Genomic DNA, 139,465 nt, shown 5'->3' with positions numbered 1-139,465 from the left:
GAAAAATGTGTCTGAAGTTACTGGGATTAATGCACCTGGTTTTATTCGGGGAGTGAATTCGACGGTATCAAGATCAACTCCGACAATAGCAGAAGACCTTGTTATTGTTGGATTATATGCACCTTGTGTTGTTATTGCTCTTGAAATGTTAACAGGGAAGCTTGTCTGGATGACCCAACTTGACAAACATCCTTCAAGTGTTGTCACCATGTCCGGAACTTATTACAATGGGTTAGTACTTTCTTCATCATAGTTAATTCATGCTTAGATCAGTAGATGTACATATATGTATATATAGCCATTCTCACATGTATGAGAACCAAAAATATGAATCAACAACAAAATTAGACCGGGCCACACATTTGCTGTGAGACCCGCCGCATCTATGGTTGAAAAACATGTTGACAAAGTTAGTTCACACTTTTGCTTCACAAGTGAAAAAATATTATATATATATATATAGCATGTACCATTAATTTTTGTCTCTTTATACTGAATGTCAGTTTGTCCCCAACCCTTAAATGGTAAATATTTATTATTGAAATTCTCGGTCCAAACGCATTAAAGATATTATCCGTTCTATGCCACATGCACGCATGAATTTGTTCTTTATAGGCCATCATCATGCATTGGTACTTAAACAAATGAAAATGCGTCTATAATATAAGAGGAATTGAGCTTTGCTTATAAGCCACCAGGTTGGATTATGCCTGATCGATGTGAGAATTCAATATTGACATTTATGAGCCGGATTTTTTTATTTTCTTGGGAGGGTAAACAAATTAAATATATTTTTCTTTAAATACTAATGAAGATATAAATCAATAGAAATGATGAATCTTCTACATATAATGATGTAGTGATGACTATAATATATGTGTATTTAATGTAATAATGTTTTATATAGAAGCTTGCTTACATCATAGTTAGAAATTCAACTTTCGCGACTTGGACCATTTCAAAATTAAACCTAAATTTATTTCTGTTAGATCCATTGACTTTTTTCTGGATATCTCATAATTATCAATCGTTGTAAGTCAAGTAATTTATCATATAACTAAGTCAATAATTTCGTTTATTTTTTGAAACGGATCGAACTCTGATCATCAAGACGATATAGAGCATCCTTATCACTTTAACTAGTGGCTCGATATAATCATTTCGTTTATTGTGTACCCTATACTCCTTTTTTTTTTGTCTTGCAGTTAACATGACAATCTTTGTAATTCTCATTCCTATATTTTATATTTTATTTATCAGGAGTTTCTATGTGGGTGCTTCATCTCTAGAAGAAGGTGCAACCATTGAACAATGTTGAACATTCATAGGCAGCTAAGCCAAACTAGATGTCCGGACGGGTGGGATTATATGGCAAACCTACATGCTTCCTAGTAATCAAGGCCGGAGAGGAGGATATGCAGGAGCAGCAATTTGGGGTAGTAGTCCATCAATTGACATCAATAGAAACCTTGTGTACATTGCCACCGGAAACCTCTACTCCGCGCCAGAAAGGGTGACTGAATGTCAAGAAAGGCAGAACAATCAAACCAGTCCGACACAGCCGGACGAGTGCATTGAGCCTGATAATCACTCAAACTCATTTCTGGCTCTTGAATTGGAGACTGGAAAGATTAGATGGTATCGTCAACTTGGAGGGTACGATGTTTGGTTTTTCGCCTGTAACAATCTTTCGACCCCTAATTGTCCGCCTGGACCCAACCCAGATGCTGATTTTGGTGAGGCACCAATGATGTTGAGTGTGTTTGTTCATGGAAGGATGAAAGACATTGTTGTTGCTGTTCAAAAGAGTGGCTTTGCTTGGGCATTGGATCGTGACAATGGCAGCCTCATTTGGTCTACAGTAAGTCACTTCACTACTCATTAATTTGTGATATCAATTTCTTTTTTTATAATCAAGAACGACACCATGCAAGTTATCCTTAAACATCCGACATGGGTTTTTGACTTAGCTAAGTCGGACCATTCCTAACAGTTTAAACTGATACATTTCAAATGTAGGAAGTTGGACCTGGTGGTATGGCCGGGGGAGGAACCTGGGGATCGGCCACGGACGAAAAGAGGGTGTACACAAACCTAGTGAATTCAAATCGCTACAATTTTACTCTCAAGCCATCCAACAGATTCACAAATGGTGGCTAATGGAGTTGTTTTTGCTGGTTCAACGTTCATATGCCATAACTGGAAAAATTGTTTGGTCATACAAAACAGGAGCTACAGTATATGGAGGGATATCGGTGAGCGATGGTTGTGCATATGTTGGAAATGGATATAATGTTAATTTGGGATCTCTTAATCCATCCTACACAAGTGGAACCTCGCTCTATGCTTTCTGTATCTATTGAAAAACCACATATATACCAAAACTAATGATGTTACTTCTTCAAGAAAAACGTATATATATGTGTGGCCCTACAAAATATTGGACAGCTTGTAATGAAAAATAATAATAATAATAATAAGAGAGTTATGATGTCTTTTTTTTTTTTTAAATGTGATAGACCTGATTATATTAATTTACCCAATAAATTAAGTAATTGAGGTTCGTGGGCACTCGGGCCACCATAAATATAGAATATAGCCTATAGGACTAAGAAAAAAAGAAAAACACAAACACTAAAACTAAATCAGATATCGTCAGACACTACTGGACGACACCGTATAACACTAACACCACCGACAACTGCTGAACGAGGAAGTTATGATGTCTTTTGCTGAAGGAAGCTAATCATAAATGTACTAGGTAGATCATATTCATTCATGAAAACTGATTGACTTGTACGTAAAACCTGTATCACAGAACTCACCTCCAATTAGTGACTTATTTTCAAAGCTACGATAGAAACCAAACAAGTACTAGTTAAGGAAATTTAAGGTAAGGCTTAAGCATCCATAGTGGCGCACCAAATATCCAGCACTCCAAAATCATTCTCTCTCTTCTCATCTATTCTGCGTGGCACAATTTAATTGGATGAGTGAATCTCATAATATACACTATTCATCAACACTCCATACATTCCAACACTTCATACTCATTTTCTTTATTTTCTCTCTTTTCCTTTTTATCGTTCTCTCTCTTCTTTTACATCATCTCTCTCTTTCTTTTCATTTCTCTCTCTTCCTTTTCGTCACCTCTCTCTTCCTTTTCATTACATCTTTCTTCCTTTTCATCATCTCTCTCTTCACTATTCATCAACTATATACATACTCCAACTCTCAAGTATCATTTTTCCACAACTAAATTTTCAAATGTCATTTTTCACCCGTTGTGTGCATGTGACGCTATACTTATCAAAAAAGTAACATTTCAAGTAATTAAAATACACTCCATTATACCCATTGTGAACATCTAACACTTAACTTATCAATAAAGTATCATCTCAAGTACTTCAAAATCATCTCATTGTGGATGCTCAACCATACCATAGCCTTAACAAGGTATGCTCACAACCGCAGACTTGCAGTCCTCTCCTCAAATGGAAATGCCAAACTTTACAACTTTCAACCTAAAGCATCACATTCAGAATAAGCCTTAGCAATCCAAAGAGTGGCATTCATCATCTGGTCGATGCTTAGCCAAGTAAACATGCATCTGACATCATAAAAGGCAGACGTCCAACCTTCCATTGAAAAATAGACGTGACAAACCCGTTGGTACAAAGTTTTTCACCAGTTTTTAGCTCAATACCTTATATACATTTAGTCAGAAAGGACCAATATATAAGTCTGTGCTACAACAAAATAAAGAACATTCGACATCCCAGCCAAGCACATGAAATTATCTCAAGTTACAATGAGATTACAAATGTGGAAAGCTGTTGAGGACAACGCAACCGGGAGGAGGAGCAACCCCCAACAAATTACTTTCAACCTCCTCCAATCATGCTAGAAAGGAAGAGATAGTCAGTCAGCTGTCCAGCTCAGCTCAACAATTTCACGCACTTTCCGGTTGTACTCCCTCTTGTTCTCACTAAACATCCTTGCTGCCTCTGAATTAGCCGGTGAGTTTGGGTTTGGGTCACATAGAAGCGACTGCAAATAGAGAGAAATAAAGGCTTTATATTTTTATAAAAATTGTTTGGCATCAAATGTAAATGAGAGTCTATGTTTTTGTCCCTGCCAATCTATCATGCAACCAAACCATGTTCAACTAAGACACAGTCACATAAAATATTTTCTATAAATCTCTCATGCATTTTGCTGGATAAAATAAAGTCAGATACTGCCAGAATTATATAGACTTGAAAGTTGCTTGGTTTTATCTTCTGAGCCTAAATGCTTGATGTGCTCTTTCCATGCATGAAATCCAGAAGAGAGCAAAAGAGAGGAAAGCATATTTGCATACGATTGCAGATAAAAAAAAAAAATAGTATATTCCTGTTCATACAACGGGCGTTATATTCTTGAAAGCCATAAAATCAACATCAACCAACAAGGTTCTCAGAATCTCGTAGGAAAAATAAGAGAGAGAGTCAGACAAGACCAAAAGAATACTATTTTTTTCAAGGAAATAAATACCTCTTCTATGTGCAATAGAGAGAGGACAAAAGGATAATAGATAGGAAGGCACTGAGAACCAGAAGCTACAGAATAAGCAATCTCAGAATGGAGAATTTGACACCAAGACACCCAAGATTGGGTTTTGATCTTCTTATAAAAGCATATCATCTATCATGCAAAATAATTATGCTATTAATGATTACGTATTCCTTAATTGAAGAATGGATTAAAAGTAGTTTATTTGACATAGAATTATGATCACAAGTTCATGACAATAAGATTATGTACAACTTCTTGTATAACCATCTGCTCAACAAATCAAAAACAGTAATGTCTTAAAAGTGGTTTGTAATCATATAAAATATGACAACATTCGACAGAGAATTAGTATCAGGGGGAATGGATAGACCGACCCACTATCCTCAAACCAACCCATCACCCCAACAAAGAGGCCCGCCCCCTAACAATCCCCTCTTCTTTTTTCACACAAAAAATGGTGTGTGTGGGAGAGAGATCAAGAGATGATATATATATATATATATATATATATATATATATAGTATGATTTTCGTTCAATTCAGAATTTATGAACGATCTATCAATGAATTGAACACTAAGATACCTGAATCGAAGTGAGTATAGCAGCAACATCATAAATTGGACTCCACTGGTTCTGTAAAATATCCAAACAGATACTTCCATCTGCATAGACTGGGAAAGAGAACAAAAAAGTACAGGAATTATAAAATTCTCAAGCCAGGGAAAGATAAAGATAAAGGCATTGGAATCAGAAATTTCAGGGAAATCTGCAGTGTCCTTTTTGCAATAAATGAAAATAAAAAATACAGGAATCACAGAATGTCCCCACAAAGAGATATATTAACTAAAAAAGGATGCCTTAAAAACAAGGACACAAATTTATAAGATACAATATAATTCCTGTTTCCAAAAATGACACCAAAGCAAATAGATGAAAACATGTCAATAACAGGATATCTTCATGACTTCTAGGAAACATCATGAGAGAAACAAACGTGTAGGTGATAAAGAAAAAGGAACCAATGAAACAATTCACCAAGCAACAGGTGAAGATCAAGCTTCTAAAAGGAACTACCAAAAAAAAATTAGTCCAACATACTGTTTGGGTGGAACATTCGAGAAACAAATCGCACTACCGGCGGCTTGTTTGGGTAATCCTCTGAGAACTGAAGAGTCAACTTAAACGTTCCTGAAAAGTTCAAAAGAGCAAAAAAAAAAACATTGGAAGTAAACACCAGATTAGACTAACAGCTATAATGCTGGGAGCGAGGACTACATAAAACTGATTCCCATTCCAGGTAAGACCTAACCAAAATAATGTCTGACGAGATAACAATCATCAGTTTCATCACATCACCAATTACTGCACTACTAAAGACATTCTATGCATATTGTTTGAACTTTGAACCAGAGTGCAACAGCGACACATTCCAATAAATAATAGGAAGCATGAAATAAAATGACATTTGATCATCTGTGATGACTTTTTTGAAAATCATGATGGAAATAGCTATACATTTACATCTGGTGTTTTTTCCCAGTTAAACTGCATAATTGCAACACAGTATAAGTAGATATTTAATAAGTAAATAAAAAATGATAGCATGTAAATGCTGCTCTCAAAATTAATACCACATATTAAAACGTCAACTGCGCCAACCTCATTCAATTAAGTCCATTACAGCTTACAAGTAACTGTATGATACGAAAGCATTCAACCAAAAAGCCTCATCATAGGCTATTCCATTTCAACATGACAACTCAAGCCAAATTATAGTCAAGAAGTAAAGACAATACAAAAGGCAATGTTTGGAAGGTTAAACACAAGGAGCGAGATCAACAAGTTAATGCCAGCACTATAAGCAAGTAATCAGAAACTTAGATCATAATCTTTTCTCTAATCAAGATCATAACAGCAATTATTGACTCACCTCCATCCCAAGGAGTGTCATCAGGACTGCATCATAGCCAAGAAATAGAAAGAAAGATATAAAGTCAGCCAAAGTTGTGTGGAACATATCAATCCATGAAAAAGTAGTATAACAGCATTAAAAAAAACACAGAGATATGGAAAACAATCATCATCATTTTCTGAGTCTTAACCCCCCAATTATTTGGGGTAAAAAAGTAGATATAGGATAAAGGACATAGGAAAGAATTAGAAATGGAAGTATACCCAAATATCACAGCATTCCAGAGCATTATATTGTTGTCATGGGGTGCGCCACTGATGCCAGCAGGAGGATCCTGCTGCAACCTCTTGAAATCCCTCATCAGTCTTTTCTTAGCTGGAGTTGACATCCTCCCCGACTACACATTCAACATATACAGAAACAATAAAAGTTTCAAATTACAACTAAGAAATTCATTATTACAAACACTATTCAAGTCAATCAACAAAACACTAGCTAAATCTGATAAATACTAAAGAAAAAAACTAGTCACAGTCTAGGAAACAAGAATTCTGATCCATAAAGCTGATCCCGACAGATCTGTTTCCACTACTACCACATAACTGAACGTCGCATATCCAAAATTGCTCATCAATCCTTCACTCTCTAAGAATCCAAACCGAGCGCAGATAACCAACAAAACATCAATCATTTTCAAGACCTAAAACAAGCAACAGCACAAAATCTTCGAATAGAACAGGTACAGCTAACAATTAAAACCTCTCCGTATCAAAATCTCAATTGCAATCCAATCAAACAAGATAACTACACAAAATCGAGATACAAACAAAGATGCACAAGCACGTTCACCACGAAAAGCTCAGAGGTATTATCGGTGTTACCTGAGAGGACACGAGGGCGGCGAGTGGAGCTAGGGTTTGACCGAGAATGGAGTACCTCAGGTGCGCCTTCGCGAGGTAGAGAAGTGTCTGTATCGCAGACTTGCAAATTGCGTGAATTATACGCTGGTGCGGCCACAGAAGCCTACTTCAGGTGACGTGGTCTCTACATTGCTATGGCTATGGCTACGCTGCGTTATCAACATCGAATCTTTCGTTGGGCCGCCCTTTCCATTCTTTTTTCGTTTGGATCTGATCGTGTTTAAAGAATAATCACAGATTGGATCAATATTAAATCAAAGCGGGCTTGGATTGATCTAGATCTTGGGCCTATTATTGGGCCTGGCTATGGCTTGGTCTTGTCATGGGCTTGGTCTTATGCTATTCTTGGGCTTATAATTGGGCTTGTTCTTAGGCTTGGGATTGGTTAGAGGATTTATTGGGCTGTCATCATTAGTCACACCCCGCTTTTTTACAAAGACACCCCGACTTAGTCTGACTTTGCATTGACCAGGGATATTTTGAGCTAGTGGAGGCTCTAAACATCCCACTTCGTTCAATACTCTAGAATGCTCTGAACAGGGGAGCTACGAGAACGAGAAGGACGACAGAGACGATCTACCACGGACGAAGAAGCTCCCGCTGCAATGGTGAGTTTTCGATTTGTTTCTTTGATATTGTTCAAACAATGGGTTGTGGTGAGCTGTTTAGGGCTTAGGGTTTCTTCATATGGGTTTTGCAGGATGATGATGACTTTGTTGAAGAAGAGGTTGCGAACGAGGAACTGGAGGGAGATGTAGAGAACAAATATCTTGATACAGAACAAGACAATGACACATCTTGGTTCTTCACCACAGATTTGACTTTCGAAAGTAAAGAAATGGTGATAGAATGGGTTAGGAAAATTGGGCATTCGAATGGTGTGGTGGTTGTTGTCCTGCGTTCGAATGTTAATGATGTCAGTAGGAATCCTAGGGTTATATTTGGGTGTGAGAGGAGTGGCAAGTATAGGGCAAAACCAGTTGCGAAGGAGAAGGGGAAGAGAGTTGTAAAGAGACGGAGGTCGTCAACCAAGAAATGTGACTGTCCGTTCAGGCTGAAAGCTCAGATGGTGGACAGGGATACAAAAACATGGGAGTTAGATGTCACGAATGGTCATCACAATCATGAATTAATGAAGTCAGGAGAGGGTCATAGCTTTGTTGGGAGGCTGAATGAAGAAGAGAAGGATATTGTGGAAAGGCTTGGCAAGACATGAGTGAAAAGCAGAGCAATCCTTAATCAAATTAAGTTGAATGACAAAACAAATGCCTCTACTTTGAGGACAATCTACAATGCCAGAAGCTTGTTGAAGATCAAGGAATTATGTGGGAGAACGCATATGCAACAATTGCAAGAGATTGACAGAGCTTGGGTATGTGACTAAGCATTGTAGCGATCCTACTACGAATGAGGTACAAGATTTATTTTGGGCATACCCTCCTTCAATTAACTTGGCCATTCCATACGTATATATGCTAGATTGTACGTACAAGACGAACAAGTATTGATTGCCGTTGCTTGAAATAGTTGGGGCAACTTCCACAGATAAGACATTTGCTTTGGCATTCTGTTATATGCATTCAGAGAAGGAAGAAAATTATGAATGGGCTCTCAACTGTCTCAAGGAACTTTTGATGAAGAGGAGCTTCCAGGTGTGTTTGTTATGGACCGTGAGCTTGCTCTACTGAATGCTGTAAGGCAGGTATTCCCTCTTGCAAAGAGAATGTTGTGTCGTGTTCATATTGAGAGAAATGTTTTCAGTAAATGTATAGGGTTTTTTAAAATCAAAGCTGATTTTGATGATTTTATGGCACATTTTGCTAAATTGATGCACTCTGCTAATTGTTTGGAGTACGACAACAATATGACATTGTTAATTCAGAAATTCAAGGCATGGCCAGCTGCCTTAACTTATGTGACAGAGTCCTGGTTGTGCAAGTATAAGGAGTTATTTGTTTCTGCCTGGATTGATCAACACCTGCACCTAGGAATCAGAAGTAATGGTTGACAAGAGTGCCACTTAGATTCAGAAATCACTTGTACAAGAACCTAGTTGGAGTAGTATCAACAGCTGCCTTGGTGAAAATAGAATCAGAAGTAATGGTTGCTCAGAAGATGGGTGTGGATCCTGCTGCTTGCAATCACAAGAACTTACTCACTCTTGGCTTGCCTTGTGCACATATGATTGGAGCTTGTCTCTTAGATGGCATAAGCATATCTATTAGTGATGTCCACAACCTGTGGAAGAAATTGAATTTAAATAAGTATGTTAATGATTCAAACCAGGTGGTGACAATAGACACAGAGATGGAAGCAATAAACAAGAGATTCAGAGATGCAACTACTGCGCAGAAACTTGAATTGAAGAAACAACTACAAGTACTTGCAGAACCTGTATTGACAGATGCATTAGAGCCAAAGAAGAAGGTTGATGTGAGGGGCAGGAAACAGCATGCTAAGAAGCGTAGGTTTACAAATCCTGTCTCTACCAAGCGTGAACCTTCTGAATTTGAACATATTTTAGAGAGTCATGTCATTGAAGATGTTCAAGCAACACAACAGTCTCAAGTTGGCAGTAGTATGAAGCTCAAAGTGCATCGAACCAAGAAGCCTAATACTGCTAATTGGGTCACACGATTTCCAGAATTTATTCGTCCACACATTACACATATAACTGATGTTCCAGGAGATGGAAATTGTGGATATAGAGTAATTGCCAACTTTCTTGGTTTAGGTGATGATGGTTGGAAGAATGTACGTATTGATCTTTTGGAAGAGCTGAAGAAACATCGTGATGAATACAACAAGGTACTATCTCCATTGACATCCTCTGATGAACTTATAGATTCTGTTGATTGTTTAGATAGTTATGCTGATATGAGGCATTGGATGACCATGCCTAACATGGGCAATGTTATTGCATCCTGCTATAATGTTCCAGTAGTTCACATATCAGAAGTACAATGTCTGACTTTTCTGCCACTAAGGGGATCCACCATCATTTGAGGCCAGCAAAGATATACTCACAATCGACTATATCAATGGATCTCATTTTGTTAGAGTGAAATTAGTTGATGATTCACCAATACCACCTGTCTCAAAGATGTGGCTTGATCATCGGCATACAAGAGCTAGGCATTGGCTAACACAGTACACTAACAGGATAGACAAGTTTAGGAGCATCATAGCTGCAAGGAAGACAAGTATGGCCACTGTTGAGGTCATTGACTGATCAAGTGTGTCTCTGTCTATTGTAAATGTGGGTTGATCATGTTCTGTTTTTTTTTTTTTTTTTGTCTTCAAATATGACTCTGTTTTGATCTTTATTGTTCTGGGAATCATGTAACTAGCTGCATTTGGTGTCATTTTTTTTTTTTTATTTTGCTAAGCATGCACTAACTAATGAATTGCATACTTTGTTTTTGAATGGTAATGCAACTAATCCCCTTTTTTGATCACTGTTATGGGCATGGGGTGTATTCCTAAATTTTCTATTTTTTTTTGTACTTTGGGTGCCATTAGAAAATTTTAAAAAAAATTGGGTTGCTGATAAACTGGGGTGTCTTTGTAAAAACACGGGGTGTGACTAAAGCCACCTAAAAAATAATCACAGATTGGATCAATATTAATCAAAGCGGGCTTGGATTGATCTAGATCTTGGGCCTGGCTATGGCTTGGTCTTGTCATGGGCTTGGTCTTATGCTATTCTTGGGCTTATAATTGGGCTTGTTCTTAGGCTTGGGATTGGTTAGAGGATTTATTGGGCTGTCATCATTAGTGCAAATATTGCTAGATGAGTAAGTTTTACGCCATATACCCTCTTTTTTCATCGGAATTCACCTCACATTTCCACAGTTTAAAAACTCATATCATCTTATTGCAAGAGTTGAATATACAACTCACAACCAAACGGACTCTATGTTTCAACATGAAATGTTGCAAGACCAAGTTGATATTCTCATGCGCATTTAAAATACGGACGTAAAATGTAGATTTATGTTTTTACCATTGAGTCAAAACATGTGGAACTTAAAGTAGTGATTCTCACTTGTCATTTTATTTAACTAAACCCTCAAAAAATTGTCGAAAATTTAAATTCTTATTTTAAGTGCGTATAGGAGAATTCAGGCGTCAGCTCACCCTCTCCTCTCTAAAACAATTTACTACCAAGTTGGGCCTTTTGCGATGATGATGACCCAACAAGCGTGCAACTTTGACCCCAATTAAGTGCGACCCCACATTTTGTGTCCAAAACAAGTCCACGTTAAGAATTCTTGTCGTAAGCACCCAACGAGTGTCCTCAAATGTTGGAAATGATGTCTCCAACAACAAACTCCGAATTAAACTTCATTTTCCCTTCGATGTTGTCACCAAATGCCAACTCAGGACAAGCTAAAATTATCCAAAAAAAAAAAAAAAAACAAAGAAAGAAAGAATCAAAAGTTAAAACAAAAGTGTAGATGAAAGTCTTCACAAAAAAAAAGTTACACTTTGTAGCACTTTCTCATTGAACTAATTGAAGTCCCCTTTTCAATGTTTCTAGAACACTTTGGTTCTGTTTCCTCCTATGTACAGACACACTATATTTTTTCTAAACAAAGTCACCAAACGAATGCCTGTGTTCCCAAAGAAGAAAGAACGCACCAACATAAACATGAAACAAAAAAAAGAAAAGCTTCCACTGCTTCGCGTGCCACTGAAAGTATGGTGTATGTTCAGCGGTGGTGGTATGGCGAGGATGGCGGAGATGGTTGAGCTCATTTTTCCACAATCGGTGGTCCTCTGTACAGTGCTCCAACTACAGCTAAATCCTCAGGTTTCTCCCTCTCTTGAAGCCACGCATAACCTTCCTCCTCCTCTTCAGGCACTGAGAGCCCGTTAACTGAGATTTGGAAGAGAGTCAAATGATAGGATTTTTCGTGAGTAAGAGAACAATGGTTCAGTTCCTACAATGACTGAGAAATTATAGTGACACAGACCTGAGAACTTGGTATAAGGGAAATCGTAGTAGTACATGCAGTGTCGTCCGTCAGGATCGGAGTATGGAGGACCAAGAACATCAAGCACTGCACACTGTGTCACTGCGGTGAAGCAATGAAGGTTGCCCCCATCAGAAGGATAAAGGATCGAGGTGTTGCAAGGAGCAGTGAAGTCAGAGTCAACCTTCAGCTTAGCCAAACGGAAATCAGGTTGCTTTCCTGCATTAGCAAAAAGATTATGCAGTGCAAATTTATCTTCCAAGCACATGATTGAAAAGCAAAAGAAAATGAAGTCCTTTGCTCGAAGAAGATACATTGTTACATGATATGAGTGATTGTCTGAATGATTCAAGGCAAATTTAACATTTCATCAAATAAAATAGTAACATCTCTCTCCAACAAGTATTCTAGTTCTCTAAACAACTTTATTTTTACAACATGAAACGCACGACGGCAAATGTAAGCACAGCATATATACCTTCAGAGTTCGTCATAGCTGGTACACAAGGTGCATCAGCCACCCAATCATACGACTTGATGTGCAATGTCCCAAAAAGAAGCTTACTGAAAACCGTCATTCCGGGGTGATTATGGAGAGGCAGGACACCTGATGGCGGCAAGCAGAAGATCCCAATCTGTAATAATTGAAATATTAGAGAAACATAGCCTATGAATTTGGCGTCATACTTTATATGACAGTTGCATACCGAAAATTGGTCACATTCATAGAGGTGCAAATAAGTAATTGCTGGGGTTCTCCGCCCGATGGTTGGACTAAAATATGGCATATTGGGAGTTAGGCCAACATCTCCGGGCTTGAAGTCATCTGCACATAAAACAGAGGCTTGTAAGTGCCAGAAAAAGAAAAAAAAAGGGGGTAGGCAGGGGTAGCTCACATCACAATTCTAGAAGCAACAGCCGCCGACATATAACATTTGCCCAGGAATTCAGGGCTTCTATGCCCATCCGTCATATACTGATTACTTCTGTAAATGGTTATATACCACAAAATCCTATGATTATACTTGAAGAGAAGGGGATAGTTTCGTCTGAAACCGCACCGGCACCGGAAAGATTTCCACCAAGGCATTTACGTACAAAGGACGACGCAGTTCAAATTGTAATAAATCTTCAATCACCTTTCTCAAACACCTCAAGATCATCTTGATATGTAGTAAGTGAAAAAGAAAATTCAATCACTTTGCTTTACAATATGAAACATTATGCAGCAAATGATGCATTTTCATACAGACCTAGCTGTAAAAATTGAGAGTACAAAATTATGTTTATAGCCGCTGAACAAATCTGGCCAACATAATTAAGTGCTCTTCCTTGAATTGTTTATGAAATCCAAACAGCACAGCCTCAGAAGTCAGAACCCTTCATTGCAATCCAATATTCAATTTTGAAAACATATCATATAAACAAATCAAATTGTTTGAATAAGACCAACATTAGGGCTGATGCCGAATAGCCTTTATAATTCCAACCAAAATGAGATCCCAAACAAAATAACATAGGAGAGCCCTTCAATGCAGTTTAATTTTTCAAATTTGTCCATGAAGAAAACAAAAGGAAAATTTAACACTAAACACAAATCAACACCAAAATTGGGTAAACTTTCATTGATCATATATATAAAGTAACATACCCAAAATCACCCGTAGCTTATCGATACTCTCTGGAGAAGGAACAATGCCAGGTCCACCGGAGGAGAACACCCCCTTGCACGTCTCAAACAGCCTTTGAACAGGCGTCATGGCCATCTTGCGGTTGCGTCGCCGACTCGTCCTTAGGCTGCTATTCGCAGAAATGGTGGCAGTAGTATTGGGGAACGAATTCGAATTGGTGTGTTTACCCTTAGTCAATTGGCAATGCTCCTTGTTCCTCTTATTACTTTTTGTTTCAAACCCCATTCAGCCTCTGAATTCCACAAACAAATACCTAAAACATTCCAGAAACCACTAATTATCAGAACAAACGATGGAATCTAGGCCCAAAAAAAACATGAGTAATGCATAAAAATCTCAAAACCCACATAATTTTGCACCTTCAGCTTTGGAGACCAACTCAAATCCGAGATGGGTATTGAAGAACATACAAAAATATCAACTGGGTAGATAAGATTAAGATTAAGGGCTTCAAGAAAAGCATACAAGGTATGATAGAAAAAGGACAGTTGCTAAGAAAAATCTCCTCTTTAGGAATTTGGGTTGTTTGTACGGAAAGCGAGGTAAAAGGAATACATAGATGTGAAAACAAGCATCTCTGTAATAGCTCTGTGGATGAATGCGATGGTGGTTGGGGGGTATAAAAGGGTGATCTGGGGTTGATAGCATGGAAATACATTTGGTTTTTTCTTCAGACTCAAAACCAGGGGCCATGCTTTGTATTTTCTATGGGCGATTCCAAACTTCCAACAGCGGATTTTTATCCAAGTCTTCATTTTTGTCTTCTCTTACCTATTATGCCCCTACCTTTCCAAATTCTGACATTTCTATTTCTTGAATTTCTATTTACACCCTAAAATCTTCTTCCTTTTTAACTCTTCTTCATTTATTTGGACTTTTTTCTTCTAAAATTGCAGTTTAAGCCAGCTGTTTTGAGAATTTCCCTATTTTGGCAGTAAATTTGTAATATTGTATTTTCATGCTTTGTTATGATATGTTAGTATATTTGTTTCATAAGAACCCTAGAGGTAATCAATTTAATTGTAATAACTTCTTCTTTTTTAATGCATTCACCACTCTCTTTTGTATTTCTACTTGTGGCTCATCTTAGTTTTGGGAAGTTTATAACAATAAAAATTTAATATATTTCATAACAATTGTGTTGAGGTGTAACAATGACGGATTCAGAAATTCTAGTCATTAGAGACACATTGTACGGTACATGAGGGGCTAGGCATAATGACAAATAAAAGGAAATTCGAATTATATTGATTATAAGATATATTTATAACATGTACAAATATTAAATCGAGATATTCACTCTACGACAACTTCCAACATCTACTTATGTCAAATCACTGCGATCATCATGCTATTAATATGTTGTTAAGGGGTACAATTGCAATATAGCTTTTAGGTTTTGTATAAAATACAATACAGAATGAGTATAAATAAAAACCCAAGATTCTCTCTTTTTTCTCCTTGCAGTTTATTAATTTAACAAAGTTTTTTACTTCAAAAATACAAAATTTAGGCAAGCCAGAGGAGAGGGCAAAATTGAAAATCAAAAGTATTTTGCAGTTACGAATAAACCCATATAGAGAAACAACTGAAGATCATAAAAGCAGGGTTGGTGTTGATATATACCTGCATGCATGAGAAAGGAGAGTCATGTATATGGGTCTCTTACACTTAAATCTTTATCTTTATTGACACCTGCAGTTTAGCTATAGATACATATATACTTATCCTTGTCCCCATCCTCTTTTGCCAATCAAGAATTGCGTGCTCACTTGTCTATTTTTATGCATTATTGAATTAAGACAAAATCTTTGTTTCTAAGCGTATGATTGCTGTTAAGAACAATTCATTTTCCCACAAAACACACACAAAGGTGAGAGGGATGGGTTTTGGATGTTTCCATCTGAATCTCAAAATGGCCCCCATGAAAATCACTTCAATTCAAATATAATATACACGATATCGCTACGTATCTCTAACAAATTCAGTGATAACATGTAATTAAAAAAGTAATAACGAAATTCAATGTAATTAGACAACGTAATACTGTTATGATCGGTTATGTACGAAAATGTTAGCGATACGACTAATTTTCGTGATATACATGATGCTCCCCCGACGTAACTTGCCATGAACATTTCAAACTTGTTGACTAAGCAAGATTATAGTAATCATGCTCACCCTGTGTAACTTGCCATGAACATTTCAAACTTATTGACTAAGTGGGCAGGGAACCAACCTCTGACGTTGTAATTGAAAAGATTTTATCGGATGTCCCCGAAGGTACACTTGTAATTGAAAGATAAGTGTATGGACTTTTTGGCAGATGGAAATCCCATATAATAATTCCTATGCGTGCTCAACGACCACTCCAGGTTTCAAATAACTTATCAATAAGCTTACTGTCATGATTATGGTGCGTTCCATAGATAATTTTGACAATAATATATATTATAGATAATAAATAGTGATAATAAATGATTACAAATATGATTCTTAAAATATTGATAAATATTTGGTTGTATTATTATTGATAGCATATTTACAGTTAAAATTATTATGTAAATTATGTGTAAGGGTATTATATATTTTTTAAATAACTTCTTTAAGCTTTTTAACCTGTTTGGGTTTTTTAAATTTTTATATAAATAATCATATTTAAATTTATTGTTGAGTGAGTGTTGATTAGGGGTATTTTAGGTAGTTCAATAAAAAACGGATGACATAATTGAAAAATGGTGCCGAAAGTGTTTGAAAATGATCCAAAATGGGACAATTTCAAAAATGACAATATGTTGTTAAGAAAAAGTCTCGGTATTTGGACCAATAAAATGCCGTTTGGTTGCAGATAACCATTTATTGTTGAAAAACCATATGTGGTGCACCAAACGGACCTGATATATATAAGTGAATCAATGCGATATATGCATCCAAATGCGTTATAAGAAATATTATTCCCACCCCCTAAAAATAATAATCCCACACCCCACTTTTTGATTTTAATTTTTTTAATATTAATTTATATATGATTTGATATTTGATTATTTCGAATTGTATCTGATTTGACATTTGATTCTTATTTCAAAAATTAGTTTTTTCACCCCCATTAATTAATTAAAGCAAACTTATTATATCACATCAATGCATATTAGGGGGTACATTTAATGTATGTTGCAAGTTATTCTCTATACGGAGTGACCCATTTGTTCGCATAATTATACATGTATCTAAACCACTGAATCATAATAGGAGGCATCGGATTACCATCTGTCAATGTCAATTGAAGGAAGTAATTACCATTCACAAATTCTATCTATTTCAAAAAATATCAGTGAGTTATGGATAGACGATGCACGCTCATAATCACCAAATAGGTCAAGATACTTGTCCCAAAATATTCTCAACTCACCAATCAAGTATTGTCGACGTTATTTGCATAATGAATTAATTACAAGTGATATCAATGAAAAGTGACTCGGTTGACATTAGTTGAATTAGACATATATTTGTTCAATATTCAATTTCAATGAAATACAAATTTATGAATGATGTTCAAAACAGAAAAGAATTAGTTAGAAGTGATAACCATCCACGTATGATAATGATATCACGCACACCTATGGCTATGGAGTCATGGGTCACAATAAACTTAGAAAAAAAAAAAAAAAAGGAAAACTGAGAGACCGTTAAGAATGAGGCAGTTGGCAGTTATTGGTGAGCTACGTGTGTAAACTGTAAAGATGATGATATCAGATCTCAAGGCATGCGGTGGCTTACCAAATACGATAGGAAGCTACCAAAGTTGAAGAAATATGCATATACGTATACCTACCTCCCATAAATACCATATCTACAACTACAAGACTGCCATGACGTGGACACCATTCTTTTGTCATACCTTTCCCCCCTCCTAGTCTTAAATCTTAATAACAAAAATGTGTGGTTAAGGATATTTGGATTTGGAGACTGCTCGTGTAGTCGTGTGATGAGATCCCACATCGGTAAAGTAAATAAAGAGAGTAGCGGTTAATAGATAAGGATTTTCTACAACCTAAAACCTAACACAACACGATTGATTTTATGGGTTTAAGCGAAGACATTATGCCTGAAGGAACATATCGGTGAGGGTTTCGGCCTAGAGCGGATAATATCATACTATTATTGGCTTGTGAGCTACTCTATATATATTCAGACTTCAGAGTTCAATATAACTCGTCAAAAAGTATAAAGTGGCGTAGATCATACATTTAACGGTTGGCATGGAACTTCTGTGACGTGGCAGCATCTTACATCATTGTTTTGTAAGTCATCTTCATTTTATGGATGACAAATTGACAATATGGTACGCACATCTCCTAGGCTAGGCCACATCCATTGAGAGCCCATATCACAAGAGAAACATAACAGGCCGAGATTTTGGGCTTTCGAACAGAGTATGGGCCTTCATTTAAAATCGAAATTCAGAAGCCTTAGTCCAGCTGGACCAGGCCTATTATAGCCTTATAGGTCATTAGGTCATGTTTGGAAAATCATAAATCATAAAAAAGAAGAAGAAAAGGGCCTGGGCTATGCCACTCTTACTAGTAAGAGGCTAAGAGCCCAATTGACAAGAGAGACAAAAAGGGCTGAGCTTTTGCACTTGGAGGCCTTGGACTGTGACAATTAATGGGCTTCAATTTAAATCCAAATCAATGAGCCCAATTCAGAAAGAGCCCATTATGAATAATTTCATAATTTTATTTAATTAAAAAAAGAAGAAAAAAAAAAAACAGATTGTGATCCTGCTTCAATCTCTATTTCGTTCACCTCTTAAAGCTGAGATCCAATCTTCTTCTTTCAACAGCTCCTTCTACTGTTCTCACGAACAGGAACCCTCTTTGGTTCTTCTTGATCTGCCTAAAATACATCTTTAATTGTCTGATTTCCTACTAAATTGAGCAAAAAATGTACGGATTCGAAGCGCTCACCTTCAACGTCGACGGAGGCTTCCTGGAGGCGATCGTGAGAGGCTACAGATCCGGACTTCTCACCGCTGCTGATTACAACAATTTGTGCCAGTGCGAAACCCTTGATGATATCAAGATGCATCTTTCAGCCACTGAGTACGGGCCCTATCTCCAGAATGGTGCGGTTTTTCTTCTTATTTATAGGGATCATCTGTCATTCTTTTTGATTTTACAGTTTATGTGTGTGATTGTTGAAAATTTGGGTTTTTGAGAGGCGCAATTGGGTGATTTCGGAAAATGAAAGCTCGAATCTTTTTTATCCTTTGATTGTTCGGCGAGATGAATGTTTAGTTGATTGTAATACGATAGACTAATTTTCTCAAGTTGGATGCTTGATCAACCGTGAGGATGGTACTGTATCTGAATGTCCATTATGATCTTGGTGAATGGAACAAATTTATGCTTTTTCTTGATTTCTTTCTCTTCTCAAGGTATTATTCTCCTACAAAATTTTGTGTTTCTTTGAGGAGATTAATTGTTAGTTTGTTAATTGACTTGTAATGGTTAAGGAATTCTTTATTAGATATTTGCCAGAAGTAACTGAAGGTGCATTTATTGACCATTTCTGGATTATGTGGTTCATTACACAATCTTGTGTTTCTTTGAGCAAAAGAACCCTAGATACTGTGGTATTAGATTTGATATGAATGATGTCGTAGTCTGGCAGTGTCTGTTGTTTATTATATGCCATCTGAACACTGTATGTAACATTAGGTTTAAGTTTGATATGGTTAACTGCAGTTTCAAGAACTCCAGGGAAGACTTAGTAGCACCGAGAACATTGCATGATGGGGACATATTACTAGTTGCAGTAACATTGCATTAACCATGTTTATTTTTTCGTATTTTTGAAAGTCTTCATACTTTCATAGTTCATGGATGATGTATATACTGATCTATCAATCAGAACCTGTATGAATTTTAGAAAACTTTTCCCAGCTTTGTACATATAGTATCGTATCTTTTTTTTCTCTTAGCCTTACCATAGGTTCATGATCAGTGACAAGAAGCAAGACTTTCTTGTGATCCAATGTTTTTATCATGTGAAGAAGTAAATTTTCTTTTACCTTTTGATCAAGACGAGGAGAACTATCCCTTCTTTTTAATGATCTTCTAACTTTTTAAGATATAGAATATTTGGCTATCTTGTAGATGATTTCGATAACAGCGGGAATACCATGAGACTATGCTACTAATTTTTTATGTGTTTGTAATAAATGATTTTCATCTAAAACCACACATTAATGATGCCTCTATGGTTGCTAAGGTATTGGAAGTTTCCTTGGGTGATTGGTTAGCACTTAGCATTGTTTCAATTATTTATTTTGAACCAAGTGATGTAACATTCTAATTATGATCCATATATTTGTGGTGAAGATAGCGGTGCGGCAGTGAGGAGAAACGATATGAAATTAGTAGGAGTAGATAAATGTATGCTCTATGATAGAAATGAATGGAGAAAACGAATACACGTGGTGGATTCCCGTTGATGTTCTCATAGATTTGTGTAGCCGACCCCAAATTTTTGGCATAAAGGCTTGAATGATGCTGATGACCAGCTGATTTATAACAAGCAGACATGATCTAGCATGATGCTTGTCTGTTAATAATTTTTAGATTCATTATCTGCTTGTTAAATTGTCACATCATATGCTTTTTGTTTATAAGAAAAAACTTATGAACTGATGATTTGAGTCTTCACCCTTCAAAATCTTGAGCCCCAACTGCTGAGCAACGTGTGTAATTGTCATACCATATGCTTAATTGTCATGTTTGCTAGGATTTACTTTCCACTTGATAAGATGTCTGGAATTTTTTTATTACATATATCGATGATATTATCTTTCTGTTTGAATACTTTGTAACAACTCTTGCTGATTTGCAAAACTTATGTACAGAGCCTTCCCCACTGCATACCACTACTATCGTGGAGAAATGCACGCTTAAACTGGTTGATGAGTATAAACACATGATGTGCCAAGCAACAGAGCCATTGTCAACCTTCTTGGAGTATATTACGTATGTGAACTTGTTGCCCTTTAAATTCAAAAATGTTGCCTTAGTCTTCCAGAATCTGTTTTGATCCTTTTTTTTCTAGAAAATATCTCAAGCTCTTGGATAATATAAGAAATATTAGGCTTCCAGAGAAGGAGAATCCAATTTAATTTTGCTCACAAAAGATTTTCATCTGCTTAGATGGTTATCAAAATGATTTAAATTTTAAAATATAGATTGCTAGGTTTAAACTGAATCCAGTTTAAACCCAAGTGGATTCCATCTATACTGCATTAGGTAACCTTGTGTAGATATCAAATGTTCTTCATGAATCAATTTAAAAGAAGAAGCTGCAAACCAGTAGAGAAAGTTCTAATTTTAATCTGAAACTGAAAATGGTTTAAACTCTAATGCGTAACATTTGATTACTTAACCCAGGCTTTCTCCCTCCTTGCTTTCTCTTGCACTGGGAGAAGCACTGGGCAAGGAACCAAGGAGATGGTTTCATCATTTTGTCCCCATTGTTGTTTGCCCATGTGTTCTGAATAGCTGAAAGCATGTTCAATTCTGTCTTCTCTCGAAATGTGATGTATGGGAGAAAAGACTAACATTTGTACCATTTGGTCCAGATATGGTCACATGATAGACAATGTTGTGCTGATTGTTACTGGAACCTTGCATGAGAGAGATGTCCAAGAACTATTGGAGAAATGCCATCCTTTGGGAATGTTTGACAGGTTCCATTACCTTCACGTGTCTCTCTCCTTATTCTGTATCTTTAAAAAACTTGAAAATTTGTAAGACCTCTCTCAAATTTTCTCTTTTCCCAGCATTGCCACCCTTGCAGTTGCTCAGAATATGCGGGAGCTTTATAGGTTGGTGCTTGTTGATACTCCACTGGCTCCATACTTCTCTGAGTGTATCACATCAGAGGTATATACTGGTAGCAATTGAAGTCTAGCGTCTTGTTCCTTTTTTTCTTTGGCTTTTGAATAAAAAAATTATTGAGGCCCCAAGAAGGTGCAAACTTAACTACTAGGAAGCTAAATTAACAGTCTCAAGGAAATTCTTAATAAAATAAAGAAGACCAGAATTTGATGCACAAACATCCAACATAAGTGACCGTGGAATTTAGTATTGTATTGATTCTCCCAGCTAAATCAACTACGTCATGTACATAGGGATAATTTTTGTGATTTTATACTTATCTGTGAGAAAACCCCGAGCTAAACAAGATATTTCCCTACCGAAAAATATGAAGCCCAACAGACTGCCAGAAGACTAAGTGACTAACCATTTAGCCATGTTTCACTCCGTGGACATGAGGGAGAAAATGATTTATAGACTTGAAATCCTCTCGACAAAAGACAGCACATGCTACCTAAAGAATAATCACTACTCTGAATGTTTTCTAAAGTCAAATTCTACCCTCCTGTTTTCTTTGTAGATACGCTTGCATACTTTTATACTTGTAGGTCTTCCCCCTCCATATTGGTTGTCTGCATAATTTTTGTGGAAACCTTTGATTCTGGGTTCTTTTCAGCTTTTCTCATTTACATTTTCTTGGTCTCTAGGACTTGGATGACATGAATATCGAAATTATGAGGAATACTCTTTACAAGGCATACCTCGAGGATTTTTACAGGTTTTGTCAGGTGAGGGTTGATAGCTAAATTCGGAAATTCTGTTCACATCTTTATATGCAGCTTCCTGTTATTAAATACTTTTCTTATTAAGTTGGATATGATTTATTGTTCAGAAACTCGGAGGTGCCACTGCGGAGATCATGTCTGACCTCCTGGCCTTTGAGGCTGACCGAAGGGCTGTCAACATCACTATAAATAGGTACTGCTGATGTGTCCTTTTTAACTTCCACATTGTTGTAATGAATGTTTTTTTTTTTGCTCTTAACATGTCATTTATATTGTTCACTCAATGCAGCATTGGCACTGAGTTGACCAGGGATGATCGCAGGAAATTATTCTCAAGTTTTGGTTTACTGTAAGCTCTTTGCGAAACCTCAATGTTGTGTTCTACTTTGGCACTATCTTCTGCTTTGGATTTGTGTATCATAGAATTGAATGCTTGTGGTAAACAGTTATCCCTATGGCCATGAGGAGCTTGCTGTCTGCGAGGACATAGATCAGGTGTGTCATCAGTTTTAATTACCAATTTGGTAAATTCTTCCACTTTTCCAGTCAGGCTCCTTGAGGACTTTACATTTGCACGGAAAACTCATAGTTGGTTTTCTGTTGAATACAATGATTAGATTTGCTAATGTAGGTAATCAAAATTTCTGGTTATCTTGTAGTATTAGGTAGCTGATCTCTAAGATGCATGCAAAGGAAAAACTAGAGTCATGGTTGATTTTGGGAGATGTTCTAAATTTTCATTTTATGGTATTAGATAGTAAAACAGTTTTTCTGTATGCTAGAAAATGTTTTTTTTTGGCCCCATAATTTATAGTTTAAGCTTCAATTAAGTTGATTATTTCTTCGATTTCTTCTGGATTTATCTAGTAGCACGGGTGGGGGAGCATAATCACGCTGATGACAACATCTTTGTGCATCACGGATTTTTGTGATCTGATATAGTTTAGTTGTGATTGTTCTTGTGCTTATGGAAATTTTTTTAATTTGCATTGAACTGTAACTGTTTTTTGTGACAATAGATGAGTTTGTAAGGTATATTTGGGATGAGTCCCTTTGAGCTTTCACGAATAGATAGCAGATGACATGTTTCTATCTGATGATATCAGATCAGAAGTTGGTTTGCATTTGGACACACTGAGACACACCGCAGAATCGAGGGAGCTTAGACTAAATAGAATGCAGGAGTTTTCCATTGGAGATTCCTCGAAGAAAATGATTTCCCTGTTACCAAACTGAGCATTTTATACACCTGGTTTCAGTTTTGGGAAAATAAAATGAGATTGTGATGAAAACGTTATGTGCCTAAATTTCTTTTGTAGTTTAATCTTCTCTTTTAAATGCTATGCACTACTTAGGCTCATATGAAAAGGCTTATGTCAGGTCACTGTGCCCTAGAGCTAACTTTTGTGTATGTAGTCTGGAGCATTGCATTTTGGAAGAAGATAGTTCTACATTGAGCTCATACTTTGCATCTATTTGGGTACAAAATCTGAGAGTGGATGAAACTAAATTTTAATTCAATCCTCTAAAATTATTTTTCATAAGCACATATAGGCGTGGTTCTATATTTTTCCACTAATCAAAATTTACTTATGGTTTGGGAATATGACGTAGTAGTGCCTTGCAAGTATTCTGATTGGATTGTTGTCTTAGGTTCGTGCTGTGATGGAGAAATACCCTCCTTACCAGTCGATTTTTTCCAAGTTATCCTATGGAGAGAGCCTGATGCTTGACAAGGCATTTTATGAAGAGGAAGTGAAAAGGCTTTGCTTAGCTTTTGAGCAACAGGTGTATATTCCCGTTACTAACCTGTCAGATAGCAGTAACTTGCCTGATAGTATCTGGTTCTTGGAAATTTTTTATTGACAATGTTCTCTACCTTTTGCAGTTCCATTATGCAGTTTTCTTTGCATACATGAGGTTGGGGGAGCAGGAGATCAGAAACCTGATGTGGATATCCGAATGCGTGGCTCAGAACCAAAAGTCCAGAGTTCATGACAGTGTTGTCTTCATATTTTAGTTTTCTCTACAAAAAAAAAAAATAATACTACTTTCTGCATAATCTGCTGTAAATTGCCCTTCTGGTTGTCAATCATTCAGTTGCTGAGATTTGCTAGCGTCGCTGCTCCGTGAGAATCTGTATGTTCAGAAAAAAGTTTCCTTAGAAATGTTTTAGCAGTTATTCAAAGAGAAGTATTTGTATGGTGAGTAATTAGACACTGAGACACAGTGGTGATGTTGAGATGAACTAATGTACTTGTTGAATGCAGAATAAAATAAGTTCTTTGAGACATTTAATTTGGCTCTAAATAACACAAAATGACATTAATGTCCCCCATGTGTTGTATTCCATCTTTTGAAGATAACTGGGGTGATTTCATTGCACTGGATTAATAAATCTCGTCTCAAGTACATCTTTTTATCTTAAATTTATAAATTAAAATAATCTAAAAATCCATGTTAGATAATTAACAACATTTCTTTGCCATATAAGTGCCTTTTAATGGAAATCTAGTATAAGAGTCTACAACGACCGATATGCATTTTAGCGATAGCCTAATTAGTTATCTCTCCAAACTAGGATTTACAGTGTTCGAGGTCGCGAGTTCTAGTTAACCAGTCAAGGATATTTTCTTGTGAAATAGTAATTCCGTCAATTTGTCCTACTTCTAAGCCTCTATCCGCGTTCTAGCTGTATGAGAAAACTACGGGCGTTTATTTGAAAAAATTTTAAAATATTTTTTTCTGAACTTATCCCTTATTTTTACTATAAATTACCAATTTACCATTAACCGGGAAAAAGGGAAAAAAATATGGTCAACGTTTCACTTTGGTTGCCTTGCCCCTTCACAGACTGCCAGTTCACCGATATTTCCCAGCAAACTCCTTTAACTTCGTCCCCTGCCGGCTGCACACTCTCCCGACTCCAATCAGCTTCCCTTTCGGTCCTTCACTTTCAGTAAACCCTAAAAATGTCATCTTCCTCCGTCGCCACCGCCGCCGTTCTGCTTCTCCTCCTCCTCACTACCGCCAATTCCGCCCCAATTTTAGGTCTGGACTCCTACCTGACCCACCAATCTCGGAACGACCCACGAGCTACTAACGACTCCTTCCTCTCCCTTCCATCTTCACTCAAGAAATCTCTCTCATCGGCCTTCCTCTCTCCCAACACCATCCCTTCTCTCATATCCTCTCTCCTTTCTCTCTCTCTTCCTCTCTCCCTTCATATCCGCCTCCTCGGCCCTTCTTTCCCTCCTGACTCCTCCTCCGTCCTTTCCTCCTTCCACTCCGCAGTCCATATTTCCGATCACTTCTACCTCATTTCCCCCAACCCCGACGGCCCCCGCGACCACCGCCTCGCCGTCAAACACTCGCTTCACCTTGACGTTTCGCACTCACCTACTCTTGCATCACGCCTCTCTGACGCAATCAAGTCTGCCATTTCTACTGCAACTTCCTCACTCCGCTCTCCGATCCTCCCTATTTCTTATTCCGTTGTGGACGACATCATCAAGCAAGATTTCGACAAGGAGAAGCCTGTGGAAGGTGTTTTTGTGTATTTGATCTCATTAGGTCCGCAGTCACACGGTTATGCTTACAACTACGGTCATGGAGATTCGTCTCCCGGGCATACAAAGTGTTTCGGGAGTGTTTGGACTGGGAAGGAGAGATATATTTGGATCGATCTCAATGCTGGTCCGGTGGATTACGGGCCCGCTTTGTCTGGCGATGGGTTGCTTCCCAGGGGAGAGTTTCATCCTTTGGCAGCTTTGCACGGTCGACCCAAGTCGCAGAAGGCGCTCTTGGCGGATCTTGCTTCTTTGGTTTGGAGTGCCTATCAGGTACATCTTGTGCCCTCTTTGAGGATTCCTGTGCCTTTTGAGAATTCTTTGGTTGTTCAGTTTATACATGTTTACGGCAAGGATAGTCAGGATTCAAGTGGTCTGGATTGGGAATTGATCAAGAAGACGTTTATGAATGAAGTTCATGATGGGGGATTGTTGTTGGGAGAGCAGTCGCTCACTTTTAAGAATTATAAGATCAATTTAGCTCAGTGTTCTATATGTTCCTTTGCCCTTTCTAGGTCCACTACTTCATACACTTCTAGGTTTTTGTTTGATAATTATACTTTGATTGTGAGCGAATATTTGGACTCAAAACGTTTGCATCAGATATTGTCTGATTCGGCTGAGGAGTTTAGGAGGTTGGGAGATATCCCTGAGGATGATTTTGCAAGGGTGCTTCCTGTTTATGTGTTTGATTTGGATAACAATAAGCTATTGTTGCTTGATCGGTATCACCAGTCTGTTGCTTTTAGGGATATGGTTATTGCAGTGAGGACAAAGAATACACAGACTGTGAGTGATTATACCTGTAATGGGCGTCATGTGTTTACACGTACCAGGGAGCTTGAGAGACCAATTGTTGGTTCAATTCTGCAGAGTATGTGGGGGGTTGCTCCAACCCATATGTTATGGAGCCCAAGGCATAACAGTACTCTGGTGGATTATACATGGAGTGTTGGGCAGACACCATTTGGGCCATTCTCAGAGCTTTCTTCATTGTCTTTCGCACAGAAGGATGCAGCTAAGAGAAATGTTCTTTTGACTTCGTTGAATTACAGTATAACGAGTGCCATTGATGTGCTTGAATCTATAGCTGCACATGGCGGGGACAGGAAGCTCCTTACACATAGCCAGTATATGGAGTTTGTACAGAGGTGGAACTTGTTCAAGTATAAGTTGGACAAAGCAGTTACTGCCATGTCGCATTTAGACTTTGAGATGGCTTTGTATTACTTGAGGTCTTCGGATCATGATTTGTACGCCATTCACTCTCTTGTTTACCATGCATCACAAGAACTGGAAGCATCACTCCAGTGTTTCAAGGACCCACCATTTCCATGGGCATCAGCATCAATGTCTGGAGTAGTTTTAGTCGGCCTCATTTATATTTATTCAAAGCGAGACAAACTTCTAAGGAACAAAAGGAAGCAGTTTTAAAGCATTTAATGGAATGAATATTTTGTATCATTTCAACACAATACAACAGTAACAAGACATGGATTTCCATGAGAGAGGTAAGTCTCAAGGTCGGGAATTAGTGTTCAGTTTCCCCAGAACATTTACCGCATTCAGTCTGACAATTTAGTCCGTCTCTCAGTTTTTCAAAGATTTAGTCACTTTTTTGTCCAAATAATCTATTATCATGATTGTCTAATGAATGCATCTCGGGTTCAGCTTTCTGGATTTTTGTTCTGTTGTGTGGCTTTTGCTACTCTTTTCCTCCCTGTGCTTATGAATGTAACAAAAGTGGCTGTTGCATAATTTAGAATGCTGGTTTGTTTAACTTGGGAAGGCTGAGCCTGCAGCTGGCTTCATTTGGAACCATTTGCTTGCATGACTGTAACAAATTCCTGTTGAGTATTACATGGCCATTGTTCATGAAGTTGAGGGCAATGTCTAGAAACCAGTCCAGTGGAGTTATGTTGATGAATTAGTTATCTGATGTGGTGTTTAAGAACATACATGAGTCTTTAAACATAAGTCGACATGGTTGAATCTTTCTTTCGAAATCAGTCTATTTCTGTGCATTTTTACTAGATTTGAAGCCTGTTATTCCTTTTTCTGCTATCAGCATTTGTTCAGTTTGATATGAAAGCATTTGTTTTCACGAATTCTAGATACCACACAACTCCAAAATGATGGATTTGGAACTCAAAATACTTCATCTACAAAAGGTCGCAACTAAACCACCACTGAGCCTCACAGTCCCACCCACCAAATAGAAATTGCAGATAGGAGATGAAGGGCTTTAGCAGTGTGAATTCTCATGCACAAGGTTCTTGCCGTGGGTGGGATCGGAGGACAAGCAGAATGTAAGTTGACTCCACATATATGGTATAGACACAAATTAATTTTCCAGAACTAATCAAATCCATTTGGAACTATCAACATCCTCATTTCCATGTATTTTGGTTTAATTATTACAAAGATGAGCTGACTGCAGACAACAAGCTTGAAAATAAGTTTCATTGGTATTTGTTTTGATGACTGAAACCTTAGAATTTTGGTTTGCAATACAAAATATAAAACAGGAGCTTCAGAAGGATAGGAACAACACAACATGTTGGAAAAACATATATACAGTAGAAAACTTGTATTCATGGAGTTGATCAGAAAATGAACTGGAACTCCCTTTCTTGCAACCCTATACTCTCTCCACCGGACGCGGAACCAAATGGGATCATATCGTTGATTCCACCGTAAAACAAATCACCATCCTGTACTTCATGACTACCAATCTCTACTACTTGGTTCTTAGCGTCATTCTTAGCAGATTCAGCCTCGATTACGTTTGAGTTCTTCTCGACAAGTTCTCTAAACATTGAAGATCGAAAAAGGAGTCCTAGCGCAGTTTTTGTTGATGAATTGCTGCTAGAGCTTACAGGAACATTAGCTTTGGGAAGTTCTTGCTTGTCATGGGGATTCAAGTAATCCACAGTGAAAGGCTGGTCGTTGAAGAATGATGGTTTGGATTCTTCTCTATCCAAATGATTTGCCGCAAACAGCGCAGTTTGATACTGCTTCACTGCGGGTGGTTCCAGAACTGGCATTTGGGGAATTGGTTTTGGTTTTAGCCATCTGATATAAGTGCTCATGTCAAAATTAGTCAAAGCATTGATCCCTCTGTACTCAATAGCCGCGATATCATAAGCGTGAGCAGCCTCCTCTTGTGTATCTGGGAAGAAAATCAATTCATAAACAACATAAATTCAGTCCCGCGACTTGTTTTATTGTAATCTAAGCGTCGCAGGTTCAAATCACAAAAAAAACAGTCTCTCCGCAATATATAGAACTTACTGTAAGTGCCAAGATAGAGGTATTTGTTTCCGAAAATTCTCCCAATCCTAGCTTCCCATCTTCCATCATTGTGGTGCCTATATATTAGTCCCCATAGAAACTATTAATTCTTCTTCTTCATCAAACAAATTATATGGAAATACTAGTTCTTAAAATTAAAAAGAAAAAATTTACTTTGCAACTCCTCTGTACTTGGATACACCTCTTGAAAAGCCACTGCTCTTTCTGCTACACAAAAAAATTGAAATAATTAGGGTTAGAGGTTTGAGACTAAATGTAGTAATTAGATAGGTGAAGCATTTACCTTCTTAAAGAAGCAAGGTACTCCTCCTTTGAAACAGTCTGCATGAACTGAATATCTTTCTCATACTGCCACATCTATGATCGAAAAATATTATTCAAGGATCCTGTGTTATGTTATTTAACACAAATCTGATATACATGAACTCGTTTCGTACCGGGAAATTGGTGAAAGCAGAAGCTCCCCAATACTTGAGTGAAGCCAAATCATAGGCTCTAGCAGCCGCCTCTTCTTCCCTATAAGCTCCTGTCAGTCAAAACATGAAATTTTTTTTTATACCAAGTAACAGCCAGAAGAATAACTATAAAATCTAGACTTAGAGAGTAAAAACTAACTCACCTAGATAAACTGTTCGGTATCAAATGGGAAGAGGAAGTCGGTCGGAAAAATAAACAGAATCCCATATCATCAATCAGTAGCTGGAAATGAATGACAGAAGAAGCAAAAGAAAACTTGCAGAAATGGAGATTGTTTTTTTTTTTTTTTTTTAAATTTATTTACCTTGTCTTCCTTTCTTCTTCCTAGTTGCATTCCAAGAGAGTTTGTCCCACAAGTGAGCCTCATACCTGCCCGTCCATCGATGTCTGCTCATCGGAAAATCAGTAATTCAAACAGCAGCAAACCATAATCATATAATCTGACAAAAAAGAAGAAGTTGTTTTCATGATCTTGCATCCTTCATTAAACCTGCTAACTCCGCGATATTTGGAACTCCTCTTGACAGGTTTAACTTCAGCACTAGTAGCTTGAACAAGTAGTTTCTGATTCTTATCACCATCAGAGCCTGCAAATCCAACCGTAGCTGCCGAAACATCGGTTGTTCGTTGTCTTTTGACTGACTGTTGTCCTGTGTTTTCTTCACTTGTTCCCATCATCATCATCTCAATATCTTCTGTTCTTTCCTTTTTGGGTACTTCACAGAAGAGGGATCTGCAATGGTGAGTATATATAGAGACAGTCGGACTTCCATTATTTTTTTCATTTGAAAGGCGACTGATTTTGGTCTCATTCTGTTGTGTTTTTGTGGTGATTTCAATTCTGTCGAAGTCTACAACAAAAGAGACGATAAATCCAGAAGGAATAAAAAGACTATCTGAGAAATCCATGGGATGATTGTGGATATCTCCCAATTTTAAATTAATTGAACGATAGTTTAATTTATCCTCGGTCTGTCGTAAATTTTCGGCTGCAAATTGAATTTACAGTCGAAAATTTAATTTACATGAATTTAACTGATCAATTGGTTGTTTTTTTTTTTCCCTATTTTTTAATATGAATTTAACAAACTAATCAGTTATTATCGGCGTTTATTTCGATTTTTTCGATTGTTTTCTTCGATTCTAAGTCATTTTTTTTAAAAATAACTGATCAATTAGTCACTTTGATTGTCAGTTCGGTTTTTTTTAACACTCCTAGTAAATTCATTAAAACACCTTAATTTTTTTTTTTTTTTTATATTTTTAGAAATCATGGTTATGTTTTGATTGGGATTACGAGTCCAACATTTTTTGTCCAAATAAAAATAAAATTCATATCAAAAGAGAAATTAAATAATATTTCTGATTTATATTCAACGGTCAATAATTTTCATGTCTTTTTTTATGTTCAATTTGATTTTTGTTTGGGACAAAAAGAATTGTTGGACTCATAATCCCGATCAAAACACAATTATAAGTAAAAAAAATAAAAAACTTGGAAGGTGCTGTAATGAATTTACGGCAATTCACTCTAGTTTAACATGATGCCGAAATTTTAGACAAATCCTAAGTTTGTGTCTTTGACCAATAAAAGTCATACAACAATCACATTTTGAGAAACGGAATTAAATATTGATGTTATAGGATTTTTTTTTTGTTTGTAAAAAATACAATAATACATTTGTTGTGCTAAAATCACGAATACGGTAATACCCCACCATCAAAGCATCAAATTGAGTGACTGAATCAAACAAATCCAACCTAATTATGCAGAGAATCAACCAATAAATAATATCAAAACAGTAAAAAGAAAAGACAAGCGATATACGTGGTTCGGCACACTATATGGAGAAGTTACAAATCAAGAGAGACTATTCAACACAAGTAGAACAACCCCACTCTAGATGTTATCTTGTAACTATAAGTTCTCTCTACAAGAAAAGCAATGGAGAAGACAACAAAGAAAAGAAACTCCCTTACCCACAAGACAATCAAATCTCCAAGAGCTGCTCTCTCACCTATCTGTTGGATCTCTCCACTCTTTCTCAAGTGTGTCTCCTTTGTAAGTGTCTCCCTTAGTTTCTATCTCTAAATGACGCTTTCAACCAAGTTACAAACAAAGAAAGCTTAATTTTTTATTTAAACAAATTGTAGAATCTCGATAGGTGTTCGGACGACACAATAAGCTGTCCGAACAGATGTGCTTATATGTCAAGAACTGGTCTTAACTGTTTGGACGACACCTAAAAATGTATGGATAGATCTGTCTAGACTACAAATGTAGGCAGGGGTGGTACCAGGGGACTACATTAGGGCTGTAGCCCCCAACTTTTTTACATATAGTAGTGTAGTATTATGTATACACTACACATATATACTACTACATAATATATATGTATATACAGCGTTGCTCATATGCGCAGACCCGCTTTCAGGAAAACATGTGGGCTTCTAACAACAGCCGTTAGATTAATCCAATAGCTCAGATTAAAAGTACTTTGGTAAAACAACAAAACCCAAAAATTCAGTTTTAATTCTAGGTTTCTCGGTCTCCCACAGAGTGCGCAAATGCGCAATGGAGGACAGAGTTTGCAAAGCCTCCTCGCACAGTACGTCTTTGCACAAAGTTCTGCAGGTCGCAAACAATCGTCCGTCGCTTAGTTCTGCAGGTCGCTTAGTCTGAACTGGGTTTCAGTTGAAATTTATTTTGAGCTGTATTTGAGTTGTAAACAAGATGTTCGATCTTTTGCCTAGATATACTGGATCAATAGAAGACCCAAATTTGGATTCACAACACTTGAAGAAAAAGAGACTCCATAAAAGCTAAAGAACTTTAATCACTGTAAATTTGCAGCTGTATTCTTAGTTATTCTTCCACACCGTAGAAAGATCTGATAGAACCATTCAATTTCATTCCTTCTTCTGCCCGAAGGCGATTATCTTTTGACCTAGGGTTCAGAAGCAGGTGCGAAGATAAAGGGGATTGAAGGACCCAGGCTCGAGTATGAAGGCGATCGAAGGACCCAGGCGCACGATGATGAAGGAGATTGAAAGACCCTGACACGAAGAAGACAAAGCTGCTGGTGCGATGGCGAAGGCGACTTAGGGGAGACCCAGAAGAAGAAAAGGGACAAACGTGAACTTTCATCTTCTTTTTTTTAAAAAAAAAAAATAAATCAATTTCGATCGTAGCCGTCCCGAAGATCGAACGGATGAAAATGGAAGCCCGTAAATTTAGAAGTTTACGAGTCTGCGCACTTGAGAAGCGCTGTATGTATGTGTGTGTATATATATATATATATATCACCATATCACTACGTATATTAGTGTGTGTGTGTGTGTATTACTACATATATACATATATGTTTGTATAGGTTTTTTATGTGAAAATATCTTTATATATATAAAAAATCTTTTTATGTGTATTTTTTAGTAAATGTATATATATGTTTATATATTTAAACACCCATACATAATAATATTTACGTGTTCTAGCAATACATTTATATATCATTTCATCTTACATGGTCTTTGATTAATGTTCATCAATTTGAGTATGTATTTATATTAACCTTTTGGGTTACTTATGAGACCAAACATTAAGAAGATGAATGTTTATCAATAATATCATTTCAATACGTTGTATTGTTGTAAAATGGTCCTAAAAAAAAATTTTAACCCCTACTACATTTTTTTGAACAAATCAAAAATATAGTAACCCACCCCAACACCAATTCTTGATTTCGCCCTTGAATGTAAGTGTCCGGAGAATATCAGCAAAACAACGGACAAGCCAAAATTCCACAACATTCAATTCCAAACAAAGCATCAAATTAATCTAGCTAGCATCGAGCAGCTGTCATAATAGGGAGGCTGAATATAATTTAGCACGTTGCATGCATGGGCAAAATGGGTGGGTGGAATTTTAACATCATTAGTAGTGACAAAATTAAATTGATTTGGGGCGATGGTTTCCATTCAAGGTTTTTTTTTTTTTTTTTTTTTTTTTTTAAATTAGAAATTGTTCGGCTAAATTTTATTAAATTGATTTGGGGCGATGGTTTAGATTCAAGTGTTTTTTTTTTTAAATTAGAAATTGTTCGGCTAAATTTTGAGATGGTTAATTTTATTAATTTATTCATTAAAAATATATAATGCCGCTCTTGCACCACGACACTAATAACATCTAAATCTTGAATATTATTACTTTAACTAATGCCAAAATTGTTTGAGTTCGCTTAAAAATCGTGGTGTAAAAAATACCACATCGTTTAATTCAAGTGTGTGTAGTATATAAGGCTAGTGAACCAATCATCTTTTAGCCCTTCGGGGCGGTGTTTGGTTACCTAGTTTTGTATGTTGTGTGTGTATGTTTGTCTTTTAAAAAAAAAAAAAAACTTTCCCGATGAGGCAACGACTAAAATATTGAAGAAAACAAAAGAAAAAATATCCTAAAACATCATCCATCATAGTTATTCGAGCCTTTAACCCAAATATTTGGGGTCGACTACATAAACCTATGAGAAAATCAACGAGAGTTCACTACATGTATTTATTTCCGTTATTTATTTTTAACAATATTAACCATACTTTCATCAAAATCTATTGAATCAATATCTTTTTTTTACCACTTCAAATCATGTTTTTAGGTTTTTCTCTTCGCATCTTACCTTCATAGATAATAGCAAATAGTAGAAACATTAAAGAAGAGAGATAACATAAACACAAGATTTTACGTGGTTCATCCAATACAGGTCATGTTCATGAGAGGTTGCAATTTTCGCTATGTCAAGAAAGAGATACGATGAAGTTTCAGGTAATTCAGAATAAACAGCTATTAGGGCAACATGGACATGCTATATTACCAAAACTGCCCCTCTAAAGTCTCATGGAAAACCACATAAATTACGTATGATTCAAGCCTAGGCCCAACTAATTCATGATCAGACTCCACAAAACCTATAAATTTTATCCTATTCAAATTCTCTTGATTCTGCTCACCGCTTCACCGCTAGCTATACGTTGCACATGTTCATACTATCTTAAATGGTTTTCTCATTACTTATTTTCAATTGGTGCTACTTCAACCTTGGATCTAATAATATAATTTCTTATACTATCTTCCTTCGTATAGCCACACACATCCAACGAAACATTCGCATTTATGATCTATAGAAATTTTCCTTCAACCTTCAAGGAATCTTACGGTTGCTTAAAACTCCGGATGCACTTCTCCACTTTATCCATCCGTTTTTAATTCTATTAACTACATCTTCACTAATATTTCCGCTATCTTGAAAAATTGAGTCAACGTATTTAAAAACTTTATTTTTTGTTACTCTTCTCCCATCTAATTTAATTGTTTGTTTGTTCTCTTGCCTAATCTTACTAAACTTTTGCAAATAATATGCACCAAGGTACCTCACCGGATATGTCGTGTGAGTTTATCTATCACTATAATAAATAAGAATGTGTTTAGTGTCGACTCTTGGTACAAACCTATTGTGAAGGAAAACCCTCATGTAACTCCTTCATTAGTTCTTACACCAGCTACATTCATTTTTTCATACAAATCATTGATTATAATAACAAATAATTATGACTGTTGATAAAGACTTTAGTTTTTGAATTAATTCATTAATTTGAACGATTTAAATTGATATTTTTTGACAGTTACTTCTTTATTAATTTTCTTATTTCTCTCTTAAATTTTGAAATAATTCAACTAAAGTCCTTAATTTTATTCTAAATTTTGTTACCATCCATAACAATCCTTAATCACTTTAACTTTTCTTTCTTTCCTTGTTATTATCACTAATCTTTCAAACACAATACATTACCTTAATTTAATTTAATTGCTTCTCTAGTAATAATTATTTTGTATATACATAGGATAAAATATCTAAGATCAATTAATTAATATAACTATCAAAAAAGAGAAAAGACAATTTTTAATCCTACAAAAAAAGATCTTTTAAAAAATCCCTTAATTTTTGTGATATTTGATATTTTGATGTTAATAACTGATAACTTGTTTTAAAACATTTGTATATCTAAGTGATATATGATATGATATATGATATTTTAATGTTAATATGTAATAACTAATAAGAAATAACTGAAAAATAACTAAATTCTATTTTGCTCGTTCGACCGGTTGAGCTCACTGACTGGGTCGATCACAGGTTCGGTTGTTAAACTAGTTCAAAACATTAATCATAAGCACTGAAAATAATTTTTTTCCCTTCCATATATTAGTAAGGTCTAATAATAAGTTGAGGGTGGGTGAGAATCATTTTCATTGTTTTGTTCTGCTCTGGTTTCAACTGATGTTTGTAGTAGAAGACATCGAAGAAAAATCAATAAATATTTCAAAGTACTATATTTTTCAGTTGTTTCACTGAAAACCCCCTAATAAGTTATTGATTTTGCTTGAGTAGAAATTTGAACTAGCTCCTTGTGACAATGAGTGTCATTAATATTTTTGATAGATCTCTAGGAGACTATGACCTTCAAAAACAAAATCCTAACGGGTATTTGGTTAGGGTTTGAAGGGGGAACGAGAGTGAAATTAGTATATTCTCTTATTTAGTTGAATTTTGGAGGACAGAAGCTCAAACTCATTCCACCCTCTATTCTCCTTTGTAGAGAATAGCCAAGCTCACCAAAATGGTGAGAATGACCATTCTCCACGAGGGAGAATGAGTTTTGATCACTTGTTATAAAATATTATTTTATTTTCTAAAAAGAAAAAAAGAGGGTAATATGAAAATTGTACTATTAATATTTTCACACTCATGCTCACTCTTTATTTTAGCAAACATGACCATGCTCACCCCATACTCATTTCACGCTCACCTTGCATTCATCTCCTCCTCATCTGATGCTCATCTCACACAATTATATGCCCCGTAGAAGGAACTTCAAAATGATTAGAAACAAAAGAGAGTATAATGTTCTTCAAGAGGGGACATTGATCATTATTTTGAGGGGGCCAAGTCCCTACTTTACAATTGTGAAACCTTTCATTGCCCCAAAAACTAAAAGGAAACAGAATCAAGTCCAGCTTACCAAAAACACACATACATATACACTTTGGTCTGCAAATTAATTTACAGAAACCATGTATATATATCAGTTTTCCTGGACTTTTTAGATCAGAAAATGAACTGGAACTCCCTTTCATGCAAATCTCTACTCTCTCCGTCAGTCGCGGAGACATACGGTATATCGTTAAGTCCATCATAAAAGATCCTACCATACTCCTCTTCATCACTGCCAACATGTTGATGGTCCTTTGTGTCATCTCCGGCAGAGTAATGATCATCTGATACGTTCGAATTCTTCTCGACGAGTTCTCTAAATATCGAAGATCGAAAAAGGAGGCCTAGTGCAGTGGGTGTTGATGATGACTTGTTGTTGCAAGAGTTGACAGCAGGGGCTTTGCTTTGTGTAACTTCTTGATTTTGTATGCAGTTCAAGTAGTCTGCAGTGTAAGGATGTGTGTTGAAGAAAGAGGACTTGGATTCCTCTCTTTGAAGGTAGTTTGTGGTCAACGGCGCAATTTGAGGCTCCATTACAGTTTGTGAGTCCTGAGCTGCCATTTTTACAGCTGCTCCTGGTTTTAGCCATCTGATATAAGTGCTCAAGTCGAAATTAGTCACGGCATTGATCCCTCTGTACTCAATCGCAGCGATGTCATAAGCGCGTGCAGCCTCTTCTTGTGTACCTGAGATGAAATCATTTCACAGTTAAGACTACCATAATCTTAAGAATCTTAAGCATTCATATTGAACTTACTGTAAGTTCCAAGATAGAGGTATTTGTTTCCGAAAACACGGCCTATCCTAGCTTCCCATCTTCCATTGTGATGGTGCCTGCAAATTATACCGCGGAACGATTATTAACGCTTGTTTTTCATCAAACTAATCACACATAAGAAATTAGTAATCACACATAGACTTTACCTTGCAACTCCTCTGTACTTGGATACTCCTCTTGAAAATCCACTGCTCTTTCTTTACAAAAACATTGAAACAATTATGGTAAGGAAAACTAGGCATAGAGAGTTTTGAGATTAACTATACTTGATGATAAGTGAAGTTTTTACCTTCTTAAAGTGGCAAGGTACTCCTCTTTTGACACAGTTTGCATAATCTCAATCTCCTTCTCATAATCTGTTATCTGTATTGAAAAGTACATTATTTTCAGATTCTTAGTACTTACAAGAATTTATCCATCTTTATATGAACTTCATCGATCCATACCGGAAAATTGCTGAAAGTTGTTGTTCCCCAATACTTGAGTGCAGCCAAATCATATGCTCTAGCAGCAGCTTCTTCATCATCATAAGCTCCTGATATATGGCAAAAAAAAAAAAAAATTGTCAGAAAAAGAAGAAGATTTTAGACTAATTAACAGTCATATGAATAAGTCAGAATTCTAGGCTTGATAGTAAAAAAAGAACTCACCAAGATAAACTGTTCGATCGGGAAGATCAAATCCAAAGTGCAAGTCCAATACAAGAACATAAAACTTTTATTAGTGTTTGGAAATGAATGAATCTATCAGATGAGGAGGTGAAGAATTTAAAACTGGAAGATTTATTTACTTTGTTTGCCTTTCTTCTTCTGTGTTACATTCCAAGAGAGCTTATCCCACAAGTGAGCCTCAAACCGGCCAGTCCATCGATGTCTGTTAAATATGTTTATATGTTCATTCACTTCAACAAAAATGAGAAGAAAATTCCAAGTCAAGAAATTCGTAAAGCTGTTACTCAATAAGACCTGCTAACGCCCCGGTATTTCGAACTCCTCTTGACAGTTGTAGCTGTAGCTTGATCAAGTTGTGGCTGACTCTGATTATCATCATAGGCCGGGAGTACAGAAGGTTCTCTTCGACGCCTTTTCACTAACCGCGATTGTTGTGACTCACCATCTGCTGGCATGCACGTCCTGCGCCTTCCGGGGTTTTCTTCTTTCTTCCCAATTATCATCTGCATCTCTTCTTATTGCCTTGCTTCTTCTTTTTTTTCCTTACTTGTGTGTTGTTCCTTTGTGTGGTAATTGACAGCTGAAGAGAGGTGGAAACAATGTTGAGAATATATAACATCTGTAGTCATTTTGGTCTCATTCTGTTCTGTCTGTTTACTGTTACAACTATACCTAATTCAACAACAAAATAGTAGATGAATTCGAGGCGATGCAACGACAAAATCTGATCGCCATATGATGTTTATGCCCAAATTTCCAAAAGCTCATAGTTTATTAGGTTTTGGTTGGCTTGTCTCCTCCTGTTATGCTAAAAAACAGGTTCTGCCATTAGGGTTCAACCGGTTGTTTTCAAGCATCAGAGACATTGCGTGGCAAGCGATGATTGGATGGGAAGAACAGAATTTCTGGAAAAACTTATTCCAGCGCAATCTAAGCGTCACAAGTTCAAATTACAGATTCCGTAATAGCGCTGGCAGTATCAGTAATCATTTTAAATGATGAATCCATTGATTTACATATCTTGAACTGCAAGTTATTACAACTAAAGTTGGATTATTACATATTTGAGCATCAGTAGACGTATATGATCAAAAGTTTCTCTTTTTTTATTCTTATTTCTTGTGAGGATCATCCAACAATTAGACAACAAGGACAGGTTGTCACATTCTTCTGCATAATGCCTTGATTTCCTCGCCTGGTCAGCTGAGGCTGTTTTGGTGTTTTTGGAGGGATTAATAAGAGATTCCAGTTAGTCTTTGGGAGGAAATGAATTAGAGTGTATGGTCTGTAAGGACTCCGTGACGATCTTTACTATAAGAATCAATTCATATTTTATATATATATTAACCTGTATATTCTAAATGTTTGTTGCTTTGTTTTTATGAACCTTGTGACAATGCGCTGGGCTTTGACTTAGTTTACCATATCGTTAGGCCCATATTGGATATTCAAAAGGTAAACTTATATGATGTCGGTTAAAAAAAGGGGTAGTTTTATATTTTAGCAAAAAATATATAATTAAAAGCACATGCAAAAAATGTTTGGCCGACTGTAAAGTAAAGAAAGGGTTAAATATGATATGGTTGGAAGAAGGAAATACCAATGCAATAACTTTCACAAGTTTATGTTTTAATTTAAGCATGTGATTAAATTTCATATTGGTTAGGTTAAAGATGTTGAATGATTAGTTTACATGAATAGAAATAGAGTTTATAGGGTTAAATTTGATGAAATACAACCCATCTTAATGTAATAGAAAGATTTTAGGATAATTATTTTATCTCTTAAAATATAAATATCCCCCAAAAAATTTTATGATAAATTTTTTTATCCGTTTTGAACCGATAACTTATATCTTAACATGATGTTATACTATTATTAAGTCAAAGAAAAATGCTTGAGATCTCAATTTACGACCCTCATTCTGCCCCTAATGTGTTGGATGTTAATAGGCCCTACATTTGTGTAAATGCTTAGGTAGATGCTTCCACTTTAAAGATTAATATAAAAGAGTAATAATTATATTATTGTGTGAATACCGATATGTGCCTAACTATTAGATGATGGCTGAATTATTATGGCACATAATTCTTTTCAGTTGGGATATTCAAGTTCAACTTCTCACATTTATATGATTTGTCAAGAAATTTAGGGAGAAAATATGGGCCCTTGTCCCCAGTGTGAACTTTTAAGTGTTTGTTGGCTTCCGCATTGTCCAAGTGCGGGTTTTTGTGTGTTTGTTGGCTTTTTCATTGCCCAAGTGTGGGTTTTGTGTGTTATTGCCCCAAATGAGTGTCTTGTACGAGAATAACCCTAGTATTAGGTCTAGTTTGTTGTGTATGTATTGGATCGTCGTATTGACCACTTTGTTGTGCATGTGATGAACAATCCGATTCTCCAGCCCAGAAGTTTGAATAATGTGACATAATGTAAATGACTTTTTACTTATAAGGATAAAAATTAAAAGTTGTATTCCAATAACGACAACCTAAATCACCGGAAATAGGCCGCCCGACCATCGTTTTTGACGAATGAACTACTGAAATGAAGCTCTAGGTCAATCAGATCAAAGCTAGTCATCATCGACAGTCAATTTTATCACTTGAGTCGCCTGAAAAATTTCGTGAAATCACGGCCACCGTTTGTAAAAGAGCTCGATCCGACCAATACGACCAACAACGACAATCATCAACACCCCCAATCAACTCCACTGATTAAGGCGCATCACCTATGAGGTTTTATTGCTTTTTCGAACTCCTTTTTTTTCTTCTTTTGAAGTTAAATCTGAATATGCAAATATTATATCTGTTTTGAAACTTGAAGCAGATAACATTTCATTAAAGACAAATAACATTTTAACAAGACAGATAATATTTCACAAGACAGATAACATTATGATATATATTAAATTAATCGAAATAGATAACATATCACCTGAAATCTGTAGATCCCCAATCAGAACAAAAAAACCACGAAAAATCACCATAGAAAATGTCGAAAATAATGATGTGATGACAGATCGAAGGAAAACAACGAGATTTACAAGATTTGTGGTGAGTATGAGTAAATCTAGTTTGAATACAACAAAAATCAGGATGACAAATCATAAAAAAATGTCATAGAATTATCGAATAAGTCATGTGGGGCGGAGAGAAAGCTTCCGACGAAGGTCAAACATGAATCACATGTAAGAGGCATGTGTGTTATGTTTGAGGATAAAAATGATGATATTTTAGATAATAAAATCATATATTTTAATCTTTTTTCTTCCCTTTATGAAATTATAATGTTTTAAATTTTACAAATTTTATAGAATTTTTTTTTTAAGAGTGTCTTTATTTATTGCAATAAAACTTTGGAGGGAATTACCAATTGTCCCCAATATAAAATACCCAACTTAACGTATTCGGTTGAAAAAGGGTAACCATTATAGGCTATAGGGGGGGTCTTCTCGCTCTATTCAGAATTTCTCCCTTTTGTCACCTCAGTGCTTTACTCTCGATTTCGCAGCGATGACCGACGGTCACCTCTTCAATAACATCTCTCTCGGCGGCAGAGGAGGCACGGTACGTTCTTTCTGCCTCCTACTGTCTCTCTCAATTTTTTCGATTAATGGTTATAGAGGCTCGATTTTGTGTGTTTTTGTTCCCTTATGCTCGCTATCTGAAACCCCAATTTGAAGCAAAACCTAATGTTCGTGTGTTTTCGGAAAATTTGTGTGCTTTAGGTCGGGTTGTTTCCTGATAAATGTTAGGCAAAGAATTTTGTCTATTGCAAAAACCGTAAGCTTTTGCTTCTGTAACGTTCATAACAAGAGAATGTGGTGATCGCTTGATAAAAACCTTTTGGATCTTTTGGCGAAGAATTCGTTTAGCTTTGCTTGCTTTCGTGCAGAGAGTACATGGGAAAGAAAACTAAACAACCGTGGTTTTAAGAGTGCCTTCTTTTTCTAATTAATATGTTACCTGATTCATCAGGTTCCATAAAAATAACTGACCTTAATATTTATTGAACCCTTACATCCCATATTTTCAACCAAAAAGAGTTTCTTTTGATGGCCATGACACATTTTGTTTAGTGAAATTATGACATTTTGTCTCTTGTCATTTATTAATGCATGTCACAGTTCATGAACAGTAAGACTCTTCTTATCCTCCCTCCAAATCAGGGCTCTTTTGCATTGAAAAGATAATTTGGTCTATTAAGTTGGGAGGCTTAATATGAAAGAAGTAAGAGGGCTTGATTGAACATATGGGCGAAGTACATGATCACACTGTGGAACTACACCATTTTAATATTATATGGATCGACTTTACTTACTTTTCAATGATGAATATATTGAAATTGAGATTTTTTGAGCTCTTTTTCTTTGGCATTCTTGATTCCTTCCTTTTTCTTTTTTTAGTTAAAATCTCGAAAATTATAGGGCAAGAGTGGGTAAACATTGATGCAATTTAATTAGTTTGAACCCTACTTTGGTGGTTGTGAGACTCCTGGAATACGGGGTTTGGTTTTTTTTTGTTAACTGATAACAAGGTAGGGTTGGAATGATATGATAGAAGTCTTTCTCCCCTTTCATTTAGAATAAAGATATTTTAATTTATTAAATTTCACTTGTTCTACGTTGATTTTGTTCTCGACGTTGATTCCTTATTCCTGAGAAATTTCTAAAAAATGGATGCGAAGTATTTTTTATGGTAACCCCTCTGTATTATTTTATCTGGTTGCCTGATTCAATGAACTTGGTGTCTGTTGGGATAGTCTTACAGCTGTCCTTTTTTGGAGATTGGATAGAAATATCAAATTAGGATTTCAAAACTGTAAGAACTCACTCTTGATATTACCAATTCCAGAATCCCGGACAGCTCAAAATATATTCAGGTGGGATTTTGTGGAAAAAACAAAGCGGTGGTAAAGCTGTTGATGTTGATAAAGATGATATTGTGAGTGTCACATGGATGAAGGTCCCAAGGACAAGTCAACTTGGTATTCGAGTCAAAGATGGGTTGTACTACAAGTTCACTGGATTCCGAGACCAGGTTCTCTCTTTCTCATATACATGCTGAGACAGCCATATTTTTTTTAAATTTTTTATCACAACTTTTGCCTCTCTTTCTTTTTATTTTCTATAAATAATTTTGAGTCCAAAATTTCTAGTTTCAGTGCTACACGAACCTAATACATATTTCAGTCTAATGGAATGTGATTCAGGTCCCCAATTTCTGGATTCTATTATCATGATTTCGGGGCTTGCCTTGTGGTTTTCATTTCTTGATTCTCAGACCTCTGGTGCTTGTATATTGCAGTTGATTAATAATGACATGGAAACTGTCAGCTTCTCTTTGCATAATAATTGTACGCAAGTGATTTTTATTTCTTGTCCTCTTTTCTTGCAGGATGTAACCAGTTTGACTACTTTTTTTCAAAACACATGTGGAATAACACCTGAAGAGAAGCAGCTTTCTGTCAGTGGCCGTAACTGGGGAGAGGTCGATTTAAATGGTTAATTATTCTCCCGCGTCCTAAAGTTAATATTGTTTGTCTTATTTGCCTTATATTCTCTTATATTATACTTGTTTAATTGCTTGATTAGTGTATGAGTCCGGGGGTGTGATTTCCCTTACGCTCTCTCTAAAGTTACTCGGTGGTATATAGCTTCTGATCTGGCTTGTTAGCTCATTCTTGGCAAACAATGGTCCATACTCCATTGGTTGGGGAATTATGTTAAATGGAAAGTGCAAAAATATATTATCTTATGGATGTTTAGTTTTGTTAGGCCTCTGGGAACCTAAGCTAAAGGACTTGCCAAATGCTGATTGAAAATAATCAATTATTAATGTGCAGTTATTGTTGCCTCGTGAAGTTAAACAGTAGCAGGGCTTTTATTTTACTACATTATTCTGCTTTGATGTGTTCAACAGCTCATAGTAATGATTGTAATCTGGACCTCTTTTTCCCTGACTTGTAGGTCTACGATGTTTCCAGTTTCTTGGAGTTACTGATAACATTTTTCATGAAAATATGCATTATGTTTTCAGTAGATATGTAGTGACTTTTGACTGACTAATTTTGTGAGTCCAATTAGAAAACAATATGCTCTTTCAAAAACGATAAGAGAGGAATGTATCATATAACCATTCAAAGATTTTTTTTTGGTTAATGTATGTTTCTTGTTAGTAAATCTTAACATGGTTCATTGAATATTTCTGGATTTTTTTTGAATGTGCTTTTATTTCGCTTTCACATACCTAATGATTTCTCTTTTTATTGTGTGAGTTTTCTTTTTCATGTGCATTATTGGCCACTTGCCATTTTGGTGGTCTTGACAGCCTTTACTGCTATTTGCAGGAAATATGCTCACATTTATGGTTGGTCAGAAGCAAGCATTTGAAGTATCTTTGGCTGATGTATCGCAAACACAACTTCAGGGGAAAAATGATGTCATCTTGGAGTTTCATGTAGATGATACAACAGGAGCTAATGAGGTCCTTTTATTATTCTATATTCCCAATCATTAAGCAGACTCACTATATGTACATATGGGCCTACACTTAAAGCCTCTTACTGCAGTAGACTTGTATAAGATTATTGTCATGCGTGGTAATTTGCTATCAATTCATCCATTTGTAAGTTTCTTTAATTAATGAAGCTATTGATTTGTGGATGTGTGCTTTTTTTTTTTAATGATCTCAGAAAGATTCTTTGATGGAAGTAAGTTTTCATATTCCTAATTCCAACACTCAGTTTGTTGGTGATGAAAACCGCCCCCCTGCCCAAGTAAGTGTGGTGGTGTTTTTTTTCTGAGATTAAAAATTGTTAGTTTACAACTAGTGAGCGGCTGCTTATGTCTTGTTAGTAAATCTTAATCAGGCCTTCCGTGAAAAAATTATGTCAATGGCGGATGTGGGTGCTGGAGGCGAAGAAGCCGTAACAACATTTGAGGGTATTGCAATACTTACTCCGAGGTAGAACTTCTGAAAGATTGGCATATGCATGCATGCACAAGAAACATACACATTTCATTGCTTTCTTTGATCAAATTCATATCAAGTGCTAGCTTCTTAGCTTCATCCTACGCTTTACCATGACTTGTGAAGTTATTGTGTGATGTAGGGGTCGGTATACCGTTGAACTTCATCTCTCGTTCTTGCGTCTCCAAGGGCAGGCAAATGATTTCAAAATTCAGTACAGTAGTGTGGTTCGGCTGTTTTTGCTTCCAAAGGTTTACCCCTTCCCCTTTTTAAGTTATAATTTGGGCTCATTATAATTAGAGTGTCCCTTTCAAAATTATAATTTGGGCGCATAATAATTGGAGTGTTGATGACCGTGTTCTAGTTGTGCGATAGAATGATAGATGCTTTCCTGCTGATTTGATAAATGTTCTTTCATTCTTGTATTTTTTTTTAAATCATCATCATCACCCGAGCTTTTATCCCAAAAATTTGGGGTTGGTTACATGAGTTTACAAGAAAATCAACGGGAATCCACTATGTATTCGTTTCCATCATTCATTTCTATGTGGGATAATACTTTCATAATTTCTTACTACTTCAATTTATGTCTTTTAGGTTTTTTATTTGCTTCTTACTCCAATACAAATTTTCTCGATTCTCCTTTACCGCTGCACCGCTATCTCTACGTTGTATATACCCATACCATCTTAAACGGTTTTCTCGGAACTTATCTTCAATTGGCGCTACTCCTACCTTAAATCTAATATTATTATTTCTCATCTTATATTCCCTTGTGTGACCATACATCTAACGAAACATTCGCATTTTTGGTACATATATTTTTTGTATATGTTGTTTCTTAATAGCCCAACACTCATATCTATACATCCTCATGGGCTGTATAGCCGACCCCAGAATTTTTCGAATTTTTTCTTCTATTGTGAAGAAATCTCTGTCCCATAAAACCCCGGATGCACTCCTCCACTTCATTCACCCATTTTTAATTCTATTAGTTACATCTTCACTAATGTCTCTTTCACCCATTTTTAAAAACCTTATTTTTTTTGTTACTTCTCTCTCATCTAATTCAATCGTTTGTTCATTCCCTTGTCTGCTCTTACTAAACTTACATTCCATATATTCTGTTTTAGTCCTTAATTTAAATTCTTTAGACTCCAAGACTTGCCTCCACATCTCGAGTTTTGAGTTGATTCCCAATATTGCCTCATCCCTTGTGTATGTCTCATTGCATCCGGGCGCTGTTGCAATGCGTCACTTGCGGAGGACGTCCTACACTCGAGGTCTGATGCAGCGCGTCACTATTGAGGTACACTCATGCCAGTCCTCAATCATTTATCGTTGCACCCGGGTTTCTATGCAACATGTTGCACGCAGAGAACATCCTTACAAATTTCTCATTTTGACTCACGTTCTTAGGTTTGACAAAGTTCTTGTTGGTTGTCAACCTATCACAATTCTCCTCCAGGCAGTGTTTTTTTTTTTTTCTTGATTACTTCAAATTTAATAGCATATTTTTCTATGGATAATGTGCTCTTGATTGGAGGTGTTACTCATTCTCTTTTTTGCAGTCAAATCAGCCACATACTTTTGTTGTTGTTACTCTTGATCCACCAATCCGTAAAGGCCAAACTTTGTATCCACACATCGTATTGCAGGTATTTGTTTGTTTCCTTCCATCTACATCCCCAGTCTGGTGGCTTATCATTGTTAAGCTTTTCTCTACCTAACATCTGCTTTCACATTCGAACAGTTTGAAACAGACACAGTGGTTCAAAGCACCCTGTCGATAAATGAAGATGTATTAAGTACCAAGTACAAGGACAAGTTAGAACCTGCGTATAAGGTAGACTACGCAATCTTCAGTGCAACACTTGGCTAAGATATTTTCATCTGCTTGCATCATATGGCTAAGATCTTTTTATCTGCTTGCATCCATACGGAGACTAATTCTGCTTAGTCATGTGGGAAAGTTCATGAGTATGGAGTGCTCTTGGCTGAAATTCCTAAGTTTGTGCATTTAACTTGTATGTTCCGTTATGATGGATTTTGCTTTGAATGAATAGGGGCTTATTCATGAAGTGTTCACCACGATACTGCGTGGCTTGTCTGGTGCCAAAGTAACTAAACCAGGAAAGTTTCGTAGCTGCCAAGATGGTTATGCAGTTAAGTCATCATTGAAAGCTGAAGACGGTGTCCTGTATCCACTTGAGAAAAGTTTCTTCTTCTTACCCAAGCCGCCAACTCTTATTCTTTACGAGGAGGTATGAATTTTGGACTCTTTTTATATTCATATGGTGGCTGTTAAAAAGAAAAAGTCATATGGTTCATCTGGCTTGGTACTCCAAATGGCTGATTGTTGTTGTGTTACACAGTTATTTTACTTATTTGTCAACGTGTCCTTTTCATCTAGATTGATTATGTGGAGTTTGAGCGACACGTCGCAGGCGGCTCAAATATGCATTATTTTGATCTTCTCGTTAGATTAAAAACTGAGCAAGATCATCTGTTTCGGAACATCCAAAGGAATGAATACAACAATCTATTTGAGTTCATCCGGTGAGTTGAGTGAATGCATGGGTGGTATTTTATCTGCTGTAATTTTGTAAAGTTTAACCATATCTCTATCCATGCAGCACAAAGGGTTTGAAAATTATGGGAATAGGTAGTGAGATTATCACGGACGGAGTGGCTGCTGTTCTTCAGAATGAAGATGATGATGCTGTTGATCCTCATCTCGAGCGTATTAAGATTGAAGCTGGTGGAGACGAAAGTGATGAAGAGGTGAGCTATTTAAGCAGTATACCACTGTCCTTTGGGGGTTTTGCCATAAATCATCTCCGTGGGGCCTTTGATTTGGTGGGGTTTTATTTCATTTATATACCAGGATGCAACCTTTTGCAATAATTTGCATCCTAGAATCTGCATTGGAAGGTGCGCACAATGTTTTGGTTGGTAGCAGCAACTTACTGACAAAATGGTTTTTTGTTTAGTTTTTAGTTTTGTGTGCTTGTCATGCATGCTTGTCCAGTGTCTGCATGATGATTCGGTACATTGATATAATATCCTCCTCTCTTAGGATAATTTGTTTGCTGAAGTTCTTTTTGGAACTGCCTAGTTTGGTTTGCACATATTGGTATCTAATAACAATAATATCTGCAGGATGAAGATTTTGTTGCTGAAAAGGATGATGAAGGCTCACCGACTGATGATTCTGGAGAGGATGAATCTGATGCTAGTGAGAGTGCTGCTGTAAAAGAGGCAAGCCATTTTCATTTGCCAATGTGTCTACAGCGATATTAATATTAAGAGTTACCTGTTTGTTTCGCATCTAATGATCTGCCAATTTCAGAAGCCTGCCAAAAGAGAATCCAAAAGGGAGCCTTCATCATCTAAGGCATCTTCATCAAAGAAGAAGTCCAAAGACGGAGATGAAGATGGTTCAAAGAGGAAAAAACAGAAAAAGAAGAAGGATAAAAATGCACCTAAAAAGGCTTTGTCCAGTTACAATTTCTTTACAAGGGTAGAGACAGAGGTTTGTACTCATCCTTTGTTCCTCTTCGACTTTTGCTTGATTTTTATAGAGGAATTTGAGACGATATTTGAAAATATTAAAGCTTTCAAAATGAATGGTGGGCTAAGTTGGTGATGTTTGCCGAACTTTTATACAACTATCACTTCTTAGTGATGCTATATGCCTTACAGTTTGGCAAGTTGAGATGGTTGGAATTAATGGGTCTGTTAGTATCTGCAGAAATTTATTAGTTCCACACAGGTTTGGGAAAGTTCTTTCAATTTAATGAATTCCTCTTGAATCCGTTTGTAGGTTACGTGCGTTCTATGTCTCCACTGAATTGCTTATTTTTGGATTTTAATAATTATTTTAATCTTGTTCTGCTCTTAACAGAATATAAAGAAAACTACCCCTGGACTGGGATTCACGGATATCAGTAAAATAATTGCAGAAAAGTGGAAAAGAATGTCAGGTATGGGCCTTTTGAATGAATTCTGTACCATCTTGTTTCAGCTTACTTGTAGAAGACTTGTCATCTTATCGGTTATATATTCCAGAGTTATCAAATAATGTTTTGTTATTTCTTGCACATTTGTGATGGTTCAGCGGAGGAAAAGGAACCTTACGAAGGAAAGGCTCGCGTAGATAAAAAACGATACAGAGATGAAATCAGTGGCTACAAGAATCCACAACCAATGGACATTGACTCGGGGAATGAGTCTGACAGTGAATAGACTAAACGATTATAAGAGAAGCACAGCACTCTCAATTTAGGACTTGGCGGAATTTGGCTGCGCGTAGGTTGTGGAATAAGAGCAGCTGGTTTACGTTTGTAATATTTGATTTCCCGAGGATCGTCTCTGTTGGATATAAATTACCTTCATATGAATGTTTTCCCTATTTTTACTTTTGCCACTAGGGATATGCAGTTTACCTCCATACCATATGAATGTCCTCTCTGTCGCAATCTGCTGCGAGTGAATGCCCGAGTGTAGTCATGGGACATTCCTTCCTTCGCTTAATCCCCATATACCCGCTGCCCTGGGCGTAAAGGAAGTAAATGAAAGACGAATATAAAACAACTTCTATTAATCCTTTGGCCGCTGAAGATGAAGAAGAGTAAGAGACTGGTTTTCGCGGCAGTCGGCTATGAATTATTCAGGTAAATCCCAGGCCTGAAAATGCTTACTATTTTCGCAGTTTCCATTTAACTTGTTGCTGGTGCCTTAAATTCACCCTTCTCAAAGACACAAGGCGTATAATCTTTCTTCATTAGTGTTAGCTTTTATTTCCTCACACTATAATTAAGGTTATTTGACGATACTTACAGTTATGAAGGTTTCATATTCAACATATATGTTTACACATTTTAACAATATTAAAAAAAAAACAATGAATCCCTCAATTTATTTATCTTATACAATTATTTATGTCATTTCTCCCCAGAAAACCTTCGATGAACACTTTGTTCTCCTCTGCTCTTTTATTTGGCACCAATGGTATAAGGCAACCCAAACCCTCCCATGAACAATGGTGCAAGAGAAATGAGTTGCTTAACATCTCTTTCCAACCTTGCACTTGAGTGTGCCAGAGAAGCGTGTGAGCCTTGTAACAAATGTTCCAGGCTTTGCTTTGATCATATCCAGTCTACTGTATGGTTTCTTCTTCAGTGGAGCACCGGATTGAACAAACACGGCTCCATTCATCAATACATCTCCTTCTGATCTCCATGTCCATTGCTTCCACTCAGACTCTGGGGCATAGTCCCTATGGGTCACCTACAAAAAAAACACATACATCAAACTACCCTTTATGTCCATCTTTATATAGCTCTTGATCTGTAACTTTCAAGAGGAAATGTAATTTACCTCTTTGAGGTGGGCCTCGTCGGGAGCGATGAATCGGTTGCCCTGGCTGATAATGGTTGGATGTTTGCTGCCACCAATGGCATACATTCTCCAGTGAGTGTAGTCATTGTTCACAACATGGAAGAAACCCCATCTACATCTTGGCATTCTCTGTATTAGTCCCTGACCAAAATGGTTGAATGCAATTGTGACTTGCATTATTTTATCATCTTCATATGCATCACTTGCACCCAACAAGATAACCTGCACAAAAAATCCTCATTTACATTTGAAATAATGTTTATGATGATTATATATATATATATATATATATATATATACAAATCAATGTGGTGTTCGAGGTTGAGTTGGTTACATCATTATGATGAGTGAAGTGGCTGTTTGAAATGGTGATGGCAGTGGATCCGACGATTGCATCAATGAGTCCATCCTGACATTTTGACATGGAAACATGGTCAATCCAAACATTGCTTGAACCAAAGATCGAAATCCCATCTCCGTCGCTGAATGTTCGGAGCCCTATATGGTCTACAGAGTCCCTAATCATGCCACCTTCTCTCTGAACAATATGATGTATCTTAAGGTTATGAATAATCACATTCTTGACAAATTGAATGGTAAGACCAGCCCCATAAGCAATCTGAACATTAGCTCCACGACCATCAATGGTCTTATCGCTTGTGATGATCAATTCCTTGGACAACTTGATGATCATGCTACGCGCAAATATGATCCACAATGGCTGCTTCTGGATCACAGCGTGGCGTAAAGTTCCTGGTTTCGGTTCCATGACATCGTCGTCTGAGCTATCGGTTACTAAATAGTACCTACCACGCAAGCCTCCAGTGGTTTTGCGGCCAAAACCAAGCACACACTTGGCTAGCCTCTTGCGGTTATTCGCCCATTTCTTCTTGCACCTCCAGCACCTGTCAATTGGATTGGTTGCCCTGCATGGTCCTTTGTATTTCCTTATATGCATAAGGTTTCTTCTAGTAGTACTGTTGGAAAACGAATCCGTTTCCCTAAAACCACCACAAAGTGTATATTTTATATCATATAACATGTAAGAGTGAAAAAAAAAAACATGAAAAATGGATTGAAAAATCACTTGTTAACTTCAAAATTGAAGTCAAAGGTGACTGATTCCGGGTCAGGTTGATAGGCCTCGAGCGCGTTCTTCTTAGCCTCGTCAGCTCTTTCCTTCCAAACCTCATCGAACTCAGCGATGTCAGCCAACAGGGTTGGAATGAGAGTGGCAAAGGAGAAGAAAAAAATCAATCTGATCAGCTTAGCTAACTCCATTTTTTTCTTCCCTTTCTGAAGATTTGCAGTTGAATCTCTTTATGCTGGTTGTAATGAAAAGGGTCTAGATAGGGTTGAACCCTGTGTGCAATGGGTTCAGACCCGATTAGACCGATAAAAAGATGAAAGAATGATGGGAAGGAAGGTAATTAAGTAGCTAAAATACCCGCATTTCCTGCTACGCCTTAGTTTTCATTAATAGAATAAAAGAGGTTCTGTGATTGCTTAAATAATCTTAGGCCATTAGAGATTTCACTAATATTAGTTAGCATAGAAAAAGGATTACCATGCTCTTATAACGGTTTGTTAGTTTGTGTCCAACAATGACAGCAAAATTGGTCGCAAAGAAAGAGTCAAATAAATGGTCTATCAGGAAGTTACCAACATGAATTCTGTTTTAAGAATGTTTTCTACCCTATTTCTGTTCACTTCACAGCAGCCTAAAATACCCGTTGGTATTTGAATCTTCACCCCATGTCCACACTCTTTGGTGCGGGGAATACCTGCCCCTTTATCCGTCCGTCAACTTTAATTGTTGGAAGTCTAGTAAATATAAAAATTAAAAGTAAAAATGAATATATGAGTGAAAGTAATATATCAAACTGAACTATAAGTATTATAAATAATATAGATGTATAAGTAGTAACATATACAGGTACGGGGCGGCATGAATTTCGACAAACTCGTCTCCCTACCCCACCCCACCCCACCCCGTTTTCTTTCCTATATATAAAAATACTCGTACCTGTTTTCCGACTCGTTAAATAACGGAGCGTACTCGTTTGATTAGGGATGGGTTATGCGGATACCCGCCAGGTACGGGTATTTTGATATCCCTAGACATCACTCCTCCATTACAATCTCTACAAAATATTGAAGCACAGGCAAGCGATCACATATATGTATAGTTGTTTGTGGTAACTCATGTTCTTACATCAGTATATATAATCCTACAGAAAGTGCACTATTATATGTATACTTGTTCTTATATATATACAAAATATTGATGTTAAAGAAAAAAGTTTTCCAAAGTAAGTTGCTTTTCTGACCATCTAAAATTAAAGCTAGCTTGCCAAAGACATTCTTTCCTTCAATTAACAGGACAAAAATACAGAGACATACATACAGTGGCATATGTAAGTATACATTGTTGCACCAGCAAGAACAGAACAATAAGTACTAATTAAAATGAAAACTCCCTACTTATAAAGTAAAGTTCTCTGAGCTCACTTTACACATTGGATGGTCTTTAAGCAGAATCACCATCTTTTAAACTCTCTAATGACTTTGGCTTTTGGCTTAGTTAATCGACAATTATCGTTTAAGTTAAAAAATCTGCATAAGCAAGCCGTGTGCGCTTCAGAATGTATTTTTCTCACACAAGCTTAAAAATGTAGCATATTTTGATCTTAACTTGGTTTATGAGATTATAATCCCGCGTTCGAAACGACGTTAAAAGGGTTAAACATACAAATCATACTGAAAATTTTTGTACTTTTAGAGTTTATGCAGTTTTCTGATGCTGTCACAAATTCTTGGCATTGAATCCACCTGAAGCATAGGATTTTTCATGTCTCAAGAAAGTCTCTTTTTTTTTGGGCAAATTTTCGCATTTTAAAAGTCGGATTCCCCACATACTTTAGACCATATATGGCAAAAGTACTTCCTTCATTGAATAATAGTATTTCAATTACTTCCTTTGCAATTCACTTACTTTATTCCTGCTCCCTATAACCTCACTAGGTAGGGCAAAAATATAAAAGAAAGAAATTATAAGCCAAGACTACCAAGTTTGATAGAATTATCATTTGTATTTACAGAATTAACTTTGGATAACAATGGAGGATTACTTGGTCAAAACAACATATGGAAAATTAAAGCCTACTTGACAAAAATAGTCTATATGTATAGGCCTCCTTTGCCTAAAGAGCAAATGTGGCCAAAAGAACAAAGGCAAAAATATACTTTTGGTCCCTCAATTATACCCTTGATTTCATTTTTGTCCTCAAACATTTTTTGCTCTCAAAATCGTCTCTCAACTATTCAAAAGTACCCTGTTCATCTCTCAAATGATTCCGACATCAGAAAAATCAAACGTGGCATCCCAATTGGCTTAATTTTTACACATATCATCCCACTTGGCTTAATTTTACACATGTCATCTCATAAAATCCCTAAACTATTTTGTTGTATAGTTTAAGCACTAAAAGTGCTAAACATTAATAGTTTAGACAAAATTTTGTTCACGTTTGTCAAAGTTTGCCGACTAGGATTATTTCGATATGCCAAATAGATGACACGTTGGATTTTTCCGGCTACTCTCTCATTTGAAGGACAAAATAGATACCTTTCAATAGTTGAAGGATGAAGTTAAGAGCAAAAAAAGTTTAAAGACGAAAGTGAAACTAGGGGTAGTTGAGAGACGAAATGTTATATTTTGCCAAGTAACAAGCCTCAAGGAATCAAGGAATATAGAACCAAGGGCTTTTTATATATAAGGACAAAAATTAAAAGTCATATTACAGTAAGGATAACCTTAAAAAAACATTAGGAAAAAAGGAAAAAGTTTAGCAACTTATCAAAATGACCATGAGAGTGTAACACTATTGTCACGCACGTAGGTTCTTCCTCCTCTCATTTTCTCTCTCTTCTTCTCTGTTCTTTTTCCTTCACACCGACCATCTGAAGTTGACTGTCCGATCAAAGCTCGATTAGCACCGACAGTCGATTATCACTTGAGTCGCCAAAAAAGTTTCGTGAAATCACGGCCACCGTTTGAAAAAAAAATCAGCCAATATGACCAACGTCGGCGACTATCAAAAACCCCAATCAACTCCATGGATCAAGGCGCATCACTTTAGAGGTTTTATTGCTTTTTTCGAACTCTTTTTTTTCTTCTGAAATCGGATTTGAATCTGTAGGTATTATATATGTTTTGAATTTGTCTTGATATGTTATTTGTTTCGGAACTTCAAACATATAATATTTTATTAAAGACAGGTAACCTCTTAGCAAGACAGATAACATTTAGCAAGACAAATAACATTATGATAGATATCAAATTAATCAAAACAGATAACAAATCACCTGCAGTCTGCAGATCCCAAATCAAAACCAAAAAACTACGAAAATTACCAGATTGCTGAAAATAATTATATAATGACAGATCGAAGGAAAACAATAAGATCTACAAGTCCTGTGGTGAGTATGAGTAAATCTAATTCGAATACAACAAAAATCAGAATGAAAAATCACTAAAAGAATGTCTTAGAACACTCAAAAAAGCCATGAGGGGCGGAGACGAAGTTTCCTGCGGAGGTCAGAGATGAATCATGTACAAGAGGCATGTGTCATGTTTGAGGATGAAGATGAGGGTATTTTAGACAATAAAATCATATATTTAACTTTTTATCATTTTTAGAATATTAATTCAAACTAAATGAACTCTATGGAATAAAACTTTTAAAAGTGTTTTTATTGTAACAAAACTCTCCAATAAAAGGACTTATATTTAATTTTCCCTAGAATCAAAAACTTTTTACACATGATGACTAAAATACCCTAACCTTTCATAAATGAAACTGCAGATTTTTCTGGATAATTAGGCTGACTATACTTAACCATCTCAACAAGGGAAAAATAACTAAATACCAATTTACATCACAAGCAATATAGTAGGCAAAGTTGTCGACACTAGACAGGTATTCTTCAGGCCAAAAATAGAGTCCAATGCCATATTAGCATAATCTAGTTGGTTTCTTACATTGATTATTTGGTTCCATTAGTTAATTGCTTTGTTGGATTCAGTTATTTACTGTTATTTCATATATACAGTCTAATTTCATTTTTTTTAATCAATTCTTTGATTTCTTTCTCATTTTTTTGATTTTTTTTTTGACACAGTTTCTCTTCCTGTTCATCATCCGCATCTGCAGAATCTGTTTCTTGAACAAAGAAAGCATATATATATATAAGAATTCTTTGACATGATTTCCGGAAAAGATGTCTACCATATTGTGGAGGCCACTGTGCCTTTATATGTTGCAATGATTCTAGCTTACCTATCTCTCAAATGGTTGAAACTCTTTACACCAGATCAATGTGCAGGCATAAACAAGTTGGTTTCGAAATTTTCGATCCCGTTGTTGTCATTCGAGATAATCTCTGCCAACAATCCCTACAAAATGAACCTCAAACTCATAATCTCGGATATTATTCAGAAACTACTTGCCCTTGCATTGTTGTCAGCATTAGCCAAATTGAGTCCTAAAGGGAACTTCAAATGGGTTATCACCGGACTTTCCCTTTCGACGCTGCCTAACACATTGATCCTCGGAATTCCAATCATCAAGGCCATGTATAAGGAAGAAGCAGAAGGTCTCTTAGCCCAAATAATTGTCTTGCAAAGCATAATATGGTACAATCTGTTGTTGATTGTGTATGAGTTCAATGCTGCTATTTCAGCCTCTACATCTGCAGCACAACCTTCAGAAGCTACCGGTAGGCATGAAGGTTTTTTTTTTCCCAACACAATTTGAGGATTTTATATATGAAATATGAATCTATCATATATGGGCTGTTTTCTGTTCCAAGGAGACCAGGAGTCAGATTCAGAAGCACGACCGAAAACCGGAACAGGAAGAGAAGTTAAAATCATGCTTATCCTCTCAACAGTGGCAAGGAAGCTTATGCAGAATCCCAACACTCATGCAACATTGTTGGGTCTTATATGGGCATGTATACACTTCAAGTAAGTCTACAAAATTTCTTTTAAACCTCATTTAAATCCCCCCTCGAGTGATCAAATAGTATAACCCTGAATCTGTTTCAGGTGGGGTGTGAAATTGCCTGAAATCATCGAGAACTCGATAAAGATAATCTCGAGTGGAGGACTTGGAATGGCAATGTTTAGCTTAGGTATGATTAGCAGTTAGAACCTGTCCAAATTTTTTGAAATATATCTTGAAAGAAATTTTTTTTTCTGACTGCTGATTTTGTAGGACTTTTCATGGCCTCAAGGAGCAGCATAATAGCGGGTGGCATTCCAATGTTATTGGTAACCATAGCAGCAAAGTTCATTCTAGGGCCTGTGTTAATGGCTGCATCGTCTGCTGCTATCGGTCTAAGGAGCACAGTCCTAAAAGTGGCAATAGTCCAGGTAGGTATATATTTCATAAACAAGCAGAAGAAGTAAGAAATTTGGCATTCAAAGTCCTGACTGTGTTGATGTATACTACAGGCAGCTCTTCCTCAAGGAATTGTTCCATTTGTGTTTGCCAAAGAATATGATGTTCACCCAGATATAGTGAGCACTGGGTATGTATATATATATATATATATAGAGTTACATATTCTTGCCTGGTTGAGTCTTAAAACAGTTCAAAAAACTGGTTTTAATTTCTGGTTCTTGTGGTTTACAGGGTGATTTTTGGGATGCTCATTGCCTTGCCAGTAGCATTGGCATACTACTTGCCATTAGCAGCCTTGTGATGAAATGACAATTACAGCAAAGAATTACAGAGTATGTATAGATGTCATAGAGACTTTTATTGATTTCATTATTAATTGTTTTGACTAGAATGCCACATATTTGATTGATAAATTCCAATAACAAATAATATTCACACCTAGTCACAAGCCATAGACCAGACTACTTTTCTTGATTACATATTTGATGGATCTCAATATTCTAATTCCTTATGTTAAGGAGTCAATTAATAATTAGTGAGAGGCAGAATATTTAATTGTATGTTGGTGGTAATGTACTATGGAATCTCTTTTCTTTTCTTTTTTATAACAAAAATTTTTTACTTTTTCAATATCCAATATGTGCCTAAACTAAACATGCCTCTTTTGGACATTCAATATAGGCCTAAACTTGGGCCGTTAGGCTCACAAACATAAAAGTTCACACCTATCGACATGGTAAGTTGGATCAATACCCGACATGGCATACATACGTTTCTCACCTATCGAGAGGGTGAGAATGGAACTCAGATTCTTTCAAATCCGTACGATTTGGCTCTAAAAAATTCGCCACTAAATTATCACGCAAATGGTTAGGAAATCTTCCTTGACAGTACTTTAAACAAAACATAGCAAAGAAATTCTTTTTCTTTTTTTTTTTTCTTCCCTATGATGAATTTCTCCATAGAGAAACACGAGAGGTAGGAGGTTTGGGCCGCTAAGCCCATATTATGCCCACTACTGGTAACACAAATGACAAAACCCTAGCTCCCTTGAGCAAAAACAAAAGGAAAGTGGTTTGGGACGAAAAAAGCCCAGATTAGGCCCAATAGTAATCCAAACACTAGCTGCCTTGGGCAAAAAGACAGGAAAGTGGTTTGGGCCAAAAAGCCCAAATTAGGCCCAATGTTAATCCAAAAACCTAGCTGCCTTGGGCAAAAAGACAGGAAAGGATGAGCTCACAGAGATGAGCGTCAAATTTCCTTTTCCCCAAGCAAAGGTCTTCACATAAATAAATAAAAAAATGGGGAGTAAAGGCCAAGAAATCATTTATTTATTTAATTTATTTTAGCGTGGTGAAAATTGAGCGGACGAATTTCCCGAGCAAACCCTTGGGACTTCATTAATTACCGATCAACCACGACCATTATAGCCGCTTCCACCGGATCCAACGGTTCACGCTTCTCCTGACAAAAGGGCCAAAACGAAAATAACAGAGCAAGAAACCCGAAAAGCCCTCGCCGATAATAAATGAAGATTTTATAAAATATAATTATCTGACCAATATATACATACCTCCATAAAACCCCAATTTCAAGCTCCAGAATTGCATCTCACCGCTCGCTTTCTCTCTCTAACTATTCTAGTTTGTTTGGATCTCCATTTTTGCGAGGAATCATGGCCAAGGGTCCTGGTCTCTACTCTGACATCGGCAAGAAAGCCAGAGGTTTGTTCCTCACTTTCTTTCAAATTTCGCAGATGTAGACGAGATTGAGGGGTTATACTGATATTTGTGATATAATATGTTTGGTGTTTTTTTTTTTTGTGTGCTATAGATCTTCTCTACAAGGACTACCAGACTGACCACAAGTTCACTATCACCACATATTCTCCTACTGGAGTTGTAAGTTTTGTCGTTCTTTCTAGAGTTTTCTCCTCTTTTTTATGCTAGGGTTTATCAGGATTCTGTGTGTATTTATTTCTGTTTGGATACTGGTAATGGAATTGCGAATGCAAGGGGTGTCTCTAACTATTGCACTCTTCTAAGCGAGAGTCTAAGGTTTTATTTTTCTTTTGATTTATTCAAGTTTATTACAATTTGTGGTTGTGGTAGTTTACTGCATTAATGATGAATTTAAGTTTTCTGCATGACGAGTTTACAGAAGTTTGCGTATACCACACTTTGTTATATCACAGGTTGCATTGTTTGCATATTCTTTTCATCATCCTCCTCGGAACCTTTATCCCAAAAGTTTTATGTTGCTACATGAGAGTTTATGAAAAAAATCAAAGGGAATACACTACGTGTATCTTCCTTTCTTACTCTCAAATTAGTCCGCTTAAGTTGTTCTTATAACATGCATTTTTTAATTGATTGAATCTTGCAATTAGTTTAATAAATAAGGGAATTTTTGATACACTGGGTTAATGCCAATTCTAAGCTTTTGAGTTAGTCTTATCATATTTTTTGCATGCTCATTGTGACATTTTTGGGAATTGTTGGTACTATGGGTTAATGCCAAAAGTTTTTGGACTTATGATATTGTTTGCATTCTCAGTGACATTTCTTGGATAAACATTTCAATTGATATACTCGTAGTTCATTTTTCAAATGCTGTTACTGTGTGCAAATATTTTGTTTTCTGGATGTACAATAGTTAACGATATGAATACTATTATAACAATGTTTGCACCCACGACTAAGCCTGGTTTTTCTTTGGGAAGTTATGATTGGAGTTTTTCTTCATATTAGTTTGAGCCACATAAGGCCATTTTATCAACTGGTAGACCTACGCCCACCTGCACAAAAAGAAAAAAGCTCAACCTGACATGGATTATGTTTTTCATTACTGCAGGTTATAACTTCATCAGGAGTAAAGAAAGGAGAGCTGTTTGTTGCTGATGTTAATACCCAGCTGAAGAATAAGAATATAACCACTGATGTTAAAGTGGACTCAACCTCCAATGTGAGTGCCTTATATCTTCCTACTCATTTGCGTCATATTTTTCCTCGAGTCTTGATCTATCTTCTGTACATAATTACTTTTTTTTGGTAAGTTCTATACATAAATACATAAAACCTGAAAGTGCGTTGATTCATGTAGTCATTTTTTTAATATTTCTTTTTCCTCTCACACCACACAACTTCATATTCTCTGTCTTCAAGATGTCAGTCATGACTATGCTATTAGTGGAACTTGATAATTGTTTTTTTGGCATACTTTGATTTTTTAGTCCTGTGGTTTTGCAACCTTATAGGCATAGATTCAAAACTGTAGAAACTAGAAACCTCTCTGACATGCGGATTGCGGGGGATAAGAATACAAATGTTTGAATTTCTTAAACCTTGCCTTTGTTGCCTTCAATGGTTCAGTGATAACTGCTCCATTGCTCCCCTAGGCATGTCAGTTTTAGACCAGAATATTACCACTTTAAATGTGGGATAATGCTACGACATATAACTTTATAGAAACCACTACAGAACCGCCTCTGTGGGAGTTGGTGTGACTTTTAACTCACTGATTTGTTTTCTTTTATGAGGATAAATTTGGTGTTGGAGCACACTTATAAAGTGCAATGGTTGCCTGAACTATCTACACTTTGTATCGGAGACATTCAAGACTGATTTTATGAAATATGCAAGCTTGTGATGCCACAAATGCATTAGGAGCATCACAATATTTTATGCTGAGTTTTGCTTTGCTTCGTGTGTACAAGGAATTGTAGTGATTAAAAAACATTTCAAGCTTAGAACTGATAAGATTTACTGTCACAGATGTTTACAACATCATTTGACATGAATAAGTTGCTTGATTTGTTTCGTTTTAACCTGTCTCTACTTTGCAGGACATTGTTAGGAACTGTAAATGTTACAATAATTGGAAGTAGAAGCATGCTATGGGGATTATCTTTAAGTGATTCCCATGAGTTCGTCTTTTCCTTTGAGGATTTTATAAGTTCATTAGTTTCTAGTTGATTTTTTTTCCTGTATTGTGTGTTCGACTCTAAATGAGAGCTTCAACAGTGTTCTTTGCATCTCTTTTTGTCCTTCAATATTCTTGTCTGACTTTGGTTGCTATATTTTGTATCTGCGTGATTGTCAGTTGCTTACAACCATTACAGTTGATGAACCTGCTCCTGGGCTGAAGACAATTTTTTCCTTCAGAGTTCCTGATCAAAGGTCAGGAAAGGTAAGCAATTTAATATTAGTTTTCAAAGTAAATTGATCTGGGTTAGTTTTTAACAATTGTTTTTCTTATGAGATTGATATAAGGATGATTTTCCTCTTTTGCTTGAAAATTTTCATTTGCTCCCAAAAGGGCAAGTGTGAAGGTTGTCTGATTTTCCATGATTTTGTGACAGGTGGAACTTCAATATCTGCATGACTATGTGGGGATAAGCTCAAGCATTGGGTTGACAGCAAACCCTATTGTCAACTTCTCTGGTGTAATCGGTACTAATGTTGTTGGACTTGGTACTGATCTCTCATTTGACACCAAAACTGGAAATTTCACCAAATGCAATACTGGTTTGAGCTTTTCAAATGCAGATCTGATTGCTTCATTGACTCTGTGAGTGGTTACTTTTCGTCTTTTGATGATCCTGGAATCATTGTTCAGTTGCTGCATTTATATGTGTGTCTGGGCTCTGAAGTACATGTAAACCTCTTCTTTATTGAACATGCATATATTTTCCTCTTGATGGAGTCCTGTCCTTTGCATCTGTTTTTGTTTCATATGCTTGACATGTCGTCATCATTATTTCTTCAAATTTCTCTCTCTCAACTCTGCTGCGAATGGTGCTAAAAACTAATTACTTTCATGCAGTAGGTGGTTTAAGATATTGACTCATTAATGCGCTTTTTCTTGTTATCCGCAATGACATTGATCTGCTTCTTCCTTTTTTATTTTCTAACTATAGAAAGCTTGATGGTTTTAAAATGATGCAGCTTGTGTATGGTGACTTAAATTAAAATCCTTGTTCATTGAGTTCGAGCTTTAGACTCGTGTTTTCTATACTGAAACCTCTTGCTTATGGATTTTTCAGCTCCATGCTGAGTTCAATGCTGCTTTGTGTTTAAATTATTAAATGTTTGTTCTTCTGAACATCATATGATGAGTATATATTGGTACAGAAACTTTGACTGGAATCTCTATAATAGAATTTGAATGTTAAGTTTGGCTTTACGCAAGCTTCAGTGCTTCGGTCTTCTGGACTGTCTTGGTGCATCATATTACGCCTATACCTTGATTTAGAATTGATGACTGGAAGTTTTTCGTAGAATATTTGCTGGTTTGAGCGCTGTTTGTTCTGTGGATAAAATGATGAAAGTTTTCCCCAGTTTATCAAATGACTTGTATACGTGATACAGGAATGACAAGGGTGACTCAGTTAATGCTTCCTACTACCATAGTGTGAACCCATTGACTAGCACAGCTGTTGGTGCTGAGATTTCCCATAGCTTCTCAACCAACGAGAATACTATCACTCTTGGCACTCAACATGCTTTGGATCCATTGACTACTGTGAAGGCACGTGTTAACAATTTTGGCAAGGCAAGTGCTCTCATCCAGCATGAATGGCGGCCAAAATCATTCTTCACTTTATCTGGAGAGGTAGACACAAAGGCTATCGAAAAGAGTGCCAAGCTTGGATTGGCTGTGGCTCTTAAGCCATGAGTTTCAAGTAATTTTGGTTTAGAGCTGTAAGTGAGGGATTGGGATGGCAACATGTTTTTCTATTCAACTTTCTTATCTTTAATGGTTGTTGGTTAACCTGTTGGACAGGTGGATGGTACTTTGAAATATTTATATTTTTAGGTGGTTTTTGCACTGTCAAAATAAAATTATCTGGGGATAGAGTTAGACTTGTGTACTTTTTTTTGGCTCCCTCAACAGTTTCTTGTGGGAACTTTGTCATTTCCATTTTGTTATTGCTACATCACAATTCTGGCAGGTTCCATTTCCATTTTGTTATTGCTGCATTACATTTCTGGCAGGTTTCATGGTCATTTTGATGCCCAACACATATCTGCTATCCAAAACCATTATCAGGACATGCTAGTCCATTTAAAAGCTCATAAGGTTTAGGGTTTAGGGTTTAGGGAGGATTTGATTGCCCTGCACAGTTGCACTTATACCATATGTTTTCCTTCAAATTACTGAAAGTTCCACAAAGTTCTGCTGTAAAGAGACTCATTTGTACAAAAGCAAGTTCCATCACTTTCCCTAATAAACACATAAAGCCATAAGAAGTGGCCTTAAAAGTCCCTCTTTCATCTAACATCACCTTTTAATTCCCAGCTAACCACCCAACTCATCTCATCAACATTCATTCCAATTTTGCTTCCTAAGAGTGTCTTTCTAGTCTCTATTACATGCAAAGCTAGTGGATTTGGACTTGTCTGAATTTGACACTACAAGGGTATCATATAAATCTAGCAGTATAGATTAGCAATTTTTAATGATAAAGAGGACGATAGATAGAGTACAACCAAAGATCAATGTTGTTTTCAATAACTTAATCTGGAGAAGCTGATGCAGGCTTAAAGTCATGATACAAGTGTACAAACTGCCTTGTTATGACCCTTTCACATTAGGTCGTGGCGACTGACGAGAATGTCGGTAAGGAGAAGCATGAGGAACATTAAGACTGGATAAGCTCCTAACTGGTTGTCCATTCCTTATTATGAATCCTCCCTGTGGTTTACTGCCACTTTTAGCATTCGCGTTCACCTTGGAACGATCTACTTGCACGGTTTGGAAGTAATGCGAAGAGCTGGCCATATCCTTGAGGTTTGGCACAGGCTTCAAGGTGTCAACAACTTCACTCATCAGAGGTCGGGCTTTGGGGTCACGGCTAAGACATTGTGCAGCAAGCTGGGCTGCTTTCTGAGAACCTTTGATAGAGAAATGACCTTCAAGACGAGGATCTAATAACCGATAGAACCTTCTCCTGTCTGCAAGATGCGGCCTCGCCCATTCAACAAGGTTGTGCTCCCCATTTGGCCGGTTTTTGTCCATAGATCGACGACCCGTCATCATTTCCAGTAAAACTACTCCAAAGCTATAGACATCACTCTTGGACGTTAAATGTCCTAAGCCCACAAGAACAGTATTAGTTTTGCATCAAGTCAAGATATAATAGCCAGTACTTCCATAATCCCAAGATCTAATAAAAATCCGATGATGTATACAGAATTACAGAAGCCGTTGAGAATGTGAATTATATAATTCATAAAGAGTGCTCGACAAAGGATTGGGATAGGAAAAAATCAGAATAAGGCAGCTGCATAAACTGTAACTCTAAAAAGAAGTATTTCTTAACTCCCTCAGCCCCCCTCCCCCAAATTTTTTTGGTGGTGGCAGTGGAGCATGAGAAATGATTGAACAATTCAATACTAGGAAAAGATGAAAAGGAAACCAACCAGTCACGGAAATTAATGCAGTGCCCCCATCAACTACTGTTAGTCAAGGTTTTGTAAGTGCCTCAAAACCTTATAAGATAGCTCGTTGTAAAATTCATGAAACATGGAACGACACACACATACAATCGCCTGAAACCGAAATGCTTGCTGTTAAATGCCTATTTAAAATCCATGCATCCCTAACTCCCTATAACGATTAAGAGGCTCTGCTAATGTGGGTTGCAAGGAAATCAAAAGCTAATTTGCACACTCTAATATCAATGTCAGAACACTCACCAGTCATTACATATTCAGGGGCAGCATAGCCATAAGTTCCCATAACTCGGGTAGATACATGGGTTTTATCTCCCTCAGGACCATCTTTAGCAAGTCCAAAATCAGAAAGTTTGGCATTATAATCCTAGAAAGGCAATTTTTTTTAAAAAAATATAAGGGTGAAGTGAATAATTTTCAGGATTGAATTTGGTACAGTTTAATAAGTCACTTACCGCGTCTAATAAAATATTAGATGTCTTAAAGTCACGGTATATCACTGCCCTTTCAGCCTCTTCATGAAGAAATGCAAGACCCTTCGCAGCGCCGAGTGCAATTTTCATCCTGATCGCCCACGGAAGAGGCAAGGACCCTTCTGCATATTAAATGGTTGTTACCAGAAAACATTAAACATGGATCATATAGCTGTGAATGTTCTAAAGTATCACAGCAGAATTTAGATTATGGAAAAGAGAGCACAAAAAAACGCACAAAAAAATAAAATAAAATTGAAGTTCCACAAGACACTGACCCAATCGAACAGTAACTGACATCGAGTCATTGATTTGTTGCAAAATGCTGTACATTATACACGCAAAGCACTAGCTGTTTATGGAAACTTACACTGTTACACAATCATAAGCATTGGAGATTATAGTTTACTATCCATCAAAAGTCAAATCCTACTTGAAGTATCATTCTAACACTCCCCCCTCACGTGTAGGCTAGGTAATTTGACGGCCCAACACATGCACAACAAACGATGCCCAACACTAGGGTTACTCTCGCACAAGGCCCTCACTTGGGGCAACAACAAACACACACGAAGGCCCATACTAGGAGCAACAACAAATAGGAATGTAAATTGAGTAAGTTAAGGTTTGAACCCAAAACCTCTCGCTCCGATATCATGTTAACAATCTTAACATATATATATATGTATACACACATATATATATGTATATATATATGTGTCTGTATATATATATATTTGTGTCTGTATATATATATATATATATATATATATATATATATTCTAACAGGAACCATAGCAGATATCAAACCCAAATCACAAATTCAGGTCTCTCGTGTTTGAAATGCCTCCTACTTTTGCTAGACTACAAAAGCAAACCAACATTTTTCTTTGAATATAACAGGATGAAAACAAATAGTATTACACGGTTACACATGTGTGGCCAGGAAGAACCTTAAGAACAGGTTAACCTACCTGGTGTCCTGGCCTGCATCTGGCCGAATCAAGTAATGGCAGTCAATAACACCGCTAAGACATTTTCCTCTTACCCCTTAAAAAAATATTGCCTTCAATTATAAAGTTATTCATACACTGCGTCAGTTTGTTCTATTCCTTTAATTATAAAGTTATACATGCATTGTGTTAGTTCGTTCTATTTCTTGTGCACTACTGTTTTTGCAATTTTCTTCATTTCAGATAAATAGTTTCCTACCATATCAAATTGGAAAAAGATAGACATGAAGTATTATCCACACATTTAAACTATGTATGACACTTAAAATCCACTCTCTAAATTCAGTTATAACTTTTAAATCCAAACATAAGACGCTAGAGTCACATGACAAAAAAAAAGAAAAAAAAGCATAACCACAAGTCAAAATACCTCAACTTTACCTAGTCAATATCATTATATAAGGATATAATACCAAAGACAAAAAATTTAATTTACATCGATAAATGGTCAATCACATACTTCTAAAGAGATGGTTCTCCAAACTTCCTCGTGGCATAAACTCGTACGCCAGCAACCTATGATCATCTTCAATGCAATAACCAATCAATTTAACCAAATTGGAATGGCGAAGGTTTCCCAGGAAATTAACTTCAGCCTGACATACGGCAAAAATAGTGAAATTTAATCAGTAAAAATTAAAATGAGAGCAAGAAAGAGACAGAGAGGAAAAAAGAAAAGACGCATACCAGCCACTCTTTATGGCCCTGAAGTCCATCATGGTTGAGGGTTTTAACAGCAAGAGTAAGCCCAGTTCCGGGTTTCACAGGAGCAGTTCCATTCTCTTCTATCCAACCTTTGAAAACGCAACCAAAACCACCCTCACCAAGAAGACTCTCAGGTCTGAAGTTCCTAGTTGCTAATTTTAGCTCATTAAATGTAAACTTCCGAAGTTGAGAAGCTATCTTCATTTCCTCACTGAATTTAGGTGTTGATGAAGCACTTTCCGCGTTACTGGTCGAAGTAGAGGACATATTTGGAACAATTGGCGGACCTCTGCTTTTCTCATTTGCAGGTTTGTTCACTACTGATACACACAAATAGATTACAATTAAATGAATATACCCCGTTTGTATCCATTCTAGTAACTATTTGCAAACCTCCATTTAAGTCCATTCAATGTACCCCTACAACTAAGAACTAAAAGACAAAACACAGCTATCAAGTCTACTATATTCAGGTAAAACTGTAAGATACAAAATAATAATAATGCATTCAGAACAAAAGATGAAGGTTCATCCTACATTACTATTGCGAAAATTAAAAGAATATCATGAATTATTCTTAGAGAGGCTCCATTTGTCTCAACAAAGCTTTCAATAAGCTTTGCAATGAAGAAACCAGAACATCCTGTCATTGACACAGTTTGAATACCATTTCAGCGACCTATAACAATTGAAGAAAAAGCAACAAAACGGTAGGGAAAAAATGTTATTAAGTACGACTCCCTTCTCTTTCCAGTCATTAACACAGTTTCGATCAAACAATCTAACTGTAATTTACAGCAAGGTGATTCCGGTGGAATTGGTCCCATACTAAAAGAAAAAAATTCTTGCAATAACTTTGTGATGTGATAATCTCGAAAAACTCATCACGTACCTTTACTTGGTTTAGCCAGACCCATATAAGGAACAGACTCAATTCTTAAACCATAATAACTTAAAATTATCGCCTTCCAGGGAAAATAATCTGACAAAGAACAGAAAACAATGGGAAGGAACGAAAAGAGGAAACTTACCATATTGGGTACTAAGACCACTCGTGGAACTATCAACTTTTGATCTTGAAGGCATGCAGCTTCCCATAATCCTCAATTTGACCCAACAACCAGTCTCTTCCTTTCGCCCTGCCACATTTTTTTTCGACTTCTTCTTCTCTTTTGATTTATCCACAACCCACTTCTCCACCTTCATAGAATCAGGACCTAAACCCATCTTCTTCTCTTAAAACTCTCAATAAAAGCTCAAACTTTATTTATAACAAGAGAACCCATTTCAGAAAACATTCCTATTGACTATTCACACCCATCCAAAACCGCAAACAAAAACTGGAATTAAAGCTACTACGACCCAGTCGAAAATTTTAGTCAAAAGCTCAAAAATTTAGTGATAGCAGAGAGAACCCATCTCAAAAAATCTCAATCTGAATTGATGAAAACCAATCAAACATAAAAGGGATTGCAAATGAGAACCAGCAGTTTGTGGAATTTAGTCAAAAGGCCTAGAGGGGGAGAGAGAGAGTGCTTGAGAAAGAGGGAAAGTGTTCAGCTAGGGCAGTCGGGTAGTTAGAAACAGAGAGAACGGGCAAGAGAGAGAGAGAGAGGTGTTCGTAAGTCGTAAACAAGTAAACAACAGTAAACCTCGGCATATTCCAGACAGGAAATCATCTATTTTAAAAGAAAACAGAAATGGATATACTATTAAATATTAATACTTGTTTGGGATTATATTCATGAACCAACCCACTCACCTTGTGCCACGTTGCCAATTTCCAAGTCAAATAATTAAGATTCATCTCTCTCACTCATAATTTTTGTTTCCATATTTAGATAAATTAATTAAATAGTTTATTAATTGGTGTAACAGAAAAAGATAATATATTTTTTGGGCTAAAATTAAGAGACACCCCCTTGAACAAAATCATACGAATTTGTCATTTGTACATCTAAAATGATTCTACACTCTGGCTCTACATACCTTACTTAATTACTAATGATAATGGCAGGCTCGCATACACAAAAATTTCTTACTTGACGACATGATAAATCATGCCAAAACTCAATATGTGGTTGCAAGAGTATTGCTCATAATGAAAATCAAACTCTTCTTTCACACTCAGAACCGCTAGATGTCTAGTGTAAATATTCATTTTTTTTTAAAAAAATTAAACTAATATAAAATTGGGCTTTTTTTGTAATCATATGATGGATCCTAAGTTATTCTAATCGATCATTGTAATCATATGATGGGGTTTTTTTAATCACAAGATGAGATTATTTTTCTAATTTGGATGTTAGAATGGACACAAATCTTTAACCCTCCATTCAAATGGGAACATAATGCAACACATGTAAAGTAAATTTGAGTGACATTATTTTCAACATTTTCACCAAATAGAAAAAGACTGATAATTAATAATGTTGAAATTATTTTTTTAATGGATAACATTTTCAGTAACACTTTTCAAATCAATGACTAAAAACAATTGGTACACTGTGGACATTAAAGAGACGGCTACTTATATTAACTAAAATATCCTAATTGATGATAGTTATTAAATTAAAACTCCATTAATGTAAATTTTAAAGTGTGTTTTTTAAGATTAGTTATCTTCCCATTCAACTCAATAATTACCCAATAATTTAACTCGTTGGTTTGTGACATTTCACATTATTTATAATATATTTCACCACTCCCCTCAATATGCGCTAAACAATCCAACGACCTAATAAGCGCATAATAAACTGGGCACAAGAGTTGGGCTAGTCTCACACAAAGACCCACATTCACTAAGACTAATCTACCACAAAAGCTCACACCGAGGATAATAATAAATAAAGATTTAAATTACGGATGCTGAAGTTTAAACCCAATACCTTACACTTCAATAACATGCCAAGATTAGTTACTTCGTCATTCAATCCAATAAATCAAATTTCAATTTTCCCAAGATATTTTTTAGAGGAAAAAAAAAATAGTTGTTTTGCTTGCAAAAATCACCATGGAATCTTCACCATAGTTGTCATAGGACAGAGATTAAAGTAAAGTAATCTTAACAGCATTAGTACTACGGATGATTCTTTTGTTCTTTTTTCTGTACACAAATGGCTTTTTATGTTTGTCTTATTCAGTAACAAAAAAACAAAGAGTCATTAATTTAAAATTAAAATCTTCTGTTTCCAATGATTGGATGCTCCCCTATCCCACCCTTTCACACTACTATGAGAATAATGTATTAGAAATGGACAAAACAATCAACTAATTTCAACTTCACTGGATTTGAAATGTTGATCAGTTGGTGGATTGATGTCAACAAAAGCACACTCCTGATATGCAAATTGAGAGAATGAATAGCTACCAACTTTTTTATTTTTCTATGCTTAGAAGAAAATCACCAACATAATCCTCACTTTTTTCCATGACAGTATCAAAATACAAAGAAAAAACCAAACATATAAAGTCACACATCTCCCAGTGCAACAGAAGCATGTATTGATATAAAGTTGGGAAATGCCAGGGTTGAAGACTCCAAAAGTGGAGTTTGAACAAAAGCCCTAAATTTGCATTGAACTTGTTTAAATTAGAGTTGGATATACAGAAGATTAAAAAAAAATGTGGTCTTGAGTTTCATAGCAACAGGGGAATGAATACATGACCTTAACTAGAACTAGCAATCAGGACCAGACCTCACTCCTCCCAAGTCATAAAATGTGAATTAGAAGCCGATTAGGGTGGGAAATCTACCAAAAAGCACACAACATTAGATTTAGAGGTCGTTAGTCCTGAGGCAAAAGAAGCTTGCATACAGTGCTTAAATGCTTCATGTCTCAGTCCATGTCAAGGATCCCACAATCAAGTATTTGCTTGGGAGTTCCCCAGCAGCCGGTGACAGGTACGTGAGTTTCCTCCTACAAAAAAGTAGCAGCAAGGGTTTGATGAAATCAGCGTTTCAGTACGATATGTTTTAGGGAATTAAAATGCTCAAATTCAAACCTTTGCATGTCAATGTCTGTGACGTAGATGAATCCAGCAACATTACTGCAGCAAAGAGGATGTGAAACAGTGAGCGTATAGAAAGGAACTGAACAAGAGAGATTATTTGAAATAAGTAGATAATTCTATTTACAAATAAATACATAGATAATCATGCAATATGTTGCACTACATGAATATTTCTAGGAATCATCAGTTCATAACTAAAGAGAGACAGTAATCTAATTACTATATACTATTACCATCATTTCCACTTTGTAGCAATTAAAGCAAAACTTTTGAGAAGGTTGGTGCTGGGAGCTAGGCTTGACAAACACATTGACGTTTACCATTTGTATTGCTGTTTGATTATATTAATTGTAGAGCCTTAAAGTTTTAATGTACCTTGAAAGAATCTGGTCAGGCTCTTGGGCGTATGAAACAGCAAGAACAAGATGCAGCATATCTCGGTTGATGTCAACAGGAGCTAATCTCAAAGGGTCTGCAACCCGATCTGCCCCAATGGGAAGAGCCGACTTTGGGGCCTGTGGCCCCCCACCAACCCGAAATATGGACAAGTCACTGAAATTCGCGATACTTGAATGTGGGGAGAGATCATTTCCAAGGCCATAAAAATATTCCTGGAAGACACAATAGTGAGTAACCTAGTTGTTAGATCACTTCCCTGCTAGCAAATTTACCCCGATTCCATATGTTTCCTCAGTTTCTACAGCATATGAGCTTGCACACATTTATTTTTTATAGTTTCAATTTCTAAGATAGATCACACTTACAAGTGGGAAGATAGCAAGCATATCACCATCCATTCCTTTCTTACAAAAGAGGAGCTGATATGTCTTTAAATATTGGAATTGAAATATTAATAAATAAAATAATTCATTCTACAAAGGGAGAATAAGAAGTTGTGAAAGTAAGGGTAAAAATGCGACTAAATTCAGGAAATTCTTTTTTCCTTTTCCCCATAAGCAAGAACTTCAATTAGTACAGAGAAGGATGTTATTTACCCTTATTCTATAGCTCCTTGTCTTCTGGCGGACTTTTGCATTCCTTGACACAACACCACCTGACTTTTGAAGTTTGACAACATCCACATTAGGTTTGTTCTTGAGCACATCTCTCATCATGCTGAAGAGTTTTTCCTGTAAACCAAGAAATATAAAAGGACTAATAAGGTCCCACGGATGGCCAAATGGAAAACTATTTTTCATTAATCCTCCCTTTGTTTGACGGAAATCAGTTGCATAGGGAAAAAGCATACCATAGAAAACATTTCACTAACTTCAAAGTTGAGATAATCAATATATGTTCACAAGTTGATCTCGTTAGGAATTTAGCAATACATGGAAGATCTTGGTTAGTTAATTATAACTTCAATTTAGTTTCTTGGTGCTTTTTGCAACAGCTAAATGACTAACTTCAACTGCAACTTCACTTGGATCCTTTGATGAGTCTTCGCATTTTACTACCATGCAGAAATTTCATTTTCAATGTAGACATCAGGTTTAGCCAAGGCATCTACTGTAAAATTTGCTTCTTTTTAGCAGGTGCAAGAAGTTCATCTCTATTTAATGTCCTTGCAAAACACTAATGGCATTAAAAAACCTATTGTAGTCTACAAGTTGTAAGACTTTCAGCAGACAGCCGTTATACTTATACTATATTTTATTAGGCCCAGTTGACGCTCTAATATTAATAAGCTTCTTAACAAAAGAAGCTTATATACGCGTACCAAAGCATCCAGGTAAAAGAACCCATCCACTAAAGGAACTCTCAGAACAAGGAAAAGCCAAGGCAAATATAATCGCCCTCCAAGAGCAAAGACAATGTCGAAGATTCAAAAATTCTTGGTTTCAAGGTAAATTCTCAAAACTAAAAGACAACAAAAATTATCCTACCCCAATAACAGACATAGATCTCATTAAGGTGCCATTCATTTCCCTATCCCAACACCCCGTGCACCAGCATCGAACTCAAAAACAATTTCCTCATTGCAAAGATGAACCACAAACACACTCTCAAATGACCACAACCTCGCCTTGCTTATAGTTCTTTATCAACTGATCTACATTCTAGGTATCAATTCCACAAATCAGATCAAAGCAAGTAGGATATAAAATTCAATGTCTATAGTGAAAGCTTACTCAATGATTCTCTCTTAGAACACTGACTTCCACAAGCTATGTTTTTTACTTATGATAAGGATTGGAGTTCACTAAAATATCTTTCTCCGAAATAGACTTCAACAAACTACTTTTTTTACTTATGATAATGATTAGAATTCCACTAGAATCCATAGTTCTTCAAAATATTTGACACTATATTCTTAATCAAAAAAAAGAAATTTCAATCAGAAACCCAGCATAAACTCACACTAATCAACATATCAGAAGTATTACACAGGCTATCTATGTCCTTGTACGAAGTCATTTCACCGAAGGAACTCAACCTTAAACTTGTTTCAAAAAAAAGGCTCACACTGACGGCTAAATCTCGAATAATAAGTTCAAGATGCACACGACCAAAACTATACACTAGGTTGTTCCAAGGCCGTGGAGGCAAAGGCTATAATTGCATCAGAATGGGAACATCTCCTTTGCATCTGGTGGATAGAGCGAAAAGAGAGCAACATGAGAATGTTTGAGGGTGTGGAGACAAGTATTCAAAGCATTTGCACCAGCTGGAAGCAGTTCTTGTGTTTTTCGCATAGTATAGATGTGCACTCTATTTATAAATCTCATTGATGCTCTCTCTTGTAGATCAATGTAGTATTATTTGCTTCGTACACAAGTGGTGTGACATCCCGTTGGTGCCTTTTTAATATAATTCCTTTTATGTCTAAGAAAAAGGGCATCAAAATGAAATAGTGATGATTGATGAAATATTGTTCACAAATCAGAAACAAAGGACTGCCCCTGACGGACATGTCAAACCCAGAGTTCAACTATTCACCATCTGAGTCAAAATGGTCATGGCTTACAATATATAGCATCCAGTGACAAGTTCACAATTATGTATATCTATTAAACCTATAAAAACATAACGCACAAAGATGCTTAAAGGATAATGTTGCAGTGACACCACACTTTTAAGTTTTAATCACATTTGCAATGAAAATGATTACCTGGCCCAAAACCAAGACAACATTAGCATTGAATGCATCAATTGCATGGAGAAGTAGCTGCAATAAAAAAAAACCAGTTGCATCAGACTACACATTCAAATAACTAATATAGAAAAAAGAATTACTACTTCACACCGTCGAAACTTCAGTGCTCTTGTACCTCATAGCCAACACCTTCTATCCATCCCATGGTGTTGATCACCATGCCTCCAGCACGAGATTCAGTATTGCCAGTCATTTGTCTCTCCAGTACCTGAGCAAGCTCCTTCACAAGCACCTTGTACAAATCTACATTTTGACTGCCAAGAAAAACATTGAGAAATTGGCGACCAACACGTAACAGGATATAAGCAGGATTACTTGGCCATGAAAGAATTATTGTTACATGGAAAATGGATTTTATTGTTACTTGGAAGGATTTATTGTTATATGGAAAATCAACAAAAAAAGATAAATGAACAAGTCATGAAATAGCCCTAAAATTGATTGAAACGGCCCAATTGGTTACCTAGGAGTTGTGTGCCCATAAAAGTAAACGAGGGGCATTTCCAAAGGAATTCCTTCCACAGGATCAATAGGCATTTCAATTGGTGTGGCAGCAATGGAACCAGGAATTGTTATGGAGCCTTGGCCAATATCCAAGTCCACATAAGTAGGTTTCCAGCCCTGTTTAGCTGCCCAACTCAGAAGCATCTTTGACAATGTACTCTTCCCAGAATCTGTGGGTCCCACCACAATCACCCTTGGGCCCTGGATCGGCAAGTAGTACCATAGATGACTGAGTTAAAAAATGCACATCAGTGTAGGAATGGACAAGCCTTATGTACTGTAAACGTGCAGATAATGGAGCTCGTAAAAGTGCAAATAAAAAACGAAGAAATCCCTGAACCTTAGGCAACCTAAGATATACATTGCACCATGCATCTTGTTACAGTTTGACAATTTTACATTAGTTTGGCCAACAAAAATTTACAAGTGGAACAACAAATGCACACACAACTTTGCAAATATTATAAAATCAAGAATGAAACTTTTACCTTTCAATTCTTGTATCATGAAATATGTTTTATAACATGTGAAAGCTAATCCATCAGTATTGAAAATTTGTGGAACGATCATCAATAGATCATCTTGATACTTTAAAAAAAACTGTTGATACTTAAAAAAAAGTTTCACCAACGATGTAATAGTGAGAGTAGAACTGAGAAATATAAAATATACCTGAGAAGCATCGGGATCTATGGATGATGATGCTTTAGCATGGTTTCTACGACCATCTAGTACGGCATGCACATTTACATAACTCACCATCGGTGTCTATAATATTTGAGGATTGGAAAACCACAGTCAGCCATTGATAAGATAGTTGCACATGTCAAATCAAGATGTATGGGAACAAAATAGTACACAAGAATGTACCTCGTCTGCGGTATAATCAGTTTCAGTAGGCCCATCCATTTCAATTGTGGCTCCAGACCAACTAAAAACCTGATAAACAAAAAGTAAATTTGTTTCGACAAAGTCAAAAAGCAGATTACTTTTTAATAGAAAGATTCCGCTCTGTCATTCTTTTAGAAAAAAGTCCCAATGTAAATTAGCCCAAATAATCTTATTAATTTCAAGTCCACAATATGATGTCTAAGCATTATATCGGATAAAATTTACCTATTGCAGAAAACCTGCTGTCTAGTACCTAAGGCATAAGACAGCATCTCTAATCAGATAACCACAAGCAAAGCATTCTACCAGGTGCAGACTAAATAATTTTTCGGATACTAAGAAACAACGGAAACGCTAAAACGAAAAGGAATCTATACATCAAAAAAATCATAGAAAAGAAACCCATTACAAGAAATTCATTCCCTTTTCAACCATGTTTTAAGCTGAATCCAATTGGGGTTTCAAGCAGCAAGAATGGATGTCATGAATGTGTGAGTGCAAAGTTACTGAGATTAGTGCAGAAATATATTCTGTTAAATTTCCAAGTTTAGAAAATCGAAGGCAAATAAAGCAGTACAATAACCATCAAATTGATGGTAAAGAAGGCTTCTCTAAGAGAGAATTTCTCATCATCTTATCAAAAGCTCAATACCTACCGGACGCAGATCATGCATAACTCATACGGAACGGCAAGAATCACTAAGAACTTTAAAATAAACCCTAACTTCCACTAAAAATTTGTCAAGTGGCACACCCAACTTCCGAAAACCAGTAAAGAACCCAGAGAATTTCCCAAGAAAGCGAATTCATATGTAAGACATGCACAAACCATCAATTATATAAGCAGAACGAGAGAAGATTTCTAATTTAGTAATAGAAATTAGGATTGATGAAATTTACGGCGAATTTGAGACTAGGAGGGAAGGTAAGCCAGTTTTCAGGGGCAAGCTCGGAGCCGAAGATCTCGGCGGTGCCAGAGAGAAGGCGGAGGCGGAGAGGCGTGTTGTTAGCGACTTCAATTCGGAGCTCGCTCTCCTTCTCTAATTTGACCTGCTTAGTTGTCGCTGGGACTGCGCCGGTATACGCCATGACTAGTGCTCGCTACTCACTATGCGAGTTTGAACTCTGTACGGTCTCGCACTCTCGCCCACAAGCTTAGGACATAACTGAAGGGTAGAATATGTAAATATTTCTGATATTTAGGGTAAAAATTGAAACTAAAAGAGGTAACCTCTTCAGTTAATCAGTATTGTGGCTGAACCCTTTTGAGCGAGAGCGTGTCTAACGGTCAATTTTCAGAGCTGCTTCACCTCTCTTGGCAGGAATCAAAGAGAGAAGAGAATAGGGTTTCAGAGAGGAAGATAAAAGAAATTATGGCTGCAATCTCGCCGTCAATCTGTTGTTCTGCAAAAGGAAACCGACCGTCTCAAACATTTTTTCTCGGAGCTGGAAGGGGGATCCCGTCTCCAACTATTAACTGGAGCAATGAATTTCATCGACACATAGAAATCTATTATCAGGCAGGTTCTTTGTGTTTGCTGCAACTGAAGGTTCAAGAAAATCGAGCAAATATGACGAAAAGATCCCATCTTGGGCTCGACCAGACTCGGAAGAGCCCCCTCCCTGGGCTCTGGACGAAAGCGCAAATAACAACACATCAAAGCCGACCTTTGAGATTACCTTTTACGTTTATTTACTTGCCTCTGCAGCAAGTTTCCTCCTCCGCCTGCTGCTGTTACTCTCTATGATAATACCCAGTCAGTCGTAAAATGCTAAGTGTTCTTCAATGCTGTTACTGCAGGTAGGTTCTGCTTTTGAGTATGTCAATCAAAGGCCTGTATTTGGAGTTTTGGGCTCAGACAGCGTTTTTTATGCTCCATTGCTTGGATTCTTTGTATTTACTGGCATCCCCACTTCTGTAAGATTTTACTAATTCTTCTCACCTCTGCAAATTTGATGAATCATAACTTAATATAATGGGTTTAACTCTTGAATTTTGTTTTTACATGTAAGTGAGTAACTATCTAACCAGCTTTTGGGTATAGGCATTTTTGTGGTTTAAATCGGTTCAAGCTGCTAACAATGAAGCTGAAGAACAAGACAGGAGGGATGGCTATCGTTAAACTGACATTTCTGACATGACTGGGTTTGATTTTTTCTATTCATTTCAGTTCTGGTTTGGGGGGTTTTCGGTCATGAGTCTGACTCCTGTCAAGTTTGGCTTACCTGTATTCAACGACTTAAAGATCTAGCAGTTGATGAGGAAAAAGCCTAATCAACACAATACTTGAAGTCTTGAAGAGCAATGAACACAGCAATCACTTTTCACAAATGGGATAACCACATTAGTTTTTTGCGCTAAGCTTACCCTGGCATTTCTTCCAATGATTGACAGTTGCGAGTATACATGTTAAGACTGGTTTATAATGTGTTTAGTTTTCTGCAAATAGTAATTTGTATTGTGTAACAAGAATCTAATATAAGAAAGGGAAATCCTTTTGATGTCACCATCTTGGTATTAATCATACATCTTCAGAAATGTTTTGTGGTTTAGGAATGGTTAGGGTTGTATGTGCAGGTTGTATTCGGCGTTTTATCAGCAAGTGGTGAAAGATGCATCAGTGAGATACCACTTTGAAAGTGCTAAAATTCTAACCTTGTGTCATGTATTAATAGGGAAGTATATTATTTGTGACAAACTGATAAACAGGGATGTTCTTGGGTGTCAACCCCCGTTATATGGTGCTATTGTTCCGATGATCGCGAGATTGATAATGCTAGGTCCAGATTAGCCTGTAATTCTTCACATCCTTGGTATTGAACCTGCAGCCAGATTCACTGAATGGAGTGAAAATGGAACTAATTGATGTGTCGATTTCCAAGACTTAAAGGCAATTATATCTCCAGCTCGCTCAATGCAGTTTTCCAAATAAAATATCTGAATGTTGGACTGAACTCATAAGTTTCTACAGATGAATAGGGATTGTTGCTACTACTGATGTTGTTGAAGCTTGTAAAGGAATCAACATTGCCTGATTGATCGGCCGAACTCCTGCTAAGGAGGGGGCTATGCAGAGGAAGGAGTTACTGCCTCATAATGTGTCAATATTCACTGATTGTTCTATTTTTGGGGAACTCTTTTGTACACGTTTGATGAAATCAATAACACCAACGCTTTGAAGAACAACTTGCCACCTTGCTTACAAGACTGGGCCACAACAGTGGAGTAAATTGGTGATGAGAATAAATTAAGCACCAGTTCTGTGCAATTTCTAAGGTCTGCAATTTCCAAGCTCTGATCTGCCTCTACACTCTTCAGATTCAATAAAATAAGCAAGCAAAACAAGAATTCCCAGCAGAAGGAGATAATTGAAAAAAATAAAATAAAAATATTGGAGATGCGGGGTATCGATCCCCGTACCTCTCGCATGCTAAGCGAGCGCTCTACCATCTGAGCTACATCCCCTTTTATTGCTGTTTTCCAATAATAATTATATATACACATGTTTACGACCCCACCCTTATTTGGATGTGTGGCCATCATCCAATTGATTTGTTGCTTAGATTGAGACTGAAAGAAGATATCTAGGATTTACTTATCACCATAGACATCATCATAGGTTGCATAACCCATAGGAATAACAGGGGTTAAGAATAGAGACAATTTTGGTGTAACCAGGAATGGAGCATCGGAGAGGATAGAGAGATCGATTGTCAACAAGAGATAATAATTAAGGGATTAAGGAGTCAAAAAAGTTGAATTGGATAAGAGACGGCGAAATTAGATACCCTAGTGCTTTCCATTCTTGATTTCAATAATTGTGTTTGATCGAATTCTCCTGCTTAATTTCTTGTTTTATCTTAGTTGTTAAACAAATCACAATTTCGACTCTCCAAATAGTTTAGGACTTAATCACAGTCAGTACCTAATTGAATTGTCAAAATATCCTCGTAGGACGATACTCTACTCACTCTTTATTACTTGTGCGACTTGTGCACTTGCAAGTATCACACCAACAAGTTTTAGACGTCGTTGTCGGGGATTGAGGTAACTTTTTGTTGATATCAATATAGGTTAATTCTCATTCTAATTTGGATTTTTTTGTCATTCAAAATCTTTTTGCACGATACTTGCAAGTACGCAAGTCGCATAAATAATAAAATAATGAATGAGTTACCGTTCCCACGAGGATTGATTGAACTAATGTTGATAACTAATGGTGATTAATCGTAACGCTATTTGGATAATCGTAACGCTATTTGGATAACCAAATAGTTGGTGATGACATAAACAAAATGAACTAAGGCAAGAGAATTAACTTCTAACACAAAGATGTACATCACATACTAAAAGCACTAGGAACATGGCCCACCACTTTCTTCACTTTTCCTTCTCCTTTATTAGTGTCTCACGTGTGTATGCCATTCTTTTCTTCACTCCACAAGTGTAGGGTCCCACGTGTCGCCCTTTTTCCTTTACATGTTGCCTCTAAAAAAAGTCTTCATTTTTTCTTCCTTCCACTTCAATTCAGGTGGATCTATCGACATTTTGTAACTAGTACGGAGGAGAGAGAATTCCCGCAAACAATATGTTGTTACCAAACAAATCACTCTCGGAGATTCCATTCTTTGTATTCCTCTCCTCCGTACTAGTTACGCACACAAGGAGGAAGATGGCCAACATATAGAATGGGATCTGCACTGTCTTTCTTGTTCGGAGGTCCCGCCGCTGCCACCGCCACCGCCACCGAGGACTCATCATCACAGGAGCCTTCTTCGGTCACATCGTTCCACTCCTCCGCCCGGTGGAAACTCCACTTCAAAGAAGCAAAGAAATCTCCTAAACTGGTATGAAACTCTGTCAGACTAAATATTTGCTTCGAATTTCCATATCTGTTCAATTTATGCGACAGATTATAAATTGAATCTGAATAGTCTCGTGTTGTTTGAGTGAAAGATGGTCATAGATTTCGGGGCAACATGGTGTGGTTCTTGTAATTTCATGGAGTCCGCAATCAAAGCCATGGCTTCCAAGTTCACCGATGTCCAGTTCTCCAAAATCGATATCGACGAGTTGAATGTGAGGCCCCTCTCTATTTGCTGTCTCAAATTCCCAATCTCCATTGACGAATTTTACTGATCAACACCTCATTCTTGTTCTGTGATAGGATGTGGCGCAAAAATTCAAAGTGCGGGCCATACCCACTATCGTGCTTGTCAAGAAAGGGAAGGAAGTGGATAGGGTGGTTGGGGCCGCGAAGCATGAGCTTGAGAAGAAGATCGAAAAGCACAGAGCTCTCCAAGGTCCAAGCTGCTGCTTGAAACTTGTATAGCCTCAATTGATGTGAAGTCTGATGCAGTCTCCCCTTATGTGTGATGTCTTCAAGAAGCATTGTAAGTTATCAATAAGATGGTGTATATTGTATGTTTTTGTGATACACACTACTACACTTGTTGACCAGGAATGCAACTTAGTTGAATTCCCTTTCTTAACCATAAACTATGCTGTGTGATCCTCCTTTCTTACATGGTCTTTTGTCACTTTTATTTCTTTTGTAAAAATAGATCTCCTTTGTCATCCATCCGAAACCTAAATCCTTTCCAACATATATTTATAAGGAGGTTGAAATTTCACTTTTATGCAATTGGGGTTATGAAAAATGTCAGTGGCTGGTAAGGAGGAGGTTGATCTTGGTATGGGGGGAGGTGCCTTTGATCATTCAACTTTTGATGTATATTGCCTGCAGTTTTACAGCAAGCAGAATGCTTATCTTACTTTTCAAAGGAAGTAAATTTGGAAGGACCCAGCTCCTAATAACTTCATCTGTTGGACAGTTGCAGTGTCGGATTTTATTTATCAGGTTTACTGTATTAAAGTGGGATTGGGTTTGCTGAAGGCAGATTGACAACAGTATAATGAAAGATGCAACTGACAAGCAGCAATGAGAACATTATTCAATAAAAAACATCCTCTAATGATAGTTTCTGGTTTCTACTTTAGAAAAATATATTACAAGGCTTCATTCTCAAGGCTACTAGGGGTATACATCTAATATCTCTCTATATATACACACAGAGGCTAATAGGGGTATACATCTAATATCTATCTATATATATATATATAGAGTGTTATGGTGGCAAAATCTGACGGTGTCTTCTCAGACAGTGTAGGCTTGCTGAATTGTTTCTATGTCAAGACCCTTCTTTCTCACCACTGATTCTACATGCCCTTTCAGTGTAGTGAATTCTCTCAACCTGCAGCAAATAAGGGCTTGTGAGGCAGGGAATAGACAACCTAAAGCATAGGATTTCATATTAAAGGACTACACTTGTCTTTCTGTTAAAGCTCATTTGGCAGAACAATCAAATCTTAGTTGTTATAGAAGCTATCCCCACAGTGATTCTAAGATTACACAGTAGGACGATGCATAATCCCCGGCAAACATATTTGCTTACCAGACAAAAAGAGAGGATAAGGTATACTTGTGTGGGGTTGAGACGGGGGAGCAGTAAAATCGGTTTAGTTCAGGTTGAAACTTGTACCTTGCAATCTCCGCTCGTCTTTTTGCTTCTTCAGCCATCTGGTTCAATTCAGTGAAACTATTGCGTTCAGTGAACATCTTTGTGTCAGGCTGATGCAGCCCATGGAGGGTTCTCTGAGCGTGTGCCCATTTAAGCTCACGCTCTTCCTTCCCGAAATCTTTCTTCCTTGTAAAGGCAATCTGGAAAACAGAAATTACATCAGTAAGTGGTAAGAAAGGGTTCCACTCTCCAAAATGACTCTAATACAGCAGTGTGATTTCCATACCCTTTGCTCAATAACAAGATCCCAGGCCTTCCCACTTAGGGCATATCGGATGACAAACTTTATAGGATCGAGCGGAAAGTAGAAAATGAGGTTATAAAGCCAAATTACTCCAGCCCAACCCCATCCAACCCCTTCTACTGCAGCAAAGCTCCAGTTTGCATATACAGCAATCAGCGTAGCTATCTGCTCGCAGAAGAAATCAACCAATCAAAATACTTCCAATGGTCATTCTAAGACCATGCAAAGAAATGGAGAGGAAGAAGAACCAGTTCACTCACCAGCTGGGCAATCACAAAAGCTGTTACAAGTAGGAGACCAGGTTGCTCGACAAAAGACCAACTCCTAGAGCGTGTCACGAATATGAGGGCTTGACTGATGGTGCTCACTTGCAAGTATATAGCCGAGGCAAGCTTTCTATAGTCATCTTTTTGTTGTAGACTAGAGACCCCAAATGTACGCTGAAAATCAGATGATTCAAGCAACTGATTAAAAGGTGGAGAAACCAGCAAATACATCATCTGGAAAAGTTAGACAGCTAAACATCTATTCAAAGTAAACAACTAGATAACTTTCACAGGCCAGAAAGGTGAAAATGGAATCGCACTTAAACTTGATGGTATGAAACATAAACTTGACGGTTTTCCAAAAGATAACTTAGTCTTACAGGAAAGAAATCCGTCTCATATGCTGCCCAAAAGAAGATCACCGTCATCATTGCCAAGTAACAGCCAAGAATGATCCCCGTCACGAAAATCTCCGCCAACTTCCAGCTATCTGGCAGAGGAGAGGGTTTCACCCTGTCCTTTGATATAGTCATGATGGTACCTGGAACGATATAGATCCTTAATGTAACAGCTACAAAGACACACACAAAGTAATATGAAACAAATGAAGGTTGGAAAGCATAAAATACAAATCATCATTAAGAATAGCAATAATCAGCACCATGAAGGGTGGAAAATCAAACTTCCAGATGAGGGCCAGTAACATGAAGCCAAGCTGTCATAAAAGGAGGCAAAAAAAATGAAGATTCAGCTATACAACAACATTGAGATATAGGACCAAAATAAGCATGCCAAGAAAGCAATTATAGGAACCAAGAAAAACAATGTTACTCAAACACAGTATCCCAAAGCCAACATCAAACTCACCACAATACGTATCGTAATGGAGACTGCGTATATCTGAAACAAGAAGGACAAAAAAAATCATAAGGGAACAATGTTGTTGTAACTTGTAATAATCAAAAAGCCACTCAAAAACATAGATTGCAGAAGCATTAGCAACTGTAAATTATTTATCGATGCAAGTACAACAATGAACACCAATCTTTCGGAATAGACAGGATCAGAGCCTAGGATTACCGTATAGTTTTTCATTCTCTGGAATATTGCCCGACTAGTTAGTACAGCACTAATGATAACACTAAGACCAGATTCTGTAAGGACAATGTCAGAAGCACTGCGAGCTGCATCAGTTGCATCAGCAACAGCTATGCCAATGTCAGCTTTCTTAAGAGCAGGGGCATCATTAACTCCATCACCAGTCATTCCGCATATATGTTTCCTGGCTTGCAATCGTTTCACTATCTCATATTTATGCTCTGTAGCAGCAAAAAGAAAGGTCAAATTAACACGGGTGTAAGAAGAAGCATTATCTGATCTCAAACAGAAATACGATGTACGGTATCTACTCATTCATTCAATAACTCGAATGCAAGTTACTCATCAGAGACCTTTCCCAGCAGGATACACAGCTCCTGAATAACGGTTACTGGGTGCAACAGGACTTGGACCAAGGTTATTAAAGGTTATCCAACAAACTAACTGGTCTTGGATAAAAAGGGAAAAAAAGGAATTATACCGGGGAAAACACCGGCAAAACCGTCAGCTTTTTCAATGATTTCATCGACAGGTAAAGCGGCAATGGACTCATCCTTGTTCTGTCCAAGCAATGCTGATGAAGGATACATGTTGGTTCCCATTCCCAGTCGACGTCCTGTCTCCTTCCCAATTGCTAGTTGATCACCTAATGAAGATTTAAATTGATAAGAGTAAGGGTAGTAATAATCGAAGATCAGTCAATGAACAAGAGGAAACAAAAATCGTGAGAATAAAAAAACCTAAAGATGGCTGATGCCACAGGAGAATGTCAAATATCTTGAAGATTATTAAGAAATACAAAAAAACATGGATCATTTTCATAAGAACATTGGTTCTAAAATGAGAAAACACTATATAACAATGATACTCCAAAAAAGATACCCACCGGTGATCATTTTCACATTTACCCCAAGATTCAATGCTCTTCGTATTGTATCTGCACTATCATGTCTAGGTGGGTCAAACAGTGGCATAAGGCCAATGAATTGCCATGGACCTCCTGAGCTTTCTTTCCTTCCATCAGGAACTTCCTGTGAGCAGATGACAATAAAAAACATTAACCAGGAAACAGACAGAATGCACACATGAGGCGACAATAAGAGCTAAAAGGAAGAGCTGATAATCATCATACCTGGTATGCTACTGCAAGAGAACGTAATCCCCGTTCTGCAAACTTATCAATTACCACATGAACTCTGCGTTCTATCTCTGACTTATTGTGTACAAGATTCAAAATCTGATAATCAAACCACATATATTAATCAGTAGGAAAAGTAACCTTTAAACCATTTGAGATATACTATCACTTGCTATCATTCTTACCTGCTCTGGTGCTCCTTTACTAACACGATGCATTTTGCCTTCACTGTCAATATATGTCAGAGCTGTTCGCTTGTCAGTTGGGTTAAACGGCAGGAAGTGAACTTCTTGAATTCCAGCCCGCGCCTTGTTTGATAGTCCACAACAAAAATACAGAAACACAGATTAGTGAAGAGATTAAAGTGACATAATATTGTATATTTTTTTTTGGGTGTGAATGATCAATCAGCTTTGTTCCTTAGGTTATAGATAAAATAGAATTCATCTCAATCTCACCTCCTTTGAATCAGCCAACATCCCCACTATGGCAGCATCTATTGCATCCTGGTTTTCCACTCGGGAGGCTCGAGCTGCCATGAGAACAACAGTATCTGCGTCCACTCCTTTGGCAAATATCTACACAAAAGAAATTAAAAATCCATCATTTGGAATAGAAGAAAATCTACGCAAAATGGAGCCAAAGAGAGGTAAATTGATACCAACCTCAATAAGATTTTTGTCCACGGTAAGCTTGTTCAAGGTCAGAGTTCCAGTTTTGTCACTGCAAAGCACATCCATGCCAGCCATTTCTTCGATTGCTGTCATTCTTTTTGTGATGGCCCCCTGTTGTAATTAATGAAAATTTGCTACATATAAACTGGCAGCCACCAAGCCACGATCTCTTAAATTTAAATCACTGCAATAGCAAATATTACCAACCTGCTGGGATAAGCGATGAGACCCTATTGCCATTGTCACAGATAAAACTGTGGGCATGGCAATTGGAATTCCTCCAATAAGAAGGACTAGCAAATTGTCAATTCCTGGCCGGTATTCCCGGTGCTGAATTGGATACATGACAATGATCTCTATTATCATCCCCACGACTATTGAACATATACAGAAATTCCCTATTGCAGTCAAGACCTGTTCGATGCAAAAGGAGTTTTAATGAATATGTGTAAATACACGAGTACACAAAAAGGAAACTTCAGATAAAAAGGGTACAAAAACATCCATTAAATGGTTTCTGAATAATTCGTACCATTAGAGTCAGAAAGTAACAATTTGGAAAATGGAATGCAGTAACAAAAGTTAAATCATTATCTTAATGCATATTGCAAAAAGAATGTATATTGTTCAGGAGCCATTCCTACACCCATCAACTCCAAGAGTTCACTCTATACATATTTTAATCGATCTTTTCTCCTTCATCGTTGTGTCATCTGGTCTCCATACACTAGCAAATTTCCATCTGTTTGTCTGTATAATAAAAAAACAAACAGACAAATCTCCATTAACATCTTCTAACCTTTTGAAAATGCCCGACTTGATTTGTCGAATCCACAAGGTGAGCAGCCCTTCCAAAGAAGGTATGGACACCAGTGGCAATGACCACTGATTCAATCTCTCCCTGCTTGCACGTAGAACCTGACTAAACACTGTCTCCAGGTCCTTTAGTCACGGGAAGAGACTCACCCGTAAGTGCAGACTGCAACATTCAAATAATGAAGACATGATGCAAATATTCTTTACCAAATCAATTGAAATTCAGCCTACAGAAAAATGAAGGTTGTCAAAGCACCTGATCAATTTTCAATGGGTCACCTTCGAGGAGACGAGCATCCGCGGGAATGATGTCTCCCAGCTTAATACTAATAATATCACCAGGGACAAGAATGGATGCATCCTCCTCCCTCCACTTTCCATCTCTGAGAGCCTAAATTGATTGTATTTGAAGATAACATTATCCCATTTAACCAGAAAACATCATCTAACTATAAATTGATGGTAGTAAAGAATTCAAGGCAAAACTCAATGGGAAAATGACATCTAAGGACGAGAAGAGTAGGCTTCATTTAATCATACCTTAGCTTTAGGTGCAAGATGAGCCATGAGAGCGGCAGCAGCATTACCCGCATTGTTCTCCTCAATAAAGCTTATTGTTGAATTAATCAGAAGCAGAGCAATAATACCAACAAAGTCTTGCCAGTCAGGAGGTTTCCCCTAAAACAGACAAACCGAAGTTACCAAGTGAACAAATGCATGAGCCAAAAGCCACATTTAGAAAGGGTTTCATGTTCTTGTCTATGACATGAAGGAAAGGTAACATGTACACTTATGCCTTCATTTCCAATTCATAGTATCACTATCAGGGACCTAAAAGGACCAAAAGGAAATTCTAGATAAATAGTACAAGCAGACTTCATACGAAAAAAACAATAATACTAGTACTAGCAAACTTCTTGCAACCTTTCAACAGATTGAAAGAAAAACATTAAACAGCAAAAAGATTGAAAAGAAAAAGGGGAAACTGGTAACGATTGTACTCCAAAAACTGTCCTTAAGAACAAAAAAGAAATACTCACTCCTCCATTGGCAAGTGCAATAGCCATGATAGCTGCAACTTCCATCACCCAAGATAGAGGGTTCCACATGAACCCCAAGAACTTCAAAAACTTACTCTCCTGCAAAACCCAGAATCACATCCAATCCAAAGTATAGTCAGTTAATGGCATTTAATACAAATACCCAAATCACGAAGAAGTAGATAACAATCAGAGACAAACTCTAAGCAATAGTGAAGTTTAACAACAAAAATTTACAGAGGTATGTATCCTACATTCACCCATTTATTTTCAACAATAATTCATCTTCGAAAGGATGATAGAAAAAAAAATAAAAAATAGAAAACAAAGGAAGCTAAATAGCACCTGCTTCTCCTCAAGCTTGTTGTACCCAAAAATGGTAAGCCTCTCTTCAGCAGACGCAGTTGTGAGCCCATTCGGGTTACACCTCAAAGTTTGGAAAACCTCCTCCATGGGGACGTTCTCCTGCACTCAAACACCCAAATTCATCACAAGCTTTCCCCAAAACAGAAAACCCTAAATTTTTTTAAAAAAATGAGGAATTTATCATCAGATTTTTCGAAAACAGAAAGGTGGGGGTTTCTCTGTTTTTTCAGTACCAAATCCATAACTTCCTTCGACACCGCCTCCATAGTTTCAGCTTCTGCCTTGTTATCCATCTCTACCAACTAATCTTCCCTGACCTGAGCTCCACAAAAAACCCAAGAAGATATCTATCAATAGCATCAACCGGAGAAGACGTGAGAAGCAAAAAGAATAATCAGAAATCAATAGAGAAAACAGAGGACTCTGCTTCACCTCCTTCAGTTTTGTCTTTCTACTTCTCTCTGTCTTGTACGCCTGTGATAGTTGGTCCTCTCTCTCTTTCTCTCTCATCTTGAAGTGGCAGCTTTTACTACGCAACAATCATGCATGTACTCACCGACAATTTTCCTATTTTCCGACATTACAAAGATACCTCACTGGGTTGGTACCTCCTAATTTTGATACGGTCACTCTCTAGTCCTCACCGACAATTTTTTTGGACGAAAATACCCTTCTCAAAAATTTTAGCTTTTGAATTATTTTTCACATAATAATATTCGGATGCATCAAGGTATTGTCGGATGGTAGGCCAATGTTTGTTCTCCGATTTTATAGTTCATTCTACTGTGTTTGTTATTATAGAATGAAGTAATGGAGTCTAAACTCTTTATCAAAATGTGTACACGACTCTATTTGTACCGCAAGTCAATTTTTCATCCCAACAATTAAATTATAAACGGTTGAATTTAATTTCTTGATTTATTTGGGTTCAACAGTTTATTTGATTTGTTTTGCTTAGCTGTCCTTATGTTGACCCCTTTTAAAAACATTATTTTATTTTCTTAATTTATATGGATTAGATAGCTAATTTAATTAATAGTTTTCCTTAGTTGTATGTTGACCTTTTTCTTTAAAATAAAATTTTTTGTCTAATGATATAAAAGAGCTCAGCAAAAAGATGTGGACTAAATTTTATTGATATAAAATTTTATTGAGGTGATCGTGGTCAGAATTGTCACTCAACCATTAAGGGCAATCCCTAATGCCATTTGATTATACTAGATGAGATGAGATATTCTCTATTACTGGGTTTGGTTTGGCATTTTTATGACATGGAAATCTGTAGCCACTAGGATTATAAACGATCGATTACGATTGAGTTTTTTTTTCCCAATTCTTGGAAATAAATTTAACCGACCAATCAATCAGTTATCGACAATTATTTCGATTGATTTTAAGTAACTTTTTTTTGAAAATAATCTATCGGTTTGGCGATTAATTCATTTCTATAATTTTTTAACATCCCTAATAGTCACTGTTTTTTGCAAACCACGCATAGGATAAATTAATGGGTCGATGCAATAATCCGCAAATCACGCATATCAAGTAATCACATGATACTTCTGGACTCGATAGGAATTAAACCCATGACCTCTAAAGATGAAAATTTTCCTCCTAGCCAGTTAGGCTATAAGTTGATTCTTCAATTTGGTTTGGCAAGATGGGGAAGTGTCTTTGTGATTAAATAAATATTGTGTGATTCCAAACCACGCATATCAAGTAATCACATGGTATTTTTGGACTCTGTAGAAATTAAATCTACAACCTCTAAAGATGGAAAAACTTCCTCTAACCATTTAAGTTAGAAGTCGATTTTTCGATTTAGTTTGAGCACGTTGGAGACGTGCTTTGTGATAAAATAAAATATAGTAAATTGTTCTAAAAAAAATATTTTTAGGGTAACAAATCACGTCAATATTTAGTCTTCTACCGTCAATTCCTGGCTCTGTCACTGAATAAACTTGACAAGTATAGAGATTATACTTAATTGAAAGAAACAATGTTTAGCTCACTAGGATGTTTAAAAAAACAGTTGATTGTCTATGAGAACTTTGACTTGACACTATATATCAATTGTGTTGGTGACACATGGTCATAATGTGTATGTATAAGTTGGTGACAAATGATTGGGTGAGCAGTGAGCTTTCACAGTCGTTGAGTCATAACAGTCAAATACAAAACAAGATCATCATCTTCTGCAAGTTAGTAATTATGGCAAAACACCAAAAACAAAAGGTAAGGGCAAATGCAATGGTTGGTAGGTAATAGGGATAGTAAAATGTATTGGGAAACGTGTTTTGTTGATGTGGATAAGAATGAAAATGTATTGTCTCTTGCCATTGTACAATGGTGTTAAATAGATATTGGTGTGAGTTAATTAATTTTGGTGGCAAATGTTTGAATAACATACAACAATATATATATTCTTGAAAATGATTTTCTATTAAATTACATTAACCATAAATAATTATTTTAATTAATAAAATTTTACAGCAAATAATTACAATATTTTTTTAAAAAATAGTAAATGATGAAAGAAAAATAAAAAAAAATGTAAATGACGACATCTACATTTGTCTTTATTGTATACATGCATCCTCCTTTGCCTATAAATATCCTATACACTCAATATTTTGAGCAGAGCCAAATACACTTCCCATTCTACTTCAAGAAAATTTCATTTATGAAAGTCATCAATACATAACATTGGCTGGAGATTCTTCTCATAGAAGGTGAAGTTTCTTTCGTCGAAGAGCCAACATTGTTGAGGAGGAGTCGCGTGATGATTCAGATGAAGATTTGTATGCTTTTGAGCAGCAGGAAATACAAAATGCCACTCAAATGCTTACCATGATGGTATCACCTGGTCCCGTCCAACCAAGGACACGCATTAACATTCATAGAAATCACGAGATGGCTCACAATGATCTTGTGCGAGATTACTTTGCACCAAATTGTACTTACCCTCCTCACATGTTTCGGCGAAGATTTCGTATGCGACGGGAATTATTTCTAAGGATCAAGGATGATCTAGAATAGAAGCTACAGACACGTATTTTCAACGTCTTCCTGATTGCACCGAACGATTGGGTTTATCTGCTATTCAGAAGATGACGGCCGCACTTAGAATTCTTGCATATGGTGGTCCAATGGATAGTCTTGATGAATATATCAAAATTAGTGAGTCAACTGCAAAGGTAGCACTTAACAAATTTTGTGAAAATATTTTGGCTTTGTACAAGGATCAATATTTGAGGACACCTACTATGAATGACACTATGCACCTAATGGAAGAAAATGCAGCAAGGGGATTTCTTGGCATGATAGGATCACTTGATTGCATGCACTGGGAGTGGCGTGGGTGTCCTTCCGCCTGGAAGGGTCAATTCCTTGGTCACACTAGATCTGCTACGATAATCTTGGAAGCTGTAGCCTCGTATGATTTATGGATTTGGCATGTATTTTTCGGTATGGTTGGTTCCCATAATGACATTACTGTATTACGACACTCTCATATTTTCAACGATTTCATAAGAGGTCGCACGCCAAATGTACCATTCATTGTCAATGGGTCCGTTTACCACATGTCCTATTATCTGACGAATGGAATTTATCCGCGATATACTGCACTAATGCAATCAATCCCTCATCCACACACACCTGTGGAACAAGTATTTGCAAGAACACACGAGAGTGTTCGAAAGGATGTGGAGCGTGCCTTTGATGTTCTACAAGCTAAATGGGGCATCACAAAGGGACCAGTTCGTTACTACAAGACTTCTGAGCTTAAAAAAATTATGCTTACATACATCATTCTACATAACATGATTATTGACGATGAGAGGCATATTGATATCGATCCATGGATGCCTTTGTCCGATGAGGTTGTATCAGCCATTGACACCATTACAACCCCGAGGTTCTTGCACAATACATTCACTCACGTATGGAACATATACGTGATGACCAGATCAATGCAAGAATGAAAATGGATTTGATGGCTCATATATGGAGTTTACATGGCAATCCTTGTAACCAACTCCTCAGCTGGAACCAGTCTGGTCCTAGTCAGGAATCTACTATCTTTGAAGCATGAAAATGTAATATTGATCATAGATATCAAAGCAATAAGATTCCCTACATCAATAATGCTCTTTCACAACACAACAAAACATCTACTCAATATAGAACAATCATATCAAATACAGAAATATTCCAAATGAATAATATCCAACATGAATCACATTCCAAATAAATAAAATTCACAATAAACATATTTGAGTCTTTGAAATACAAAGGAGAAAACATCCAACCATCTCAATTGCATGCTAAAGTATATAGTAGTCAAATTAATAATACGTGAACTCGATTTTCAGGTTACATCTAGCTAGTGTCATCGTCAGAAGCATGTGTCTCCCTCTCCCTCTCCCTCTCGAGCCAATGGTCGTCTGACATCCTACATGTATTCATTGTCACAAATAAGATAAAGAAACATTTTGGCTATAAGCTGGTATCTATTAAATTTTTTGACAAAACAGTCATAAATTAGAGATAAATAATTGAAAACACATATTCATGGTTGTTCTTTTAAGAACTTTAGTGCCAGGCCCCCCACCTCTAAAACAGTCATGAATCAAAGATAAATAAACGAAAACACATATTCATGGTTGTCCTTTTAAGAACTTTAGTGCTAGGCCTCCCACCCCTAAAATAGTCATGAATCAGAGATAAATAAATGAAAACACATATTCATGGTTGTCCTTTTAAGAACTTTAGTGCCAGGCCCCCCACCCCTTTCTATCTTGTATAGACAACGTGTGCATGTACATATATAAAACATCGGTTGTCCAATGAGAAAGGCATAAAATAGAATTCCCACGAATTAAAGTTTGAAAAATAGGTCGATCTATTAGGAAAATGACAATCAAGAGAGAAGTAGGAGTAAAAAAAATAGGAGAGAAGGAAAGAATATGAGGAAAAGATAGAGAGAATTATAAGGATAAGAAAAAAACGAACAAAGCTTATTGGAATGGTGTAATGTTCTAGAAAGGAAGCAATTCATCCATTATAAGGAGCGTTCCACTTACTCAACCAGCCAATATAAGAAAAGAGAGCATTAAGATTAAAATTTCAGAATCAGATCGTCCATTGATCCATAGAATTCACTACATAGCAACATACCGGTTTTTTTTCTTGTATTTTCCCCAAACAAACAGAATTTGGTAAAATTCAAGCTAAGAAGGAAAGTAAAACTACTAGCAACATGCTAAGATGAACCACCACTGCTTAGACAAAGGCAAACTACCGTTTCAACTAGTGATCTTTTTTATTCTTCCATAATAAGAGGAGAAGACCACTTGGGTGTATAGGAATCAGAGAGCTAATGCATTACAGGCCATTCACATTTGTAGGGAATGCCTACTAACGTAGTTCTACTAACATGGCAACCGTACTAAGTTGGCAAGACTTGTCACCACCCAACAATTGCTGCATGAATAAAAATGTATTATCATCCAACAACAATACAATAGTGAGGTAACTAGGTTAATGAAGAGAAGCTAAGAAAAAATCAGAATTTCAAACCCAACACTCAATTGTTCAGCAAAGGAGGTTCTCAGCAAGATAATAGCATACACAACTTAATGGTTCTCCCCCAAAGAAACAGTCCAAGGGGAATAGAGTAGCATCATTTAGATGGTCTTCCTACTAGCGATAGTTAACTGCATTATTGTTTTCAATAATGCAAAAACAATTCATGGTAATAAGCATTGCACTTAAATCCAACAAGCTGTTCAAAAACCTAAATTGAACAGCAACATATAAACTACAAAGCATCAAACTCAATTGCCATAGAATCACAATAGCCATTTATATCAACATCTACCAGGTATATTAAATTGTCAATGATTAAAATTACCAGTGCTGACGCCAATTTGAGTTGGAGGGTTGCGTTCTGTGTTCAGCGGTGTGAATTGGAGGACTTACGACTTCCACGTTCTTATCCTTTTTCATATCTGTAGAATTAGAATAAGCTTTAGTATATACATCATTAAGGCTTACAATTAAGAAAAGCGGATAGTATCATATTTATTTAATATGATTGTACCTTCCATCTCCGCTTTTAGCTCAACCTCTAAGGCAGCAACCAAAGCATTCAGCTGCCTATACTCAGTCTCTGATTGTACATGCCTAAGTTCCCTTTTGCGGATATCAAATCCTCTGTGATCCCGGCCATGTTCCTCATGATCTTTGATTTTTTGGCCTTCATGGTGAGTTGTCTCTCCTCCTCATAAGCCTTTTTATCATCCTCATGGCACTGCCGGTCAAATTCTATTTTTTCCCTTCGTGTATCTTCGCGGTTCTTCACCAATAACTCCCAATTTGAACGGCTTGTTTCATTCATCTCGTGGAATCCAGTGTTTATACTCTCACTAACTTGACTTAAGGCCTCTCCTTTCCTAGACTTCTTACGTTGTTTCGCTGCTTTGGCAGCCTTAGTACCAATTGGTCTTTGATCCTCATCGTTTCTCTCGTTACCATTCGATGCTTGAAATGGTGATTCATCCGTGATAGGTGTCTCAGGGAATGTTGGCTGAAAGTTATGCTCAGACAGCCCTGTCTCAGTCACTTCCCTTTCTAGATCATCCCCATGTCACCCACCAACATTCCAATATGACATTGTGTCAACAAACGGTTGTCGCTTGTAAAGACCAACTTCAATACCAGCTTTGCTCTCAGCACTATATTGTTGCCATTTGGAGCAGCTCCTCAGCACCAACCAACAATGCTCGTACTTGAATTGATGATTGTATGTCTTGTGGAATAGTGATCTTGCAGCTCGTTCCTGTATACGATTGGGGAAACATAAAAACAACTATCAACTAATATTGAGTAAAAACTAAAAAGCTTCATAAAAATGACAAGGACATTTTTCCAAAAGACAAGTAAATCCAAACCAAATCTCAGTTCAATGAAGAACAAAAGGCCCTCTAATATGCAAGAAAAAAAGAAGACAAGATTAAGTTAAACAGATTTTAATAAGTGGTTCAGAGAAGTTCAGAAAGTTAGGATACATTTAAAGAAGTTTAAATTTTAAAGAGAAATTTTTGGATGTATAAAACAATGGTTAAAAGGCCATCCAAAATGTAGAAAGTAATAGTCATTTATATCAACATCTACCAGGTCTATTTCACAGAAATCACCATTTTGGGACAAGATGCAGCACAAGATAGACGCCAAAACAATTTATTGCGATGTGAACACATAAAGGAGAAACTCTTCCATTGATGAATTCATTTGAATTATTTTTTAATTATAACACGAAATCTTGGAGAGTTTGCTCTCCAATCTCTAGGGAGGTACAAGAGAAGTTTAAAATTAACAAGAGAAGTTTGAAATGGTACACCAAAGCAGCAACAGGGGAAAGGCATTTCACTTTTCTATGTCATATACCAATATGAGTAAAATTAAATACATATGATGCATCACACAATCCTCCACAAAAGGAAAGAAGAAGAAAAAATGGTTGTGTTCTTGGACTCCCGGTCATATTAAAACATAGAACCCAACTATGCCTACATGTCTGCATAGATTTGATACAAATCACCATAAGGCAACACTTATATAATGACATAGTATAAACACACTTATTATTAAGAAAATCAACATATAATGTACCTGATCACGTATGGTGTAGCCACTAGGGATTAGTTTCATGCTCTGCTTCCATATTGCAGTCCATTTAGTGACCCATGGATGAATAAGCCCCCATCAACTTTTGCAAGCTTGCTCATTCCTGCATCCAGCTATCGGTCCTCTTCATTGAATAAAGTCTGACATAACACGTGTCCAGAAGGAATGCTTATCCTGATTAATTCCAGTGATCGAATCTGTTCCAATTGTGACCCAAGATTTACACAAATCGACATCCTCCTCTAGTGACCAGTTTGGTGGTCTTGGGGTGAGCTCCTCAGGAGGAAGGCATGACTTCCTCCTACGTCTTGACCCTCCAGCCTCGTTTGGTAGTACAGTAGTACCTGATGCTGGCGTAGTTTGATCAAAAATCTGCTGGCTTTGGTTCACATTGGGTGCATTAACAGTTGGATGGTGGGTCATATTTGGATAACTTTGGCTGTTTGATATATTAGATACAAAGTGTTGGAGTGTTGATGGGTCAAATCCAGATTGCAACATTTGGACAAAGTAATTCCATAAAGCAGAATTGTCACCTGGAATCATTTGTTGATGATTTGGTGGATGTTGGGAATTTGGAGGTTGGCTTGGGGTCACGGCACCGTTTACTGCAAAATAATTGGAAGTGGGAAGGCTCGAAATTGCACCACTATATTATGAAGTTATGCTACATCGTAAAAACCAAACAACATTTCTATTCTCCCGAATTCAAAAACTGAGCCAATACAATCAAACAAAAATTAGGGTTCATACGAATTAAAAAAAATGATCAAGAGGAGAACAAATGAAAAACAATCAAAAAACACAATCCATAAACATCACAGGCCAATCGCATCGACAAAAGAAATGCAAACACAAAATTAGAAGTCCATGCAAACATGAATTTTGAAGTTCAGAGAAAATACCAAACATATGCTTCTTCAATGATCTTTCTAAGGATTGCGAGACATAGAGAGAAAAAGATTAAAACAAGGGCTAGCCAATCAGATTCGAGGACCTCACTAGAATAGGTAAATCAAGAAGTAGATCTACAAACCTGATATTCTTCTTCTTCGACGAGCAACGATCGAGGACCCGTAATTGGAACACAGGTCGCAGCGTCGACGATACTTTGCAGCCTGAGGTTGTTTCAAATGAGGTAGTTGGAGATAGTTCTTCTCCCCTAATTAACAAAAGAGATAAGAAGATGAACAACAATTAAATGAAGAGAAGGGTGACCTTGCTGAATTGCTTGGTAGTTCCGATAAAGCAATGAAACAAACAGAGCAAAAAACGCGGGACGATGACAGTCGAGCCAACCACAGACCTTTATGCGTGAGACCCCAATGGGTTGTGAGATTCGCGGATCCGAGAGAGAGCAAGAGACGAAGAGAAGGTGCAGGGGAGAGAATGGGTATGATTCGTACCTTATGTGAGAATAGGTTTGCAATTGGTGTTTGTGCGGGCCCACACCAGTGAGGCAATTTGAAGCCCCAATATAAGTCTTTGTTCCCTAAATTGGTCCAGTAACTTTGATTGCCAAAAAGCCCATCATTGTATGGATTCAACCTCTCCATTTCCCATTAAAGATCCATTTAACCCATCCATTCTTGCCAAACAGACCCACCATTGCATTTGCCCTAATGCTATATATACCCTCATTTTTACATTTCACACCCCCTTTTCTCGGGATTGGAGCCTTTTACGATTTCCTTTTAAAATCAATGGAGACCACGATTTGACTTTGTCGTACAAATCATTACAACTTTATGACTTCATTATTTTTTTAATAAAAAAGATGGGATTCATGTTTTTATTACGGCATTGCTATTTAAACCCCTATATTGCTTCTCTCACCCCCCTATAATACGTATTGACAATTACATTATGTTAAAATCAATCAAACATTATCTTTTATATTTTTCCAGTTTACCTTTTGTAATTATGTTGTCCTTATTAACTTCTCATCGAGAAGACAGCTGTGGAAAATGGAAGACTGTAAATGTAAATGGGCCGACCTTTTTAAGCCACCATTGTGATTCGGCCCATCAATATGTGTGTATATATATGTTTTGATGCACTCACTGATTTTCATTGGTTTCACTTATAGGATGGCTTTATTTGCCAAATATTCAACTAAAATATAGACAAATAATATTTCAATACTCAAACAAATTATGTAAATTACAACATCGTGATTTCAGGAGGAAATATATAATGTCTACACTTAATAAATGTTTATAGCTGTTTTGTGTACAGTGCGACTCATGCAGCTGCGCAATCATACCTATTTCTAAACCATTGCATCATAATGGGAGGCATTGGGTAACCATTTGTTAAGGCAACTTGGACAAAGTGATTATTGTTAACGAATCCGATAGTGATAATAACGTGTTCATGCAGCGGTAGAGGCATTGATCGTAGTGGCAAAAATGTCAAGCACTGTTCAGAACTAAGAAGATGTAATATGACATTGTACCTTGAAGCAATCAAGTGACCCATGTCTGACATTGTCATCCAGTTCTGAAGTGGTGCTGGTTTATCTGATTCCCAGAAGTTTAGTGAGTTGTAAATGGAACATGCCTGATTATAATCACCAAATAGTTTAACATACTCTGCCCAAAATGTTCTCAATTCGTCAATCAAGTTTTGTCGGATGTTTACGCATGCATCCTCTCCAAAACCAAGTAATCCAACAATAGCCTGAAAGCCACAATTTCCATAAGATCTTACATCTTTTATGAACATAATGTGAGGATGCAATATAGGTGGGAATTGACTAAGATATACATGCTCATGGACAGTTGACCTCGATCTTGAAATCCATTGCTACGATTAAAGAAAACGTACTCGTACTGGTGTAGGAATGACATGAGTTGTTGCATTTGGGATTCATCCCTTTCACTCTAAATGGGAATCTCGTCTTTTGTGTCAGTTAACCTTGTGGAGGTTTTATTACTTTTATAGGTGCCACCACGATCACATTGTAACAATAATTTGCGTCTCCTCCCAAATCCACCAATCTTTGACCTTTTAACAACAATAACAAAACCCAAATTACGTCCAGTATTCTGCACCCATTCAATTAACAATTGACGCGAATTGAATACCTGAGAATGTATTAATTTTGTTAGAAATTAACAAAATATAGCATGTATTAATTTAGTTATTTAGCATACCATATAGGTGAAAAATACATTTGTAACATCCACTTCAATGTCTTCTTCACCTTCATTTACATGATCATGTTCTTTTTCTTGTTTTATTTCATTTATATCAATATCATCCTGCCAACAATACAAATTCACTTTAATCTATGCAATTAATCAAAATAATTATTAAAAAAATAAATTTGATATATTTACCTTATCACTAAAACCATTTGACAATCTTAGTTCTTCACCCCATAATTTCAGATGATCCATTTTTTTCAACCTTGAATGGGAGAAGGTCGGTGCTTGATTCAGTCAATCAAGGCATTAGAGTCTTTATGTAGAGTGAAGAATAACTGAGTAATTGATCCCCCTCTCCCTTAATTGATGCATATCAATTTAAACTTTTTTTTTTATCTACAAATATTAATAGCATTTATCATTTTAGCAAAAAAAATTAAAAAGAGCAATAGACGAGATGGTAATTGAACACAATTGGAGGGGCAATTTGGTTAAAAAGGGTAAGATTGTAAAACCGAAAGAAAATGTCATATGGATAGTTTTTAATGCAAAAGTAGAGAGAGAACGGAAAGGAAATGACAAGTGATTTGATGGGAGAGTATAAATGATAAGTGATTTGATGGGAGAAATGATAAAGGGGGTTTATAAAGTAAAAATGGGAGTCCAAATAGCATGACGCATTCCTAATACTATGTAAATGTATATACAATGAAATCTATCAAATCTTGGAGCTATAAGCCAAGTTACTAAGCTGAAAATGACTTCAAAATTCCCTTAAATTAAGTATATCAACACTTGCCACGTCTCCATCCATTCACTTAATTAAACAACATATAATAATCTAGGGTTTTTTTTTTTAGTCATTATGTCCTTTTTCTTTTTCTAAGTTTCAATTTGGAGAAAGAAATCCTCCTTAATAATGGGATTCGAGGATAGAAAACAAAGTTATCCCCCCACTTTCAATTATTTAGGAGGACTTTATTCTCTCTCTTGAAAAATTGACATGGTTGGAATGAGATATATATAGATACATATATACAAAGTTGATTGCCTGCTATAGATAGAGAAATACCTAATATTCCTTTTTATGTTCCAACAAATCTGGCCCATACAAATAAAGATAAAAGGTTCTGATAATATTACTACAACAAGTTATCATATAATATTAATGAAACTTTCGAGATAAAGATTTTCAACTTCTTGATCAGGACTCTTTATTCTCCTTGCTTTTGGGCATTTACAGGGTTTCTTCTCCATGCAAGAGTCGGTCGATCTCAAGACCCACCCTACATGGTAAACTCTTCCGGAGACGATACGTCTCAATTCATATCGAGGAATAAAAAAAACTTCTTTTCTAAATCGTGAATATAATTTCAAGCACGAAATCAAACCTGTGCGATTACCAAGATCCGATCTGTCCTGCTACACAGGCACATGCTTTATATATTGTCAAACAAAAGAATTGAAAACACACACTTCTATTAGCAGTGGCTTGAGCCACAACAGACTCAGAAGTGTAAATGTCAACCGTCCGTTCTTGCGATTCTTTTTTTTCTCCTCTAAAAATACCAAAATTTTTTTGGCAAAATCGTTGAAATTAAAAAAAATAGAAAACCTTGAATCAATCATACAAACTCCCCGATTCATCTCCCTCCCGCGTATCTCCAAGCATCAAGAAAGGTTTCAAGAATACCAACCAGATTCTACGTTGAACACATGTTATTAATATGCTAATTGCTTGCATTGGATGAGGTTGATCCTCAAGATAGTAGTCTAGCATGGATCATAAGGATTCACCTCCATAAACTTTTGTTTTTTCAATCAGAAAGAGATTTGCCACCAGAATTTAAAAGAATAGAATGGTGATTTCATAACCCAATTCCATCTTTCAAGTGCATGATCTGGAGTCAACTAACTACAAGCCTCCTATACATGCCAAAAGGGAATAAAAAAAGAGAGAGTTGAAGTTCCATATAGGCAATCAATTGTTTCAGATTCTTCCGGGGAAAAAAAATGTAGAGCAGCAGTAATCATCCAGGAGCTTGATTAGAGCACAGTAAAGTATCATTAAAAGAGAAAATTAAATTCAATGTAGAAATGCAAGAGTAGGCAATGAATATGAATAAATGTTACCAGAGACATCAATCTAGAAACGAGACATTCAATAAGAAAGAGGGGAGTCAGTTTCTTCCGACAACATTCTTATCGATCTACCAAAATTTTTCCACAGGAAGCTCAAACTCAATTTGGCCATGCAACGAACTTTGAGTTCTGCAAAGCTTGCAATCTACCACATAAAGGAATCAAAAAATGTGGACAGAAATAGCTCTCTCTGTGTCTTCCTCTCACTTTCCATTGACATTAGCATTCCTATGGAAAGGCCAAAGATTTACCAGACGCTCAAGTACTGATGCACTCTTTGAGAAGTATCCTGAAAATCCTGCAGGGGTGGAAGGAGGAGGAAAGTCTTCTGCTGGCATGGCAAATGGGCGTACCATCTTCTCCATTTTCTCTAGCGTGAGATATGAGCCAACTTCTTGCAGCCTCTCTGGACCCATAATTGGAAGTGTGTGCTCTTGATGCAATGAAATAGCCTCATTGTCATTCTTCTGAACAGGAAAAAAGTGCATTTCTTGTTATACAAGGGTAGATCCTATGTCTAAGTGCTTTGGCACCCAATTAAAGCTAATTAATCATTCTTGCTAAATATTGTTTGAATGAAAAAAAAAAAATAAAGGTAGACAATTCCCTTGCACAACACAGAGAAATATGAAGCTTTTAGTATGTTGTCATACCAACATACGTACAAAAGTAGCATACATCTCTATTTATGGCGATAGGTTCAACCGACTCAAAAGAAATACAAATTCAACTTGTCTATCTCTATGACATCACAAAATCTAGACTCAAAACTCTGATTGGCTTGCTTACAACAAAACAACGCACTAGCACACATACTTCTAGCTTAAGCAAAAAACACATAACTTAATGACTAAGTAATAGCAACTGCTGCCAAACTAAATCCCTCCTGGTTCCAAGAAGCTTCCAGCTTCCAAGTCATGTTGAGTACTAATTAATATCTTAAAACATGTTTATTGTAAAATGTACTTTTAGTCAATGAAGGATAAGGTCAGGGATTAATTTTGAGTCAATTTGATTGTTGATGTTCAAAAAAAGGCACAATTAACTTATCCTGTATAGCTTATCAAAAAAGAAAATAACAAAGTCATCATGTTCACTAATTTTAAATACCAAAATCTATCATTTTGAAAATGTTATCGACCAAATGAACTCAAAGAATTAGATAGTGATTGAATTTAGATTGATACTATCTTGAAGTGACTACACTTTACCTCACACAAAAAAAAAAAAAAAAAAAAAAAATTATTAAATGGGCTTATATAATATATTTGTACCCGTTTATGTATAATATATTTGTACTCGGTTATGTTTGCATGTATTGTCTGTAAATAGAATTATAGAAAGCACTAAAAGCGATTATATGACAAAATTTCACTCTCCCAAATTCTTTCTCAAATACACAGTACTTCCTGCAAAAGGTGTTTGAATGTAGATAGAAACACATTACCTCCAATGGCGATAAATCTGCACCACGACTGAAGGTCATCTCTATTCGGAATCTTTTCGGATCATCTAAAGAGACCTGCACATCCAATATCAAAATAAAACTAAATTAATATAATGGCTCCAATCCTCCAACTATATTGTACTACTAAAATATAAACCGAAGAAACTTAATTTTGACCTGGTCTAACAATGGCTCAACTTTCATCACTGGAAAAGGGTCTACATTCTACAACATCCATTGCATCAAGCCAGTTACGAGCCTCCAACCACATCATTTTTCTTTCAAATGGAGGAGAAGGGGTGGGGGTTTATATTTGTATGTCATCCTATACTGAAGTTTTCAGTAGTCCTACATAACTGATATCTCACAAGATTTACTTTAAAAGCCTCAAAATTTATATTTATTAATAGCCCTGGCCATACCATGACCTTAATCTAATCCTAATAACCAAAATCCCCAAAATTTCCTCAAAGTTACAGTCTGTAGCCCAAGAACAGACCCTGCTGCTTAAAATCCTTAACACGAACCCTTTAAAAGAGGATCGCAAAAGTTTTCCTCATTGGTCACCAACACTTGGCTCTCTTATAAACCAACTAATGAACATGGTGGGGTAGAAGCATAACTAATTTTGCTAAGCAACCAAATTGGTTTGTTCAAAAGAGGTTAAATTAAATTAAGGATTTGCATTTTTCAAGTCGAGTAGCTGGTCTAGACCATTTCTGAAATATAGAGGCTCGTGGTATTAAAATAATAAGCCTATGGAAACAGGGTGACTAGAGCATGCACAAAAGCACAAATATGCTCAACTAGAAGTACTTTACACATGTTGTTTCGAAAAACTTTCTACCTCAATGTTTTCAAGCATCCTCAACACGATATAGCTCATGTAGTCAAGTTCCTTGGTTTTGTGCAAACGCTCCAAAGCATTATCACAAATGAGACTATCTTCTCCATGAAGAGATTCATCCAAGTTACAGTATCGAAGAACATTCATGAGAGAATGGATATGTGACTCCTGTCATTCAAATGTATCACTGAATTTAAGAGATCATATAACCTTAAGAGCAAAATGTGATGATCTGCTCTTCAGAATGTCAAATAACTAACATTTCCACGTATCAGAAAGGAGGATAAAGCGGAAGAAAAAAAAACTCTTAATGACCAAACTAACTAGGAAAAGAAAATGCATTCAAGATAATGATTTATATAATGACATATTATTATTTTTTTGCTTCAATATAGAGCGAAAAAAGTCATTCAGAGAGAACTTGAAGGATGACATGTCAGAAATCTTGCGATGACTAATAGAAAAGGAAGAAATCAGCATTTCCTTCCTCCACCATTCTGGCAGTCATCATTGTGCCATGCAGCATCGAGGAATTTTTTTTAACCATCTATGCATGAATAAATATAACACCGGATATAGGTGAACAGCTGATTGGAATTTAAAAGACGTTGACATCTGCAAAAATATCTTCATATTAAAGCAAATGAACTTCTTCTTTTTCTCATGAATGGGAACATGCTAATTTCAACAATGAAACCTTGTGGGGAATAGCCCTTTCTCTTAGCTGTCAATACAGAAAAGGATGGAATGAAACCTTGTGGGGAAACTATAACAGCAGATATTAGAAAAATATTGTATTATCAATTCCTGTATCTATTTCCTGGTGCCCTCAAACATTATTTCTCTTTTGCTCCTCACTTTACAAATATATTGGACACACACACACACAACAGGAGCAATAGATGCAAATTGGAACTCAACTCCAACTTTCACCTGAATCTAAATATTTATTCAATGAGTCTCCTCAATATCATATTTTCAAAGCTTAGGAAGGATACACAAACTGACAGAAAGGTGTGCACATATACATATACATATACATACATACATACATACATATATACATATACATATATATATATATATATATGAATTCTCACATAAGGGCTTAAAGTAAGAGTATAAAATAATGGTCACTTTTTAATGGTGTGGATGAGAGAGATGACAAGTGGGGCCCACTACTTTGGGTCCCACATATTTCAACTCAATGGTGTAAACATGGACCCTTATTGTACACTCTTACTTTAGACCCTTATATGAGAATTCATGTGTATATATATATATATTGAGAGAGAGAGAATGACAAGGAAGCCTTTTGTTCTTACCGATGTAAAGTAAAGGCGTGTCCGAACGTGGCGGTCAGGTGTCTTGACATTTGCATACCTGATAGAAAATGAGAAAACTCCGTGATCACCAATGCATACTATGGAATGAAAGAGGAAATTAAATTGTTTCAATATATCACTTTGGATCCAAACGATATTTGGTCTCTTTGTCATCATCATCCTCCTGATCCATTGATACATCACTTGTCGTGCTATTTCTCCTCGTGTCTTCATTCTTGATGAAAATCTTTGTTTGTTTATCTGTATCTTCTTTCTCAGTCCTGGAGGGTTCTGAATGTTGTTCTTGATTACCTTTTAACTCAGCAACACTAATGGCTTCTTCACGAGTGTTCCTCAAATCAATCAATATTTTACCCAATAAACGTCGAGCAATCTGAATTGAGGTAACATAATATTTAACACAAGTAATATAACTGTGCATAAATATTACATGTAGCCACAGATACAGGTACAAAAGCAGAAAAAACCATAGAAAAACAAGAAATGGAGGCACAGGTGAAACCCAAGAGAAGGCAAAAATATCTCACACGACTTTAAAATTTCCATGCTGATTACGCAGGCCATTTGACAAGTCTTGTGACCTTTGGTTAGTAACAGCAAAAATCATGGGGTGGTTGCTCAATTGAATAGGCTTCTTTGGAGTAATAAAATAAATGATCCACCCATTAAATAATATTGAATTTAGACGGTATTAGGACATTCCAACCTCAATTATTGAATCTCAAGCATCTGAATTTTAACTTTTGTCTCATTACCTCCTTCAACAGTTACCTACTGCATTATCATAGAAATCTCCATAAAAGTGTATTAGCACCTATTGCTTGTGTTACATGTATACAATTTTAAAGGGTAGGCTAAACCTAATCTTCACAGCTTTGCTGGATCCTGAGGGGATAAAGATATTACTGCCATTACCTGTAGGCTGTATTGTCACATATGTTAAAAGGTTCTCCTATATGGAAACTTATCCTCATGATTTTTGTTTCACCAAGAACAAGTAGTAAAATACTGTAAATTTTCAGATTGTTCCATCATATTGTAGAAGAACATGTACTTGGGCAGAATGAATAGAGGGCCACATTTTCAGCAGTTGATAGTTCTTAATGAAGCGAGAACAAAAATCAATTTTATTGAGATCTTTACAAGAACTTGCAAGCATGCGACTGAAACAGCTACAAAAACCTATAAATAATTGCTGCTTTCAAAAAGTATCACATATCCCGTCTTCTAAATTTCTAATGTCTAATGCTTGACGGTTCACAAAAGGATAGCAGATAAAAAGAACTTTGTTGTAAAATTCAATATGTGGAAGAATAAGAGCAAAGATTTCACCTTTGAGCCAATCTTCAGCTTCTGCTTAGGATTGATTCCATACTCATTTGGTATGACACCATCTGCGAGTAACTGCAATCAAGATATGCATACCACTCAATCTAATTCCAATGATTAACATGCTAATCAATTTGAGATGCAAAACATAAAGCCATAGCTATGTAAAATTGGAGCAGTTCCACTTCATCTATTCCATACAACCTGACACCAACAATTTTTTCTCTCAGACTACTAATCTAGCTGTTCAAAGTGTAGGGGAATTCGATTCGATTCCAATAAGGAAAGGCTATCAAGGCAAAATTTAGAGATTGTAAAAGCTGGGTTGCAAGGGAATACATGCTTTACAATTGATATCCTTTACTAGAATAGAATTAACTGATAGGAGTACATTCACTTCGTACCTGTGCAACTTTGAAGAGCTCATCCAAATCTTCAAGATTAAGGTGCGCATTGTGCAAGAGATCATATCTGCAAGAATAAACATTGTCACTCAAATAGATAGTTCCCAACATTAATAACCTGCTTGAGACTGGAATATAAGTTGCGATTTGCAAACCAATGTCTTCTGACTTATTACTAATTGTGACAGCCCCAATAAATTATTTATGCATGCAAGTTTAGATGCACCCTTTTCTGTTTCCATCTTCTCTAGAACTTGATAATTATCATTCCCAATCACATGCACGCATATGTATGTTGTGCCCACACGTATGCATGTAAGCATTTCTGCATAATTGTAAGCATAGAATATTTGTCTTTTACATGCATGTGTGTGTGTTTAATGAATCCATACCAATCTCTATAGTCCTGTTTTATTGATACAAGCATCTTTGAATTTCTTAAAAATCATCCTCACACTTTGGTGTGCCTGTGCATGAAATGGTGCTTGAAGTTTGCATGCACATGTTTATGAATGTGTGTGTGTCTGCATGCTGGCAACCGTGAGAGAGTGCATCCAAGAAAGTTCCCATGTACTAAGTTCTGATAAACTAAGTTCTGAAGCTGTCTAACAGGTAAAATTATTCAAGATACTCCTTTTAAATGCTCCTTTAGTGTTATATACTCTTAGTTGACCGTATTTCATCCAAGCTGTGCCTTATTATATAAATGCTCCACCTTGAGTGTTCAAATAAGTAATCATCAATGGCTGTAATTTGGTACTTGAATATGGAAAAAAACAGATCAACCTTGCAACTTTCCTCATGTAATACTGAGTCTATGAATGATGCTTAAAAAGAGGAAAGTTAATTAACTCCCCTTTTCTCTCACTACATTTTCCTATTCTCTCTCTCTTTCCTTTTATCCAACGAATTCCACATTTTAGACATAATCGTATACTAATTATTTACCACTGAAAACAATAGCACAGTATTTGTTAGAATGCTTTAATGCGGAAAGAAAATAGTACTTTTTACCAAAAACTTGGACCAAGCATATGGTGGAACCTCTTATACTTACTTGCAGGAGTCATAAACATCTGGAATCTGTGTTATCTCGAACCGGCTGCAAGTAAACACATTCAACAATCATCTCTCTTTTGACTAAAATGTTTCTTCCCTTTTTTTGAATGGAATATCTAAAATGTTGAGTGAAAAAAAATTTTTACCAAGAATAAAGTCAAAACCACAAATATTTCCTTTCAAACGAAATAACGCAGAAGCAGCCAGTAGAACATATATACTCCTAACACAAAAAAATTCAGATAAAAATGGTAAGCACTTACTCTTTGCGCTCATTATACAAGTATCTTTCAAGTTTTCTCCAGCGAGCAAACATCAAAAGAAATCCTTCACTGCCACAGGGTAATCCAGCAGCGATGCGATCAACGTCAATATTAGTTTTACCAAGGGCTTTTGCTTGGTCATATGGAAGAATCACACCGTAGGAACTTGTCTCCATAAGTTCCTCATCTTCATCCATGGCAAGTAGTCTTACTTGTTCAGTGACCTTCTTAGTCAATTTTACCTATTCACAAGAGAAGCAAAACATTCAGAGGAAAATTTTCGAACATCTGTCAATAATAAAAATGATTCTGACATTTAAAAAATTCAAAAAAACTAAAGTGTCTTCAAGTCATCAGTGATAAGAATCACTCCTCAAAAGAATAACTTAACAGTTAACAGATATGTCCACGAAGAGAATGTGTTTGCATTTTTAATATGGTGTGATTTCTATCATTTCTCACACTTCTTAGCCATTAACATTTGTTTTGAAAATTCAAATACCAATTTAGGCAAAAGTTCAGAAGCATTAGTAGGCAGTCCAGCTCCATCAGTCATCCACGGGAACTCTGATGAACCATTGCCATTAGCAGTCTTGGTACCAGAGGTTATAATCTCATGCAGCCTAGCCTGCAAAAATTCATTTAAAAGAAATCGAAAAAAGAAATCCCAGAATGTTCAGCGTATATTACAAAAAATCCAAAATGAAATATTCAAATATGCTACAAAAGAATTCTGACACATATAGATGCTTAGCATAGTCGGCGCTTTCAAAGGAAAATGTTAGTCTGAATAGGTTTAAGTGCTATGTAAACCAGATAATCCGCAGAATAATTTTTGAACGTCAATTAGTTATTTGGAATTATAAAACACATTGTTAAAAAGTTCCAACAAGTCAATCTTGTCAACAAATTACCGCATCACAACAATATTAACGAGTAACAAACTTATTAATCCACAATCATGTGAGGGATAGAGGAGGAACCTTGGCCTCTTCCATCTCAATGCTGGCATTGTCTAGTCCATCCAACATGGAAGAATCCTTGCTAACAAGGGAAACCTTGAACCAGGTGATTCAATCGGTCATAAATTCAAAGTGCACAGAATTAAAGTGTGTAAAGAAAATGCTATATACCAGTATTGGCGTTAGCTGCCCTTCCAGATCAAGGAGGCCCTTTGCAAATGCAGCTGCAGACATCTATTAACATATACCTCATAAATGGTGCAGCTCTAATGATACCAAAGTCAAGGGAAAATTACTGCAGTCCATAAAACAAAGAAGACACCCACACAAGATTGAAAACAAAACTAAAAGCCTATACTATTGCTCAAATGCATATGCCAAAAACACTATACCTGGACACGACCTTCATCAGAACTGTAGATTTTGAGATCATGACGATATGTGCTATGAAGGCGGAGCAGGCCTGTACCTTCACCTGCAATTTTATAAGATTTCACGCCATATAATGAAGGATAGTAAGCATCGGATACACAAAATCGGATGGTATGATGAATGATTGACCCATAAATATTTTTCTAAACAGTAAACAACATAAGAGCAGAAACAACCCAAAAACATTATGTTTCCCACTAAAAATACATGGGCAAAGACACGGACGAGTTCATACTTGCAATCATTATTCAGGTTACCCAAATTGCATTAAAAATGATCCCCAAAAGGCATTAAAGCATTTAATGAAAAACTTATTGACGTGCAACAAAGAAGCAAGAATACGTCAACTACATTCAAGAATGAAGAGCATAAGATGATATTAGTATCAACACCAAGAGGTGCAGCAACCCAGAGGGGACAAATGATCATATGGATTTACTTCCCAAGGACTACTGGATTAACAGGAAAATAAACTGCTCAAGCAAAGTAAACCAGAATGATAATATGATATAACCCATCGAAAAAGAATGCAACAAATGGAGTTGAAAAACCTACGACCTTCAATTTTTTATCACCACCATCTTTGAAACTACTATAAATTGTTAAAAGCAAACACCAACGTGAGGCAACCTCAGTAAAGGGTAGCATAGAAGATAGAACCGTGAAAAATAAGAAAGAACTTATGAAATAGTATATTCAGTCTCTGACATAAGAAACAAGAACCCAAAAATTAAGGAAAACACCAAAACAAACACCGAAAATAAACTCAATACAAGAATAGTATAAAAGATAGCACCAAGAAGGAGAAAACAGATTTTAAAGGTAATAGGTAAATCCATTGCACAAGGAGATAACATTGGAGAAGGACAGATGGACGCAGCCCTGCCCCCACAGGCAGAAAGGCTGTTTTCATGACTTGAGCCTGTGAGCCATAAGTAGTGACAAAGCAACTCTACCATTAGGCCACAAGTTTGCAATTGAGAAAACTTAAAAGACAGTAGATTCAGGGCAACATAATAAGAAATAAGCATTCAAAAAGTAAAAACATCAATATAGCATACTCAAAAGTAATCCCTCAAGACATTCCATAGTGTGTAAAGTACTTCTTATATCTTTCCCTAGTAAACCTCTACAGTGTTGCGAAATCCCATCAAGATGTAGGCACAATGGATCTAATCGCAAAACACACACAACATTCTCAAACTAATCACAATTTTTTTAAAAAAAAACGCACCAACCAATCACAAAAAACTATATAATGGTTGAATTGTCCAGAGGAAAGTTGTGATATGATCCTGATATACACGTAGAGAAATGAACCTACGATTGAAACCTACTTTACCACCAACTTCCCAAGGAAAATGCATGACAATATTGGAAGGCATCATTAAGAGATTTGGCCGGAAAAAGATTATGGCAAGAACAACATCATCCTCATTTTTTCAAATTGTTTAAAAGGGAAGGGAACTTGGACTCCTGCCCTTAGGGCAATTGGGAGAGGTGCTGCTTGACAAGTTGAACTAAGGGTGCTCCTGGAAACATTATCTTCCTGAACATGGCAGCAAACCTGTTATAGTTTTGCTACAAAATCTCTAGCAAGACAGGCCCACAAATGTCAGAGCTCTGTAGAACTTTTGGTTCCAAAAAACATAAGATATGGAATGAACCAAATAGCTCTTAACCAAAGCAATTTCATATTCAGCTTTTAGAGTAAAATGTTGGAAATACCACATCATAGCGCCATCCCTACACCAAGCATCCGTCTAAAACAATAATATGTCTCTATCCACCCTAAAGAAATATATTACGTATAAGCCTGCCAACGTTCTAACACCCTTCCATACACAAACCACAATTTTCACCTCTTATCATATATCCAACTCTATTATCCATATGTAGCAATTCATATGAACTCATGGTTAGCTATAATTCAAAATTAAACAATCCCTCAAGAGGTTTAATAAGAAACAAACAAGAAGCAAAACTTCAGATGACAAGTAACTTAAAAGTCTGGAACTAAGTAGTAAGCAATAATGCTAAAAGTCAGTTCGTTGAGATTTATATCTATCTTCCAATAAGCTAAATATTCTTTTTTGGGGAAGGTAAGGCCAAGAAATAAACTTATACCTATAACAACCATCTTTCTTTTAAACAGGGAATATGAATCAAACCTAGAAGTTAAACTAAATAAATATCCATTTTCTTTCACCTGGATACATATTATTCCGGAAATATCTACCCAGCTCTTCTGCCTGCAGAGAAATGAGGAAAGAGAAAAACACTTAATTTTATTGAAAACGAGATTAATAATCAGAATCATCAGATGATGCTACTTATAAAGATTTCCCATGAATGCAATTTTCAGTATAAACCTGCTTCTACCTATAGAGCAGCACTGAGGTTGCTTTTAAGATTAATAAATAGAATCTAAACACAGTGGCACTTTATACCTCAGAGCTGAAGGCAAAGAAAAATAAAAAGAAATCAAGAAAAAAAAGGTGCGAATTACTTCCTGACATTTATGGTCGACAGTGGCAGAAATTGATTTTACAAGTGAACACGTGACCCAGTAGTAGAATGGCATAGGTGCAACTTAGAGGTAACAGTTTCAATTCATGAAAACAGTCTCTCCACATATTATGTGGGGTAAGGTTTGTGTTCATCCTACATGTCCCTAACTCCCCCTATTGTGCGAGCCTTGTACACCGGAGTTGTTTACCTTTTTAGTGGTAGAAACTGGTTTTGAAAAGAGGAGGGCAAGTGCATGAGAGAGGGAGAGAAAGGATCGAGGATGATTGACCAAGAGGAGAAGAGGAGGAAAAACAAAGAAGGTAACGAGATTACAGATCTATCCTCATCTAAACAGTTCTGCAGAAGGAAATAGAGGGGTTCCCAATCAATTCGGCACGGAGTAAATGGGCTAAATAAAAGTACACTACAGGATCCTCCAATTCATAAGCAAAATTTTTTTTTAAAAAAAAATAATGAATTTAAATATTAATCGGTAGAACCTGCTTTCGGCCAGCATGTGTAAGAACACCACCATATTTAAGAACCATCAGCGCTTCGATAGGCCGATCTTCCTCACCTTCACCATTACTTTTAGGAACTTTAACCCACTTTAGAGGCTTTAGTTGAACCTTCCTATATATACCAGAGAAGTGTCCCCCCTAGATTTACCCATCAGGAAAAAAAAAAGAAAAAAAAAACCCATATCAGCATATGATGGATGGGAGAAACGACTTAATATCATATAAAGTTAAAATAGGGAAAGGTCAAGCTACTAAAAAAAGCATTAGTCGGTCTTACCAGCAAAGTACTTCAGCATGTATCAGCCCTAGTTTAGAATAAATTTTAAACCACGACAATTATATTACTACTCCAATAACCTAAAAGTGATTTCTCTACTATGAGCAGGTGGTCAAAAGTGACATGACATTGAGTTTCCTCTTTTAGTTGGAGAAAACACTAAAGGGATTCATCCAGCATGAGTTTCACTTCAAGTGCAAAAACAACATGCTGGAAAAGGGGAAATAGCCATATACACGCAGTCAAATATCAATGGTGCAAGCACATATACTGTTAAGTCCATGAGAGTTAAATCCACAGTTCACACAAGAAGTGAATAAACATTGTTCGCACAATTATTGTATAACTAGATAACATAGGTATGAATAACTTCAAGAGAAATAGATGACCTCTTCAAGCACTGCTTTAACTTGACGTAGCTTTTCAGCATGCTCAATATCTTCTGCCTCGCTATCGCTTTCACGACCTGGTCTATATGGTGTAAATAAAAACATCCTTAAATCAGAATCATTTATACTCTTACAAACTATTTAATTATGCATTAGTGATATTCCATTTTTAATTTCAGCATCATCATTAGAATAAAAAACTAAACATTCCATAAGCATCTGATATTGGTTTTTCCAGAAAAGATTCTCTTGTCCCTTTTATCACCGATATCACTCCTTATAAATGATAAAAGAAGCTTAACACTATGATGTATTTCATGAAGCTGGGTCCCTTAAGGAAACAATAAAGCTCTTTTCCTTTTTCTTCTTTTTTAACCCCTTCACAAAGTTTAGGAGTTGAACCTCGTCTTATGAAAAGACATTTAAATTGGGGAAGATAAAACAATTACATCTAAAACAAAAATTTAGGCTCCTTGAATTAATATTTGATTTAAACCTTAAATATGGCATCCAAACAACTGTAAATTTCATGAGTCATATACTGCATTATTAATGCACTAAAGACATTGTCGTCAACTTTTATGTAGCCCATGTTATCCATCCCCTCCAAATAGCAAGAAAGTGGAATGCCATGCAGTTGGGGGTTGGGGGGGAGGAATTGAGGTATTTCCCAAGAATAGGTGGAGCTCTTCCCAAGAATTGGTTTGGAAAAGAACATTTTGGAGAAGAGTTATGGTGCCTAGCAGCTTGACCTCAAGGGTTGGCTTTGAAGGCAATTTCTGGAAAATCAAATCTGACTATAGTGAATTTTGCAGCTCTTCCCCTATCCTTTTCTCTTGGACACTTTTATAATGCAAGTATGTGCGATCTTGAACACAATATTGATGCTCATACAACTGCATGGAATTCTACTAGAGTCAGATTTTATTTTTCCAGAAATTGAGATGCTATGTATGATAAGGTTGGCTACCCAAAACCAACCAATCAAATCCGTAGAGAGATTAGTATACAGACGATATGCCAACAAATCCCTCCTTCTTTTGCAAATTCTAGAGAAGAATCTTAGATGCGTATGTTATTGAAGCATCCACGCAATACTCTAATACAAAGTAAAAGTAATAACAGTAAAGTGATACCTTGTACGAGGTACAAGAATTCGTGTAGCATCTAGCAGATCTTGCAACTGAACAGCACTCTTAAGTTTTGTCTACAAATAAGAGAATTAAAATGCAAATGAACAAGCGGCTATCATGCAAACAGAGAAAAATGAAAAGCAAAAAATATTACCTCAGCTCTGGGCCGCCCCCCATTGTACTTTAACATCAAGTTAAGCAGCTTTTCCTCAGTAACCTTTAACTTCACCTTTTGTTTCGGAGTTCTATCACCACTACCATATAAAGAGTCCTTAGAAAGGGAATGGAACAATCACACAAATCAAAGTAAAATACAAGTCTCTAGTAAACATACTGACGAATAATAGCAATCACACAACGTAACTCCTCAGACTGCCCAAATGTGCCAATGATCCCACTTCCTTGACGAGTTAATCCCTCGGAAGGCTGGACTGGTTCATTGACTTTCCAAGGTAAAGTTGGTGGGATTGCTGAAGAAAGATGAGGAGCTTTTGCATCTAAAAGCATCTTCCTCAACACGCAAGCAGCATCATCATAATATCTGTATTACGAAAGAGAAATGTAAACAATGCCCGTGCACAAGGCTCCCGCAGTGGAGGGGGTCGGGGACATGCACGATGTATGCAGACGTTACCCCCACATAATATGTGGAGATATAGATTTCTAGGAATTGAATCAGTGACCTCTAAGTTGCACCCCTACTACTCTACCACTGGGCCACATAATATGTGTTGCAAAAGAGAAAACATAACCAATTTTCATAAGAAAGAAATGCAGGAGTACTGAGACACAAAAAACTTTGTAAACAATTCGAAAATGAATAAGCCTCAACCAATCCATCTTACAGCATACATAAAAAAGAAGACAACGGAAGAAAAATAGCATAGAGCTATGAATCACAAACAATATTCTCAACAAAAAAAAAAATGTAAAGAATGAACACATTTGAATTCATGACAGTATTTGTTGAATTGCCCCTATATGATCTTAGAAAATATTTGGTTGAATCAGCCAGATCGAGGGCCACTTCAACAACTTTATTGTATATCCCTAACCAATTGAAAATGCTCTATCAAAAAATATGTTAAGCATGGGTTTTGTAGCAAACCACAAGGCTCCCACCATCAATAAATTCACTTGCACGAAGGCTGTTTACTTGATTTTGGCCTACTCTGCAAAGTCATGAGTAAGAAATTTCCCATAATGCAAAAGTATGCCCTCCCTCAGAGAAGTTTCATACTTCGTAGATATTTTATTTAAACTAAAAGGTGGATACCTTCAACTAATTATATAACTAAATTTAATCCACTAGTTACATCAAAAACTAAGTCCACTTCTCCGATTAGAAAGAGAGAAGATTACCTGAGGAGAAGATAGTATTTTAGATACGTAGGTTAAGTAGTCAAAACCTTAAGCTGCAACTTACAAAAAAAAGTGCATAGCTGGGAACCAAATTTTCTTACATTGCTCTACTTTTCCTACCTCCTTTCTAAGGGGAGACTTGACATGAATTTCATAAGTTGCCAAGCATTTTAAAATAAACACATCAATCAAATACAATATCAAAGTACCAATATTAAGGACCAACATTTTCAATGAAAAAGATAAAAAAGACTTAAGAAACAGTACTTGTGAGAGTTTTTCACGAAACTCCATCCATTCACATCACAAACATATGAGCGTCCCTCGCTGCGCAAGAGATCAAATCCACAAACCTGAAAGGAAAATAGTCATCTATATTCTATACAGAAGCACACTAGCAATAACATAATTAGAGTGCATATAGATCTATACATGCATCTACAAATGTCAAATAACCATATTGAAGAATCTCCATGCAAATGAAATTGAACCAGCTGTTAATAATACTCTCATTGCTACAAAATAAGAAATGCTATAACTGGTTGGCTAGACTAAACCACATGAGAAGTTTCAACCACCACACATCAATATGTGAAGATAAAGATACCCAAAATAAGTTATTCAAGAAAACCATTAAAAAACATTATAACAAGCACAAACTATTTACCTTAATGACTAAAAGGCTTGAGCAATATAGACTACAAAGAATATGGGAATATATTAGTAAAGACAATTACTATGTCCCAAAATTCAAGCAGAAATCGTTAAGCCAGTTTCTCTCGTAAACCCAAAAGAGCGATGTCGCAATTGGCAGTTCTAGAAACTTCGTATTTATAGCATAAACTAGCAGACACAAATATACGACAAAATAGTGAAAATCAAGCAAAAATAATAGCTATCTCAATTTACGCAGAGTCACAAATCAACTATGATAGATAATAACTTGTGTAAAAATCAAAACATACTGCTTGAGTTATGCAATTGGATTCAGATGACATACCGCTTGCCGAAAAGCAATGCAAACCTCTCTTGCCATCTGCTTTTCATTAGGCGTAAGTAACACGGGATACCTCACCTGTTAGCAAAATAACCCCAAAATAAAATTCGTAGCAAATGTTAGACTCATGAGGCTGACCCTGAATGCTAATGTATCATAAAAACCAGTACTAGTAGTATGTTTCTTGCTGCTTTCTTTATAACACTAACATGTGGTTCTTCAATGGACTTTAATCTATCATTTGTCTTTCAAAAAACTGGATCTTTCACATTCATTTTCAGAACATTTTTTACGAGTTTCACTACCTGTAAAAGTCAAAAAGCTTCTGTTGCCCATTGTGGAGCCTCTAACAAACAATTAAGGGGAACAATCCAAGTTCATTACTTCAAATTTTGTTTAAATATGGATATTTATAATATATGCAATCATGAGCAGATTCTTGGAAACTACTTTGCATCATATGAACAATGATAAGCAACCTTGGTAAACTAATCAAAATTAAATCATTATTACTACATGGACACAACTTAACTTTATAGAAAAGGTAGAAAAAGAAGGGGAAGAAGAAAAAAAACACAACAGCATATGCCATCTCGGTTTTCTTTCTTAAATTTCAGATTACCAACTATCTATCTTTATGGGTTGTCCTCTTCTTCTAGCATCTTCAGCAGGCCCCATAGTTCTTCAACGTACTACACAGTTTGGTCTATATATAAATTTTCTATTTGTTTAGCATATTGAAGCCAAGCATGCACCATAAGTGATTAAGTTCTCACTCTTAAGTTAAATGCGCTTCCTCTTTGAAATCAAGTATGTTAGAATATGGTATAAATGATGTGAAATGTCCCAAACAAACAAGTTAACTTATTGGATTGAATGTCAAAGTAACCAATCTTAACATGGTATCAGAGCAAGAGGCCATGGGCTCAAACGTTAGATTCTGCAATTTAAACTCCCATTTATTATTGCCCCAAGTATGGGCCTTTGTGAGTTTGTTGTTGCCCTAATGTTAGGCCTTGTTTGTTGTGCACGTGTAGGCCGTCGGAGTTGTCCAGCCCACACATGAGGGGGAGTGTTAGAATATGGTATAAATGATGTGAAATGCCCCAAACCAACAAGCAAAGTCACTAATCTTAACAAAGTCAACCACTTTTCCAAAAATAGAATCACCTCAAGCAGGCATTGTTTTACTCCAATTCAGTAGCTTTTATTTATTTATTTTTGAATACTAAAAACGCGTTAAAGGGCTCCAACTCCTAGGGAGTGCCACCCAGGTGCAAAGCGATATCTCTTATAGATACTAGGTATCAAAGTCCACGAAATCAAATCGAAGATCCATATAAAAAGAGGATCATTACTAAGCCAAGTACATAGAGTATATAACACGACAAGTACATAGAGTATATAACATGACAATGAAGGTGCTTTCTTATCCTTCAAAGGCCCACAAGTTCCTCTCGTTCCAAACAATCCAAAAGATGGCAAGGGGAATATTGAGATTTTCTATCATTAGTGTTATTGGTCCTCAAAATCTCGTCCTTGAGAGAATTTCAAACCACTTAGCTGATTCCTATGATCTTGATAGAAATATTCCAAGGACTACTAGCCCATGATGCAGCAGAAGATGTCTAATTTTACAGACAATTGACTTAACAGTATGCCACTTATACACCATATACAATTCACATTTTAAAAAGGTTTGAGGTAAATTCTCTATGAGTATTGTGCACAAAAAAGTGAAAAGTAAGGATGAGAAGGTTCACAAGTTGGACTTACTTCCTTTCCATCAGGATTTCTCATAACAACGCCATCAACAACAGGAGACTTTCTTGCCTCCGCATGTGCATAGTCAGGGCCAACTGTGTATACCTACAATCATTTGGAAAAAGCCTCAACTGATAATTCATAAAATATAAAGGTGATATAACTATGCAAATGTAATGGAATCCAACAAAGCATGAAGATGTGATGGGAAAGCACAACAGAAATTTTCAGGAATGATACAAAACCAACAGTTGTTACTGACTAGTGACTAGCACACACTCTACTATAGTTAGTTTTTAATGGTTTAAATGGTTAAACAAATCCAGCACACAAACTACCAAAGTGGAGGCGAGTTTTGGTAGAGGCAAGATTAGACAACATGGACACTGCATTGCAGAGTGGCTGTTTGCATGATTTGAAGCTATGACCCAAAGATTCCAATGAAAGACATATTAAAACATAGTACAAATGGGGTCAAAATTAATCATGACCAACAAATCATAGGAGAAATACAGTACCAAAGTATATTTAAATTTCCATATCCATAACCATAATTGCCATTGTCAGTTAACTGGATTGCGATTTGATCCACTAGCACATCCTGCAATTCAGTTTTTCTACAGGCACTCTAAAAGGTAAATTCCATCAACCAAGGCAGATGAAATATTAGGAAGTCGAACAGCACTTGCAGTTAACCATAAAATAAAACATGGAAAACAAAGCACTACAAGAAAACAAGAGAACTTTCAAACATTTCAGCAAGAAAGATAAACCGAATATTATCTATATAGAAAGTTAAAGAGCAATAAACATATTTGGAAGGCAATGTTAATGCCGAAATACACGACCTTGACATCTGTTCCTCCAGTTGGCATAAACTCCTCGTATATGTAAGACCGGTCACGCCTCACTCTTCTGACATCGGGACGAAACTCACTTGACCGGTTCCCAACCTAAAATGAGAAATCACGTTATATGTAAAATTATTAAAGGAATTTTCCTCTTCCAATTCAAAGTTCATGAGAAAAGTGCTCTTCGTCGGAGAGATCTCTTTAGCATATAGCTAAAATTAAAAAACCTCGGGTTTTAAAGAAATAGAAGCTAAATTTGTCCCATCCTAAAAAAGAAATGAAAACAGTTCAATTATGGTTAATGCTCTTTCATAGTTTCATGTTCCACTTATTAAAATGGAAACAATCTAAGCGCAGATAAAAGTATCACAACACCCCTAAATACATTTCTGAGGATGTTGAGATGTAAAGATTACATTTCACGCACTGTCTAAACTTAAGTTGGAAAGTCCAGGCTAGGTGCATCAAACTTCCAAAACTGCTTTAAGAAATTATGGTCAACATTCTTTCAAAATACCGGAAGCAAGTAATCAAATAAATATCTGGTTTAGAAAAGGTAGAGTTTGCATTTTGAGGAACAGTGAATCAACCTAGAACCAACTTGATTTAATTTCTCAATTTTTTTGACAGAAGAATTGCATATTCACATAAGCTCTACAAAGTTCTCTGGGAAATTGCATACTTACATACCAAGTAAATATAGAAGAACTTTGAGATAAAACAAACAAAAATTTGTTATGAATATTTTCACCTTCCTAAATAGCTCCTTCATTCCTCCACCAGCAGAGCTAGGATAATATATCATGATATTATGATCATCCCCTTCACATAAACACCGAAGAAATTATTACCGATGTGCACACAACATAATAATGCCAACTAACCCTTGCTAATGTTAAAATAGGCAATATAATAACAAAGAATCAGGTGAAAGTGTTACAAAGATCGAAGGGATTATTTTTCAAGCCAACATTCGCAACAAAGCAAGCAAAATCTGTTCACTGAAAGCTTCCCAGAGGAGCATCAAAGGAGATGAGAGATGCAGAAGAAATATGCACCAAACCCTATGCCAACTAAATTCTACTAATATTTTGATGAGGCACAGCTAAGAAAGAATATGGGTATTATAATGATCACACTCACCATGAACAGGCTTCTCAACGAACGGCTTCCAGAAACTATTACCATGAACCTCAATAAAATCTTCTTCCTCAACAAAATAATCCAGCTCTTGATAGGGGATTTCCCTATTCACAACGGCATATCTTGGAACAGGGATTCCATCCATTTCAAGACGCTTCAATTTGCAAAATCAAGACATTAACCTCTAACATTTGACTGCAAGAACGATGTCATTTCAACTAATATGTATATACATGTTTGCACCAATATATCATACACGTACATCAGTATGTATTCATCTGTAATTAAGCTCATTCCAGGAAAGCTGAAAATATTTAAAGCATCCTTTAAGTCTCCTTTCAGGCCATTTCGATATATTGAAAGACAAGAATTAATTATCAATGGCCCAGAATTTGCTCTCAAGTTATAGATGACAAAAAAAAAGAAGAAAAAAAAACAGGCAGTATGCTTCTGCAAGATGCATACAAATCAAATTTCCAAGCTATTTTGAGTATTCCCTACAAATATTAATGCTGTTACAATGTAACATGAAAGCATCACAAAATCAATCTAAAACTTAGAAGATGGAAAGTCCAGAATGCATACCTCATATACCTTCCTTCTGTCGTGGAAAAGGTGTTGTGGATCTAATTCATTTACCAAAAAGGGCCTGGATGACAGAGTATGAACAATGAAAAAAAAATTAGGAAGAACTTATTTTCTAACTTATGAAATAGGTACCAAGTACCAACTATAGTGCTCCAATAGATTACATATCTAGGATTGTAAATTATCATGCATTTTAAATGAATAATTAGAAAATCATTAACTAGAAAACAAACTAGAGAAAGTTCCGAAACATGAAGTGGAAATTCGAATTCCATACCAGAAAAGCGAATAAAAAAATAAAATAAGACTATTTGAGGGCTATCCCTTACTTATGCTGGTACATCCATAAGGGTTCTTTAAATCTTGTTATTGAGTAGTGTGTTTTTTTATTATTATGCTTTTGGTTCTCTTTGGTTTCAACTTTTTCTTAAAAATGAAAAATCAGTTTCAATTTTCTTTGGTTTGTCCATTTTTTCCAGGAAAACTAACACATAAGATAAATCATTTGACCAATTGTATATTTAAGCCATGGTTATTTTTTTGACTGATTTTTTTTTAAAGAAAAAAAACAAACACTAAAGTTTCTCTAAATGACTGTAATTTTGTGCATACATGGGGAAGAGGAAATATACATTTCAGTTCCGTATATGCGCTTCTATACCAGGCCAAAATATTTTGAAATCGGCAACAATATTAAATTTGCTTTAGTTTTGTAGAACAATAGTCAAACAAAAAAATATTTTAGCCACTAATGTATTTTATTTTGTGCATACATGGCAAAGAGTTGATAAACATTTTAATTTTGGTCTATACACTTCTAAACCAGGTCCAATTATATTTTGAAATTGGTAACAATATTAATTTGCTTCAATTTCATACTACGATGGTCAAACAAAACAAGGTGTTTGCCACTGAAGGAAAATATCAATGCCCCAACATGAATTTTGAACTTCCTGCAATGTAAATAATTTTTTTTCATTATTTGAATTCCACTTCAGTACCTAAGTAGATTGGCTTTCTTTTTCTTGGGCCATTTCCACAATTGGTTTTAGTAAAAAATTTCGCGCGTCAAAAACATATGTTCAGACATGCACACATATCTGCATGTCCAAGTATGGCAAGTGAGATATGCTCTCTAAATGCATTCGAAATAATAATCATGACTATTCTCATATCAGAAGTGCTCTTGACTACCTAAGAGTAAGCCATAAATTTCAATTAGGAATAAACATCAGAACATTATGTCGATTAATGCACCTAAAGGGAAAATATATCACCAAAACACTGAACCATTATATATGTAAATAGTGACAGTCATGAACAAAACAATCCAAAAACATCAGATTGGCTTGACACAGTAAACAATGAATTTTTCTATACAAACAATCTTGGAGCAATTGCCTCGGCTCTCAAGCATAGCATAGGAGTTAAAAGGTACTAAGCAAAGTTGAATTAAGGCAATGCAGGAATCTATTATTAGGGCACTTGCAATGGTATGCAATTATTGGGCCAACGAAGATGTTGTCTTTTGCTGATGTGGCTGTATTGTGAGACGTGTTTTGCTTATGTGGCTGTATTGGGAGAAGTGTTTTGCTAATGTGGATGTATTGGTGATTTGTGTTTTGGTGTAGTTTTGTTGTGGATAATATGGAGGAATGGAATGTTGTTGGCCTCCATATTGGGTGGGAAGAGAAAGTGTATAGAAATTTGTGTTTTGCTGATGTGGCTGTATTAGAATACGTGTTTGACTTGACTTTTTGTGTAATAGAGGTGAGACCAAAGATTAATTTTGTTGGGGACATTTGCACTTGCACCATTGCATGTGCCCTCAGTGTTTGGAGCTTGTATGGTGCCATGGTCAAGGCAAAACAAATTTAGCCAGTTTTAAATTTCCTATTTCACATAAAATGACTCGCAGCGTCAAGCATATAACTACACCAGCAGTAGTCTTTGAATGGTGTCCTATTGGTCTTGTAACGCAAGATGACAAAATCTAATGACAGGTACAGGATGAAGTCTCTTTGCCATTTACATAAATTTATTCTTAACACACTTATATCCATTATTCCATTCTCATATATGGATAGCCATACATTTTTGCATTGCACTTTGGCAGTAATTGTTATAGCTAAAAGTTAAAAAAAGAAGATAGGATACATCTAATCCCATAAACCATTTTACCTAGCAAATACTATCATGCAACAATTTCCTCACAAAAAAAGCATGCGGTAAATTTAGTAATTCAAAAAAAAGAACACAACTCAAAAAGAAAGTTGTTTTGACACGACAATAGATGCCCATAGAAAAAATTAGAACTAATTCGTTGGAATTAAAGCAAATATAACTAGAATTAAAATTTAAAAAAAAAAAAAAAAAAAGTAGGACTCACTTCCTTAAAGCAGCATAGGCCTCGGCCTTTTCTAGGGGATAGCCCGAGGAGTAGAATGCAATCAAGCAATCGCATATGGGCCAGCTGAAATAAGCAAATGCTACAATTAGTATCACACTATCACCAAACAAAGACAAATTAATTTTGAAATTTCCAACTATGGATGCCCTCAATCTCAATTCAAGAGTCACCAAACTATAGCAATGATACAATTGCCAGCTGTTCAAATGCAAATTGTCAAAGAAAATCTCAACATAAATCATGTGACTTGATAATGTCTTCGCATCTGTAGTGGAATCCTTTCTAATACTAGAATATTCTTTACTGCCTACTGGATTGTAAATATGCAGTACCATGCACACGGTCCTATCATTTACTCAATGGCGACAAAAAGTGATAAAAAAGGACAAAACAATCTTCTAATCAAGAATCTACGACTTAGAACAAATCGATTCCGTACAAGTAGGAAAAAAGACAATGCAAAAGAAAAATAAAGATATAATAAATAAATGGTAAGGAATAAACCAGTAAAAGAGCAAGAATCTTTCACTGCCATCACTTTTATGGAGAATATTCTTAACAATGAAATGCATCCTCGGTTATTGTAATTGTGTAAGGCCTCGATCTTGTCTTTAAATTATTACCCTGTGGTATGTGCTATACTGCTATGGAACCACCGAACCACCATCTTAGCTAATCAAATATACGAGTTTACTGCCTTAAATATCAAGAAAAATAATAAGAAGAAGATTAATGTTTAAACCATTACCAATTATATACATTAGATAATAAGCAATAATCGGATAAATTACCTCTCAATGGGATCTTCAATAATAACCTTGTCCCCAAAATGCACAATCTTGGCAATGAATATAAGACAAAATGCCGTTAGAAAGAAATAGATCATTACTAACACAAGTAAGCCCCTACCTTCTTCAGTCTCTCCCAGTATCCAAGCTCACTATTTCAGTCAGAGCCTTAAATTGTATAACATGTATTAAAAGAAAAGAGAGACACCATTGGCGTACCTCAAATTCACCGAATGCCTGTAATCTGTCAAGTATCTGTTCCATTGGTGCGGAAAACACCTGATTTCAATTCAAAAGATCAATTATATCACAAAATCAATTCAAAGCCACCGAATCATGGTATTTTCAATCGAGCCATAAACGAGAAAGAACCTCTGAGTAACGTTTCACCTTCTTTTCCATGACGCAGACCCCAACCCTTATCTTCTTGCCATTATCCCCTCCCTCCTCCCCCACCGCCATCTCTCTGTATATACGTCTCTGTGTTCACTCTCTCTCCAGCTATCAATCAATCTCACTCTGAACAACACAGGATCTCCAATCTCAGTTTACTGCGCAAATCGTATACAAAATCACAAACGCATTAGACATTCGCACGCGTTTGCGTACAATGTATATAGACGTGATTTCGTTGAAGAACCAAAACCAGAGAAAATTCAAAAACCACCTAAAGAAGCGGACTAGCAGGCGGTGATGAGTCACGAGAAAGAAAAGGAGAGAAGATACGTAAATCTTGGGATTCTGGAATATGCAAAATCGTGTAGGAAAAAGAGCCTTTTTCTTTTCTTTACCGTTGTGTACGTTCCCTTCCCTGATGAAGAAGAGGACGTGTAAACTGTAAAGGCGGTTTGGGGGGTTTTTTAAAGCTTTTTGCCTTTTTTGACATCATCATCATTTTGTTGTTGCTTTTCAAAGTGGAGTAAAAGCAAAGTGGAGTAGTCGGTTTTACAATCGACAGGATTAAATATATGTGTAATAAATGTTCGATTTCAATCACAATTTCATTGGCTTAATTGGTAATTCATTGGGTTAAATATATGTGATCATTGTTCGAGTCCAATCATATTTATATTTGACAATCAATTTAGTTAGACATATGTGTTTAATTTCAATTTCATCAGTAAACATGTTTCTCTGTACTATTAAAAATAATAAAAAAAAGTACTGGGATTTGCAACTAGGTTGGTCTTGGATGCTGTCCAATTAATTAATATTGACGAAAGTCTTAGTCTGGTTATTTTGACATTTCCAATTATTTGAATTAGCCAAGATTGACTTTGGTTTTTGACCATATTTTTTTTCCTAATCGAGTCTTGACGGGTGTAAATTAAGATTATTATGTTCGACACTTCAGGGATGATGGACCGATATTCTGAATATTCTGGACTGATATTCTGAATATTCTGATTTTTTGTTCATTCTAAGTATAATAATGTACGAATATCCTAAAAGGGGTTTTGGAGTTCATGAGACAAGAATGCCACTATACCATTATTTACAATATTCATGGCTAGGTGGTGGGTGGTGATGGTGGTGGTGGTGATGGGGACATCATGTTCTGGGTGTGAACGTGGATGTGTCAGGCTGGCAGGCAATGGTGGCTAAATTCACATGCAGCTCTGTTAGTCTGTGTTATGGAAAAGATGAATGAATATTCACTACTTTTTCTCCAATTATTGAAAAATATATTTTTTTTCTTATATTTTATTTTTTTTTCCTTGTTAACAAAATCTCAATTATTCCTCCCGGAAGGATCTAAGTTCATTCTTAATAGGAGAAATATTTTGTGATCACGCGTTGAGGCTTTGACCTAACTTATCATGTAGTCAGATGGAAAATTTATGTGCCCGTGGATATGATGGTTTTGAGTTTAGACTCATATAAGATGTCATCATCATTATCCCAAAATTTTGGGGTCGACTACATGAGTCTATTAGAACATCACTGGAAATCCATCACATGTTTTGGGTTTCTCCATTCATCTCTATCATGGATCATACTTTCATTCACTCCTATTAAATTCATATAATTTCTTATCACTTTTACCATGTCTTTTTAAGTCTACCTCGTCGCCTCCTACTCTCTCTTATACAAATTCTCTCAATCATCCTCATCACCGCATTGCTATCTCTACGTTGAACATGTCCATACCATCTTAAACGATTCTCTCTTAACTTATCTTCAATAAGTGTTACTCCTATCTTAGATGTAATAATCTCGTTTCTTGTCCTATCGATATTTTCTAATGTGACCACACATCCTACGAAGTAAATTTGTACGGTTTTGTTTTCGTTTTAAAAAAAAAAATTCAAGTATTCCCTTTGGTCAAAAAGTCGAAAAAAAACAAAAAACTTTATCTTTCTTTGTGTTATTAGTGATCATACATTTTATGTGAACCCAAAAGGATTTGATACTTTTAATAGTGATTTCACAAGTCATCAACTACAATTTGAGATTTTCAATTCAATCCACACTCTCATTATCTTCAATATATATATATATATATATGTTACCACCTTGCATATGAGTTCATGTTTGATGATGACATGAATTTGATCTCTAAAACATAACAAGTGTAAGAAAACCACAAAAGCTTCCACCTTGATGGACCCCAAAATTAGCCAGGCCAGTTGATAACAAATATTGGTCCACATAGAAAGTTTGGTTTGGTCATGAATTCCTAATCACACAACATGATACATCAAATTGTAAGCAATTCGAGATTCAGGAATCCACTCACTAATAAAATATAATATATTTTATAAATATATTACACAACATGATACATCAACTAGAGACTCAACTGTGAGTGAGTCTCTATTCGAATAAAAATAAAAATAATATATTTTATAAATCTTTCTCTCGTCATGGATGTTGCTTATGTGATGAGTGATGACATTCGGTTTATTATTGATTATTTTTTAATTTATTAGATGGTAATATCAATTTTTTATATTTAAAATTAGTTTTATTTTTTCTAGCAGTAATATGTAATCAATAATAATACTATTCTTACATTCATTTTATTTTTACTAATTGTGAAAGATAAAAGAAAGAATAATAAAAGAAGCAAAAAAAATTAATATTTTAATGTTGTATATTCAAAAAGAAAATTAGATCCACTTGCTGTTGAACCAGGAGACGTCTGGTATACTAAGAGCAACTCCAATGATAACAGAAATATGAAGCACTCCAAAACCATTCTTACTTCTCCTTTGTCTTGGATGGCAAAATTTAATTGGATGAGTGAGCCCATAATATACATTATTCATCAATACTTCATACTTTTCAACACTCCATACTCATTTTCTCTCTCTTCCTTTTCATCATCTCTCTTCATTATTCATCAACTATATATTATACATACTTACTTCATTTTTCAAGTGTCATTTTCCATAACAACCTATATATTATCTCGTGTGTTTTCAAGTGTTCATTTTCATTCATTGTAGAACTCTAACACTTTAAATTTTTCATAAAATTCACTTTCAAGTGTTGAAAATGTGTCCATTCGACTTGTTTTAAGTACCGGACTATTGCTTTGTATCAATTTTGGTCCTCTTGAAAAAGAGGGAGAGAGAGAGAAGAAAAAAAAAAAAAAAAACTAGATTTTGCAAGATTCAAGGAGGAATGGTGGTGTGGTGTGGTGGGGACATCATGTTTTGGGTGCGAGCATAAAGGCACATGCATCTGTTACTTATTAGTCTATGTCATGGAAAAGATGAATATTCACTACTTTTTCTCTGAAATAAAACTTTTATTATTAACCCAATTACAATTATTATCTTTGTTGCTTGATTGTAAAAAAAAATGTTTAAAAATGTTCAGATCATTTGAACCTAAGAGGTTTGATGGTGATTTCAGATGTCATCACCTGCTATTTGATTTTCAATTCAATCCACACAAAAGCAGTTTCTCATTATCTCCAATTAATATATTTCTACCTTTCAGATGGGTGCATGTTGATGATGACATGAATTTGATCTCTTAAACATAACAAATGTAAGAAACCCACAAAGCTTCCACCTTCATCATGGGACCCCAAAAGTTTGGTCATGAATTCCTCCTAATCACATAACATGATACATCAAATTGAGAGTCACAATCCCTGTCATGAAGCAATTGTAAGCAATACAAGATCCAGGAATCCAAATAAAAAAAAAAAAAAACTGAAGAAAGCATAAGCTAATTTTTAATGGCAAGAAATTTATAGGCATGAATACAATAAACTGTTTGTGCATAAACTTGTAGGAACCCACGAGAGGAGGTTCCCGGTACCACTTATCTGCATCTAGCACTCAAGGCTCTTACCATCACTAATCGGGACATTGCGGGAGGCTGTTTCTGTTATTTGAACCCATGAAGCCTAGCTGGAGTGAGTGAAGCAACCTAGCCACTGGACCATGACTCGCCCTCAATTCAAAAGTTAGGGGAGTGGTAACAATGTATCCAATTTAGCACTAGCTGCTAGTTCACCGATTCTTGTTCCAGCAATGTACCCACCAGACCATGCACTCTGCAAAAACAGCAATAGGTAGAAGTTGTAGATTGCAGGAGAAGCAAATGCGAAAGCAGAAGTTCAAATCCTTGTTCAAAATACAGAGAGTTTTGAAAGATAATGGTCGAAAGTTTTAATTGATGCTATTGAGAAGGAATTATATGTAGAATTGGACCGTTGACGAGTTGGAAGCGAAAATAGGATGATAAAATCTTCGGCAGATATCAGTATCCATCCCAAGATGGTAACTTCAATACAGAATCTAGTAATCTAGTTCCAGGGCAATCTCCCGAAGGCCACGATGCATGATATATATAAATGGCTAAATTTTCATGTGACCAGTATTATCTCTCAAGAGAGTTCTTTGGCTTACCTGGAAGTTGAATCCTCCAGTCACTCCATCAATATCCAGCACCTGCAGGAAAATTTGGATCTTGAGCACCAGAAATGGGGATATAGAATTCAATTATGTGCGCGCACAAAAAAACGTTGCCACTATAATACATAGAGACTCAAGCATAGAAATTTCGAATTATTACAGTAAACGTAGACAAGGTTCACCAGCAAGAAATTGAGAGACTGAACTATTTGTAAGAATATCATCGAACTACATCCTACCTCTCCTGCAAAGAATAGACGTGAATGTACTTTGCTTTCCATTGTCTTCAAAGAGATCTTCATTAAGATAAGAACATGGAGCACATTTTCAACAAAAACACGAGAGGGCTGAGAAAGACATCGACAGAGAGAGCAAGATACAGAACCTCAGACAATGGAACACCTCCAGCAGTAACGAATTCGTCCTTGAATTGACCCTACAAAAAGGTATAAATGCAGAAATCACAAGGAAGATTGATAAATTTAAGTATACTGATACTAGAGATTATTCTGGATGAAAATATAGAATATACCTTCCCCATAACCTCAAATGTACAATGTTTCAAAAGACATGCAACAGAATCAATTGAGTTATTGGAAATTGAACTCCACAGGCTATCTCCAGATATATCCTACCATACAAATATCAGAAACTAACTTCAGTAAATGCTTTTACTGAGATGTTGAGAGTTGAGATGTGGAACATTAACTTAAACATCACGGAACCTCACGATCCAATATATACTTCCAAAATCTTTTCACAAGACCCAGTTCTGAAGGACTCGAATTGAGCAGCTTTTGCTTCTGTGAAGTAGTGGAGGCACAAGTTAAAAGAAAAACTAAGATATTATTTAACAATATTTGAAAACAAAAGAGAAAATGTAAAGGTGTTAATAGGCCATTAATTTACAAGTAAGGCGGGGAAATCATGTCTAATAAAATTTTCTATACAACTATCAGCCATGCCTGTTGAGAAAGTAAGCCCCCAAAGCACACTAACAACTAAAATCCACCATGTAAGAGTAATACATCAACAGAATTTGTGTGATTTTGACTATTTGATATGCTAAGTGTTGTGTGTTATATATGCCTAAAGTCCTCAAACTACACAATAAATTAGAATACTCATCAAGCCTAATTTAACACCATTTCACGGGTGGCCCTAAATAATCATCTACATATTTATATCTTAGTTGGAGACTGGCAGACTGGAAGATAACTTTGCCTTGAACAATCATAGACCAAACTTTCAATCCATCGTAGAGAAGAAGTTTACATTCCAAGATAACGAATCATCAAAGTTGTATACTTAAGGCAAAACCCTTGGAAGCAAAAAACAAGCGAAAAAATTACCGGAAAATTTTGCTTATGTTTTCTAAAGATTGACTTCGCATCTTCAATGTGCAAATCAGGCATAAAATCCACCACAAGCATTCCTGTACCAGCTGTCAATGCAACTAAAGGGGGAAAAGAAAGAAAAAGAAAGACCACATTGCAGTTTTATGACAAGCAAAATGACTTCACCTTTGTAACCTGAACTAAACAGACCACGAGCACCCCAAGCAGATAGCCGAAGAATTACAGGCCCACTAAGTCCCCAATGCGTCACCAGCATGGGACCAACCTGGAATTCAGGAATTTTGGTTTGCTTTCTACTTTTAGACTTTTAGTAATTATTATTCAATAAGGTAGAATTTAAAACTGCATACCTGGGTAAGTTGTGGTATACTCCTATGGATGTTATCTAATTTCAGCTTCGCTTCAACTTTATGAAACGTAACCTGAGTAAGAAAAAATGTAAGGGAATGATCAGCCTAGTTTTGGAGCTATAATATATAAATAACAGTAATATTAAAATATCATTAGGCCAGATTCATAATATGATTGGGCCCAACTAATAATTGAATAGCAAGATTAACAGAGTTATTGTAACAGGTAATCAATAAATCCCATTGCAATCTGAAACGACATGAGATATAATTATCAAGTGAAATGAGATATCGTAAACATTGTGATGGGAAAAGAAAACTTTGAAAATTTATGACAGTCTTGACAGACCAATTTTGAAGTAAACCTGAAGTAAATGATGCCAAGCAAAAGTAAACTCCATAAATATAATGATGAAACCGCAATAGTATGTATGTCCCATTCTTTCTGCACCATCATTCTATCAAGCATCAACCTTAATGGCTCATCCATAACATCAGCATTCTCTTCCAATACAAAAAAGCTTAATCGTTGAACAAGTTCCCTTCAGTGGAGGCTGTTGCTGACAATATATTTGAAATCGAAAACAACCCTCCACATCAATGGTTGTTTGCAAGTGTTTGACTACAACTATCAAGCAATCATGGATTCATTTTGATTAGCATCCATCAAGCACCTATTAGTTCATCACACAATTGATATGGCCTCTACAAGTGGCCTCTATGATTTGGCAGATCTACTTATGTCGATCAATTACGACAATGATCACATATCCAATGTTTTTTTTAAGTTACAAAAAGAAATGGGACACCAATCAATTGTGACACCAGGATCTGAAATCTGATATTGATGATAGGAGAAAACTTTGGTACAACATTAAGGAATATTACCCCTGATAACTCTGTCAATTGGGCATCCTTGATCTTAAAAGTGAATAAGCTGGGAACTGGATCTACAATGGAATGACCTAGCTGAGCAGCCAAACTGTAACCCTTTCACCAGAAGACTACTAATCAACAAGTTTCATCACATACGAGATAAAGCAAAATGAATTGCATTTTGCATATCAATCAACCTGGCGACTACTTCCAGTAGCAATTAAAAGATAATCAGCTTCAACTTCTTCAATATCGCCCACACGCCTATCAATCTTGAGAAGGAATTTTCCACCAGCAGTAGCATATGCACTCGTTACAGCACTTCTAGTCTGCAGAAGAACTGATTGAGAAACTTTTAGAATGTTCAGCTACGAAAGTCCCATATTGCTGAGAATGACACCAGTCAAGATTTTCACCATGCATAAAAATGAAGGAATACAAAGTCATGATAGGAGTAACATGAATACCTCCCCTATGTTTTGCTTCAGATGAAAGACAATCAATTATCGTAGAAGAACTGTTGCTGACAGGAAACACCCTGCCATCATCTTCTGTCTACAGGTAAACTAGCACAATTATAAAGATGAAATGAGTAAATTCTTATAAGCACAGTTTTGGAGATGACCTTCAGTGCCACCCCATGATCCAAGAACCAAGACATGGTATCTACTGAACCATGCATGTCGAAGAAAGATCCCCTCAGTTCTTTGTTGCCTCTAGGGTAATTTTCCGCTAAAATCTACAATAAATTCATGAACTTAGAACATCACGTAATAGTAAAATATGCTGACCACTAAATATACAGTTCATTCTACTACAAAATCCTGAATATGGTTTTTAGTCAAATTATTTCGAAGCACTGACAGCCCAAATAATCACAATTTATAATGTTGAATAGGGCTAATGATGTGAATTAACAGTTCAAACCATTATAAAAAACGTAAGGCAACAAGTACTTTATGCAATACTCACCATCGTTGAGAAAGTCCAGTGAGAAAGTTTAAATCCTTCCTCATACTTTACGATTGGACAATTTTATAATCATAAGTATCAGCAAATTCAATAACCAGCAAGGGGAAAGCGTCATCAAACTATTTCTCTAATCCCAACATATACAAGAATCCATAGGGAGAGAGATTAGATCACCAGTCACCATTCTCAAGAGCAGTGTTTTAAAAGGCGGTCAGGGCGTACGCCCTGAGGCGCGCCTCAAGGCGAGGCGCCTTCGAGCTGCCTCAGGGCGTACGCCCTTGATAAAGGCCTGTGAGGCTTACGCCTCATAGGCTTGAGGCGTACGCCTCGAGGCGTTGCGCCTCGAGGCGTATGAGGCGTAATTGTTGACACACCACAATTTATCAAAAGCAACGCCCACAAAGAACAAAAACACAAACAACCCAACGAGGCCATTCCAACCGAGGACGACGATTCTTGAGACAAATTCTCGAAGACTCTCTCTCTCTCTAACAAACAAATCGTCCAAGGAATCGAATCAATTTTCAGCTTCATACATACTCTCTCTCTCTCTAACTCTCTGTTGGTGTTGTGCGACTTGTGCCCTAGATCTTGAATAGAAGGTACGATTTTCAGTCTTCAGATCTTTATTGATTCTGTTTTCTTATTATTCTTGCTAATATTTGCAAAGCGAGCATGTGAAGCTGGCTTGGAGGAGTTCCATCTTTCATAGGATAACTAGAACGAAAAAAAATGTTCGTTTAGTATATAAGATACTTGCGGTGATAATTTTGACAGATTTCAAATCCTATCATCCACACAACACCCACTAGTTTTAGACATGTAGCTTTAGCATATTGAGAATGGCTGGAAGTAATTGATTTATTTTGATTCTTGAAGACTTTATTCAATTAGACTTTCTCTCTAATTCTGCGTCCAACTCCAAATTTCTCTGCTGATCACTTGAATTGATGATGGATGGAGTTATGTCTTCATAAATTGATATGATTATATTATTTGAATGTGTACATGTACATTTTAGATTAAGCATATAGGTTTTTTTGTTGATTCTTACCGAGGCTTACGCCTCGAGGCTTACGCCTCGCCTCAAATAAGTCAAGCGCCTCGGTTTCCGAACCCGCCTTTTAAAACACTGCTCAAGAGTGTTAATATAATATGGATATGGTAACAAATTTCTATAGAAATCAATTCATATGTGCTACCTATGGATAACAACTTAGGTACTTGCCCAAACATGCTTACTCACTTTCACGATGACCATGAAAGATTCATAATGGATCACTCAACAAAAGCATATAATTAATTGCTTATCTATCTTGTTTAACCAAAAATGAGTCATTGAACTAACGTCAATTTCGTTTAGCAAGACAATTACACTTGTCACTAAACTCCATGTGAGAGATTAATTAAACTTGAATCAACAAATATCGGGTTTAAAATAGATTCCTCACCATCTTATCAGTACAATGCCCATTTGTCACATTGCACCTTCCTCCCCCAGAAACTTTCACCTGCCAATAAGATACCCATTTTAAAACTCTGCAAGTAAAACAGTTATTACAAGCAAAAAGTGTCTAAATTTTTCTGCAGTTCATCAACTTAATACAAAATATAGCACCTTTGTCAGTAGCTTTCCTTGCTCTATGAGAACCACACTAAGATCAGGTGCGGCAGTTTTAGCTCTAATGGCTCCATACACTCCAGCTGGTCCGCCTCCAACCACGACCAATAACTCCTCCTTTGACTACCCATCACGGAAAAACACAATCAATGATACATATTCAGACTAGGATACAGTATTATGTGTTTTGGTCGCCGAAAGAGTAAAGGGAATTCAAAAGTTGTTACCTTCACAGCTACGGGGATAGCAGTGGCAGTAAATCTTCTTCTTCTTCTCAGATTGGAAAGAGGATTAACACAATTTCTCCTAATACTTGCACTTTCTAAGGGAACCCCAATTCGGAGAACGAACAGCATTAGAGCAACCCCAACGTATTTTCTCTTGACGCCCTTTCAACACAAGCGGCTACTTTTGCTTCGTCGATAAAATATATAAAATGTGAATTCTGCCATTTACGGAAAGACCCATCTGAAGTTTTTCGAGAGCAAATGTGTACTCTGAAATACGTGTTAAGGGTATCAGTTTTTCAAAATCACCCACCATCATCCCTAAAAAAAAAAAAAAAAAATTAATATATTATTTTTTTCTCTCCTCTCCGTTTAATATTTTATTATTAATAATTGTTAAAAAATATTGTAATATTGGATACGGCGTTGAAATAAGGTACGTGGTTGAAATAGTGTTAAAAATTTAAAATATGGATTCCTTAAAATTGGTTTTTAGTTAATATAGAGAAAATCATGTAGCTCATCTTGAGTACATGATTGGACATGCTCTTAGGATCAGTACAATATGTTATTTTGATATTAATTTATATTTATCTTAATCAATCTCTCGTGATAAGTTAAAAATTTTAAAACCTTTAAAGCATATATGAAACCTCGCGTATCATTGTGAGACATTAGGTATACTTTAGCCCTAATTTTTAATATAGCACAATCATCAGGTATTGTCATAGAGAGCATACATTTTACACCTCACTAAAATTTTTAATATAACTCTCTACTTTATTATTTTTTATATCTGATTTCCTTCCTCAGGGTGAGGGAGTGAAAAAAAAGCGCTTCCTGTGTGTCAAATTACATTTTACACCTCACTAAAATTGACACGTCAGTCCTTAGGCATGAAATCATTTACGAGAAACGAGAACTCTTCTTCTCCAGAGCTTTCGTATGCTCTCCATGGGTGTCGAATAGAAAAAATCAACACATGCAGCTCTCCTCTACTAGTTTTTTGCCTTCATCTCATATATAAGATTTTTGAAATCGTCTGATTTAAAGGTATTTTGTCGAAACATAAAATCTAGGGTTCAATGTTCTTGATTTGGCTGAATTTTTTCAATTTTACAGAGATATAACAATTTGATGGGTACATACTCTTTGGATGATCAATAACGAGATTGTGTTTGTCAATTGTCAATTTCCATTCTTTCATTATCAGTATTCACTAAATCCTTTAATTATTAGGAAAAATAAGTCTATGATTGGATGAGATAAAAATTAATGAATTGTGGAAATATTCAAATTTGATGATATAAGGAACATGTATAAAGAATCTATTGGGTGCATAGTGCAAATATTGAATCCCTATACTGGATAATGATCCTATGACACTACAAAATAGGGATAGAAATGAGGAAACTACTGCGAATGTTCTAAGGATTTTGCCAAGATATATCCTACACGTTTGTGTGATTCAAACCCATAACCTTATTAAAGGTGGGAGAGCCACTACCAACTAAGACCACACACCTGCCTAATGGAATTTCGCCTCAACAACGTCCAACAATTTCGATGTTGTTTTTCGCAAGGATTTCGGCCCGGTCTTTGCCATCACCAATGTGGAGCGGGATGTATTGACGGCCCAAGTTTAGAACTAGTCCAACTGTCCGGTACAATACCTTGTTGCACCACTAAACTGATGTTGAAAATTCTAACATGATATGATAGCCTTGCCGAGATGAGTAGTACTTTTTTATTTTTAAATGAAGAACCAGAGTTGATGATCCATTTTTCTTCAATCCTTTCACATGATTTAGTTACATGGTTCCTCAGACCGAATTTTCTAAGAAAAATATGTTGGCATGAGTTGTAAATAAGATTTCAATTAATTGTAGGAACTATACCTTGATTGATTCTTGATTGAGAGTACCCATGAAACTGTAGAATGCAATATCATTTCTCAAAAAGAACAGTATGTCACAATACATTATGCCAATGTGATTCAGACCTATATGTCGGGCCATGTTCCGCCCCGACAGCCATCAACTTGTTATAAACTTCAAGCATTGTTGGCTTTTGATGTAGGACGGGCTGAACGCAATCATACGCAACTTTCATAAACTGAGAAATCTCTGCATCAAATCCCTTACCAATCAGAGACCCATCAATGGCATCACAGACATCGGAAGAGTTATTTGACAACTGATTATCACAGTCATCATATCTAGTCTCAATAGATATCCCATCTTTGCCTGTAATCAGTTCAAGAAGCACAATTCCGAAGCCATGGACATCACACCTCATCAATTCAAGTTCCCAGATCAACATAGAACTTGAAGTGGAATTGGGTTCGCTCGTTTGCATCTGCACTGCACTTCTGAAATTCGATATCTTCGGCTCGAAGTTATGATCAAGTAGAACAGACTTGGAGTTTAGTTTGAGATGAACTAGATGGACACTGCTGTTGTTGTGGTGGAGCCAAGCCAATCCTCTTGCTAATCCAATTGCAATTTTAGACCTTAAAGGCCACTCCAGAGCACTCTTTGCCTCACCTTCTCCCAAATGTAGCCGATCGTAAAGATTTCCATTTGACATATACTTGTACACCAAAAGTCTTTCGTTTGATTCTACAGAGAATCCCAACAGTGGAACCAAGTTGATATGTCTCAATTGACCAAGCATCTGCAGCTCAGATTTAAAATCTTCATCGTAGCGTTGAGGGTCATGAAATCTCTTGAGCGCAAGAAACCAACCATTTGGGAGGGTCGCTTTGTACACTGTACCCAGTTTTCCAACCCCGATTATATTGTCTTGGCTAAAATTGTCGGTTGCATTGCTCAGCTCAGTAAAACTCATCCTGGTAACGAATTTCTCCCACGTAGAAATCTGTGAATTTTAGTATTACATCATAAATGCATGGGTAATATAACTTTTGGTTATTGAAAGAGTTGATTAGGTCCAACTCACTCCCAGAGTGTTCAAACATTTCAATTTGAGGATTTAGAGTTGAAAATTATTCCAATTTACACACTCGGGCAATCAAATTGATGATCTACGTGAACGGTGAGAAATCTGCACATGTGTGTGCATATTGAAACAATTTTCAATGTTGGGTTCTTAAGTTGGAACGTGTGAATATCAGTTGAAAATTAACAACTTTTTCGGTGACTAAAAATTGCATTACATAAACTTTGAAGTTGTGCATCTATTAGAGAACACGTACCTCTTGGCTTTTCTCCTGGAGAGACACAGAAGAAGTTGCTGATTTCATCTCCAGAGTAGTTTCTCTTCTCTCTTTTTCCTTCCTCATCATCAATAGTATCGTCTCTTTGATTGTTATCTTCCGATTTCCCTTCTTCACATCCACCCAAGGCATAAAATAGGAAACAAAAACTACTATAAAGGAAACTACAGAAACCGCGTAACCAATGACAAATCCACTCTTGAATGGATACTCAAACTTGAGTGATCGTCTGCAACGACTCAGAGGTTCCCCGCAGAGGCCTTCGTTGTTTTTGTAGGAAAACGTTACATTGACAAAGTTAGGCAAAGGCCCTGACAACAGATTGTTAGCTACACTGAAGGATTTGAGTCGGGAAAGCGAGGTAATTTGAGGCGGGATTTGACCTTCTAGGCGGTTGTTGTTCAGTAGAAGGACGTTGAGAAACGTCATATTAGCAATACTAGATGGAAATTCTCCAGAGAATTTGTTTAAGGAGAGATCGAGGGATGTGACATAGGGCAGCATTTTACCAATATCAGATGGAATTGATCCATAGAACTCATTCCCTGAAAGGTCTAAACCTGTTAAGCTTGTGCACTTGTCAATTCCGCGAGGAAACTCGCCCTGAAGGCTCATGTTTGAAAGTCTGATATTAAGGACCACATTCTCATCCAACTGCCAGCACTCCACCCCATTAAATCTGCAGATGAACCCTTCTGTATTGTTCTCAAAGATCCAGGAGCTACTCAAGGAATTCAAAGGGTCTTCGATGGATTCTTTAATGGATTTTAAGCAAAGAATATCAGTTTCACGACAAAAGCTCACAGTGGTGCCGCCTAGAAGCAGCCAACAGGTTAGAATGTATAGAAATGGAGTAGTAAAGATCTGTGCATTGTAACGGGCCATTTGTGATGAGAATTCACTAACATGGACAAGAAAACATGCTTACACATATATGATCAGACTTTGGCCCTGTTGAAGACTTCTATGATCAGACTTTTCAAAGTCTACGAGTCTATTAACTGTGATAAGGCATTTCAATGTTTGAGTCTACTGAAAGACCTCAAAAGTCTTCAATAGAGCCAAAAGACATTAAATAAATAGCAGATGGTTGAGTTGGACATAGGAAGCAGTATTGGAAAGCATTGTTTTAAATATCGGTATCACAATTATATCAAAGCGACTGGTATGCGGTATAACACGTCACAAATATAAAAAAAAGTACAAAATATATAATTCATACAACAAAGATTCCACATCTAAAATTTAAAGAATTTTAATACCATGATTCTTATAAATAAAGTCTTAGCTTCACATAAAAGTCATTTTTAAAAAATGTGTAAAACCCCAATTTAACACCAGCAAATTAACCCGTTTTCCAAGTGTTTTTTGTTTTTATTTTCTGAAAAAATAAAAAACACTTCTGAAAATGTGTTTGGTTTGCCACTTTAGAAAATAACCAAAAAATAAAAAACGATAAAATGGCGTTTTCTAAAATAGAAAACACGCTCACTTTATAAAAGACGCCGTCTCCCGTATTCCGTAAACCTTCGCAGCCATAATTGGGAGAAAGGGGTAAGCAAGAGTGCTTCCAAGTGGCTCAGATGGTTCGGCCATTTCTAAATGGGCCCAAACAAATGAGATGCCCATACGTTTTGTTACTAGATTGACACGTGTGCCCTTTTTAAGAAACTTGTGTTCCATTTTGGAAGATTCAATTCATGCTTAAAGTCATGTAGAGATATAGCCATATTTATTTGACCATAAAAGTCCTATTAAGTTTTTTAATTAAAGAGTATAAGTAGTTTTACTTGTTTAGACCCTAACCCGGAGCTCAGAACATAAGCAACATAATTTACTCTATACTTTGCAAAGGTATTGGCAAACAGGGGATGAGCCAAGATTCTAGACAAAAGAAGCAAAAAAAATCATAAATAATTTAATCTTTTGAAAAGATTGATCTTCTCTGGTTGGAGGGATTCATTGTGCCAAATGCTTCTCGAGTTTCTTCTGTAGGCATGTGCCCTAGCTTCATGTTTTTTTGTCGTGAAGATTAGAGCTTGGGTCATGGGCTTGCGCATGAAGGACGATTCCTTGATTGGGCTTATTAAAATTACTTGTTGGGCTGCTTCTCATATCAGCCCAATGTATTTGTTTTGTCTAATAAGTCTATGAAATATCAGATACCATTGTTTATTATATTATCTTGTCAATCTTGTAAGTTGTAACCGTTGGCACTTGGTAGCTATTCAAATTTGTACAAATAGAAACTTAGCCGTTGGTTTGTATACACTTTTACATGAATGAAAA

General features: G+C 36.3%; 16 protein-coding genes, 1 long non-coding RNA gene, 1 other non-coding gene and 3 pseudogenes across 28 annotated transcripts; 8 read left to right on the top strand and 13 right to left on the bottom strand.

Moving 5' to 3' along the window:
• The window catches only part of LOC119980144, a 3,272-nt pseudogene extending 867 nt beyond the window's left edge, over positions 1–2,405 (top strand).
• Positions 2,406–3,611: 1,206 nt separating this feature from the next.
• Positions 3,612–7,508, bottom strand: LOC119980008 (ubiquitin-conjugating enzyme E2 2-like). Its single transcript, XM_038822649.1, has 6 exons — positions 7,352–7,508; positions 6,734–6,867; positions 6,489–6,514; positions 5,657–5,746; positions 5,141–5,229; positions 3,612–4,050 (listed from the first exon to the last, which is right to left on the bottom strand). Exons 2-6 carry the CDS (start codon positions 6,856–6,858, stop codon positions 3,922–3,924), a joined length of 459 nt encoding a protein of 152 aa, XP_038678577.1. The 5' UTR covers positions 6,859–6,867; positions 7,352–7,508; the 3' UTR covers positions 3,612–3,921.
• Positions 7,509–11,862: 4,354 nt separating this feature from the next.
• LOC120015985 (plant cysteine oxidase 2-like) lies at positions 11,863–14,686 on the bottom strand. 2 transcript variants are annotated; one of them, XM_038868526.1, is made up of 6 exons: positions 14,408–14,686; positions 14,021–14,313; positions 13,077–13,195; positions 12,848–13,004; positions 12,370–12,588; positions 11,863–12,272 (listed from the first exon to the last, which is right to left on the bottom strand). In XM_038868526.1, exons 2-6 carry the CDS (start codon positions 14,283–14,285, stop codon positions 12,148–12,150), a joined length of 885 nt encoding a protein of 294 aa, XP_038724454.1. In that variant the 5' UTR covers positions 14,286–14,313; positions 14,408–14,686; the 3' UTR covers positions 11,863–12,147. The 2 variants fall into 2 exon arrangements, with proteins under 2 accessions (XP_038724454.1, XP_038724453.1); XM_038868525.1 differs by having other exon boundaries at positions 14,420–14,685.
• A 4,152-nt stretch (positions 14,687–18,838) lies between these two features.
• Positions 18,839–25,011, top strand: LOC120015902 (V-type proton ATPase subunit d2). Its single transcript, XM_038868401.1, has 10 exons — positions 18,839–19,185; positions 20,965–21,085; positions 21,691–21,798; positions 21,892–21,994; positions 22,636–22,716; positions 22,821–22,906; positions 23,003–23,062; positions 23,160–23,208; positions 24,367–24,501; positions 24,602–25,011. The coding sequence occupies exons 1-10, from the start codon at positions 19,005–19,007 to the stop codon at positions 24,731–24,733; spliced, it is 1,056 nt and encodes a 351-aa protein (XP_038724329.1). The 5' UTR covers positions 18,839–19,004; the 3' UTR covers positions 24,734–25,011.
• Positions 25,012–25,551: 540 nt separating this feature from the next.
• Positions 25,552–28,062, top strand: LOC120016981. The gene has a single exon (XM_038870003.1). It carries the CDS (start codon positions 25,686–25,688, stop codon positions 27,714–27,716), a length of 2,031 nt encoding a protein of 676 aa, XP_038725931.1. The 5' UTR covers positions 25,552–25,685; the 3' UTR covers positions 27,717–28,062.
• Positions 28,063–28,888: 826 nt separating this feature from the next.
• Positions 28,889–30,874, bottom strand: LOC119979893 (annotated as a pseudogene).
• A 6,357-nt stretch (positions 30,875–37,231) lies between these two features.
• On the bottom strand, positions 37,232–39,075 carry LOC119979892 (AP2-like ethylene-responsive transcription factor At1g16060). The gene is made up of 7 exons (XM_038822513.1): positions 38,861–39,075; positions 38,686–38,768; positions 38,342–38,430; positions 38,185–38,258; positions 38,042–38,092; positions 37,875–37,951; positions 37,232–37,803 (listed from the first exon to the last, which is right to left on the bottom strand). The coding sequence occupies exons 1-7, from the start codon at positions 39,073–39,075 to the stop codon at positions 37,232–37,234; spliced, it is 1,161 nt and encodes a 386-aa protein (XP_038678441.1).
• A 2,904-nt stretch (positions 39,076–41,979) lies between these two features.
• On the top strand, positions 41,980–49,995 carry LOC119980067 (FACT complex subunit SSRP1-like). Its single transcript, XM_038822724.1, has 16 exons — positions 41,980–42,132; positions 43,420–43,605; positions 43,963–44,068; positions 44,915–45,051; positions 45,260–45,343; positions 45,437–45,531; positions 45,680–45,788; positions 47,109–47,195; positions 47,291–47,383; positions 47,604–47,801; positions 47,951–48,096; positions 48,174–48,321; positions 48,700–48,798; positions 48,890–49,072; positions 49,445–49,523; positions 49,658–49,995. Exons 1-16 carry the CDS (start codon positions 42,079–42,081, stop codon positions 49,783–49,785), a joined length of 1,932 nt encoding a protein of 643 aa, XP_038678652.1. The 5' UTR covers positions 41,980–42,078; the 3' UTR covers positions 49,786–49,995.
• Positions 49,996–50,500: 505 nt separating this feature from the next.
• LOC119980062 (pectate lyase) lies at positions 50,501–52,221 on the bottom strand. Its single transcript, XM_038822718.1, has 4 exons — positions 52,028–52,221; positions 51,275–51,941; positions 50,920–51,162; positions 50,501–50,829 (listed from the first exon to the last, which is right to left on the bottom strand). The coding sequence occupies exons 1-4, from the start codon at positions 52,219–52,221 to the stop codon at positions 50,605–50,607; spliced, it is 1,329 nt and encodes a 442-aa protein (XP_038678646.1). The 3' UTR covers positions 50,501–50,604.
• A 3,986-nt stretch (positions 52,222–56,207) lies between these two features.
• On the top strand, positions 56,208–57,816 carry LOC119980114 (auxin efflux carrier component 8). Its single transcript, XM_038822774.1, has 6 exons — positions 56,208–56,733; positions 56,818–56,971; positions 57,053–57,138; positions 57,222–57,379; positions 57,461–57,537; positions 57,642–57,816. Exons 1-6 carry the CDS (start codon positions 56,208–56,210, stop codon positions 57,709–57,711), a joined length of 1,071 nt encoding a protein of 356 aa, XP_038678702.1. The 3' UTR covers positions 57,712–57,816.
• A 1,160-nt stretch (positions 57,817–58,976) lies between these two features.
• On the top strand, positions 58,977–63,362 carry LOC120016577 (mitochondrial outer membrane protein porin of 34 kDa-like). The gene is made up of 6 exons (XM_038869414.1): positions 58,977–59,134; positions 59,244–59,311; positions 60,264–60,374; positions 61,512–61,598; positions 61,771–61,979; positions 62,780–63,362. Exons 1-6 carry the CDS (start codon positions 59,086–59,088, stop codon positions 63,084–63,086), a joined length of 831 nt encoding a protein of 276 aa, XP_038725342.1. The 5' UTR covers positions 58,977–59,085; the 3' UTR covers positions 63,087–63,362.
• Positions 63,363–63,832: 470 nt separating this feature from the next.
• On the bottom strand, positions 63,833–68,679 carry LOC120016575 (probable serine/threonine-protein kinase PIX7). Of its 3 annotated transcripts, none has more exons than XM_038869413.1 (6): positions 68,090–68,679; positions 67,041–67,375; positions 66,814–66,949; positions 65,323–65,459; positions 65,111–65,234; positions 63,833–64,504 (listed from the first exon to the last, which is right to left on the bottom strand). In XM_038869413.1, exons 1-6 carry the CDS (start codon positions 68,283–68,285, stop codon positions 63,987–63,989), a joined length of 1,446 nt encoding a protein of 481 aa, XP_038725341.1. In that variant the 5' UTR covers positions 68,286–68,679; the 3' UTR covers positions 63,833–63,986. The 3 variants fall into 3 exon arrangements, with proteins under 3 accessions (XP_038725341.1, XP_038725339.1, XP_038725340.1); XM_038869411.1 differs by having other exon boundaries at positions 65,323–65,462; positions 67,041–67,378; positions 68,090–68,671; XM_038869412.1 differs by having other exon boundaries at positions 67,041–67,378; positions 68,090–68,666.
• Positions 68,680–70,589: 1,910 nt separating this feature from the next.
• LOC120015958 (protein CLP1 homolog) lies at positions 70,590–76,763 on the bottom strand. The gene is made up of 10 exons (XM_038868486.1): positions 76,525–76,763; positions 75,604–75,672; positions 75,406–75,501; positions 74,693–74,934; positions 74,345–74,483; positions 74,185–74,241; positions 72,068–72,202; positions 71,448–71,683; positions 71,064–71,108; positions 70,590–70,978 (listed from the first exon to the last, which is right to left on the bottom strand). Exons 1-10 carry the CDS (start codon positions 76,711–76,713, stop codon positions 70,891–70,893), a joined length of 1,296 nt encoding a protein of 431 aa, XP_038724414.1. The 5' UTR covers positions 76,714–76,763; the 3' UTR covers positions 70,590–70,890.
• Positions 76,764–79,017: 2,254 nt separating this feature from the next.
• Positions 79,018–79,090, bottom strand: TRNAA-AGC. The gene has a single exon. It is a non-coding gene; the product is annotated as a tRNA-Ala (tRNA).
• A 1,044-nt stretch (positions 79,091–80,134) lies between these two features.
• Positions 80,135–81,124, top strand: LOC120015977 (thioredoxin H2-like). The gene is made up of 3 exons (XM_038868515.1): positions 80,135–80,472; positions 80,582–80,704; positions 80,793–81,124. The coding sequence occupies exons 1-3, from the start codon at positions 80,314–80,316 to the stop codon at positions 80,955–80,957; spliced, it is 447 nt and encodes a 148-aa protein (XP_038724443.1). The 5' UTR covers positions 80,135–80,313; the 3' UTR covers positions 80,958–81,124.
• A 414-nt stretch (positions 81,125–81,538) lies between these two features.
• Positions 81,539–88,405, bottom strand: LOC120015976 (annotated as a pseudogene).
• Positions 88,406–90,958: 2,553 nt separating this feature from the next.
• On the top strand, positions 90,959–91,834 carry LOC119979891. The gene has a single exon (XM_038822512.1). The coding sequence runs from the start codon at positions 90,959–90,961 to the stop codon at positions 91,832–91,834; it is 876 nt and encodes a 291-aa protein (XP_038678440.1).
• A 156-nt stretch (positions 91,835–91,990) lies between these two features.
• On the bottom strand, positions 91,991–94,049 carry LOC120017223. The gene is made up of 3 exons (XR_005472108.1): positions 93,955–94,049; positions 93,766–93,862; positions 91,991–92,304 (listed from the first exon to the last, which is right to left on the bottom strand). It is a non-coding gene; the product is annotated as an uncharacterized LOC120017223 (long non-coding RNA).
• A 6,705-nt stretch (positions 94,050–100,754) lies between these two features.
• LOC120016668 (inositol hexakisphosphate and diphosphoinositol-pentakisphosphate kinase VIP1-like) lies at positions 100,755–124,497 on the bottom strand. 7 transcript variants are annotated; one of them, XM_038869550.1, is made up of 31 exons: positions 124,325–124,495; positions 124,030–124,208; positions 123,877–123,936; positions 123,661–123,707; positions 122,849–122,932; positions 120,457–120,520; positions 119,872–120,025; positions 119,480–119,550; positions 118,726–118,830; positions 117,890–117,982; positions 116,117–116,191; positions 115,384–115,469; positions 114,089–114,295; positions 113,909–114,008; positions 113,758–113,828; positions 112,622–112,703; positions 111,935–112,093; positions 111,133–111,175; positions 108,884–108,966; positions 108,663–108,725; positions 108,513–108,587; positions 108,032–108,157; positions 107,530–107,771; positions 107,265–107,309; positions 106,208–106,274; positions 105,807–105,878; positions 104,594–104,847; positions 104,454–104,511; positions 103,129–103,296; positions 102,282–102,356; positions 100,755–101,301 (listed from the first exon to the last, which is right to left on the bottom strand). In XM_038869550.1, the coding sequence occupies exons 2-31, from the start codon at positions 124,117–124,119 to the stop codon at positions 101,038–101,040; spliced, it is 3,183 nt and encodes a 1,060-aa protein (XP_038725478.1). In that variant the 5' UTR covers positions 124,120–124,208; positions 124,325–124,495; the 3' UTR covers positions 100,755–101,037. The 7 variants fall into 7 exon arrangements, with proteins under 7 accessions (XP_038725478.1, XP_038725479.1, XP_038725481.1 ...); XM_038869551.1 differs by having other exon boundaries at positions 124,048–124,208; XM_038869553.1 differs by lacking the exon at positions 103,129–103,296 and having other exon boundaries at positions 124,325–124,497.
• A 3,161-nt stretch (positions 124,498–127,658) lies between these two features.
• LOC120015899 (uncharacterized protein YtfP) lies at positions 127,659–134,198 on the bottom strand. 2 transcript variants are annotated; one of them, XM_038868397.1, is made up of 16 exons: positions 133,939–134,198; positions 133,709–133,834; positions 133,542–133,601; positions 131,744–131,857; positions 131,586–131,673; positions 131,316–131,458; positions 131,131–131,232; positions 130,243–130,314; positions 130,058–130,157; positions 129,887–129,969; positions 129,260–129,337; positions 129,067–129,165; positions 128,920–128,970; positions 128,774–128,830; positions 128,529–128,570; positions 127,659–128,173 (listed from the first exon to the last, which is right to left on the bottom strand). In XM_038868397.1, the coding sequence occupies exons 1-16, from the start codon at positions 134,065–134,067 to the stop codon at positions 128,084–128,086; spliced, it is 1,434 nt and encodes a 477-aa protein (XP_038724325.1). In that variant the 5' UTR covers positions 134,068–134,198; the 3' UTR covers positions 127,659–128,083. The 2 variants fall into 2 exon arrangements, with proteins under 2 accessions (XP_038724325.1, XP_038724326.1); XM_038868398.1 differs by lacking the exon at positions 129,260–129,337.
• A 1,711-nt stretch (positions 134,199–135,909) lies between these two features.
• Positions 135,910–138,110, bottom strand: LOC119979890 (probably inactive leucine-rich repeat receptor-like protein kinase At5g48380). Its single transcript, XM_038822511.1, has 2 exons — positions 137,156–138,110; positions 135,910–136,818 (listed from the first exon to the last, which is right to left on the bottom strand). The coding sequence occupies exons 1-2, from the start codon at positions 138,059–138,061 to the stop codon at positions 135,910–135,912; spliced, it is 1,815 nt and encodes a 604-aa protein (XP_038678439.1). The 5' UTR covers positions 138,062–138,110.
• Between the last annotated feature and the right edge of the window lie 1,355 nt (positions 138,111–139,465).

This window comes from Tripterygium wilfordii, chromosome 15 (genome assembly GCF_013401445.1).
Source record: "Tripterygium wilfordii isolate XIE 37 chromosome 15, ASM1340144v1, whole genome shotgun sequence".
In the NCBI taxonomy this organism is placed as follows: Eukaryota; Viridiplantae; Streptophyta; class Magnoliopsida; order Celastrales; family Celastraceae; genus Tripterygium; species Tripterygium wilfordii.
The sequence above is the reverse complement of the archived record's forward strand: the minus strand, read 5'-3'. Positions and strand labels throughout refer to the sequence as shown.

Excerpts from the sequence above, each read along its gene's own strand:
- LOC119980008 (XM_038822649.1), bottom strand. The coding sequence starts at position 6,858 with ATGTCAACTCCAGCTAAGAAAAGACTGATGAGGGATTTCAAGAGGTTG. Across the intron at positions 6,515-6,733 it reads TGGAATGCTGTGATATTTGG|TCCTGATGACACTCCTTGGG; the intron begins GTATACTTCCAT and ends GCTATGATGCAG. Across the intron at positions 5,747-6,488 it reads TGACACTCCTTGGGATGGAG|GAACGTTTAAGTTGACTCTT; the intron begins GTGAGTCAATAA and ends TGAACTTTTCAG.
- LOC120015985 (XM_038868526.1), bottom strand. The coding sequence starts at position 14,285 with ATGGGGTTTGAAACAAAAAGTAATAAGAGGAACAAGGAGCATTGCCAA. Across the intron at positions 12,589-12,847 it reads AGCTATGACGAACTCTGAAG|GAAAGCAACCTGATTTCCGT; the intron begins GTATATATGCTG and ends TTGCTAATGCAG. Across the intron at positions 12,273-12,369 it reads CCCTTATACCAAGTTCTCAG|TTAACGGGCTCTCAGTGCCT; the intron begins GTCTGTGTCACT and ends TCCAAATCTCAG.
- LOC120015902 (XM_038868401.1), top strand. The coding sequence starts at position 19,005 with ATGTACGGATTCGAAGCGCTCACCTTCAACGTCGACGGAGGCTTCCTG. Across the intron at positions 21,995-22,635 it reads CTGAGTGTATCACATCAGAG|GACTTGGATGACATGAATAT; the intron begins GTATATACTGGT and ends CTTGGTCTCTAG. Across the intron at positions 23,063-23,159 it reads TTCTCAAGTTTTGGTTTACT|TTATCCCTATGGCCATGAGG; the intron begins GTAAGCTCTTTG and ends TGTGGTAAACAG.
- LOC120016981 (XM_038870003.1), top strand. The coding sequence starts at position 25,686 with ATGTCATCTTCCTCCGTCGCCACCGCCGCCGTTCTGCTTCTCCTCCTC.
- LOC119979892 (XM_038822513.1), bottom strand. The coding sequence starts at position 39,075 with ATGCAGATGATAATTGGGAAGAAAGAAGAAAACCCCGGAAGGCGCAGG. Across the intron at positions 38,093-38,184 it reads TACCTTGCCACTTTAAGAAG|AAAGAGCAGTGGATTTTCAA; the intron begins GTAAAAACTTCA and ends GTTTTTGTAAAG. Across the intron at positions 37,804-37,874 it reads CCTCTATCTTGGAACTTACA|GTACACAAGAAGAGGCTGCA; the intron begins GTAAGTTCAATA and ends ATTTCATCTCAG.
- LOC119980067 (XM_038822724.1), top strand. The coding sequence starts at position 42,079 with ATGACCGACGGTCACCTCTTCAATAACATCTCTCTCGGCGGCAGAGGA. Across the intron at positions 43,606-43,962 it reads TCACTGGATTCCGAGACCAG|GATGTAACCAGTTTGACTAC; the intron begins GTTCTCTCTTTC and ends CTTTTCTTGCAG. Across the intron at positions 47,196-47,290 it reads ATCCACACATCGTATTGCAG|TTTGAAACAGACACAGTGGT; the intron begins GTATTTGTTTGT and ends ACATTCGAACAG.
- LOC119980062 (XM_038822718.1), bottom strand. The coding sequence starts at position 52,221 with ATGGAGTTAGCTAAGCTGATCAGATTGATTTTTTTCTTCTCCTTTGCC. Across the intron at positions 51,163-51,274 it reads ACTTCACTCATCATAATGAT|GTTATCTTGTTGGGTGCAAG; the intron begins GTAACCAACTCA and ends TTTTTTGTGCAG. Across the intron at positions 50,830-50,919 it reads ACGAGGCCCACCTCAAAGAG|GTGACCCATAGGGACTATGC; the intron begins GTAAATTACATT and ends TTTTTTTTGTAG.
- LOC119980114 (XM_038822774.1), top strand. The coding sequence starts at position 56,208 with ATGATTTCCGGAAAAGATGTCTACCATATTGTGGAGGCCACTGTGCCT. Across the intron at positions 56,972-57,052 it reads TGGGCATGTATACACTTCAA|GTGGGGTGTGAAATTGCCTG; the intron begins GTAAGTCTACAA and ends AATCTGTTTCAG. Across the intron at positions 57,139-57,221 it reads AATGGCAATGTTTAGCTTAG|GACTTTTCATGGCCTCAAGG; the intron begins GTATGATTAGCA and ends CTGATTTTGTAG.
- LOC120016577 (XM_038869414.1), top strand. The coding sequence starts at position 59,086 with ATGGCCAAGGGTCCTGGTCTCTACTCTGACATCGGCAAGAAAGCCAGA. Across the intron at positions 59,135-59,243 it reads CATCGGCAAGAAAGCCAGAG|ATCTTCTCTACAAGGACTAC; the intron begins GTTTGTTCCTCA and ends TGTGTGCTATAG. Across the intron at positions 59,312-60,263 it reads CATATTCTCCTACTGGAGTT|GTTATAACTTCATCAGGAGT; the intron begins GTAAGTTTTGTC and ends TCATTACTGCAG.
- LOC120016575 (XM_038869411.1), bottom strand. The coding sequence starts at position 68,285 with ATGGGTTTAGGTCCTGATTCTATGAAGGTGGAGAAGTGGGTTGTGGAT. Across the intron at positions 65,235-65,322 it reads CTAATATTTTATTAGACGCG|GATTATAATGCCAAACTTTC; the intron begins GTAAGTGACTTA and ends TTGCCTTTCTAG. Across the intron at positions 64,505-65,110 it reads CCCTGAATATGTAATGACTG|GACATTTAACGTCCAAGAGT; the intron begins GTGAGTGTTCTG and ends TTGTGGGCTTAG.
- LOC120015958 (XM_038868486.1), bottom strand. The coding sequence starts at position 76,713 with ATGGCGTATACCGGCGCAGTCCCAGCGACAACTAAGCAGGTCAAATTA. Across the intron at positions 75,673-76,524 it reads CTCCTAGTCTCAAATTCGCC|GTTTTTAGTTGGTCTGGAGC; the intron begins GTAAATTTCATC and ends TTTGTTTATCAG. Across the intron at positions 70,979-71,063 it reads ACAGACATTGACATGCAAAG|GAGGAAACTCACGTACCTGT; the intron begins GTTTGAATTTGA and ends ACTTTTTTGTAG.
- LOC120015977 (XM_038868515.1), top strand. The coding sequence starts at position 80,314 with ATGGGATCTGCACTGTCTTTCTTGTTCGGAGGTCCCGCCGCTGCCACC. Across the intron at positions 80,473-80,581 it reads CAAAGAAATCTCCTAAACTG|ATGGTCATAGATTTCGGGGC; the intron begins GTATGAAACTCT and ends TTTGAGTGAAAG. Across the intron at positions 80,705-80,792 it reads TCGATATCGACGAGTTGAAT|GATGTGGCGCAAAAATTCAA; the intron begins GTGAGGCCCCTC and ends GTTCTGTGATAG.
- LOC119979891 (XM_038822512.1), top strand. The coding sequence starts at position 90,959 with ATGACGGCCGCACTTAGAATTCTTGCATATGGTGGTCCAATGGATAGT.
- LOC120016668 (XM_038869550.1), bottom strand. The coding sequence starts at position 124,119 with ATGGCGGTGGGGGAGGAGGGAGGGGATAATGGCAAGAAGATAAGGGTT. Across the intron at positions 111,176-111,934 it reads CACATGCTGGCCGAAAGCAG|GCAGAAGAGCTGGGTAGATA; the intron begins GTTCTACCGATT and ends ATTTCTCTGCAG. Across the intron at positions 107,772-108,031 it reads CTGAACTTTTGCCTAAATTG|GTAAAATTGACTAAGAAGGT; the intron begins GTATTTGAATTT and ends TCTTGTGAATAG.
- LOC120015899 (XM_038868397.1), bottom strand. The coding sequence starts at position 134,067 with ATGCTGTTCGTTCTCCGAATTGGGGTTCCCTTAGAAAGTGCAAGTATT. Across the intron at positions 129,166-129,259 it reads AGTATATATTGGATCGTGAG|GATATATCTGGAGATAGCCT; the intron begins GTTCCGTGATGT and ends TTTGTATGGTAG. Across the intron at positions 128,571-128,773 it reads GTCTATTCTTTGCAGGAGAG|GTGCTGGATATTGATGGAGT; the intron begins GTAGGATGTAGT and ends ATTTTCCTGCAG.
- LOC119979890 (XM_038822511.1), bottom strand. The coding sequence starts at position 138,061 with ATGGCCCGTTACAATGCACAGATCTTTACTACTCCATTTCTATACATT. Across the intron at positions 136,819-137,155 it reads TCCAGGAGAAAAGCCAAGAG|ATTTCTACGTGGGAGAAATT; the intron begins GTACGTGTTCTC and ends TAAAATTCACAG.